General features: G+C 44.6%; 3 protein-coding genes across 5 annotated transcripts in view; 1 reads left to right on the forward strand and 2 right to left on the reverse strand.

Moving 5' to 3' along the window:
- The window catches only part of TFAP2E (transcription factor AP-2 epsilon), a 16,725-nt gene extending 7,154 nt beyond the window's left edge, over positions 1-9,571 (reverse strand). The window contains exons 1-3 of the mRNA XM_045548286.1: positions 9,545-9,571; positions 8,731-9,213; positions 8,146-8,197 (exon numbers count right to left, since the gene is read on the reverse strand). Coding sequence (XP_045404242.1) covers positions 8,146-8,197; positions 8,731-9,213; positions 9,545-9,571 — 562 coding nt within the window. The remainder of the gene's footprint in view (positions 1-8,145; positions 8,198-8,730; positions 9,214-9,544) is intronic.
- A 6,270-nt stretch (positions 9,572-15,841) lies between these two features.
- NCDN (neurochondrin) lies at positions 15,842-24,856 on the reverse strand. The gene is made up of 8 exons (XM_045548287.1): positions 24,734-24,856; positions 24,396-24,463; positions 23,324-23,464; positions 21,283-22,251; positions 20,011-20,252; positions 19,215-19,439; positions 18,672-18,814; positions 15,842-17,357 (listed from the first exon to the last, which is right to left on the reverse strand). The coding sequence occupies exons 2-8, from the start codon at positions 24,426-24,428 to the stop codon at positions 16,921-16,923; spliced, it is 2,190 nt and encodes a 729-aa protein (XP_045404243.1). The 5' UTR covers positions 24,429-24,463; positions 24,734-24,856; the 3' UTR covers positions 15,842-16,920.
- Positions 24,857-25,183: 327 nt separating this feature from the next.
- On the forward strand, positions 25,184-120,819 carry KIAA0319L (KIAA0319 like). Of its 3 annotated transcripts, none has more exons than XM_045548288.1 (21): positions 25,184-25,409; positions 28,042-28,208; positions 64,772-65,301; positions 84,397-84,643; positions 86,944-87,045; positions 90,567-90,664; positions 93,804-93,891; positions 95,419-95,511; positions 97,322-97,454; positions 100,503-100,731; positions 102,038-102,161; positions 102,749-102,881; positions 104,662-104,810; positions 105,957-106,108; positions 106,434-106,572; positions 108,080-108,239; positions 111,770-111,912; positions 114,439-114,561; positions 115,101-115,191; positions 116,290-116,381; positions 119,583-120,819. In XM_045548288.1, exons 2-21 carry the CDS (start codon positions 28,070-28,072, stop codon positions 119,768-119,770), a joined length of 3,153 nt encoding a protein of 1,050 aa, XP_045404244.1. In that variant the 5' UTR covers positions 25,184-25,409; positions 28,042-28,069; the 3' UTR covers positions 119,771-120,819. The 3 variants fall into 3 exon arrangements, with proteins under 3 accessions (XP_045404244.1, XP_045404245.1, XP_045404247.1); XM_045548289.1 differs by having other exon boundaries at positions 25,199-25,258; XM_045548291.1 differs by lacking the exon at positions 25,184-25,409 and adding an exon at positions 25,999-26,019.
- The last annotated feature ends 2,164 nt before the right edge of the window (positions 120,820-122,983 follow it).

A 122,983-nucleotide genomic window follows, 5' to 3' on the forward strand; every position in this document is an offset into this window, starting at 1 on the left:
ACTTAGTTTTGAAAATCCAATGTATTTTACACTTAAGGTCAACTCAATTCAGACTAGTCACATTTCGGGTGCTCAAGAGCCACACATGGCTAGTGGCCACCCTGGTGGATAGCACAGCTCCAGACTTCAAGGAGGGGCACAACAGGTAACCTGGTAAGTGAAATGTGGCAGTCGGGGAGACTGGCAGGCTGGAGCAGACACCTTGTGTAAGTCCTGCCAGGCAGGCCACAGACCCAACACTGCCAGAGCTCCTGGGATTTTGGGGGGTTTTTTTTGCTGTTAGTTTTGAAACTAGGATTCTGGATTCTTATGTGAAATCTCTGGATTTTTCTTTCTTATTTTCTTTTTTGAGACAGGGTCTCACTGTGTCGCTCAGGCTGGAGTGCAGTGGCATCATCATAGCTCACTGCAACCTCAAACTCCTGGGCTCAAGTGATCCCCTCAGCCTCCCAGGTAGCTGGGACTACAGACACATGCCACCATGCCTGGTCAATATTTTTAATTTTTTGTAGAGACGAGGGCTTACTATGTTGCTCAGGCCGATCTTGAACTCCTGGCCTCAAGCAATCTGCCCGCTTGGGCCTCCCAAAGTGCTGGGATTACAGGTGTGAGCCACCATGCCCAGCCGAAATCTCTGGATTTTTAAGCATTGGCAACTGATTCAAAGATTTTAAACCCAGCATGGACCAAATGGAACCTGTGTGAAGTGCCCCTTGGGATGTGGGCCCCTCAGGTGTGAGCTCCTTGAGCACCACAGAGCTGCTCTGTCTGTCCCAGGGGCCCTTCTCCATGCTACTGAGCAGGGCCCTCCTTTCCAAGCCAAGTTTAGGCACCACTCCGAGCACAGAGCTTCCCTCAAGCTCTCTCTCACCCCATCCCTGGGCTTGCCACATGGAACCTCCCTTGTCTGCTTCCATGGCTGTCTTCCCCACCAACTAGGAGGGCACTGAGAGCAGGGTTAGCACAGGTGGCCGTCAGTGAATGTGGGACAAGTTAGTGATGCAAGGGCCCAGGGATCCCAAGTGGGAAGAGGGGATGGCCCACAGCCCAGATCTCAGGGGTAGTGAGGGGAGCTTCATTCCTTTGCTAGCAAGGGATAATAAACCTGCCCTTTCTTCCTGGGTCCCCATTCAGGCACCAGGGAGGAGCCAAAAGATCATGGATGAGGGGAAAGTAGGGAGCTGGGAGGATGTGGAGAGAATGAGCAGCACACTCCCCCACTGCCCGCCCTCATCCCAATGAGTTTCCTGTCCCCAGGGCAGGGCCAGAACTAGGATAAGGCAAGTGAGGCGCTCGCCTTGGGTGCAACACTTAAGGAGACACCAAAAAACTCAGCAGTTAAGATATGTGGTATTTTAATGCAATATTTTTTTAAAAGAAAAATGTAAAAAACAAAAAAGATCCATGTTGAACAAAACATCAAACGTTTGAATAAAGGCGGGCTCTGATCCTGCTCTTGCATGACCTTGCCTCATTCACCCTCCCCTAATCCTGGCCCTGCCTGAGAGTGAGCAGCCGGGACTGCCTGATTCAGCAGGACACAGCACTGGACATGCACAAGGAGTCAACCTTGGCCCTGCCCTATCCCTCCCACAGTGTCTCCCAGGCCTGTGCACATGTGTGCACATCTGAACCAAGCTTCTCTCTTCACCTATGTCCTTCTCCCTAAAGGGGCAATGGAAGTATTCTATATCTCCATTGTTTTAGTGGTTACGTAAGTATATGTATACATTTGTCAAAATTTATAGAAACGTACATTTAAAAAGGTGAACTGTATTGCATATAAATTATACCTCAAGCATGACTTAAAAAAATAAAAATAAAACTACAAATTGGTAAATTAAAAATAAAAAGAAGGGAAAGTGATTCTCTTCCCTCCCATCACCCCTGGCCAGAAGGAGGGGTCGGAAGAACAGGAAATTCTCTCTTCCAGCAGCTTCCTCCATCCAACTGCTGTTAAAATCTGGGCCCACCTCGGCCAGGCCCTGTGAGAGGGGAGAGAGACCAAGGCCATGTGAAGCTGTTTGTGCATGTGCAAATGTGGATGTGTGTCACCAAGTGACTATATAAAACTGTATGCCCTTGTCATAGGAACAGCAATGAGGATGAGATTGTGTGTGTACACACTTGGTCACTCAACAAATACTGAGCCACAGCTATATGCCCGGACATAGTCCCTGCCTTCCTCCAGTGTGTAGGGACATGGCAGCCTGCATATGGATACCTGCAAGCGCTCTCCTGTTGATGCCGGATTTATGCAAACGTAGTAATGACTAAATGTAAGTGCCCAGCGTGACATGTGGACATGTGTTTGTGTATTTGAGTGATGGACCTTGCTGCTTCTCCCATCTGTCCCCTTCTTCCTCAAAGCCTCTTCCCTCAAAAATGGCAAGAGGGATGGAGTCCAAGGTTAGGGAAGCAGGTGGGCCTGGAAGGGGCAGTCAGGGAGGTGGGAATCAAACTAGCACAGATTGCAAAGCAGAAACACTGGCCTTTGTCCCCCACATCCACAGGACAGGCCCCACTATGGTGACTCCTGAAGCCGAAATGGTCTCTTCCTGGTGTCACCCTGGTCACACATGCAGAAGCCATTCACACACACACACACTCCTGCAAACACAAGAGCTCCCAGTTATTCAACATGTCAGATAAGACACACAAGTCTACACAGTCTACCCACAGGTGGTAGATATGGTCTGATTAATGAATCTTGGGAGTGTGTGACAGATTCTCCCAGAAAGCTTCTTAGAATTGCAATTCCTTCTAGAAGAAAACAGGAGAAAAATCTTCATGCCCTTGGGCTGGGCAAAAAGTTCCTATATACAAAGTTCCATGACCCATAAAAGGAAATAATGATAAATTGAACTTCCTCAAAATTTAAAACTTTTGCACATTAGAAGACATTATTAAGAAAATAGCCAGGTGTGTTTGACTTGAGCCTGTAGTCCCAGCTACTCAGGAAGCTGGAGCAGGAGGATCGCTCGAGCCCGGGCTGTAGTGTCTTACGACTGTGCCTGTGACTAGCCATTGCACTTCAGCCTAGCCAACATAAGGAGACCCCATCAAAAAAAAAAAAAAAAAAGAAAAGAAAAGAAAAGAAAGAAAACAAAAAGACAAACCATGAACTGGAAGAAAATATTTCCAAGTCACATATCTGATAAAGGATGTGTATCCAGAATATATAAAGAACTCTTACAACTCAATAATAAGATAACGACCTAATGAGAATATGGTCCCTCTTTCCTGCTGGGACAAGGGCTCCGGTCGTCATCTGTGGAGTATCTGCCTTGCTCTTAAACCTATATCTTGCTCTTGCCTTATGATCCCATCTTGCTCCCCCTCAGTAAATCACACCTCATGCTTGCCTTAAAAACAAAAAGGATATGGTCCAAATATGTGAACAGATATTTCATTAAAAATGGTAGATGAATGGTTAATAAACACCTGAAAAAGTGCTCAACAGCATTAGTCATTAAAGAAACACCAATTAAAACTAGTTGTAGATGGTTTTAATCAAAATTCCAAGTGTAGCTGAGGATATGGAGAAACCGGAACCCTTACACATTTCTGGTGGGAATGTCAAACAGTACAGCCACTTTAGAAAACAGCTTCAGTTTCTTAAAAATTAAACATAAACTTACCATACAATCCAGCAATTCCACTCCTAGGAATTTACCCAAGAGCAGTGAAAACATATGTCTACACAAAGGCATGTATATGAATGTTCATAGCAACATTATTCATAATAGCCAAAAAGTGAAACAACCCAAGTGCCCATCAACTGGACCAATGAATAAACAAAATATGTTACATCCCCACAATGGCATAGTACTCAGCAATAAAAAGAAACAAACTACTGATATATGCCATGACAGGGACAAGCCTCAAAAACATTATGCTAAGTAAAAGAAGCTAGAAGCAAAAGTCTGCATATTTATATATCCTACTTATATAACATGTCCAGATATGCAAATTTAGGGACAGAAAGCAGATCAGTGGTTGCCTAAGACTTTGGGTGAGTATAGGGATTAACTACAAATGGGAATGAAGGAATTTTTGGGGTTGACGGAACTATCTCAAAATGGATTGTGGTAATGGATATACAACTCTATACATTTAATAAAAATCATCAAATTATATTCTTACCATGGGTGAATTTTAGGTATGTAAATTTTACCTCAATAAATCAGTTAAAAAATACAAGTTCCAGGGTCATACTTCCAGGGATTCTCATTCAGTAGATATTGGGTAGAGCCCAGAAATCTGTATTTTTAACAAGCATCCCCAGGGAATTCTGATGCATATGGTTCCCTAGACTGCACTGTGGTAGCCCTGTCCAAAGCTTGAGTGGTGGGAACAGCAGGAAGAAGGCAGACAGGACCTTTCCCCCAGCCCACTTGAGTCTTCTCATGTCCCCCAGTGGGACCTGTTGGTTAAGTTTCTTTTTCATTAAATTCCAGAGGGTTTCTTTTAAATGTAGCTCCTACCCTTCACTCCCCTGCTCCACGCTCTTGCATGGCTCCCACTGTCCCCAGATAAAGTCCAAGCTCTATCTGCATGGGCACTGCTTTTTTAGTTGCTTTCTGGGGCAGACAGTAGCCTGGGAGGCAAATGAGGAGAGGAAGGATTGTGGAAGTGCAAGATCAAATTGGTTTTCATGTATATTTTTGATATTTTTTCATGGCTTTTTTGCATTATTTTTTTATTTTCAAATATTGCATTAAGATATTATTCATCTTGATTACTGAGTTTTTTGACACCCTCTTAAATTCTGCCCCAGAGGTGAGAACCTCATCCATCTCACCCAGGTCTGGGACTGCTTGGAGATTCACTTGGAAGCCCAGACCCCCCCCCCACCTCCTTCTTCCCCAGGGCCAAGGAGAGCAGGGCAGAGGGTGACTGTTTACCTCAGCTCCTGTCCTGGAGACCCCCTGAGATTGGGCAAAGGAGCCTGTGGAGAAGGGTTCCCGACCCCCAAGTAGGCAACCACCCACTCTCCTCCGGAGGGAAGGAGGGATACATCTCAATTCTCATCCCTGAACCACCCCCCTCCAGCTGTGACTGTATAACCTGAAACTCACACAACTTTTTAAGCTTTTTAACCTGTCAAGCTTTTCCACAGGGAGGGCATTTATTTGCACATGCTGATGTAGAAAGGACAGTAGCCCTTTCTACACACTCCTCTTCCCAAAGCACTCAGACTTCAAACTCCATCACTCATTCATTCAACACCCACTGAGCCAGGCTCAAATCTCCGTCCTGTAGGAGTCAGGTACTCACCGCTCCTCTGAGATTCCACCGTGTCCCCTACAGACCCTGCTCACCAGTCCCGCCTGCTTTCTATGTGTCTGGGACAGGCTGTAAAACTGATGGTGACAAATGTGGGCAGAAAACGGAGGGCCCCCTACCCTCGGGCCGGCCTCAGGGAAGCGTGTGGTGGGGCGGGGAGGCACAGCCTGGACAGGGGCCTGGAGGCAGCGAAGACTTTGTACCCCAGGTCTGGGTCCCCCAGAGCTTCCGGGCTCCTCTCCCGGCCGCACCGGCGAAGTCCAGGCCCGAGGGCCGACCCCACCCCCGCGGTAGGAAGGCCGCTTCTGGTGGGGGCCGGGGCTGCCCGGGTTCCGCACCCAGGACCCAACCGTCCGCCAAGCAGCCGCCGCGGCCTCCGACGGGAGGAGCAAGAGAACCGGCCGCTTCCGCCGGCCCCGAGCGACGGGCTGCAATTTCCCGGCCTGGCGGGGTGGCGTCCCGCGCCTCACCCGGCGGGCGCCGGAAGCCCTCGGGGCACGACCCGGGCTCCGACGCCGTCGGAACGGCCTGAGGCGAAGAGGTCGCTGATTCCTCGCCACCCCCCCCCCATGGCGACCCCAGCGGCTGGCAGTGAGGCCGGAGTCCCGCTGCGACGGCGCAGGGCCCCGGGCGCAGCGGCGAGCAGGGCTCCAGCCCGGTCACCTGCCCGCCGCGGCCGCTCCCTACGCCAGCCGCCCGCGCTTCCCGCGAGGGGGGGACGGCGGGATCCAGCTCAGCGTCTGCGAAGCCGGAAAGCGCCAGCAGCAGGCGGCCGAGCCCGCGGCTCGGAACCGGCGCGTCCTTCCGCGGGGAGCCCGCGGCTCTTGCCCCTTCCCCCTTCGCTGCAGCGCCTCGGGCTGCAACGCGACGTCGCAGGGGCGTCCCGGGCTCATCTCCAGCTCAGGTTGCCCCCCTCGGCCACCGGCGGGCGGGCGGGCGTGGGGTCCCGCCGCTGTGTACTCCGGAGTCCGCGCCGCCCCACACCCGCCCCAGGCAGCCGGCGCGCCTCACCCGGCTAGTCCCGGGCCGCATTCCTTGTGTCGCTTGGACTGCCTTTGGGCATTCTGGCGCACACCTAGGACTCTTGGAGTTTGGAAAGCTGATGTCCTTTGAGAGAAAACCAACTCTGGGGCAATTACAGTCCCTCCTGGCATCCTGTCTCTTGTCCCAGCTCTGGCCCAAGGGAGGTTCCTGGGTGAAGGTGCTCAGAGCAACAGCTGATCCTTCTATCCTTCCCCAGGGCAGAGGACCCCAAGCCCCTTCCCAAAACGCAGGGTCTTGGCCTCCCTCAGAGAGTCAGTGAATCTAGGCCCTCAGCCCCTTGAGCCCTGGCAGGAGTAGGGAACTGGGGACTGCCACCGTGGTCATGTTTCCAGTGAACAAAGCCCAAGTGGCAGGGTCTTGCCAACTGGGGACTAAGCTGCCCCTTACTTTGGGTTCAAGAAAAGTATTGTCCACTAAGCCAATGAACTGCTGGCCAGCAGAGCTGGGTCCAGTGTGCAGCCAGATTTCCAGAGTCCTTCCCACGCCCAGCTGCTGTGACACAGCCCCAATTCCTGCCCCACCCCCCAAGTTCTGAGAGGCCTGTCCCGTCATCTCCCCTCTACATATTCCCAGCCATCCAGCCAACTCCCAGCTCCTGGTAACCCAGCCCCAGTTCCTGGAGGTCCAGCCTCTGTCCCCTACCCCGACTTCCACTGCAGCCTCCACTGAGAACACGTGGAGGACAAAGAGAGCCAGGTTTAAATTTACTCCTTTGAAAAACAACTTGAGCCAAACTCCAAGAAGCTTCTGCCCCAGCACTGAGGGGCTCAAGTGTGCCTCCAAATTTGGGCACTGGCCCCAAATGTAAGGATCTGGCTCAACCCCTGGGCCCCTCTGAGTCTCTGTTTCTGTGTGTCTCTCTCGTTCCCTCTGTCTGTTTGCCTTTCCCTGGCACTGCCAGAGCTCGATCTGGTCCTCAGGCTTTAAAATCCATTCAGAGATGGGTCTCACTGCGAAGGGACGCATAAATACTACCAAAAATACACAGGGAGGGAAACTCACATGCTTAGAAATCCTCAGATACGAAAGAAAAATTCCAGGACCCAACAGAGATACTGTCACACACATTGAGACCCCCAAACGCAGAGAAATGTACACCAACACACATCACAAATACACTCGCAGAAACAGAGATACACGTGCCGAGAAATACGAAGACACCCAGGAAAGGACCGTATTAGACAATCACAGGACCCTGAACTCACATGGACACAGACACCCAGGCTCTTACCCGCATACACAACCCAACACACAGTATTCACACACTAGCTCCCCTCAGCCTAAATGCCGAAAAAGGCTCTCGCAAAGGAAATTCCCCGGAGGAAAGGAGAGGCCCCCCAAGGCCCTGCTGGGAAGGCAGAGGCAGAAAGCCCCTACAAGGCTCCAAAATGCTATGGCTCTGTAAAGTGAAAACCATTTATCGAAATCTGTGGGAACAGCACTTCCATTCCCACCTCTGAGGAAACGGGGAAGTGGTTTAACTTGTTCTGCAAATCAACTCCAGATCCACAAGAGCGCTCTCCCCTGGGCCGAGAGAGGCCAGGCCCCGGCGCGGCAGCCAAGTGAGCGCAGACTACCCGGGCCCCCCCAGTAGGGTCCGGGGCCAGCTCTCCAAGCCCGTGCTGCTGCGCAACCTGTGGCCAGGCCTGCAGCCTCCGCTGCCCCTCTGCTGGGCCAGGAAGAGTGCCTGGTGGACATTGAGCCTGGCGACAAGCAGGAGGCACAGGATGTGGTGAAGAAAATGGGTCTGTGCGCCTAGGGCCTGCACCGTCTCGCCCGGCTCTGCCCTGGCAGATACACGCCATTGCTTACCTTTCTTGATCACGGACTGGTCCAGGAGGCTCATTCCCGGCTCATCCATGGCCTGCAAATAGGAGAGCGCGGCGGTGAGGGCTCGTGTGGACCCAGTCGCTTGTCATCTCCCAAGCTCCTGCTGCCCCCAGTCTCTGTCGGCCCCGCCCAACGCGCACCACCATCGCCTGGGGCGGCCGCAGGCGGGACCAGGAATCGCCGAGACTCGGCACCACCTGCGGCCGCGCTGGAGCCCTGGGTATCTCACCGAGCCGTGCGAAAAGGAAAATTTGAACCTCAGACGGGAAACTACCGCGCCTCTCGTTGCTCCAGGGGCAGGCTGCCCCATGTATGCCCTATGTGGCTCAGCCGCCCAGCTGGGAGGGAAAGAAGTGATTCGGTCCCGGCCCAGGGTTGCCGCCATCCGTGCACCACGCGCGGACTCAGTGCCAGGCCGCCATACTGGCCAGGCATCCTCAGAGTCACCAGTGAGAAGTGGTGGGCTGGGGGAAAAGTCAGCTTCCTGCATTTGTCCCTTTTTGCCTCCAGCCAACGTGCTAAATCACCGCGGCCCGTCTGGACCATCCCGGACCCCTGGGGCCTCACCTGCAGGTCCTCCAGGCCAGGCGGCGCCGCCAGCCCGGGAAGGCCGAGGGGTGCGTCTGCCAGGCCGTGCGCGCCGTCGGCCAGGCCGTGCAGGAGCCGGGGAACGGCGGCGGCGTAGTCACGGCGCGGGTCGAGGCCCAGGGCGCGGGCGGGCGGTGCCAGCAGACTGGGCGGCTCGTCGTGGGTGCGGGCGGCGGCTCGGGGCGCGGCCCACGCGGCTTGCGGAGGCTGAGGCTGCGCCAAGGGCGCCAGGCCGCCGTACGGGTCCCCAGCCAGGTGGGGAAAGGCGGCAGCGGCGTCGGGCGCCTGGCCGTAGGGCAGTGGCGGCTGCGGGTAGGGCGGCGGGAAGTAGGGGGGCTGGAAGTCGGCGGCGGCAGCGGCGGCTGGCGTGTGGCAGAGAGGTGCTGCCGGCCCATAGGCCGCCTGGGGCAGAGACGACAGGCGGGCCCCGCCGGCCGCTGCGCCCAGCCCGTCGGGGCGCTCCTGGGGAAGGAGAGGAGAGCGTTAGGTGACACACTGGCAGCTGAAAGGACTTCAGTCCGAAAGGATCCTCCTGAGCTCGTGAGTGTCCAGCTGCGGTCCCTCCCGCTTCCTGGGCCCCCGGGGTCTATCTCCGAGTGACCCACGGGCGCGGGAGCCTCAGGCTGGGGACAGCGGTCTCCTGCGCGCCGCTTTCTCAGCTGGCGGAGTCCCCGTGGCCCCCTCCTTCTGAGATTTCGTTGGCGCGCGGCAGGAGGATTGAAAGGTCCAGCACGCAGGCTCCGCGATCCCCCGGCCGAGGATGCCCCGGTGCCCCGGACCCAAGACTACTCACCATGGCAGAGTAAGCGTGCACCAGCATGGGGCGGGTGGCGCTGGGCGCGAGGCGTGGCGGCGGCCGAGCCTTCGCCCGACGGCGAGCCCTGCGGGAAAGGCGCGGGGAGCCGGCACAGCCCGCGGGGGTCGCGGCGCAGCAGCCGGGTCAACCCAGCCGGGATCCCAGCGAGCGCGGGGTCCTCAGCGGGGGGTGTCCCCGGGCAGGTCCATGGAGGCGGGACGGACGGGTGCGGATCGCACTTGGAAAAGTCGGTCAACGGGTGCCCAGCGCCCGCCCTTCTCTCTCTGAGCGCAGCCTGCTCCATGCACTCCAGTTATAGTGGCGGGGGCGCGCCGGGCCTCCGGGGGCGCGCATTAAAGAGACAAGCTGTGGCCATTCTCTCCCTTTTCCCCAGCGGCCACCCAAGGGGGAGGCGTGGCTTTGGCCGGACTGGGTACGGTGGGTAGGGGGGCGTGAACTAAACCCGCGTTGATCTGAGCCGCCTTCTGGGCTCGCAGCTCGCAGTTCGCAGCTGCAGTGAAACAGAGACGGATTTGAGGCTGAGACTTGGGGTCCCTACGTTTTCTCCACTCTATCGCGTCCTTACCTTTGAGCAAAGCACTACTCTTCTCTGGCCTCAGCTTCCTCATCTGTAAAATGAGTATCTGTCTTTTTTCTAACCACATCACCGGACTTTGGATGAGGTGGGCAATCGTGAAGGTGGAAGAAGTTCATGAGCTGCAGACTCGAGCCCATAGGCTCCTGCACACATGTGTCAGTGTGCGTGCGTGTAGGGGGTCCGTCACAGTCTCTCCTGAATGGTTATGGATCAAAACCTTTCTGAAGGTGCCCACTTCACTCAGGCTTCCTGGGCTGGTAACCCCAAGGCCAAGCCAGGGTCTGAGGAAGTTGAAGACACAAACTGGCCAGACAGTGGAGGTGGTGGTGGTGGTAGGGGTGGGCATGGGAAGGGGCCAAGATGGTTTTGAAGCCAGAGGGGCCTGGGCTGACTGAGTGTGGGCTTTTGACATCCAGGGCTTGTGGAGTGAATCTGTGTAAACTGACTCACGTGGAGGGGTGTGATGGTTACTCTGTGGTGCACAGGCTATGTGTTTGTGTGTTACCATGGCAGGCACTGGCTAGCTGTCAAGCAGGTTCTGGCATCTATGTCATTCCCTCTTTTTTTCTCCAAAACTCAACCCTCCCTTCCTGAGATGCAGAGACAGGGATTAAAGACAGGCAAATGCATAGGAGCATGGAATCAAGAAAGCAGAAGGAAGATGTTTAACAAACCAAGCAGCACAGACCAGGGCATAATAAAAACAACCACAGCAAACACTTATTACAGACTGTGCTAAGTTTCTGAGCAAAGTGCTTTGTAAGTATTGAGTTATCTAACCCTCACAATGGCCCTGTGTGGTGGATACACATATCACCCCCATTCTCAGGGGAGGAGTAAGGCACAGAGAGGTTAAGTGACTTGCCCAAGGTCAAGCCGCTAGTTGAGTGGCAGAGCTGGGATAGTCTGTCACTGGTCCCTCCCCGTGCTCAGAATCACTGTTCTGTATTGCCTCAGACTCGGGGGCCTAGAATTTAGTCCTGACTCTGAGCGACTGTGTGATCCTGGGCAGTCCCTTTTCCTCTCTGATCTCAGTTTCTGCAACTTTAACAACAAAAAAGTGGGGAAGGGCAAGGGAGGCTAGTTGTTTGCTTAGGTCCTTTTTAGTGAAGTAGTAGAAGGTAAAGGTAAAAATATTGAGACAGAATAGAAGAGAAAGGGAGGTGACAGTGATAACATTAGTCCGTGGAATGTATGATTCCAGCTGGGTGTCCCAGAAGGCACATGGTGGGGGCAGAGCCCAGGCCCGGGTATCTCAGCCTGGGGGGCTGTGGGAAAAGGAGACTAGCAGTCAAGGATTCCTTGCTGAGAACTTTCCAGAGGCTTGATCCTCCAGTGAGGGTTGTGGATGAAGCAGAATTGGGCAGCTCTGCAACCTTCCTGCCTAGGACAGGTCAGAGGTCAGGAGGTGTTTGTGTGTGTATCTACATATGTGGGTATGTGAGTCTGTGGTGTCAGTGCGTGGCATGCAAGTTGGTGGACCCCTTTGCAAGAAGTCCAGGAGTAGCGAGGGGAATGATGCCTGTGCCCAGCTCTGAGGACCCACCTGCTCTCTCCAGCAGGCTTAGTGAGGCTCGAGTGACAGGATGCGCTGCCTGTCTGGTGGCTTTCTTGGGTTTCCTCACTGAACTCCCTGCAGCTTGAGATACCTCCTTCTTGCCTCATTCTCCTCCTACTCTGACCATTTCTGTCTCCTTTTCTGTCTCCTCTCTTTTCACCCACCTTAATGTCAGTTATTCAGAGTAGAAACTTCTGCCTTTTCTTCCTATCCACACTCTTCATGACTCAGCTCACCCCCTCTCAAGTCTTTAATGCCTACCTGTCCACTGTTATCTCCCAAATGTGTTCTCTCTAGTCTGTGCATCTCACTAGAGATCCAGACCCACAGACACAACTTCCAGCTGGATATGTTCTCCAGATGGCTTGTTGCAGCCATCTGAAATTTTCCAAGTCCAAAACTCCACCACCAACCCCAACCTGCCTCTCCTACTGTGTTCTGTAGTTCCATAAATGGCACCACCATCCTCAAGTTCAAAACTTGCTGGTCATCCCAGAAGAGGCTGGGACATTTCCTTCATCCCCACAAGCTAATCCTTTGCCACTTCTGACCCCTAAACATCCATCCATTGGGAGTATATGCAGGAGACTTGAGGCGGGTATCCCAGAAGGCATGTGGCACCCCTCTGTCAGCACCTTAAACTACCTTACTCTTTGTCATACTCCAGTGGTTCTTAAAGAGTAGTCCCTGGGTTAGCATCACCAACAACATCTCAGAACTTGCTAGAAATCATAATTCTTGGACCCCACCTCAGACCTCCTAAATCAGTAACTCTGGGGGTGGAACCCAGCAATCTGTGTTTTAGTGTCCTTAAGGTGACTCAGAAGCACACGAAAGTTTGAGAACCTCTGTCTGGGTGGTTCCCTCTAACTGGTCTGAGTTTATTCATCTCTTCTGATCCAATTCCAACTCCAGCAACAAGAGTGACTGGACCATGTTACTTCCCTACTGAAAACTCTCCTGGGAAATGGCCCATCTTCTGGCCCATCTTCAGGAAAAAAAGTTCAAACACTGTAACTAGCTTTCCAGACCCTTTGCAGTTGTGATTAACTTTCCTTTCCTGTTTCATGAACTACTTCACAAGATTAAAGGAGAAACAGAAAATGTGCCCAGCACCGTGCTTCATGCATGGCAGGCAGGTGGTCAATGAATGCTTATTAAATACTGTAAGTGATAAATGAATCAGTGGATGACTTTATGAATTCCTCAATCTATTAAGATCCTTTAGGAAGGCTCTATGTGAACATGACCCTGGCTAGCTAGATGTAGAACCCAGGTATAATCTGAGGAGATCGTGTGATAAATGAGTGATTTTGCTTACGGCTACTGGGGAGAGGAATGTTTTCCTCCATGGTCTTTTGCTGCTTTGGGGCCCCCCAAAATTTCAGAGTCCCATGGTTTCAGACTCAGGGTCCTTCTCTTTCAGGGCCAAGGGACTCCTCATTTTCTGAGGCATGAAGGTGGGGATTTCTGGTTGCCTGCTTTCTGGGACACAAGCACACAGGTGGAGGCACAGGGGTGCACATGAAGACACCCCTGGGAACATGAGGCACACAACATGCACAGAGACATTCATGGGAAACACAGGTGCACATAGGAACATAGGACATACATTGACACATAGGTGTGCATGCTCAAACATACATGGACTCCCACTTGGCATACTTGGCATATTGCTCTTTTCCCTCTCTTTTCAAAAAGTGAGCTTGTTGGCTGGGCGCAGTGGCTCATGCCTGTAATCCTAGCACTCTGGGAGGCCAAGGCAGGAGGATCACTGGAGGTCAGGAGTTCAAGACCAGCCTGAGTAAGAGCGAGACCCTGTCTCTACCAAAAATAGAAAAATTAGCCAGGCGTGGTGGGATGTGTCTGTAGTCCTAGCTACTCGGGAGGACTCACTGAGCTGAGGTAGGAGGCTCACTTGAGCCCAGGAGTTTGAAGTTGCAGTGAGCTACGATGATGCCCCTGCACTCTACCTGGGGCGACAGAGCAAGACTCTGTCTCAAAAAAAAAAAAAAAATAGTGAGCTTGCATTTGGACTTATGTTAAGAAAAAACTCAGGTCTGCCTCCTTTATTGTTGACACAGCCACCCTCCTCCTCCCAGCCTTTGACAACATCCTGCTCTGAGCCTGGCTGAGTGTTTGCAGGTGGAGAAATGTGGCACAAGGAGATGCCAAGGTGCCACCTTGTGGTTAGATCTCATAACTGCAGCTCAGGTCTCCCTTTTCCCCTCAGTTGAATTAACAAGGAGCAAGCGCGGTCCCAGCCCTGCCTCCTCCCCATGCGGGAGCCCAGAACTCTCTGGCCACATCTCATTAAAATACAGAACTCAGTCTGCCTGGTATTACGGAGCTTTGCAGGGTTCAAAACCCCTCCTGCAGGAGGAAGAGCACCTTGACAGCATGGACCATGAGTGGTTATCACTTGCTTTGGGCCCCTTCCCTTCCCTTTTCACTTCCCCAGATGATCTCAGTGACTCCCATGGTTTTAAGGACCCTCTATGCTGACAACTCCCAGATCTGTCAGTTGCCCAGACCTCTCTCTGAACCTCAGACCACAGAAAGTAACTACCCTTGGATATTTGCAAGCAGCACAAATTCACTATTCCTAGAACTGAGCTTGTATTTTCCACACCTGTTTTTCTCCCAGTGCTCACCATGACAGTGAATGGCCCCATTATACACTCCAGGGCTTAGATCGGGAACCTGGGGGTCATCCTGGGCTCTTTCTCCCCTTTCCTTTATCCCTCTTCACTTCCCATTAATCGCCAAGTCCTATTAACTAACTCCTACCTGTATCTTCCCCATCTTCATTGCCACTGGCTGAGTACAGACTTATCGCCTCCTCCCTAAGCTCCCTGTCATCCCTCTTGCAGCCCCATCATCTCCCCCAGATGCAAACTGAATCACATTCAATCTACTCAGAAGTCTGCAGTCTGATCTCTCAGTGTGACCCCCTATCTAAGCCTCTGAGCACAGCACACTAGCAGGATCTGGTCCATGCCTACTGGTCCAGCCTCATTTTTCACCATTTACCACTTCACACTCTGCACTGTGGCAATAATAAAGCATTGGCAGTTCTCGTGCTTGTATGTCTGTTCCTCTGCTTGTCTGCCTGGCAATCCCCCTCACCCTCAGGTCTCAGAGCAAATAGTTGGTGTGTTTTCCCAGACTTATTCAGCCAGGCTAAGGGACTCTCACCCTCCAGCTTCACTTTGTTTGGACCTTCATAGAAGCTATTGCTTACAAGTCTAAGTCGCCTCGTGTGTCTCCCCCCTAGATTTTAAGCTGCTTTGAGTGCAGGGTCTATGTCTTTTCATATTTACCCTGGAGAACCCATGGTAAGAGGGCCTTCAGTACATCTGGTAAATAAGTATCCCTCTCTGTCTATGCATAGCCAACCACAGGCAGGCATAGGACATGCTCAGTGGATGCTTGTAGGTCTGAGGGCTTAGGTGGAGGAGTCTGCAGAGGGTGTGGGCCTGGGGCTGGTCTGGGTCCAACCTGACAGCTTTGGCTCAGGCCTGGTGAGGCAGTGGGTGCTTGGCTCATTTCCTGCTGAGGCTCTCAGGCCCCTCCCCTTCTTGCTTGGCATAGAACAGAGGTCAACAGCTGGTAATCTGGGAGTTACAGTTGGCCTGCATGTTTCGCTGAGTTAGTATTTAATTAAGAAAAATGGTTACCAACATTCAAAAGTTGGGTTTCACATTAAAAAGTATTTCTGACTTCCTTAAAAAATTCTAGGATGTAGCAGTGCTACCTGGCAACTCCATGCATGGGGGGGGGCGGGGGAGACACAGTGCTTTGTTTGCACCCAAGAACACCAGAGCCCCCACCGGGCCTGGCCACATTAATATCTGAGTTTGGCAACCTGCTGTACCGATGAAAGGTGTGGGCTGGGGAGTTGACGGCCTGTGTGGAGTCCTGGCTCTGGCACCTACTCACTGCAACAAGTATCCATGACTAAGTTTCTTCATCTGTAAAATCGGGCTTATAGTGCCTTCTTCATAGGATTCTTGGGAGGGCGGAATGAGGTAACGCTTGTGAAGTGTGCTTAGCAGGGCGTGTGTTCACCAAATGGTAGTCATGAGCTGACGGGACTGGAAGGGAGAACAAGTGCGGGGCAGATCACGCAGGAGGCTTCTCGTCACCAATGAACATTTATTGAGTGTCCACATGTGCACAGCTTTGAACTTGGCGATTACAGAACGCACTGGGGGAAGGGGGGAGGGAAGCAAGGGATCAGGTGTGGGGGGAGTACCCCTGGGAAAGGTAGTCCCTGCTGGAGCCGCCAGTCGCGTCTCTCTGCAGAGAGGATTCATAGCAGGGGTGGGAGTTAAAGCCAGGCACCACGGTGGTAGTGGGGTGCAATCACCAGGGAAACATGCGGATTTTAGGGAAGTGTCCCTCCTGTTCCTGGCTCCAGCCAGGCCAGGTGGCACCAGGGTGACAGGGATCAGATGCTCAGGTGCCCAAGCAAGGATAAGGACAGTCAAAATAAATACCCCCCCCAACCCCTATTGTCACTCTGCTGCAACACGACACAAAGGCTTAGAGACCCAGGCCCAAGGACTCCTGGGTCCCCTCAAAGAAGTTTTGGTGGAAGGAGGTTTCCCCAGCCCCCACCAGGCCTGTCTGCCCCTGGCTGCCCTGGAAGGATGGGGGCAGTTCAGACCCTGGGTCACTGAAGTTGATAGGAAGAACTGCGATGTCAATGGCCTGAGCCTGCTCTCTGCCCAAGGGGACCAAGGGCAAGAGCTAAAGGGCCAATTTGAAGGATGTGGACCTGGGAGGCCAGAGGGGGCACCACAGCCTACGGGAGCCCACGCCCTGGCCGGCAGGGCACATGGGCCAAGGCAGTCAGTTCCTGCCAGCCCTGTCCTACCCTGGGGCCTCCCTCCTGTGGGGGAGCCAGACATTGGGCACAATGACACTTAGTGCCCCCCTCCCTGGGGGCTGCTCCAACCTTCCCCGGCCTGGCGGGGACAACCACGTTGATTTCCAAGCCAATCCCTGCCCCCAAGGGGGCCTGGGGGACGGAACGCAGTTCCTTACGCTTGAGGGGTGGGCACTTACGCCCTTGTCCTCGGAAAAGCCAGAAAGCTGGGGTGTTTCGGGGGGAAGTCTAGGGAGGGGGGTCCAGATGGGGGCTTCAGGGAAGATGCCTCCTCCCTCCTTCCCTCGCTGCCCGCCCCTGGGTCTGTCCCCAGTGGACACCCCTCAGGGCTCTGACAGGCACTGCTCCAAGGCGGCCATGCGGTAGTGGCTGGCCGTCTCCTCGCCCGCTTGCAGCCTCATGGCCTCCCGGCACAGCCGGTTGGCCCGCGCCAACTCCACCAGGACACCCTGATAGGCGGCCACCATCTCGGGCTTGACGGAATTGGGGCTGACGCTGCTTAGCAGCTGGAGCAGCTCCTGCGGCCAGCGGGAGCGCAGGGCAGCGGGGGCCAGCCAGGGCAGGAGTGGCACGCAGCCTGTGAAGGCCTGCATGCCCAGGAACCAGAGCTCCTGCAGGTCGGCCCAGATGCCCTCGTAGTCAGGGGACAGGGCCAGCACTGCCTGGTCTGAGCCAGGTGTGGCCCGCGCCACGTGGGACTGCGATAGGAAGAGGATGGCAGCTGCGAAGAACCCTCGGGATGCTGGTGTTCCCTGCAGAGCTGGAAGGCACGGAGGGAACGGGGCATGAACCGGATGGGCTGGCTGCCGCGCCAGACCCTCACTTTCCCCTTCTGCGTGGACACACTGGGGCTGAAGCGTGGCCTGGGCTCAAACCCCACCTTTGACACTTACTTACTGTGTGACCTTGGATAATTAACTTTTTTGGGGTCTCAGTTTCTTCATTTGTAAAATGGGGCCAAAAGTGTCAATCTTAGAAATTTGTTGTGAGAATCAAAAGCAGTAATCTTGGTACATTCAACCACCAAGACCCCTGGTATGGGAGAGGGTGTGAGCACATGGTCAGGTAGGGGAGACAGCCCTGCCCGGGGTTGTTACGGTGCTGCCCTGGGCAGCTGCAGGGCCCTGCGCTCTTCCACAGGCTAAGGAGGTTGCACCAGTTTGATTCTTGGGCCCAAAGAGGGTGCCAAAGGGGAACGTGAGCAAGTGACCTGGCTTCTGCTTACCTGCCACGCAGGGGTTCACCCCAACACTGCAGGTGCACTCCAGTAGGCTGTTAGCCTAACCTGGTGGCATTTGTGGGTGAGTCAGCACTGGGACTGTGACAGTGGGGGCTGTGCAGATGCAGGCTGGGACTGAGAGTGCAGAGGGAGTTCTTGGTCCACAGGGACATGCTCCCCTTCCCACTGCTAGGTACCCTGCTGGGATCCCCACACAGGGAACAGAGAGGCAGCTGAGGGACGGGCACGTTACACCCTGTTCCCAGGCATCTGTTCAGCTCCTCCAACCTGACAGATGGGGCAGAGGGAACAGGCAGGGACAGAGGGACCCAAGCAGACACCCACGGCCAAAGTGGGAGACACAGAGGGCTGCCAGGGGCTGGAGAGGGTACCCCTCCCCCTGCTTACAGCCAGGGTGAGGCAGCGTTCGGGGGAAGGTGTGCACAGAGGGGCACGGAGTGCTGATGCCTGTCACTGAGGGAGGTGAAGTGTTGAGCAGAGAAAAACATCAATGGAGAGAAGTCAGGTTTCTGACTCAAGGCTGGGGGTGGCTCCACCTTGAAAACACAGGATTCAGATTTCTTGGGCTGCCAGGAATCCCAGGTGCCTATGCCTGTGCCTCTGAGCAGGTCTGTACTTAACACCCACCAGACCTTGCCTTAAAAGTCTTCAGAAGAAAGAGAATGTTATCATTTTGGGAAGAAAGGTGGGAGTGGAGATGTACTGCAAAGATTTCCTCTCGATTAGAAAATTGTGCAAAACCATTTTCTGAAAATGGTAACTTTTGCCAAGGATACAGCAGGTCCACCCAGGTCTTTCACCCTCACCCATGAGTACTGGGTCCCCAGGGCTTACCTGGAGAGGTGCTGAGGAGCCGGGCCATGAGCAGGCCCAGGGTGGCCACATTGGCAGCCAGAAGCAGCCTTCCCTGCTGCTGCACTAGTGCGGGCAGCGACGTCATGAGGGTGTTCATGAGAGACGTGAAGCAGGCATCACGCCTGGGGAGGAAAGGGAGGGAGAGATGGAGGCAGGTGGGCAGTTAGTAGAGCCAGGCCAAGCCCTTCAGAAAACCTGGGATCCGGAGCTCCCAGCTTCACCTGGCCAGGGTTTGGCAAAAAATTAGGCACAGGGTGAAGAGTTAACTTTGGACCCCAACCACGGCATCTGGAGAGCAGAAACGGTTATGGCTGGAGCAGGTAGACATGCTGACGTAGTACCTGGGGGTTCCAGACACACCACATCCTTGTGGGGGGCTGGCTTTGTCTACTCTGAGACCCTTTCACTCTAATGCTAACAGAAACCCACGAACACAGGGAAGTAGGAGATTGAGAGTCAAGGCAATTGGGTGCCCCCTTTCCCTCCTCTGGCCTCCCCGCCAACCTCTCCCGAGCCCCTCACTTGATCAGCCCTGGTGCGGTGACCACAAGGTTGAGGAAGATGTGGCAGCAGGTCTGCAGGCCGATCTCCACGCTGTCGGGCAGCACTGAGGTGTCATGGCCAGGGGATGTGAGCTCCCACTGCTGCAGGAAATACTTGCACAGGAGCGAGGGGGCCCCTTCCTTGATCAGGATCTCCCGGGGCCCATCTTCGACAGTCAGGTGGCACCAGCCGGGCAGAAGGAGCCTGGGGGTGTGGAAGGGACACACGTGTGTGGGGTTGGGAGAGACGAAGGTGCACAGATTCCCTTTTGAGGTCACCCTGCCTAACAGAAAGGACAGGTGGGGAAAAGGACCCGTCTCCTAGGTATCACAGAAAAAGTACCAGCTTGAGAGCCACACAGACCCAGCACCAAACTTGGGCTCTGCCATGTACTGTGACTCTGGGCAAGTTGCTTTAACCTCTGTGAGCCTCAGTTTCCTCATCTTTAAAATGTGGATGAGACTTATGTCAGATTTGCTGTGTGGACCAAATGAGATCGTTTTGGTACAGGGTATAGCAAAATACCTGGCTTGTAGTAGATGCTCAGTAAGTATAAGTTCTCTTTTAATTGAAAACTCTGGGGTTGGCAAGTGACATTTGGCAGCTGAGGAGTCCTGTGGAAACAAGCCCCCAAAAACAAACAGAAATAACCCTGAGGGAAATCTCATGGTCCAACCAGGAAGCCTGGCACAGCCCAGTTTTGGAGGAAGGGGTGTCCACGTGTTATACTGTTCTTGAGAATGGTCTATGGGACAGACTGTAACTACAAACTCACCGGAGAGCATCTCCTGGCCAGGTGGGCCCTGGGGTGGTGGGGGAGATGGCCAGGGTGGCCACCTGCTGGGAAAGGTCATTGGCCTCCTCTGCTTCCTCGTAGAGGGTCTTGGCATAGCGGACGAGGAAGGGCAGCAGCTGGCACACCTCCTTACGCAAGGATGAGGTCTCCTCGGCCAGCCAGGCACCCAGGATCCGCACCGAGGCAAACACAAAGGGCTCCTTCTGCTTCTCCGGCCCCACCTGTTGCCACAGGACCCCCTTGAGATGGAGCAGGGCCAGAGACCCTTCCCTGCCTGGCCAGCCTGCCAGCCAGCCTAGGAATAGCACAGCTAGAAGGGAATTCTGCCCTGTGAGCCCTTTAAAGACAGGCAAGAAGCCATATTCTACCTGTGTACCCAGCACCTGGCACAAGGTAGGGACATATCCAACAAAGGCCTGGTACAGAGCAGGCCAGGCTCTCAGTGCAGCCTAGAGAACTGGATCTTGGACATGCCCCTGCACTCGTTGCATCCCCCTGTCTCCTTGCCTCTAAAGTATCTCAAGCCTAGGGGAAACTCACAGTAAACACTCCATCTACAGCAGCTCTGACCTGGGGTGGGAGGGAAGGCTCTGGTTTGGGCTAATTCAGAGAAGAAGACAAGAGCTTAGCATGGTGCGTGGGATATATGGCTGGTGAGTTCAGTGGCTGGAGCAGACCACTAAAGAGACCAGAGTCATGACGGAATCCCTGTGGAACAGGATAGCTGGATTCTCAGATGGGGAGGGACGAGGGGACATAGTGAAGGAAGTCAGATGGATTTAGCTGGACATCTGCGGAGGCCAGAAACTAGGCAGCCAGCCCTGCTCCTTTTCCCTGCACCGTTACAAGTTTGGCTGTGTGTGTGTGTGTACGCATGTAAAACAATGCTACAGAGTAAGCGGAACAGACTGCTTCAATTTTGTGAGTGTGTGTTGGGGAGAGATGTGTGGCGTGTAGTGTATGTGTATTGGGGAGCATCGTGTGAGTGGGAGGTTACTGTGTTGTGTGTGCGTGTGTACTGTGGTGTGAGTGCACATATGGTGTGTGGTTCTGGTGCTTGTGTGGAGGATCAGGGAGGGAGGGAGAGGGAGGGAGGCTCCCCCGCACACTACTCCCTGGTGTGCTTGCTACAGTATCAGCGAGTGTACATGCGGCTTTGTCTCTCCCCATTACGCCCCTTTCCCTTGCCTTCCGGCCCCTGCACTGGCACCCCCAACCCTGGGCTCCCTCTGTGGGTCACTACAGCCTTACCTGCAGCAGGTAGTGGATGACAGCCCCGATGGCCTCCTTCATGACGCTCACGAGCTGCACCTTCTGTGGCTCCTTAAGCAGTGACTGCTCACAGCGGGTGCACTCCTGGATCCCCAACTCCATGAGGGCATAGCAGGCGGTCACCACATCCTCTTTCACTTCCGTGCCTGTCTCTTCCAGTGCCAGCCGCACCTCCACGCACGCCAGATTCACCAGCAGGGCCAGGAACTTGCTCCCGGAGCTGCCCGCGGGGATCCAGTCGGAGCCGCAGGCGTGCGCCAGGCGGGCTGCCAGCTTCAGTGCAGGGTTGCGCTGCCAGGAGCTCAGCTTGCTCCCCAGGATGCGTGCCAGCCCAGCCTGCAGATCCCGGAGGCATTCGGGGGGCACGGTTGTTGGGGGCAGAAAGAGGGGCAGCAGCTGGCAGAGCTCAAACTTGCTGGCATCCTCGGCTTTCTGGAAATCCTCGCTGAGGCCTCGCAACACAGCCAGCAGGTCGGGCTCTGCCTCCTTCCAGCACTGTGTCTCGGCAGCAGCCAGCAGCCCCACCAGGAGTGCCAGAGCCTGGTCAAAACCATAGCCATGCCCCAGGTATGCCTGACACAGGGCAGACACGGTGCCACCAGCAATGAGGTGCCGGGGCCCTCGGGGTGTGCCTGCTACAGCCGTCAGGCACTGGTAGGCATCATCAATCATGGAGCGGCGGGCAGCATCGTCCGGGTCCCCCCGGGCTGTGAGGAAGGTGCTAAGGATGGGAATCTTGTTCAGAACCTGGGGATGGGCGGCCAGTTCAGGGTCACTGCAGAAGCAGGCCAGTAGGGCCACACCCAGGGCACGGAGAACGTGGTCAGGGCAGCCATCTGGCGCCTCCTTGGTGGTCAAGAGACGATTGGGGAAGGTGAAGCCAACGGCATCGAAGATCCGCCGCCGAGTTTTGGCATCTATGTCACCTGCTTTGACTGCCTTGGTCACCTATAGGGGGTATGTGCTATCAGCAGGATGAAAGGAAGAAGTGGCAAAGACTGTTCCTTCCCTGCACCCCGGGGCATTGAGGACTAGCAGGATTAGGTTATGCAACTTGACTCACTCTGTGGTCATTTCATCTAGCAACTTCCTTCTCCTTGGAGACAGATAGGTGTGACCTTTGGGATCCCTCTCATCTGCTGTCCTGGGAAAGGGACATCTAGTCCTCCTCAACTACTCATTTGGGCATTTCATCACCTGGCCAGTTAGGAAGTTCTTCCTGATGTCTAATCTAGATGCCCACAACCTGGGTTGGAAGGGGCTTAGCACTCAATGTTTAAAATCCCTCAAGGATTTACATCCTTCCCTAATTGCTCCCTCCAGAGAAGTCCCTGATCCATTTCTGCCACCTTCTCAGGGGAAATGGCTCCTGTGTCTCGCCGCTCTGCCTGTCAAAACATTTCCCCTTACATTTCACCTAAACACCTCCTCTGCTGCAGTGTGAGCCTTTGACTCCAGAGCCTTCTCCCTGTTGCCATGGCAAACAAGCAGCGGCTGTACTCCCTCCTCCCTTCACCCCCCACACACCAACCCCCCCCTTCCTAGCACTGCAGCTCCTGCTCTGCTGTCCCCAGCTTGGGTTCCTCCAACAGGGCTAAGCCCTGAACCAGCTCCCTTACCTTAATCTATCTACTGCCATCCTGGCCATCCCTAAGACCCCTCCCCAGCCACTTCCAGTCCTGTTACTCTCTCCAGGCCCAGAACAATCATCCCCAGCCCTCAAGTACTCTGCACTAGTTACTACCTGCTGCTGTTACCCTATGAGTCAGCTCCCATCTGCTCTGGGACGCCCAGAAAGCAGACCTAGGCAGCCTCCACCAAGGCTTCTAGTGCCACAGCCTTATTTACCCTTGTTCTAAGGGGAGCAAAAAAGAGCACAAAGGTAGGAGTCTTGGGTCTTCTTTGGTGCCTTCAGAGATGCCAGCAAAACCTACTTAACCTTGGGGACTCGCTGACCCCATTCCTTGGGGGCCCAACCACCCAGACCTTCCCACCTCTCAATTTCCAACCAGTTCCTTACTAGCAGCAGGGCTGCAAACTGCTCGCTGTCATTCTTGGCCTCACGGAGGGCTCCCAGGTAGCGCTCCAGGGTGGGGTTTCGGCTCTCTGCCTGGTTCAGAGCTGGTTCACAATCCGAGGCCATGATGCCCGCCTTGCCCAACTGTGAACACAAGAGGGACTGAGCATCGCTCTGCAGAGGAGGAACGGGGGTGGGGTGGGGGTGAGACTGGAGGATGGAGGGAGTGGGGGAGGGATTAGTACAGAGGGAGAGGAGGAGAGGACTTGGAGAGGGGGAGCTCCTCAGGACTGACTTCCCTTGGGGGAGCCCCTTTAAGGGCCTGGACCTGCAAATCCTTAGGGATGAAAAAGGGACCCTGGTCCAAGGTCACCTCCAGAAAGCGGGAAAGGACCATGCACCCTGCTGTTCAGCTGGACAGCTCTCCTCACCAATCTCCTGGGGGTGGGAGGGGGCTGGCTTCACTGCTTGGCTGTCCCCCTAGCACCAGAGTCCAGGTTTTATCTTCCTCCACCAAGGCACAGAGGGAGTGAGTGGTGAGGACAGACAGGGAGGAATGGAGACATATAGGGATGAAGTTCGATTATCCGGACTCAGGCTGACATAGGGGAAAAGGACATCCTAGGCTTCCTTTCCCCTCCCTTCTTCAGAGGCAGGCGATGAGCTTTAGCAGAAGTGAGAATACAAGGTGCTCAGAAGGGAAGGCTTGGAGGCCCCTCTGGGGACCCCAACCCTCCAGCCAGGGCTCTCAGTCGCCCCCGCAGGCTCCTTGCCTCCTCTCCCTTCCCTCCCTAAGGCAGAGGCTGCAGCAGCAACAGCAACAGCAGCAACATCAGCAGCAGCAGCAGCAGCAGCAGCAGCAGCAGCAGCAGCAGCAGCAAAATTAACCCTTTGCGTTCCCTCTCCTCGCTCTCCCCGTCCCGCTACCAGCCTGTGGATGCCAGCAGAGGCTGGAGAAGCAAGAAGGGGTCCCGGAGAGTTCCCAGGACACGGAGAATCCAAAAGCCGGATAATCGAAGCGGGGCTGCTGAGATGGGGAGATGAGAAGGGAAGGAGGGTTCCTGGCGGTCACCACCTGTCCCACCGCAGCCAGGTCACAACACGACATTGATGAAGTCACGACAGGGCGGCGATGAGATCACACTTCACGATGGCGCGGTGATGTCACGGAGAGATCACGGCAAAATCACAACATGGGAGACAGCCCCCAAAGATGACAGGGCAAATTAAAAAAAAAAGATATATATTGAAAAGGGTTGTGACAAAATGGAGTCTCGACAGGGTGCGATGATGTCGCGATATGGCACGATGGAGTCGCGATAGGGTCCCCGGGGTGTGTCGGCATCGATCAGCGACGGCTCGGAGAGGCCCCGGCTGGGATGCAGGGGAGGGCCTGAAGGGGGCTGAGCTCACCAGGCTGCGGCCCCGAGCGGCGAAGTCTTCTCCGAGCGAGCGCGATGCTCCGGGAGCCTGAAGCCGCTGCTCACGCCGCGTTGCCCACTCCGTGCTCCAGGCTACTGCAGCTCCACCCCCACCCCCGCAACGCTCTCGGCCAATCCGCGGCCGCTTCACTCCAGGCTCTGGCCAATGGCATGTCTGGGCGCTAAGCCGTAGGGGTTGCTGCCGTTGCCGCCATCTTGCTTGTGGGTAATGCCAGAGTCTGGGGCCTGGGGCTCGTGCAAAGGAGGCAAGGTGCAGATTGCCTCTGGAGAGCGCGAAGCGAGAGGCTGGGGGCCCAGATCTTTTCGCTTGTGCGTAGTTCTACCCACCCAGCACTGCCCCTCCTCCCCCTCGGGCTCGCAGCTGGAATTGCGCTTCCGGGGGGAGGGGCGGGAGGTCTTGGTTAGCAAGAGAGTGTATTTCCGGGTTGAGCCTCGGGAGGTGGGAGGAGGCGGCGTTTCCGGCCGCTGTCGCTGTCCTGGGAGGCTGAGGCGAGAGGTAGCTGTCCGGGTGGGGAACCCGCACTACCTTCTTCCCCTTCCTCCTCCTCCGGGTGAAGGGAGCGAAGGTTGGGGCCCCTGAGCCCATGGACCAGGAGGAGGCGGAGGCCGCCGAGAGCCGGGGCCTTGCTATGTGGCCCTGAGCCCCGGTAGGTGGCCGGGGGCAGCTGGCTGCCAGGCCGAGGACCATGAACTCAGGGGAGGGGCAGGCGGGATTCGGGGTGCGCTGGCCGGGTGTCGGGACCCGGAGGTGGCGCTCCTGGCCGGCCAGGGCAGCCAGGCTCTTCTGGCCTTGCAGGTGCGCAGCTTGGGTCCCAGGCTGGACTCTGCTGCTTTCGGCCCGGGCCTGGTAGTGCAGCTCCCTCCATCCCCTGACAGGCGGACAGACTGGGCTTGGGGGCGCTGTCGTCCTTCCACCCTTGACCTCTGCAGCTTCGCCCTTAGCTGCTGTCTCTGGTGTTTGGTCTCCTCACCAATATGTTAATAGAAAGCTGGTGCAGAATAAGGGGGGCGGGGTTTAGCACGATGTGTAAGTTATGATGTGAAACCTACCTCATTCAGGATTTTGAAAATTATGCCCCACACAGGGTCCCGTGGTGGCTGCAGTGAGCACAAAGGTGAAGTGAAGGAAGTCAAAATAGAAAACAACAGGCGGAATTCAAGAAAGCTTTGCATTCTCTCATCTCATGGTGGTTGTGCCCAACAGACAACAGTTGCAGTTAGTGAAGAGCATTAGCCACTCTCCTCGTGCTTTCTTGTGTGAGCAACAGACAGAAAACTAGGAACAAATTGGAAAGACGACCTCCCAGAACAATCTGTTCATTTTTCCAGCTATTTGGAAAACAATGTCTGCAAATATAAGCAAAGCTATTCATGGCAGTCTGTTCTGTAACTTTCCCAAATATCTGAGACTTTTTTAAAAAGAGCTTTATTCTTGATTACTCATACCAGCTGAATAGGCTGTTTCAGTCGTGCTCTGTGGTTGTTCAAACATATCTTATCGCTGTGTACATAAATGGAGTTCCACGTATGTAGCTGACAGACTGAACTATGATACATCCCCCATCAACCTGAAGTATTAAGTAAACATTACCCCCTGCTCTGTCTGAACAGCTGCTGTAACAGAGTGCTTTTATTTTGGGTGTACTTGTAACGCCCTAAATGCCAGAACTATTGCAAGCTTTTCTAAATTTTCATTTGTCAAGTATTGTGGGGGTGTGTGTTCTCTCCCTGGGTTGTTACCCTTTGATTCCACAACAAACTGTTTGGCTCCTGGTGATGTGTTGTTCCTGCCTCTGGTCAGCAAGCCTTTAACTGGACCCTAGCAGTGATTTGTGCTCTTGGGCGATTGTAGGTTTCAGAAGAATGACCGGTTGGGAGTTCAAATGAAAGTAATTCTGCTGCTCTATAATGCAGGGTTTGTAACACATTGCACTTCTAATCAGCTTGCTAGTCTAACAGTGTTTATTACTCCTGTTTTCAAAACCTATTCATTTCTTTTCTGCTTCTCCCACCCACCTATAAGGCTATTAATGACAGGTGTTGAGTCACCTTGAGTTTTAAATCCGTTTGTGGTAGGCAGAAATGTATTGGGTAAGATTCACACACACACACACCACACGCATGCATACTTACCCATTCCATCTTGGGAGGCTAGAGAAGTTGCTGGATATACTTTCTAACTTAGGCTGCGTTTCATAATCTCTTGAACATGTCTCTGGCCCACACACCTCTTTTCTGTCCCCTGCTCCCATAAATACAATACACAACAGCTAGAAATAGTAGTGGATGGAAGTGAATGAGAAAGATGAAGTCTTTCAGATGCTTATGGCATAGTGAAAGCCTTTTTTTTTTTTTGGGTGGGCTGCACCTCACATTTTTAGCTGTGTGTGCGTCTGTCTGTTTTCTGGCATTAGTCAGCATTGATATCCAACCCAGGCAGTGCGGATCTCCCTGTATGTTGGCTGGGGATGGGGGTTAGGGGTTGTCAGCTTGTATCATATGCCAGATGTGGTGCGTAGTTAGGACAGAAGATTTTTGAGTTGCTTCTTCAGAATTCAATTAACCCTCATAATGTTGCCAAGATTTATATAATAATTTATACAATATAGCAAAGTTGTATAAGAGGGGAGAAACACGGAAAATCTGTTTTTCTGCTGAAAGGGACCTAAATCATACAGCCTCTAGGTTCTAGGGTAGCCAGCACAGTGCAGGGATGGGGGGTGGTTAACATTGAGGTGTAAGTTGAATAGATTTTTAAGGTAATAGTGGTGAGTGGGGACAGTAGCAAACTGGAGAGTTGCATGTGCTGCCTAAAGACAATCGTATTAAAAATTTTTTAAACACTGGGCCAGACATAACCCTCAGGTTAGTTTACTTCTGAAGGTCCAACCTCTTGTCATAGATAAGAAAGTATGTTTGGTCAAAGTCATAAAGCTGTCAGTAGCAGAACTTTAACTTAAACTCAGATCTTATTTTCAGGCTAATACTCTTTCCATTCTATCACACAGATGATTTACTCTTAGATTAGAAAATAATGGACTCTAAAGTGTTTCAGTTTTTAAGGATTCGTTTCATATCCATCCCTTGCCATGTTGTTATCCTGATAATTATAGGCTATGTCAAAGCTCAGATTTAAAATTTATAGGCAGGAATAAGCAGTAAAAGACAGACTTGAAATTTCTCTTTCCCCTAATCTGTCAAATTCTCTAGCATTCCACATTTCCAGGAATCAATTATTAATTACTTGGCGTACAATTTCTTCTCTTTTTGTCTTTCTAGTGTACTGGTTCCGCCTGTCTGGAAGGCCATGGAGAAGAGGCTGGGAGTCATGCCAAGTCCTGCTTCCTGGATTTTATCAGGATATTGGCAGACATCTGTGAAGTGGTTGAGAAGCCTGTACCTGTTTTATACTTGCTTTTGCTTCAGTGCTCTGTGGTTGTCAACAGGTACCATTTTCTTTATAGATTTAAGATTATAAAAAAGGGCACCCTGTGTGAGTCCCTCAGTTCATTTTAAGGGGTATTGGGAGGCAGGAAAGCAATCTGCTAATTGACAGAAATGGTCATTCTTTTGGTGGATTCTCAGTCTGTTGTGTTTATTTGTTTTTTTTTTTTTGAGACAGAGTCTCGCTTTGTTGCCTGGGCTAGAGTGAGTGCCATGGCGTCAGCCTAGCTCACAGCAACCTCAAACTCCTGGGCTTCAGCGATCCTACTGCCTCAGCCTCCCCAGTAGCTGGGACTATAGGCATGTGCCACCATGCCCAGCTAATTTTTTTCTATATATATGTTTTAGTTGGCCAGATAATTTCTTTCTATTTTTAGTAGAGACGGGGTCTCGCTCTTGCTGAGGCTGGTCTTGAACTCCTGACCTCGAGTGATCCACCTGCCTCGGCCTCCCAGAGTGCTAGGATTACAGGTGTGAGCCACCGTGCCCAGCCTGTTTTTTTTTTGGAACCCAAATTTAAATTGGATTCTTTCTTATAAGGGAGAATTGGCATGATCATTTTGAGATTTGACAAAACTGTATTGAAAACAAAAAGGTTTCAAAGGTAGACAGATTGGAGTCCTGGAGCTGGATGTTTCCACTTAAGGACTATAAAACCTTGGGCAAGTTACTTAGTGTCTTTGAGAAAGGATAATATCTACCTCATAGTTTGATTTGAGGGATATTGTAATTAAAGCATGTAGTACAGCACTCTGAACATAGATGCTTAGTAAATGATACTTTGATTCCGTTCCTTTCCTAAGGGAATCTACACTTACAGGGAAACTGTGTGCCTTGCCTTTTCCATAGAAAGGGTCTATGTTGGTAGATTTTACAGTATGCATTTCTCCTGGAGATTATTGCACCAGGGTAAAGCCTCTTGCCAGGAATCAGTACCAACAAGGACAAATTTCAAAGGAGAATACCCTTTCTTTCTGTCTTTTTTCTTTCAGTTCGTTTGTTAACATTGTTCCTTCCAAAGTATGGAGTGTGAGAAAACAGCAGTTTGAGAAAGACTTTTGAGTATGCAGCCATTCTGGGCAGTGACCAAAGCCTTCTGTAGAGACTGCTGTCTGGGATAACTAATTAGCCTTTTGCTCCTATAATTACAAAGATTTTTGTTGCTTTCTTATAGGAATTGGTGTTCATAATCTTGAGACCCAAGTAATTACTGAATTTAGCAATTTCAGTAACATCAACTTTGGGGTTTTTGTTTCTTGCAGTGGCAGTTGATGATTGCATAATTATAGTGGTGGAAATCACAGTTGACAGAAAGCTGACCTAAATATTTTTACCCTAGATGATGCTTTGCTGGGACAGCAGACCATCAGGCCAACACTTTATGTAAGATCATTTGAATTACATAAATAATTGTTTTAGCACCGTCAGAGTAGAAAAAAATCACATTTTTTTTTTTTTTTTTTGAGACAGACTTACTCTGTCGCCCGGGCTAGAGTGCAGTGGTGTCATCATAGCTCACTGCAACCTCAGCCTCCTGGGCTCAAGTGAAACTCCTGCCTCAGCCTCCTGAGTAGCTGGGACTACAGGTGCACACCACCATGCCCCACTAATTTTTTCTATTTTTAGTAGAGGACGAGGTGTTGCTCTTGCTCAGGCTGGTCTCAAACTCCTGAGCTCAAGCAGTCTTCCCACCTCGGCCTCCCAGAGTGCTAGGATTACAGGCATGGGCCACCGTGCCTGGCTGGAAAATCACATTTTTTGAAGTGTACCTGCCACATACCAAATTCCTGATTGTAAACATTACATACTTTATTTAATCTTCATGATAATCTTAAAACAGATCATTTTATTCTCATCATATAGATAAGGAATTTAAGGCCCAGAGGGGCAAAATGACTTGACCAAGGTCACACAGCAAGAACATGACAGGATTCATGTCAGGATTCTAAACCCAGGTTTATCCACTCTAGAGCTCATATTTTTTGTCTTCTGTTACCCTGTGTTCCCTGCATAAGTGATCTTTTGGAGGACCAAAGAAAAATTTTTTTTTTTTACCCAGAAGCATGATAAGCAGCTTATTATTTGAGGGATTCAAAGTACAGGGGATGAAGAAGCAATTCCAAGTTTTTCTGTATTTTCCAGTCTAGCACTTGGTTAAACATAGCATTTTGGGCTTATTGGGCAAGTCTTTAGTACCCCTTGAGCTTGGTGCTTAAATGCAGCATCCCAGTGAACAAATCGAGTATAAAAGTGCAAAGGTGTTATTGTTAGGAGTGGTTCTGGTGGGGATTAGATTGTACCAGTTCCATTTTAGAAAAGTTTGGTGCTTTAACTGTGGAAATTAAAGATCGAGAGCCAGGTGTGCTCCAACTGAGGGGACATGTAAACACATGACAGACATATTTGTTACATATTTTGATTTATTGGAGCTCTTTCACATCCAGTTTTTAAAAAATACAATATCCTGGTAGAGAAATAAAAGGCATAGAGAGTGCCATAAATAAGAAATTAAAATGAATGTCTTTAAGATGTTCATTCTCATTACCAACCAAAGAACTCCAGATTAAAATGAGAAATCCTTTTTAATCTATCATATTGATGAAGATTAAAGTAAAAATATCTTGTGCTGCCAAGGGGTGATGTGGTTGCCCTGATACAGTGCTGGGAAGTTTGAACAGAGGACTTTTTGGCATAAATATCAAGAGCCCTGGAATGTTCATATCCTTTGACTTAATTCCCCTCTTAAGAGTGTATCTCAAGGGTACATTTAGAGAGTTGTGAAGAGGAGCACTCATCAACACTCATTTATTCTGTTCTGCAAACATTGTATAATCTGCCCAAAAAATAAGAGGATTGTGAAATTTTTGCATATTCACATAGTGGAATATTATCTAACCTTAAGATTCATATTTTAAAAGAATGAGTACAAGAATGAGTAAGATTCATATTTTAAAAGAATGAGTACATTGGAAATGCTTCTAATATTAAATGGTAAAAGCAAGATACACAACTGCCTATTCACTATGATGTCAATTTTGTGAAAAGAAAAAGAGTTATATAATAGAAAACATTCTGAAACAAGATATCTAACTGAATGTTAATGTAGTTTTTTTGAGCAGTGGCATTATTATCGCTATACTTTTTCTGTGTTTTCCAGATCTTTTTTTCCAGTGTATTTGTATAACTTTTTTTTATAAGGGGGAAAAACTCCTACCTGAAATAACAAAACAATAGCAGCAAAAACCTATTGGTGGTAGTCTGACTCAGTATTTATCTGTTCATGATTTTATTCAGTTTTTACCTGAGCTCTAAAGTTTTTCCCAGATAAAATGTATATTCTTGATTGTTTGCTGTTGTTATTTAGCTTATGGATTATATAGATTATTCCTAAAAAAAAAAACAACCAGCATAAGACAGCTCTCCAGTTATCCTCCGTTCCTGTTTACCGCTTAGTCATTTACCCCATCTTTGGTAGAGCCCCAGGTACCCACTGACTTGCACATAGTGGGCTTCTTTTTCATTTCTGCTTTTGGATTCAGTGCTGAAGCCCCACTGCTGGAAAGCAGTGATTACATTTTGTCTAATAAAAGATGCTCTGTTTTTTCCTTGTGGGCCATTGAATCACTGTTTTTCTATTTAAATTTACTGTTAAGTGGCTTGAAAAATAGCATTTTGGACCTAGAGGTTCTCTTCCGGAGACAAATGTGAAGTGACCCCAAGAATTTGGAAATTTCTACAATAGATTGTCAGCTTCTTCAAAGCAGGAATCTTGCCTCTTTTACTTATGCTAGGTATTTTAGCAGGTACCAAGGGCTTGGCACATAGTAGATACAGAATAAAAATATTTGTTGACTGAATAAACCAATGAATTAGTAAATAAGGGAATTGTCCTTTGAGAATTAAATTTTAAAATCAACACAACCTTGAGCCTATTAGGATCTAGAAAAAAAATCAGCACAATCAGAGCAGAGGTATGCAAAGATACCTTAAGGAGACACGGTGCCTTTGAGACCAAGAAGATTTGACTAAAACCATAACAAATATATAAACATATCTAAAGAAGGACTGTGTACATTGAAGAGTTATATATGCTTGTTTGTGGGGGATGTGAGGACTTACCTGGCCCTGGACACCTCAAACAAGGAGAATTGTTGAGGCTAATGTAGGCTTAAAGCTAACAATTGGCTGTGAAAACTTCTACTGATGTTCACCTCCTTCTGGAAAGGAGATTACATAGTTAATAAGTATTTTGAGTACAGAGAAAAATCATTCAAGTCAGAACTATTTTTTGAGAACTTACTAGGGATCTGGTTCTAGACTAGGCACTAGGATAATAAAGATGAATACAACACAATCCCTGCCCTGGAAGAACTTCCAGTTTAATTGGGGAAATAAATATTTGAACACTATGATGTAGCAAGTGAAAAGATAGAGGGATGCAATGCATATAGTGCTGTTGGAACCAGAGAAGAAGGATTTGGTCTGAGGTGAAGGGGGAGATCCCAAGAATTCTTTGCAGAGAAGCTGTTGCCTGAACATAGTTTTGAAGGTTGAATTTGAAGGATACAAAGGGTTTTCCCAGGTAATGGAAATGCAAGAGTAAAGCTACAAAAGTGTGAAACAGCTTGATATAAAGAAGAAACTCTACAAGCAGTTTAGCCGTGCTAGAGTGTGAAGAGCAAAGCTGGAATGGCAGCTCCTGAAGAGGTGGATGGTGGCCAGGTCACAAAGGGTCTCGTATGCTATGCTAAGAAACTTTAGTTTTCGTGTTTTTAGGCAGGTGGTCTGTAAACTTTCTTCATTATGTACTCTAATCCATAAAAAAAATTGGGGCTGTATGCCAATATACATATTTATTTATACATTATGACAAGTAACATTGTACTAGTTAATGTCTTATATATGAGATGCCAAAAACAAAATTGTAAGGGGATTAACTAAAACAGTTTAAAGGGATCAACTCAAAAACAAATATGAAGAGTTCTAATATTTTCTTTTCATGCTCCAGTGATTTGTTTTGTATACCTGTTATAGGCAAACACTCTATAATACTTTAGTGCCGGTATTAAATATAAAACTGTGGCTGGGCGCAGTGGCTCACACCTGTAATCCTAGCCCTTTGGGAGGCTGAGGCAGGAGGATCACTTGAGCCCAGGAGTTGGAGACCAACCTGAGCAACATAGCGAGACCTTGTCTCTACAAAAAATTTTTTAAAGATTAGCTGGGTGTGGTGGCAATGGTGCCTGTGTCCCAGCTACTTGGGAGGCTGAGGTAGGTCTACGATTGGTTGAACCCAGGAGTTTGAGGTTCCAGTGACCTATGGTCATGCCACTGCACTCTAGCCCAGGTGACAGAGCAAGACCCTATATCAAAAAACAAAACAAAACAAACTGTATTAATAATACTGTAATACTGGTACCTTTCGAGGTCATTTTTGCTGGAGTATAGAATGATAATGGTAGAGAGGGGAGGAGGATGGAAAGGGGAGGTCAGGGCTAGAGGTAAGAGTATTCATTAGGAAGCTAATGAAATAGTCCAGGAGAAAGTTGATGAGGCTTTGTCCTCAAGGAACCTGTCTCACTGAAGAGAGTAATTTCATTCACTACAAACCAGTAGATATAGTCCTAGGTAGATGGGTAGAATTTGGGTGAGTAAGTGATTAGAGGAGATTATTTTTTAAATTGCCGTATGCCACTATCTAATTCTGGAACTTTTTCCTCCCCGCAGAAAGAAGCCCTGTACTCATTAATAGTCACTCCCTATCGCACACTACCCCAGCTCCTAGAAACCACTAATCTACTTTCTAACTCTGTGGATTTGCCTATTCTGGACATTTCATGTAAATGGAATCATAGGTGGCCTTTTGTGTCTGGCTTATTTCACTTAGCATAATGTTTTCAAGGTTCACCCATGTTGTAGCAGGTATCAGTACTTCATTTCTTTTTATGGTTGAATAATATTCTGTTTTATGTTTATTTATTAGTTGATGGACATTGGGTTGTGTCTACTTTTTAGTTATGATAATGCTTCTCTGAACATTTGTGTACACGTCTTTTGGATCATATGGTAACTCTTGGTTTAACTTTTTGAGAAACTGTTTTCTATAGCAGCTGCACCATTTTACATTCCCGCCAGCGATGTCTGAAAGTTCCAGTTTTTCCACATCCTTGCCCACACTCTTTATTGTCTGTTTTTTTGATTATAGTAGAGAAGGTTATTGAAGGTTAGAAAAATCAAGAAAGGCTTCATGGAGGAAATGGAACTTGGCTTGGGCCTAATACATATCCAGTTTGCAGATAGACAAATTGACACAGTAAGAGACACAATGCCTTTGAGACCAACAAGGACTAGGGTATAGATTTCTTAGTTTATTCATTTGTTCACTTTTTAAATTACATACTCATTCAACAAATACTCACTGAGGTAGCCACTGTTCTTTGTGTGAGATTTCTATCCACTTCCCTGATTTGATCTTTGTAGTCAGTGAAGCTTTCTGAAAGAGCAGACCACATTTATTGTTTTATTCTCCTACCTCTATCCTCTTCTGAATCCAGTGAGGTCTGGCTTCTGCCCAAACCTTGGCTTTTGCCAAGACAACCAGTGATCTTCCTGGTCAGTCACCTCTACTTTTTACGTTACTTAATATCTCTGCTGCATTTGACACCTTTGACTGCTTTCTTCAGACCCTTCCCTCACTTGCCTTGAGTTACACCATGCTTTGCTTTGTTCTTCTTCGAGTTGATGCACTGCACTTTCTAATTATTTTTTCCTCACTCCCTTTTCAGCTTGTCCCTTAAATGTTTTATTCTTCAGAGTTCTGTTTCAACCCTCTCTTGTCCCACTCTTGCGTGTTCTCCCTCGGCAAGCTCATTCATTCCCACAGTTGCAACCTGTGTGCCCACTACTCCCAAGTCTAAAACTGTTCCTGAGCTCCAGACCACGTAGCCACCGGTATGTTACACCTCTCCAACTGGATGTCTCACAGCTACCTCTAACTTAATATACCAAAACAACCTGTGATCTTTTAGCCTTCTTTCTCCTATTTTATTCTGTATAACCGTGAAAAGACCACCTCTACCCATATTCTGAGATAGAAATCCCTGAGTCATTCTCTACTCCTTTCTCTCCCCACATCCAAATCGCTGTTCATCTATTGTTTCTGTGTAGAGGGCTCCATTCTTCTGCATGTGTCATTGCTGTTCTGCTGATGTATTCTGATTCAGGTAAACATAAGCTCCTTTCCCAGGCTTTCCCTGAGACCCCTGGTCTGCACTCCTTCTTTAATGTTTTCATAATGTCTACACATCTCTCTCTGATTCCACCATGTTGTACTGTGTGGTTTTAGGCTTTGTGGGGAGAGGTTCAGGGTAGGTCTTGCTCCAGAATGTGGTCCTTCTGAGGTGAGGCCTTTCTGGTGTCTCTGCTGGTATGGGGGTTAATGTGATTTCTTCCCTCTGGCAGGGCCAGAGTTACAACACGCTCCTACCTCCTACCCCTGGCATGCTTGACCTCTAGTAAGTTTGTTTCCCTCTCAACCCTGTGGCATCTACCATCTAATAAACATCATGTGGCCTTGCTCTGTGTCTTTACAGTCCCTCCTCAGCCACCGACTGGTAGGGCACCCTCCCACTGAACTTCTTGGGCCCCCTTTCTTTACAGCTCCTTGCTCTCCCAATATCTCACCCCTCAGATTCTAGCCAAACTCAGATCTCTGCTTCTTGGGTTCATTGAGACCTTCTGTTCTGTATGGGTGCCAGCTTTCTATGCCATGATTGGGAAATTTTCCCTTAACAGAAAGCCGGGTAATTATGGGGCACACTTCAGGTTTTCCTTCTCTCCGGGTTGCACCCTTGCCCTGCCTATTATCTCCTAACTAAAAACAGTTGTCTTGTCCAGTTTTATATTTGTTTGTGACAGGATGGTAAGTCTGGTACCAGTTACTCCCTTATGGCTTAGAGCAGACGTCTGCTGTGATTATTTGTTTGTGTGTCTGTCTGCTCCACAAAACTGTCTTACTCATAGTTACATCCCTAGCATCTAGCACATAGTAGGATAGCAGTGAAAGTTTGTTGGATTAACCTAAAGATAATGCTGGAAATAGCACCACTTTGGAATATACATGTTAGGGAGAATCATTCTTTGCTGCCTTATCATTCAATCTCAGCCCATTAAGTGGACACTTCCAGGAGGGAACAATATTTGGGAGGTAATTTTTGCTCTTTTCTCTACCCTTTCTTTCACTCACTCCATGAATGGCAGAGTGATTTTTATGACTGATGAGATTGGAAAAGAATCCCATTGTATGGAATGGCCAGTCTTCAGGGTTTGCATGTGTTCTCTCCCTGCCATACTCTAGCTGTCTGTCCATGCCAGGACAGCCTGCATTTGTCCAGTTGGGTAAGTTTAATTCAGTATAGGAAAGTATAAGGCCATTTGTGATCACATATCTCAGCCATGTTCTTCAGTCTCCCTTATCGCTTAACTATGAAGATGATATTTTGATTTCTATCTACCCCTAACTGCCATGTTTTATATTATAATTAGTCCCAAACTTGGGGTGAGAGAGATTAATTATCACTCTCAACCCCCACCCCCCCCACAGGGACTGCAGATGGGACAGAGACAGTTCCTTCCTGCTTTAGCAAGAGTTGTCTTCACCACTCGTTGCCATTCTTTTTTTGTTCTCATATAGCTGACGGTATTCATGAACCCAAGTGTCCCCGGCAGATAGAAGGCACCTGTTGATCTTAGCCTCACTTTCTTCCTTTGCCCTTACCCTTTGGTTGTACTTTGAGGAATGTAGCCCCTCTTGTACCAGTCAGACCAAGTGGTATCTTTTTCCTTTAAGAGAATGATGTATTTTGAACATGCTTTGGTCTTACCTTAGGGGAAAAGCATTTTCAGGAGACTTTTTAGGTAGCATTGTATCCTTGCTCTTCATGTATTTGCTGGGCACCTAATTTGAAGCAGATGACTAATGGAATATATCTTACAGCAATGAGCCTTCAACAGGAACTTTCTCCTGCCGAACTGTCCTATATTCTTAACTACATTGCAGTATGGGAATGTAATAAATTATTAATCCTAAATCTGTCTCTTCAGATTGTAGGATAATGACTTGAGTACATGGCAGCTGGAGAAAGGTAGCGTTTTCTGGTCGTTAGGGCAAACCATGCAAGCTTTTTGATTCTAGAATTCAGCTAGCATTGAGCAAGTCTGTGGGATCCTGTTATATCACAATTTAATTGACATAAGTAAGACCAATCAGAATTTGCTAAAGTTAGCCCTTCTTTCAATGAATTAAATAATTGTCTCTTACTTAAATACTTCAATGAAAGATAATCATCTTAAGTCCTTCTTTCCATCTTAGAAAACTGTAATTTTGGTGGGTTCTTTTTGCCTTTTAGAAAAACTATGCAAATATAAACTCATTTCCTACTTGTGTGACAAAGTGAAGAGGGATAAGAAAATGGCATAATTGGGCAGTAAATCCAATTCAATTTAAAAACTGACTTAGATCGACTCTCCTCAGGAATTCCTCAGGGAGGAAATAATAAAACAGCAGAGAAGTTTATAAAAACAAGATAACAATTACAGGGCCAAAGCATAGCCTTTTGGCTTATTTTGGAGATTTTATAAAAATCTCAGTAATTGGAACACCTTCTAATTCAAGGAAGCCATTGTGTGGAAAGGGCAGGAACATAGTCACAAACTATGTGTGTGGTTAGTGTTTGGACCCCTATTTTCAGATGAGTAGCATTGAAGAGTTTGGGTCCAAATGGATAGCTTGTGATTTGAGAACCTGCCTTTTGAAATGACTTTCTGATCCTTCATCCAAGAGTTTTCATAAGAAAAACCAGTCCATATGGTTAAGATCTTGTAGCCACTTTTGATTCCAGACAGTACTGGATAAGTTTCAGAGACAAGTTAGTTGTAAGAATTGGTCTTGACCACCTGCCTTTTCATCAGCTGAGCTGGAGGTAGGAGACAGAGTGGCCAAGAGCCTGGACTCAGGAGTCAGACAGGTCTGAATCCTGGTTTTATTATGTACTGAGTGGTGTTACTGAAACCCACCTTTCATCAGGGTTCTTCATCTATAAAATGGGCATGACAGTACCTCTCATGGGATTGTTGTGAGGATTAAATATTCGTGCAAAAGGCTTAGCTTACTCCTACGTGCATAAATAAAATTCAGCAAATGAAGCAATAGTTATTATAATATAATAACATAAAGTTAAATTTGGCTAAACATTTTTCTAACTCCAGGATGACTCAGCAGACAGCAGGTTTGCATTCTCTGCTGGCTTCTTAACCTCTGTCCCATGGGATCTCAGTGCCCACATTATTGAGTATAATATTATTGAATATTATACTCAATAATGTGGGCACCTGGTCTTTCTGCATTGCCAGGGAGAGTAGGCCTCCATTCATATAGCTTACAGGCCTGAGGTTGATTGAAGCCCATGACAGAGTGAACTGTATCGTGCATTTTTCATGATCGTAATATGCCACCAAGGAGCTTGATGAGCCACTGTCTCCTCCTCCGGCTAAGGAGATGTGTCCACTGGAAGAGGACTCTGTTCTGCTGCATGACACCACCTCGTCCTCTGCCCTGGTTAACTTCCCACGCTTAGCAAGGCCTTGTGCTAGGTCCGGTTGGCTCTGTCTTTTGGTCAGAACAGTGTTTTGATTGGGGCTGATTGAATAGCATGTTTGAATTTTCTGTCAGAGGTAGCTTGCAGAGTTAGTCCTGCCCTTCCTTCCTTTAAAATATGTTTATTGGATGCTTACTATACTAGGCATTAGAAATACCATGCCGAACAAGACAGATGTGGTTCCTGCCTTCATGGAGCTTGCAATCTGTTGATACCTTTGCCGTTCTTAGCTAACAAATTCTCTTTGAGAGGGATGATTTTACTGGTATCAAAATTACCTTCAAACAGTGTGAGGCCTTCCAGGGTCCCAAGGTAATACAATGACGACAGAGACCCAGTCTTCCTTGTGGAATCCTAAGAAGGAAGGAGACTAGGCAATTTGATTTCTCAAGCTGGTCTCAATAGAGTAACCTTATGCTAAGAATTATGTAGGTGAAGCCGTTGTCCACAAAATGGTATGTCTCCAGCTTTCCTTTTAATTCAGCCCACTCTCACATTTAATAATCCACATCCCAGAACAAGCAGTGAGGGTGGTTATCTGGGGCTGTGGAGAGAGTGCTATAGCTGCAGCCTTTGCCCCTTATTTGAGAGTGTATATCCTCTGGTGATTTCATGGGTGTTAGGTACACCCAGCCAGTCAGCACTTGAAAGACTTTTCTACATCAGAATGCTCCTATTCATTTGGCATCAGGTTTGTTAGGACCTCAGGTGAACAATTCTAATGCTTAGCATCAGGCAAGCACCAAATTACACAAATCCTGCACTTCCCTGGTCAATCACAAAAGGAAACTATAAAATACCTTAAGATAAGGAGTTATGAATTTCCCTGAATGGTGAGTTAACCCTCACAGATGCTGTCCAAGGAGAAACAAAAGCAGAGAGGAATGCCAGCCAAAGCCTATCTGGAACTCTACCCGCTGCAGACTCTGCCCCTAAAGCTGGGTGCACAATATATTTCACTCCAATTCCCCTTTTTAAACTCTCCCAGCAGATGACAGGATTTTTAGGAATGCTCTCTTTCTTCCAACTGGCTTAACGATATGCTTTGATTCTAATCCAGCAGCACATTTGAGTTTGAAATAAATATGTGCTCATGAATTCTCTCACTTTTAGATAATACGGAGAATGACTAATATTATCAGACCTGGGGGGTTGGGGTGGGGAGTGGGTTACTTTGATCTGGTTTCACTTATGTAGCCTTAATTTCAGATTCAGGTTTACGATTTTAAGAGGACTGCCATGCTGCCTGTTAAGAAATGGCTCCTCTGGGCCGGGCGCGGTGGCTCACGCCTGTAATCCTAGCACCCTGGGAGGCCGAGGCGGGCGGATCGTTGGAGCTCAGGAGTTCGAGACCAGCCTGAGCAAGAGCGAGACCCCATCTCTACTAAAAATAGAAAGAAATATATGGACAGCTAAAAAAATATATATATATAAAAAAATTAGCCGGGCATGGTGGCACATGCCCTGTAGTCCCAGCTACCCAGGAGGCTGAGGCAGTAGGATTGCTTGAGCCCAGGAGTTTGAGGTTGCTGTGAGCTAGGCTGATGCCACGGCACTCATTCTAGCCTGGGCAACAGAGTGAGACTCTGTCTCAAAAAAAAAAAAAAAAAAAGAAATGGCTCCTCTGTTTTGTTTTTTTTTTTGGGTACAGTTCAGTGTTTATTGTCTTTCACTGAGGGCAACCTGAGTCTGCTGGAGGCTTATGGAAGTGGGCCGGCTAGAGTGAATGAGTCTTAATCAGAATAAGTGAAGCATCCTTGTAGAGAGAAGCTGAAGAGCTATATTCCATTTCAGAAAGTTGGAGTAATCTGCATCCTGCTGGACCAGTCTGTGGCATCTGGCCTGAAGCAGACAGCCCCACGTGCTGAAGCAGCACCAAGCTCGCTTCTACCTGTGCATTCTACTGCATCAATTTCTAACTGCTTGGTTTTCAAAATTGCTCTCAGCTGTGCTCCCCAGGGTATGCTTATAAGCTGCACTCTGACATTTCTCACCGTGCACTTTTCAAATAACGGGGTGAATTTTCCTTTTACCCCTTCTCTGAAAGGTTGCCTCTAAGCTTAGGTATGCAGACCTTGAGCAGAGTTATTTGCCCAGGAGAGTCAAGGCAGAAGCAGTTTTCTGGCCTATCCCTGGAGACTTTCTCTGACAAGTGTACCCTCCTCTCCTTCCCCAAGCTGTTTTGATTGAGCTATTCGCCTCCACTCTTTCATATTTCATGTGGGGGTTGCTGCCTTGGCAGCATGGCTGCCTCAGTCAGTGGGAAGGAAGTGGTAAAGAGTGAGGGCCCTCTGTGTACGATATGTTTCTAGGGGCTTTCTTGTGTGCCAAAGGGGAGAGTGTGTGTGTGTGTGTTCATGTGTGTGCATATGAAAAAGAGAGAGCCTGAGACACATTTGGGTGTTCTTAGTTACCCTGCCTAGAATTAATGTCACTTTTGAAACAGCAGAGAAATGTTGCCATTTTACAGTGAGGATAAGGAAACACCAGTGTGTCTGCAGTTAAAGAGAGTCCATACTAGATCATTTGGTAGTCAGGAGTGTTGACCAGTTTGCCCAAATTTTATTTTTGTCAGTAGAATGTGTGAATTATGATTAACTTGAAAATGGAGGTATAAGAAAAAGATACATGTAAGAACGTGTCATAAAAATGAAGTCTATTAAAAGCCACATGTCTACAGTAAATAATACGATATTATCTGAAGTCAGTGTTGCATAATGGTGATGACATGGATGAGATTACGCTTTTCTAATATTTGTGATCCCTGGCTCTTTATATGTGTTGTCTCACATTCAGTGCCTTAAAATATGCTAACTGCATGTTTTTTTTTTTAACGGATGGCAAAGTAGCATTAACTGCATTTTTAATACCTTCTCTAGGATGCTTAATTCACATCATTAATGATAGTTAATATCTAGGTGTTGTATACATACTATAGATACATACATTTCAGGTCAGCAAATACTGTACCAGGTTAAATAAAACCCAGTTCCTGCCATCAGAGAGTGCCACCGGAGAATTCACACTATGAAGGCAAAGATAGATGTCGAAACATAAAGAAGGATGATAAATTCCAAGATGTGCTATGGGAGCACAAAGAATGGGGCAGAGAAGAGCTGAACCCTGTTCTATAGCAGGCTGGTGAGACATGGGACATTCTAATCCTTTTGAACCTCCTCCCCCCAGATCCATTTGAAGTGGTTTTTAACCTGCAGAGCTCTTTTACTTCATCTTAGAGGGTAGGATAGAGGGAAGAGTATATACAGCTCTGTAAAGTCTAGAGAATAAGAGCCCTAGGAAAATTATTTCTGTACAGATACAGATTGGCTTTGATTTAATTTAAATAAACTGGCTCTCAAAAATTCTAAGAATACTAACTACTCACACAGTTTTGCTTTCATTTACACACAGATGAGAAAGCATCTGTAGCTCTGCATTTTATTTGCTATAAGCAAAAAGTGGTTCGAGATATTTAAGTATCTGAAGCTTGGTTGTATTGAGTCCTCACATGTCCCAGTTCAGCCCACTGCAGTTTTTTTTATTTTTTAAATTTTTTATCACACTTACATAATGGCTGCAAAAAGAAAGACTTTCAATGGATAAATTGATATAAATTTTTCCTCCATTGGCCGTATCTGCTGAAATAGCACTTCATGGCTAGCTATATTATTTCCTTATTTCCTCCAAGCTTACTGTTTTATTTAATTTACATATCTCTGCTGCAGTCTTCTAAATGACCTTCTCTTTAGAAACAACAACACAAACCAGCAAAAAGAGAAAAGAAAGAAAAGAAAAAACCTTTCCGAAAAACAAAACAGTCCTTTGATTGAAGGTTCTTTGTTTGGGTTTCTGAAGTAGGTTGGTATGTTTGTAATGAATGCAAATAATTTATCAGGCCATTATAACTGCAGTGAGAGACGGCACGTCTCAACTGCAGGCTCTTAACAATAACATCTATAAGTGGGCTCTGCAGGGAATTGGTAGATTCATGACATCATATCTATGTGTTTTTCTTTTAAGAAAACAAATTCTTTTTTTGAGAACCACTTTTATGCACGGGCCAAAGTTTATCTGCTATCATTTAATACCTGTGCTTTTTGAAGTACAAAGACAGTATTACATAGAGAGGTGTGGGCTCCGTCAAGCTGTGGCTTGGAGGCGTGCTCTCCTTGCTGACAGCATTCTCCAGAGTCTTTTAGTCATAAGGTGGTGGGAGAAAAAGTGAAGCCGGAGATTCTGGGTACATCATATGCAGCAATGTAACCCCCTAGTTACAAGTTTTTTTTTTTTTTAAAGTGCATGGTTTAATCATTTGCCTTCAAAATTGCCTTTAAATATTATAAAGCCCTTGATGACTAGATTGTTCCTGAGCAGGTTACTTTATGGTGGGAGAGCTATTTTCAGCTACACCAGTGATTCGGTTAATACTTGGCTATGAAAAATGGCTTTGGGCTAAACCTTGACAGATGGGTCTTTTGAAACATAATGGCAACTGTATCCAATTAATGCAAACTTTTAATATTAATAAGTATCAGGTAGAAGCTAAAGGCATTAGAATTGGGATAGAATGGCTTCCATGTTTTCATCTAGGTGATCAGAACTTTGAGGTGTTGTTTTTTTTTCTTTTTCCCCCCTTCTCATCATTACTCAGGTGAAGGGAAGGTGAATGGATCTAGATGTCATCAGTGATGGATGACTATTTGCCTGGATGAACTGGGAAGCTATTCACTGTTGCTTTGTTCAGAAATTTCCATGGTGAAAGCCTATGTGAAGTGGAGTGGTCTGAAATATTAATAGATAGCTCAGGGAACTGAAATTTGATTGGTCCTTCATGAGGAAAGCTTGCTTTGTGATTTTAAAGGATTTTCTAGTTTAGAGTTTAGGCAAGAAAGGCTGTTTCCTAGCTGGTTATATTATTTAGTTATCTGTTTATCATCCACTCTGCTTTTCTTCAGTTTCTCTCTTTGCACATCTCTCCCCATACTTCCCGTTCAGTGCTCTCCCCAATTTAATCTGAAAATCTCTTTCTGATTTCTTAGTGAACTGGGAATTTTGCTTTTCTCTCCTGCCTCTTCCTTCTGTCAGCCAGGAAATTAATTAACATTAAGGATCTGACTCAAATAACTAAAATTCAAGTCATTCCATATCGGAGCTGACATTTTTTGCTTGATTTTGGTAGTTAAAAAAAAGCCATAAATTTATTTAAATATTGGGTGAACTTTTAAAATTAACAAAAACTCTTTGAATGTCTACTCTGTGCCAAGCATCTTGCTGGGCCTCTAAGTAAAAAGGTCCAAGTTACAACCCCAGAAGCTAAAGAGGGCAGAGTATGTGAGGTAGACAAGCCAATACGATACAGTGAGAGAAATGCTGTGGTAGGGGTATATGTAGGATACAGAGGAGAGAGGCATCTTGGGGTGAAGGTTTCATTGGGGAAGACTTCCTGCAAGAAGTGGTGGCTGTAAACATTTGTACCCCCCGTAGTATGTTGAAATAAAAAATAAAATAAAATAAAAAATAGAAAAAAAAGTGGTGGCTGAGCTAAAATGAAGTATAATAACAACAACAAAAATAATGGCAACTAATATATACTGAGCTTTTACTATGTGCCAGGTGTGTGTTAAGTACTTTGCTTAGATTATCTCCTTTAATATCTTTAATAACCCTGTGAGTTAGGTAGTGTTAAAATCATTCTTGTTTTACACATGAAGAAACTTAGGAAATTTGATGCAAGATGACACAGGAGGTGACTGCATTGGCAGTGTTATTTTAGGAGCTAAAGCTTTATCCACAGATTTTTGGGGAGGGGGCTAGAGATGGAGGCTATTGATCTGAGTAGGGGATTTTCTTTGAAAACAAATTTCAACTCAATTTTCTGAGGTTTCTGTATGAACTTCACCTTGGGAACTGATTGTATCTTCTCACTAAACCTAGATTAAATGAGGATGGTTTTCATATTTTTATTTCTAACCTGTGAAGTATAGTTATGCTGCCTGAAGTAGGTAGATTAAGATGACTTTTCCCCACTCTTTTGCCTATAAATATTGCCCTCTTCTAGGGAGATGGCGTGATACTGTGTTTCTCTTCAGACCTTGAGGCTTCTTGAGCGACAGTTTTATAGGAGAGGACTTGCTCTTCTGAGCATTCTTAACCAGCAGAGTGCTACAAGATTCAGGTTTTGTGATTGAGACCTTGGAAGCTTATTTTTCAGCTAGCAGACAATGTGAATAGTAGCTGAGCTGTATCTGTTGGGCAGCTAGTTCCACAGGGGAGTTGGTCTTTGATCAGAATGATCTTTGGGAAAAGTGGAAACACTACAGTCAAGGGAAAGGAGTCAGAATATGGATACAAAGCCTATTAATTCTTGTTTAGCAGTTAGTTTAGTTTCAGCAAATCATCTACACCATGACATTTAACAAACTGTGCTCTTAACAAAGGTAGGCACACAGCAAAGCCAGTGAATAGTAATTATTTTCTTTTCAAAGGACTGCTTTGTGAGGCAACTGCCACCTTTCAATCCAACCTGTGTGCGGTTGAGGAAGAAAATGTTGGCCCTTTTAAAAAGGAGGAGAGAAGGCAATGGTTATTACCCTGGCTTTTTCTAAACTTTATAATACCTGATTGTGTCCTTCAAAGGATTTTGTTACCTCCTCTGCCTTGCTTTCTGAATATGCTAACCCCCGCACAGGAGAATTAGTGTGAAGAGTAACATGGAACCATTTTTTGTATTTGTTTATTAGTGGGTGTGCAGGTGGTAGACATGCTGACAGTCAGAAGGAAGGTGGAAGGTGCCCCCTGAGAGGGTTTGTTTTTGCATGGTTCCTGTGAATTGTTTTTGGGATTGATAATGTGCTTGTTTATCTCATTTTCATATGGCAGCCATGTTGGCTGAGACCCACTGCTTCTGGGAGAATGCATGCTTTGGATGATAGCTGCAGGAAGACAGATGGTGTAGAGCCATAGTTCAATCACTGACTAAATCACTGAATTTAAGGCTTCTGTTTTCCTGCTTGATAATAGTTCATTACAGGTATAATTCTCAAAGAAAAGCTTTGAATGAATTCATGACCATATTATTAAAATTGTGACATTTCAAGAAAAGAATTTTAGCTTTGATGACTATTAAAATTAAGTGCAAATTTTGCCCTCAAAATGCCCTAACTGGTCGGGTATGGTGGCGCATACCTGTAGTCCTAGCTACTCAGAAGGCTGGGGTAGGAGGATCACTTGATCCTAGGAGTTCAAGGCTGCAATGAGCTATGATTGTGTCACTGCACTCCAGCCTGGGTTACAGAGCAAGACCCTGTCTCTTAAAACAAACAAACAAAAAACCCTAACCATGTATTGTTTTCTGCAGAGAAACCCCCACCCAAGAAAAGAATTTATCAACTGCTCTTTTTTTTCATTTTTGAAATAATACTGGCAGCTCATTCTGTCTACTCTCATTTCCACCACCACAGACTTTCCTTTGGTATACAGTCTGATGAATTTGGTTGTAGTGTAAATTTCTGGCCACTTAAACAGTAAGGCTCCTAAGATAGCGGGAGTTCTGCCTCTGCTCCCCACTTAGTTGCCAACCAGGGTAGTTTCCAAATTTGCTCAAGAAGTCTGTCTTGTTACCTGAGATTTAAGAATGCCAGAGGCAACAGGACTGTCTTAAATATTTTCAGAGTTGTTCACAGCTTCCCAAAAGTATCTAATGAATTTCCTCTGGCAATAATTCATATATTCTGTAGACTTTTCCACTCTGCTGCTTGGAATTATGAAACCTGGTCTAGATTTTGTGCCAGATAGATTAGAAGTCTGTCTTTTGGGAGGTGGTGATGTAAGTGAGTGTTGCTAGTTTCAGAGCCTCCTGTTTTGGTGATTCTCCAGGTAATACATATGGGAGCCCTGCCTTTTCTGCTTTTTGCTGTAGTTTTAGAAAGAGAGGGATTGGCTTTGCTCCACTGTTCTCACCCTGGGTATGCTTTCTACATGCTCCTACCAACAGCGAGTTCCAGACTTTCCCAAAGGGTTTTCAGTCTACGTTTCTACCAACTGTATACCTTTTTTGTAAGGATTTAATATTGCTTTTGCTTGGGCCCTGGGATCAGAGCCAGGGTATGTCGGCGTGGGCAGGGAGAAGAACTGATCTAAAATTGGAGTTTATTTTCATCTTACCTTTTATCCCAGTTACTTCTGGAATCCAATATTGACTCTACCAATGCTTTCCTGCTTCCTCCTTTCATGAACTCTTTTTCTCAAGAGGAAAAACAGTGAAAACAATGAAAGTTAAATCTTAGAGAGGTTAAATTATTCTTCAAAGGTTAAATTTCTAGTAAATGATAGACCTAGAGCTGAAACTAGAACCCATGTATTTTAACCACTTAACATGGTTAATCATCTTTTAACCATCTATGAGGAAGAACTGTGATCCAGTGAATGGAAGAAAAAAAAGCACTGCTTTTCTTTCTGTATTTTTGTTATTAAACACATAATGCAACATTAAATAGCATTTAATTTTAAAAACTCAGTCAAAATCTCACTAATTAAACATGTGAACTAAGAGATCAGAGTACCTCTCCCCTCATTGGAAACCACTGGGATTAATTTTTTTAGCAACGCTATGGCCAGCTAACCTCCCCCAGGCCTCACATTTCTTTTACTCCTAGTCACTGTCAAAGATAGAAGAGCTCAGATCTTTCAAGATGACTGACTCAAGGCACAGGACACTAGACTCCTCCACAAAGAACCAAAATATTAATAGCAAGTAGATAGTCACAATTCAAATAAAACATGTAAGAGAGAATGCTGGAATTCAGCAAAAAGTGACAGGAAACACCCGAGACACTGAAGGAGAGGGAAGTGAGGTGGACAGCCCAGCCAGAATCAGTCAGGACCTGTGAGAGGTTCCTCAATGCGGGGAAGGGGTAAGTGAGAGATCCATGGCAGTCCACATGCTTACGGTAGACTCCTGCACTCCTAGCCATGGGAGAGTCCCTGGCATAGGGACCTCCCTGGAGTCCGAGCAACAGCATTGCTCCAGAGAGGGAGCTCACACTGGGTCCTACACACACTCCAAGTCCCAGGAAGCTGGAGCACAGTGCCACTCACTCCCTGGAGTCTGAAACTTCCCTGCCTGGGGCAGCTACCACAGACAGCAGCTCTGCACCCCTCAGGAGCAGGGCCATAGTGCACTTGCACATGCCCTGAGGATAGGTTTTCCCTGCCCACTGCTGCTGCCACTGCTACCCAAGCACACTACCTGGGACCTGAGGATCATCCTGCCCTGCTCACCACAGCCTGAACCCATGCACACCACCAGGGGGCCTAGCACTGTACCTCCTACCACCATCCCCCAGTGCCTGAGCATGCTGCCTGGGGCCTGGGGATTGTCCCACCCCTATTGGTCACCCCAGGCATGCACACACACCACCAGGGGGCCTAATAACTGCCCCAGAATGCCTGTTATCACTGGCACCCTACTACATGTCTGGAGGCCTGGGGCACACTGCCCTGCCCACCACAGCTTATGTTCATGTGTACCATTGGGGGGACCTGAGGACAGGCCTACCCTACCTGGCACCAGCCCCTCAGTGCCCTAGCACACTGCCTGGGGGCCTAGGGATCACACTGCCCCATTGGCCACCAGGGGCCCCAACAACAGGCCCAGAAAACCTGAAGCCAGTGCTCAGACATGCCATATAGATGCCTGCCCCATCCATCACCTCTGGCGTCTGGGCACTGCCTGGGGGCCTAAAGACTGGCCTGCCCAGCCTTTTGAAGCCATCATTAACACTAGCCAGTGTCATCTGGAAGCCTGAGGGTTGTCCTACCACTGCTACTACAATTGCTGACATCACACATGCTGCTTAGGGGCCCAAGGATTCATCCATCTGCCTGGCCCACTGCTGCCACTACTAGTACCTGAGCAAGCCACCTGAAGGCCCATGAATTGGCCTGCCTGGACTAACTAACACTGGTGCCTGTGTACTCCACCTTGGGCCTGAGGACAAGCACACTCAGCTCACTGCTGCTGCCGCCACTAGGGCCCGAAAACACCTGGTGTCCCATCTCTAGCAAAACCTCACCACAGCCTCCATCAACAGCCATAGGAAACCACTAAGCCACTGAGGAAATCACAGACACTGACAGTGGTTACAGCTGAGGAAATCATTCAAAGACTACACTACTGCACACACCCAGAATCAAAGCTAAAGTGCCCTACCCAGCCAACACCGTAAATACATCTACAGGAAAAAGTCTTTCCCCATGAAAGCCAATCCAAAAAATTAGAAGTGACTGTTATACCTGATGTGCGGTTATCAACAAATGGACACAAAAAACATGACAAAGCAAGGAAATATGACACCTCCAAAGGAATATAATAATCCTCCAGTGATAGACTCCAATGAAAAACAAATTTATGAATTCCCTGAAAAAGAATTCATAATAATAATATTAAAAAAGCTCAGTGAGATACAAGAGGACACAGATAAACAATACGAGGAATTCAGAAGAACAATATAGGATATAATGAACAATTCATCAAAGAGATAAATAAATATAAAAAAAGAACCATACAGAAAGCCTGAAACTAAAGAATTCAATGAAAGAAAAAAATACAATTGACCTGTAATCCTAGCACTCTGGGAGCCGAGGCGGGTGGATCGCTCAATGTCAGGAGTTCGAGACCAGCCTGAGCAAGAACGAGACCCCGTCTCTACTAAAAAAATAGACAGAAATTATCTGGCCAACTAAAATATATTTAGAAAAAAATTAGCCTGGCATGGTGGCACATGCCTGTAGTCCCAGCTACCCGGGAGGCTGAGGCAGTAGGATCGCTGAAGCCCAGGAGTTTGAGGTTGCTGTGAGCTAGGCTGACGCCACGGCACTCACTCTAGCTCAGGCAACAAAGCGAGACTCTGTCTCAAAAAAAAAAAAAAAAATACAATTGAGAGCTTCAGTAATAGACTAGATCAAGGAGAAGAATTTCATTTCAGAACTTGAAGGCAGATCTTTTGAACTAACCCAGTCAAACCAAAAAAAAAAAAAAAAGAATTAAAAAAAAATGAAGAAAGCTTATGTGACATATGGGACACCATAAAGCAACCAAATATCCAAATTTTGGGTGTCCCAGAAGGTGAAGAGAAATTTAATGGCATATAAAGCCTATTTAATGACATAATAGCTGAAAACTTCCCAAGTCTAGCAATAAATTTAGGCATCCAGACACAGAAAGCTCAGAGTCTCCCAAATAGATATAATCCAAAAAGGTCTTCTCCTGGCCGGGCATGGTGGCTCAGGCCTATAATCCTAACACTCTGGGAGGCTGAGGTGGGAGGATTGCTTGAGATCAGGAGTTTGAGACCAGCCTGAGCAAGAGTGAGACCCCGTCTCTACTCAAAATAGAAAAAATTAGCTGGCCAACTAAAAATAGAAACAAAAAATTAGCCAGATGTTGTGATGAATGCCTACAGTCCCAGCTACTCGGGAGGCTGATGCAGGAGAATCACTTGAGCCCAGGGGTTTGAGGTTGCTGTGAGCTAGGCTGACGCCACAGCACTCTATCCCGGGCAACGGAGTGAGACTCTGTCTCAAAAAAACGAAAACAACAAAAGGTCTTCTCGCTGGCACATTATAGTCAAACTGTTAAAAGTCAAAGACAAAAGAGAGATTTCTAAAAACAGCAAGAGAAAACCATATAGTTACATATAAGGGAACCCCCTTCAGACAAATAGATTTCCCAGCAGAAAGCTTACAGGCCAGGAGAGACTGCAATATGTTCAAAGTGCTCAATGAAAAAACAAAACTGCTAGGTAAGAATACGATACACAGCAAAGGTATCCTTCATAAATGAAGGAGAAATAAAGACTTTCCCAGACAAGCAAACACTGAGGGAATTCATCACCACTAGCCTGGCCCTGTAAGAAATGCTTAAGGAACTCCTGTACCTGGAAAAGAAAGAATGATACCTGCCATCCTGAAAACACATGAAAGTATAAAACTAACTAGTAGAGCAAACACACAAATAAGGAAGAAAAAGGACTCAAATGTTACCACTACAGAAAACCACCAAACCTTAAAGATAAGGGAGAAATAAAGGAACAAAGGATATACAAAACAATCAGAAGACAGTTAACAAAATGACAGGAACAAGTTCTCACATATCATTAGTAACCTTGAATGTAAATGTATTAAATTTTCCACTTAAAAGACATAGACTGGCTGAATGGATAAGAAAACATGACCTAACTATATGCTGCCCACAAGAAACTCACCTGTGAAGACACATAGAGACTAAAAGGAAAGGGATGGAAAAAAAATATTTCATGCAAACAGAAACCAAAGTGGGGAGAGTAGCTATATTTTTAGCAGATAAAACTGAGTTTAAGTCAAAAACAGTAAAAAGAGGCAAAGAAGGTCATTGTATAATGATAAAGGGATCAATTCAGCAAGGGAATATAACAGTTCTAAATATATAGGTACCCAATACCAGAATGCCCTGATATATAAATAAAATATTATTAGATCTAAAGGGAGAGATAGACTCCAATGCAGTAATAATTGGGGACTTTAACACCCTACTTTCAGCAATAGACAGATCATCTAAACATAAAACCAACAAAGAAATATTGGATTTAAACTGCACCTTAGACCCAATGGACCTAACAGATATTTACAGAACATTTCATCCAACAGCTGCAGAATACATATTCTTCTTATCAGCACGTGGAACATTCCACAAGGTAGACCATATATTAGGCCACAAAACAAGTCTCAACAAATTTTAAAAAATCAAAATCATATCAAGTATCTTCTCAGACCACAATGGATTTAAGAATTAAATCAATAACAAGAGGAACTTTGGAAACTATGCAAATACATGGAAATTAAACAATATGCTCCTGAATGACCATTGGATCATCAAAGAAATTAAGAAGGAAATAAAAAAATTCCTTGAAACAAATTAAAATGGAAGTGCAATATACCAAAACCTATGGGATACAGTAAAAGCAGTGCTAAGAGAGAGTTTATAACAATGAATGCCTACATCAAAAAAGTAGAAAGATTAAAAAAAAACAAACTAACAATACACCTCAAGGAACTAGAAAAGCAAGAACAAACCAAACTCAAAATTAGTAGAATGAAAGAAATTATAAAAATCAGAGCAAAACTAAATGAAATGGAGACTAAAAAACAATGGAAAGCATTGAGAAAATGAAAAGTTGGTGTTTTGAAAGATAAAATCGATAAACCGCTAACTAGACTAACCAAGATAAAAAGAGGGAAGACCCAAATAAACACAACCAGAAACAAAAAAGGAGACATTACAACTAATACCACAGAAATGCAAATATCATCAGAACCTACTATGAGCAATTATACACTAACAAACTGGAAAATCTAGAAGAAATGGATAAATTCCTGGACACATAAAACCTACCAAGATTGAACCAGGAAAAAATAGAAAACTTGAACAGACCAATAACAAATAATAAGATTGAATCAATGATAAAAAGTCTCCCACAAAAGAAAAGCCCAGGATCTGATGGCTTTACTGCCAAATTCTACCAAATTTATAAAGAGGAACTAATACCAATTCTCCTCAAACCATTCCAAAAAAATGGAAGAGGATGGAATTCTTCCTAATTCATTCTATAAAGCTGGTATTACCCTGATACTAAAACTAGACAAGAACACACACACACATACGCACACACCCCCAAAACTACAGGCCAATATCCCTGTTGTACGTACGTGCAAAAATCCTCAACAAAATACTAGCAAACCGAATCCAACAGCATGTAAAAAAGATGATGCCACAGTCAAGTGGGATTTCTCCCAGGGATGCAAGGTTGGTTTAACATATGCAAATCAATAAACATATCAACAGAATGGAGAACAAAAAGCATATGAATATTTTAATAAATGCAGAAAAAGCATTTACTAAAATTCAACATCCCTTCATGATAAAACTGCTCAACAAACTAGGCATAGCAGGAACATACTGCAACATAATAAAGGCCATGTATAACAAGCCCACAGCTACATCATACTGAATGGGGAAAAGCTGAAAGCCCAATTTCACCACTCCTATTCAACATATTACTAGAAGCTCTAGCCAGAGCAATCAATCAGACAAGAGAAAGAAATGAAAAGCATCCAAATTGGAAAAGAGGAAGTCAAATTGTTCCTTTTTGCAGATGACATGATCTTGTATTTAGAAAAACCTAAAGACTCCACCAGAAACCTCTTAGATCTGATAAACAAGTTCAGTGAAATTACAGAATATAAAATCAACATATAAAAATCTATACACCAATTATGTGCTAGCTAAAAAAGAAACCAAGAATGCATCCCTTTTACCATAGCTACAAAAAAAAAAAGTACTGAGGAATAAATTTAACCAAGGAAGCGAAAGACCTCTACAAGGAAAACTACAAAACACTGATGAAAGAAATTAAAGAGGACACACACAAAAATGGAAAGATATCCCATGCTCATGGATTAGAAGAATTAATATTGTTAAAATGATCATACCACCCAGAGCAATCTATAGATTCAATGCAATCCTTACCAAAATCCCAGACATTTTTCACAGAAATAGAAAAATCAATACTGAAATTTGTATGAAACCACAAACAACCTCAAATAGCCAAAATAATCCTGAGTAAAAAGAACAAAGCTGGAGTCACTACCTACTTCAAAATATATTACGAGGCTATAGTCACCAAAATAGCATGATATTGGTATAAAAACAGACACATAGATCAGTGGAACAGAATAAAGAACCCAGAAATAAAACTGCATATTTGCAGCCAACTGATTTTCAACAAAGGTGCCAAGAACATATACTGGGGAAAGGACACCTTCTTTAATAAATGATATTGGGAAAAATGGATGTCCATATGCATAAGAATGAAACTAGACCCTATCTCTCACCATATACAAAAGTCAACTCAAAATGGATTAAAGGCTTAAATGTAAGACCCAAAATTAAAAAGCCACCAGAAGAAAACATAGGAGAAACACTGCAGGACATTGGTTCAGGTAAAGATTTTATGGCTAAGACCCCAAAGAACAGGCAACAAAAATAAAAATAGACAAGTCAGACTATATTAAACTAAAAAGCTTTCTGCACGGCAAATGAAATAATCAACAGTGTAAAGAGACAACCTGTTGAATGGGAAAGAATATTTGCAAAATATTCATCTGACAAGGAACTAATATCCAGAATATATAAGGAACTTGAACAACTTGACAGCAAAAATCCCAAACAATCCCATTAAAAAGTGGGCAGAGGATCTAAATAGACACTTCTCAAAAAAAGACATGCAGATGGTCAACAGGTATGTGAAAAAATACTGAACATCACTAATAATCAGAAAAATACAAATCAAAACCACAATGAAATATCATCTTGCCCCAGTTAGAATGGCTGTTATCAAAAAGATAACAGATACTGGCAAGAATGTGGAAAAAAGGGAACTGTCATACGTTGTGGGAATGTAAATTAGCACAGTCATTATGGAAAATGGTATGGAGATTTCTCAAAAAACTTAAAAATAGAACTACCATATGATCCAGCAGTCCCACCACTGGGTTTTATTTATCCAAAGGAAAGGAAATCAGTATATTAATGGGATACATGCAGCTCCATGTTTATTGTAGCACTGTTCACAATAGCAAAGATATGGAATCAACCAAAGTGTCTATCAGCAGATGACTGGATAAAGAAAATGTGATATATTTACATAATGGAATGGTATTTGGCCATAAAAAAGAATGAAATCATGTCATTTGCAGCAACATGGGTGGAACTGGAGGTCATTATGTTAAGTGAAATAAGCCAGACACAGAAAGACAAATATCACATGTTCTCACTCGTAACATGGGAGCTAAAAAAATTGATCTCATGGAGGTAGAGAGTAGAATGATAGTTACCAGAGGCTGGGAAGGATGTGGGTGTGTGTGTGGGTGGGGATGAAGAGAGGTTGATAAATGAGTACAAACATACAGTTGCATACAAGGAATGACTTCTAATGTTCAATAGTAGCATAGGGTGACTATAGTTAACAACAACATACTGTACATTTCAAAATAGCTAAAAGTGAGGATTTGACTGTTCTCATTACACACAAATGATGAATGCTCGTGGTGATGGAGATCCTAAATACCCTGACTTGATCATTATACATTCTGTACATGTAACAAAATATCACATGTACCCTATAAATATGTACAAATATTATGTACCAAAAATTTTTTTAAAAAAGATATAAATATTTGTGATCATCTGTTCTTTCCCAGGCTCTACTCACTTGAGATAAGGCCAAGGATCCAATTGTCAGATATGAGTCAGAGATCTTACCCATGACAAAGTTTTAGCAATAATTTTAGGAATATAACAATCAAGAAATATAGTGAAGTAGAGAGTTGGGGACATTCTGTATGACTCCCCAGGTTCTTCCTTCCCTCACTGAACATGTTTACTCTGGCCCAGAGTAATGGGTGAGTCTCTAGCGGAGGCTTCCAGGTCACCTCACAAAGCACGGACAGTGCTTGGGTTGTGAAACCTTTCCCTTTTATACCCCAGATAGTTATGTAACTTAGGTGATATTCTTCAGGGAACCATGGAAGCAAAAGAAGCCCTCTGCAGGACAAACCAGTGTTACAGCTTTTCCACCTGGTTTTATCTCCTTCTTTTTCAAAGTTCTGGATTTTATCAGAGCTGCTAACAACAATCAGGGAATAGAATTTTTTGTTATCTTCCTTTTGACCTGGCAATCCTCGTAAATCTCCTCGACTATTTTCCCTAAGTCTAAATCTGTTTCCTCAAAATTGCATTGGTAAGACTTGCCCCATAAATTGTCTCAAAGCTTTTGCCATTTTATACCAAGGATAAATAGATAGTTATCCTGTCATCAGTTCCTCATGGTTTTCCATCCTCTTCTTTTTCTTGCTATAAAGTGCCATAACTGTTGTGATTTGTGAGTCTGATTTGACACTCCTGTATAACCTTGTGCTTTTTGACTCACTTGCACTTAACCATCTCCCCCCCAACTTTTAAACTGACTGGAATCCATCGAGTTAATAAATGCCACCTAAACTCAGACTTGTTGGTTAAGACATTAGACAGAATGTTCTGATACTGGCTTTCTCTTGGAGAAACACACTATTTTCCTCTAGCCTGCAGGTGATGGCTATTCATTCTCCCATATCCCATGTACCTCTGAGTTGGGAGGTAGAGCTGATGTCCTTATCACTCATTACTGTCACTTCTTGAATATTCCTTTCATGTGAAAACTTCTGCTTTTTGAGGTTTATACCATTTTCTATCCCTAATCATTACTCATCTACCAACCATCACTCACTCTGCTTATTTATTGTGGCATATGGGCCTCACCTCCTTTCAAAGTCCTGTCATCGACCTGGATGTCTTCAGTATGACCCACCTGGTACCTGGCCACTTGGTTTCCTGACATTTCATTTGTTCTTTCTGTCAATACTTTATTCATGCATATGCACACATGCATTTATTTATGCATTCATTTAAAAAGACTTTTTGAGTACCTACAATGTAATATACCAAGCCCTATGATAGAATTGGAGATACCATGGATGAAAGAAAAAACAAACAAAAACCAGACACAGTCCTGGAGGTTACAGTGTAGTCAGGGGAAAAGACATTAAGCCAATGGAGACTTTTGAGGAAATGATAGTTGAGCTAAGCTCTCATGTGAGGATGGAGAAGGGAGTCAAGGGAGTTCCAGGCAGAGGGGCCAACACGTGCAAAGGCCCAGTAAGGGAAGGGAGAATGGTCCATTTAAGGAATGGAAGAAGGCTTGGGGGGTTGGAACAGATGGAGAAGGAAGGGAGAGCATGATGCAATATGGGGCCAGAAAGGTGGGCAGGGTCCAGACCATGCAAGATCTTTTTAGGGTGAGGATTTTGATCTTCATTATAAAAGCCCTGGGAAGCCATTGACAATTTTGTTCGTTTAAAATTTTAAAATTTATTTTTCAAAAGATAATTCATGTACGTTGTACAAATTCAGAAGATATAAAAGGGTATTTAAAGAACAAACAAATCTCCCAGTTCTGTCTCCCAACCACCTAGTTTCTCTTCCTAAATGCAACCATGCCAATTTCTTGAATATCCTTCCAAAAATAGTCTATGCATATATATATACACACACATATACACTATGTATATGTATACTCTATGCATATATGTATGTGTGTATATATATACACACACATATGCACTATATTCTTTCCCCCACACGTGCACAAATTGTAGCATATTATACACACTGCTCTGCACCTTTCCCTCCCACCTACATAATGTATCCTAGATATCATTCCATATCAGAATTGTATGGAGTGGCCTTATTCCAGCAGCTGCATGGATCTTCCATAATTTATTTGACCAGCTCTCAATTGATAGATATATAAGTTGTTTCCAATTATTTTCTACTTTAAACAATATGCAGTTAATGTTTTTGATATCTTGTCACATAGTGCTAGTATATCTGTATAATAAATTCCAAGTTTAGCTACCTTTATTCTATAAAGGTTGGATTTCTTTTTTACAGAGCACTTATATTAATTTACAGTTCTACATTTATTATTTCTGTCTGTTTAATTTCTGTCTCCTCCATCTAAATTAAAAACTCCATCAAAATAATGCCCTTAGCATGAAACAGGTACTCAGTAATATTTGCTAAATCGATGAATGAATAAAGAGATAAGGATAATAGCTAGGTGGGAAATAAGGATGCCTGAATTTTGAAAGGAATGGAGAAGATTGGAAGTGGCTACTACAGGAAATGAAATAAATGAAAGTAGGAATTCACAGAATGGCCAGGAGGCCCAGTGCTGATGAGTATGGAGATCATTCACTTAGAGTGGGATCAATCTCTGAAGTTGGGATATTTTGTCCAGTTATTCTCAGGATATATCCATCCATCGTTGCCATTTTCCCAGGCAGCTGGGGTAAAGGAATGGAGAATATCAATCCTGTAGAGGTTGAAGTGATAGACTATAGCATCTGAGCTGAATAAGGAGGGATATGAAGATGAATCCTGAAGATCTCTTCTCTGCCTGGATAATCTCATCCATGCTTGTAGTTTTAGTTACCTGTGGGAGGAGAGAGCACAGTTCTTTTAAAAATTGAAAGAAGGCCAGTATGGCTTGAGCACATAGATCAAGGTTTGAAGAGTGACAAGAGATGAGTCTGGAGAGAGAGGTCATGCCATGACACACAGAGCTTTGAAGGCCACTTCATCAGGTTCAGGAAGGTCACCCAAGGACCATACAATCAGAGTCTACTCTGTTTAGGTAGTTTTACTTTTGTTTTATGTAACGCACAGATAAAGAACTATGATGTTTTGTATTGTTACTGAAAGGCAACTGAGAAGCAGTCTGGACTGGAAATATGAATCCACATTTGAGAGTAATAGAAGTGTAAATAGTTGAAGCCATGATGTAGATTAAATTATAGAGGAAAGAAACTATACTTCACTGTACTGAATCACTTTTAATTCTTGCCATGTTCTTTCTAAGCCTCTGGGCCTTTGTTTAAGTATTCTAGTTTCTACCGCCCCACCTCCTTTGGTTTATTTCCTTCTCATCTCTTAGGTCCCAGCTTAGGTGTCATTTCTTCAGGGAATTTGACTCTGACTCCCCAAACCTGATTAGATTGCCTCTTCCATGTGCCCTAAATAGGCCTTATATTGTTCACATTATAGTGCTTATTCCACTGAGTTGAAATTACTTGTTTTATCTTTCTCCTTCTTTAGACTCTGTGAGGCCTGAGACACCCATCTATCTTGTTCATTTTTTTTATCCCTAGCACCTATCATACTTTCTAACTCATGGTGCACAGTAAATGTTTGTTGAATTCTTTTGTGTTTAGTTCTGTCTCTTGCCCATTTATAGATATTTTGGTTGTTAACAAGACTATGTATACACTTTTATGTTTAGCTTTTTATTCTTAGTGTTACTTTGTAAATAATTTTCCATCTTGCCACATTGTCTTTATAATGACCTTTTAAATATGTGTGGTAGCCATCAAGTTGATGTACCATAATTTGCTTAACCATTCCCCTAGGAAGAACTAATATCGCAGAACATACAAAGGTAGAATGGCTTGCCTTGTTAAAATAAATTCTGAATTGTGGAAGGTAATTACAAAAGCTGGAAAATACTTGCAGTTGTTTTAAAGAGGATTTTAGCCCCAGATGGAAATTGAACTAAATGTATTTTTAAAATTTCCTTCTTTCCTTGAAATTTGGTAATTCTTTTATGTTTTGTGGCCTAAGTGAATGTAAGCCTCTGTGCGTTTCAGAGTATATCCGTTGCAAAAGGTTAGACATCACTCTCACAAATATAAACGGAGCTTATGTCAGAGATTTATTTAACTCATGAATCAGGAAATCAGTGGACAGTAAAACTGCTTTTAAAAAACAAATTTATGTGGTCAGTCAGGAAAAGAATGAAATAAATTTGCAAGTTATATACAAAACATTAATAACTTATAGGACAATAAAAGCAAAACCTTGGAGATTATCTTTTATATTGGACAGAAATAATTTATATCTCAAAAAATATCGAAATCATTTGCAACTTATCAGTGTTCTGTAAGTTAACATCTAAATTTACTCTCTACTTAATGGTAAATAGTAAGTCAAACAAAGGTATATTATCTTAAACCAGAGGTTGGCAAACTTTTTCTTAAAGATAGTAAATATTTTAGGCTTTATAGGCCTTAAGGATCTCTGTTACAACTACTTCACTCTGCCATGGTAGAGCAATGCAGCCATAGACAATACCTAAATAAATGAGTGCGACTCTATTCCAATAAAACTTTGTTTATAAAACCAGGCAGTAGCCCACTTGGCCCCTGGGCCATAGTTTGTGGCCTCTGGTTTATTGAATCTGTAGTGATATCCCTTCTTTCATTCTTGATGCTAGTAATTTGTGACTATTCTCTTTTTTTTTTGTGGTCAGTCCAACTAAAACTTTATCAGCTCTGACTTGATCTTATGAACAAGATTTTGGTTTCATTGATTTTTCTCTATTGTTTTTTGCTTGTTTTTCATTTCCTTGATTAATCTTATCTTTATTATTTCCTTTCTCTACTTATTTTGGGGTTTAATTTACTCTTTTTTTTTTTTTTCAGGCTTTCAGGATGGAAGCATAGATCATTGATTTTTGTTTTAACTGTAAAAGTTTGTCCTTTATTTTTCCAAATCTCTTTGAATGCAAATAAATATATGTGGACATACAAAAATAGCTTCATTGTTAAAAATATAAATAAGACCATAATGCATAGATTTTCTATAACTTGCTTTTTTAACTTAACAAGGTAACATGGAGGAGGGATATTTCTTTGGCTATACATAAAGTTCTACCTCAGTCTTTTCAAATGGTACATAATATTGTATAGTAACTATTTCCATATTGACAGACATTTAGGTTCTTCAGATATTTCAGTACTACCAACCATACTACAATGCACATCCTCACAAGTGAGAATGTTCTAGGATAGAGGTGCACAGAATATTTTTGATAAATGTGTAATTTATTGAATATCTCTTCTTTGATGGTCAGAACAAATAAACTACTTGTGCATGATTTACCACACTAACTACATTTGATGATTCTTTCTTTGTTATGAATTTTCTTAATATTGTTTAATGACTGAACTGTGGGGAAAAGACTTCCTACATTTATTACATTCATAAGGTATAGATTCTCTGATGTTCAGCAAGGCCTGAGTTGTGCCTGAAGGTTTTCCCACATTTCTTACAGTGATTTGAGTTTTCTTCCAGTGTGAATTTCCTGATATCCAATAAGGGCTGAGCTCTTCATAAAGGTTTTCCCATAGTCATTACCATGATAGGGTGAATTTCCACTATGAGTTTTCTGATGTCCAGCAAAGGATACGCTATACCTGAAAGATTTTCCACATTTACTACAGTAATAGGGTTTCTCTCCTGTGTGCAGTCTTTGATGACTAATAAGAGTTGAGCTTTTCCTAAAAGCTTTTTTGTATTTATTACACTGATGTGGTTTTGCACCAGGATGTTTTTCTGATGCTCCAGCAGTTGAGTTATCTCTGAGAGCTTTCCCACGTTCTTTACATGTAAAAGGCTTCTCTCCACTCTGTATTCTCTCCTGATGAGTAAGGATTGCCTTCTCAACCAGGGCTTTCCCACAGTCATTACATTGGTAGGGTTTCTGACTATAGTGAATTCTCAGATGACTTGAAAGGATAGGTTTTTTGAAAGCTTTTTCACATTTATTGCATTTATGGGATTTCTCTCTAGAATAAATTCTCTGAAGATTAATAAATTTTGAGTGCTTCTTGAAGAATTTCCCACATTCAATACATCTATAAAGTTGCTTGCCTATGTGAATTTTATGGTGGTTTAAAGGGGTGATAACGAGGTAGCTTGCTCGTAAAGTCTACCCCACATTCTTTGCATTTGTGGGTTTTCTCACCAGTATGATTTCTCTGGTGGCAAATAAAGGAAGAATCATATTTGAAAACTTTCCCACATTCCTTGCATTTATAGTGCTACATCTGTGTGTGGCTTCTGTCCTCTCAATCCAGGTCTCTTTCCATCAGGAAACTCTCCCAGAACAGATCCTGCAGAAGTATTTTGCTTTAAGGTTTGAAAGAGAGAAGCCCACAGACACCAGATTCTCTTAGTTTTCCACCATCACATTGCTGTACAGGATCTGCTGAGTGGCATCTATTTGTCTCCATTCAATATGGGTAAAGGCCACAGCTACATTCCCAAATGTCAGTAATCTCTGGATCTGGGATCTTGGTAGTTTTGGGACCATGTGTCTCCTAAACTGTTCTCCCAGCCAGGGGAGAGAACCCTATGTAAGCTAATAGTTCTGGAGGCTAGAAATCCAAAATCAAGGTGTTAGAAGGGTTTATTCCTTCTAAGACTCTGAGTAGAACCCTTCCTGGCCTCTCCCTAGCTTCTGGTGGTTGCTATTAATCCCTGGCTTTCCTTGGTTTGCAGCTGTATTACTCCAATCTCTGCCTATGTCATCACCTGGCATTTTCCCTGTGTGTATCTCTAAGTCATTGATTTTAGACTTCTTTTTTGAAATAAGCATTTCAAATTTTAAATGTCTCTCTAAACATTGCTTTAACAGCATCTCACAAATGTTTATATAATGTATTTTCATTTTCATTCAGTTCATAATATTTTCTAATTTCCCTCATGCAATTTCAACCTATACTTTTGTAAATTCATACCCAACCAAAACTGAAGGTGACCACTATCCAGATATCTGGAGCACTTTCTCTGTGTAGCTCTTTCTGGTACTTTGTTCAAAAATTCTAGGCTGGGCGCGGTGGCTCACGCCTGTAATCCTAGCCCTCTGGGAGGCCGAGGTGGGTGGATCGCTCGAGGTCAGGAGTTCGAGACCAGCCTGAGCAAGACCCCGTCTCTACTAAAAATAGAAATAAAAATTATCTGGACAACTAAAAAAATATATATAGAAAAAAATTAGCCGGGCATGGTGGCGCATGCCTGTAGTCCCAGCTACTCGGGAGGCTGAGGCAGTAGGATCGCTTAAGCCCAGGAGTTTGAGGTTGCTGTGAGCTAGGCTAAGGCCACGGCACTCACTCTAGCCCAGGCAACAAAGTGAGACTCTGTCTCAAAAAAAAAAAAAAACAAAATTCTAGCTATCACAGCCACCCTGAACTCTGTCTCCTCAATTCAGCAACTGCCCTGTTCTGCTTGGCTGTTTCTGGTCAGCGCCACAGTCGGGAGCATGCCTCTGGCAGAAAGATGGGATCACAGGGCTGACTTGCTTTGTTTCCTTTCTCTCAGGGATCACAGTCCTGCACTGCCTGTTGTCCAGTGTCTAAAAACAGTTGCTTTATATGTTCTGTCTAGTTTTTTAGTTGCTCATGGTGGGAGGACAGTCCTATAGCAATTCCTCCTTCAAGTGCAGAAGTGTAAGTCTCAGTGCATTTTAAAAAATTAAATAAAATAGTGTCTTACAGAAAAGTGCAAGTTATTTTCATCTATGTTGACTTCTTTATTATGTTGAATGTGAGAGAATTGTTATGAGAAGAATAAGAGAAAGCTGTTATAAAGGTAACTGATAGTAGTTACTGATGTTAACAGTTTTTTGATTTCAACAGTCTGTATACTCAGCTGTTATCAAGATTAATACCATTGGTGACTATGTAGGAAGGTGGATAAGAAAATGAGGGGTATTTCTGAAGTTCTTGGTAGCTTCATTTTTTTCATAGTTGCTATTTCTTCATCTTAAGGCCGTAAGTTCTGTTTTCTCTGGCCTTCCAAATTGCCTTATCTGGTATTAGGTTGGTGCCAATGCTGGCTTCCAGAGTGCTTCTGACTGCCTTTCTCTTCCTTATATCTCCCAGTTTATTAGTGTCCACATTTAGTCTGTTGGACATTTAATAAATATTTCATGGGAGTCAGGTTGGCTTTGGCTGATTTTTAGGTTGTTGCTTTAGTTAGTCAGAGCCCTTTTTCAGTTATGTGTACATGCAGATGTGGTTACCCATTTCATCTATGCTTTGATTCTATTGCATGTTTTCTCTATGTAATTCTAATATGTATTTTATATTATGACCCCAGGACCAGCACTAGGGTGAGGAAAGTGAGGCACCCAAGCACAAAATTTAAAGAGGCACTCACTCTCAAGGTTGTATAAGCCAACCCTGCACTCAGATGACCCTGAGAGTAAGTGCTTCCTTCAATTGTGTGCCTGAGGCATCTCTCTTGCCTCACCCTGGGTTCTGTTCTTACATAAATGTGACAACAGCTGGTTATCGACACCCATATAACTAAGACTTTAAAATGAACTTGTATAACAACTTTCATTTAGAACGTGTTTTGACTTTGCTTCATGTAAGAAAACAGAGGTGATATAATATTTCAGGAAAATCAATGCCATGCCTGAGCTAATTCAACAGCTCAAAGTTTATCCATAAGCAACCTTAGCCAGAATTTTGGACCATGTTATCTAGGTTACCCACAGTAGGTCACTGTTGTACTTTTGTTCCATTATTTCTTGTCATGACATGGCTTGTCATTAGGAAGTTCCTTTTAGCAGAATCCATGCATCATTAGACTTTTTGGTAATCTTAACTACTACTCTGGCTGATACCATGATATGCAATACCATGATATGCCATGATATCCTGACTTTAGCAAATGATTGTTTAGAACATGGGCCAGGCGCAATGGCTCATGCCTGTAATCCCAGCACTTTTGGGAGGCTGAGGCAAGAGTATCTCTTGAGGCCAGGAGTTCAAGACCAGCCTGGGCAATATAGTGAGACCTCGTCTCTACCAAAAAAAAAAAAAAAAAAAAAAAAGGATGTACCTGTAATCTGCATGAGGTCAAGAGTACTCAGTCTGTGTTGCTACCAGTTCCGTGGGGGAAATATACTAGCTTATCCCACTACCTGTTCTGGTCCAAGAGTCCTCACATTGTCCCTGAGAAATAAATGCCTTGGAGGTGAGTCGGAAGTCAAGTGTTGAGACTCTGTCCTCCCCCACTTCCCCTGTACACTTTCACCAGAATACATCCTTTTCTTTCTTTCTTTTTTTTTTATTGTTGTTGTTTTTTGTTTCACAAATTGGAATTCTGTGGAAAAGTTCTGTGTGGCAGGAACTTATTGAGAAGGGGAACCATTGATGAATATGGAGCAGTACTTCTACAAGCGAAAATTTCCTGAGCCCTTAAAAAACACTCTCTGTTGCTTCCTCTGTTCGACTCACTGGATAGCTTTCTCACCCTTTTAAAAACCTGTCTTCAGAATAGCCTCAAATGTTCGTGTTCAGGGCTCTTTATGGAGCAGTAGTCTTCTGTTTTTATTTCATCTGAAAATGTTTTCATTCTTTGTTTTTAGATGCCAGTGAGAGCAGGTGCCAGCAGGGGAAGATACAATTTGGAATTGGCCTGAGATCTGGTGGAGAAACTCACCTCCGGCTTCTTGAAGGAACCCCCTCCCTCCAGTCATGTTGGACTGCCTGCTGCCAGGCCTCCGCTTGCCATGCCTTTTGGTGGCTAGAAGGGATGTGCATTCAAGCAGATTGTAGCAGGCCCCAGAGCTGCCGAGCTTTTAGGACAGACTCTTCCAATTCCATGCTGGTGTTTTTTAAAAAGTTCCAAACTGCAGATATTTTGGGCTTTCCACCTGAAGAGGATGTAGCACATCTTCTGGGGCTAGGTTGGAGAAGGGCATCTTGGAGGAGGCAGAGCCCACCCAGAGGTCCATTCAGACCTGCTGTATCTTCCAGTAACCAGGAGAGCTTAATCAGGAAACTTCAGAAGAGAGATATTCGCACTGAAGAAGTAGTTACACCTGTAATGACACAGCATTCTAAAGCGAATGGCTCCAAGGAACTAGCTAATCTGACTACCAGTGGCTCTGCAGAGGTAAGCATGTTATGAATAAGGAGAGAAACTGTTAAATCTACTCTTAAATTTGGCATGCATGAACAATGAAGCTTATGGTTGTGGGCAGTGTGCATAGGCTGAGGAGTGTATGTATTAATATAAAGCTGCTTAGTGTCATCTTAGTTGGTGCTGCCCACATGCAAAAGGGTCATTTGACTTTAGAAATGTTCACTGCATGCAGATGTGACCATTGTTTTGGTAGAAGCAGAAAGCTGCTCATTATCTAGTCTAAGCTGGTTCTTGGCTACAGGTAAGTGCAGTTGTGTGGGTATTAGTCTCCACCAACAGTTCTGCAGCATTTTCTGCCAGATTGCAAAACAGTTGATTGATGTGGTTGCAGTCAAGTTCTTCTCCTCCTCCATCTCCCGCCTGTAAACATGTTCTTTATGAGGTAGTTTCTATTCCAGTTTAAATTAACTATGCCTGGTACTGCAGATTAAGATCTGACCTGCTGGGCTGGGGAGCCGGATGTGGCCATTAGCCAAGAGTTCTCTGGAGTGAATTCTCACCAAGCTGTGTTTGCCAAGGGAGATACCACCAGTAGAGTTTATTCTGCTTATTATGTTTCTTCATTGTTGATCTTCCTGGGCAAATGATTAAAAGGAATGACTCACTCTATGCTCAGTCTGCCTTGATTGCTGTGACTTTTTTTGTATTTGTTTTGTTCTAGTTGTCTCTATCGAGTTGAAACCAGAGTGGGCTACTACATGCCAGGCACTGCGTGTACTAATTGTCGTACTATGTCATTTTGTTTAATTTTCATAGCAATATTTCCAAGTAGGTAATATTAGCCCTGTTTTCGTGGTGAGAAAACTGAGGCCCAAAGAGGTTAAACAACTTGCCAGTGATCATGCAGCTAATGATTAGCATAGCTAGAATTGGAACCCATATTTAATATTACGGGAAAAACTTTTCAGCTTAATATTAGAGAACAATCTTAGGTTTAATATGCCCATAAATACTTATGGAAATATACTATCAATATTAGGTACTTTCCTAAGCACTATAGAGCTACAAAGGTGAACAAGACATGGCCATCCTCTCAGGGAGTTTACAGTCTAGTGGAGACTGAGATAGTAAGCTAGGTATTTATAATAGTATATAATTATTGCATTAACAGGTTTATGTACACAATACAGTAAGACCACAAAGAGGAAGTGATTCGCTTGAGCAGACAGGTGGTGTGTATGTGCAGGTAAGACTGGACAGAGATGTTTGACATTTCTTGAAGGATATGGAGAATTTCACTAGGGTGGTTAAAGATAGTAAAAAAGCATTCTGAGCAGAGCTACAGTGTATGCAAAGGCTCAGTCAGCAAGTATTTATTGTGTGTTTACTATGTGCAAAGTATTATACTAAGCCGGACACTGAGAATATTATAGTAAATAATATAAACATGATTTCTGCCCTAATAATGCTTATACTCTGGCAAGGAAAACAGAAATTACATTTCTAATAATTAAATAATTATAAGCTCGGTGTGGGTTATAAGAGGATAAGTACAGAGTGCTGTGAGAGCTAACAGGGACTGAGGTGTCAGGTTAGGTTACCCTAGGAAAGAAAGTTTGAGCTGATTTTTGAAGTAGAAGTTAGGAAAAGAAACGGGGAAAGAATAATTCAGGCAGAGGAAATAATTTCGAAGGGTATTGGGTGCCCTAGAGCATAGCAAGGTCAAGAAATTGAGACAGACTGGTCTTGCTGGGCAAACAGAGAAAGACAGCTAGTGGTGGAGGAAAGGGCTGGAGCAGTGTGGAGAGCCTTGAGGCCTTCTTAAGATATTGGCCTTTATCTTAAGATCAGGGGGAAATCATTGAAGAGTTTTAAGCAGGGAATGACATAATCAGATAAATCGCTGTGTGGTGAATAGACTAGAAAAGGACAAGAATGCACAGTTGACCCCCCCACTGCACAGTTAAAAATTCATTTATGACTTTTGACTCTCCCCAGAGTTTAACTACTAATAGCTGACTGTTGACTAGAAGCTTTACTGATAACATAAACAGTCAATTTATACGTATTTTGTATGTTATATGTAGTATATGCTGTATTCTTACAATAAAGTAAGCTAGAGAAAACAAAATGTTATTAAGAAAATCGTAAGGAAGTGAAAATGTATTTACTATTCACTAAGTGGAAGTGGATCATCATCAAGGTCTCCATCCTCATCGTCTTCACGTTGAGTAGGCTGAAGAGGAAGAAGAGAAAGGGTTGGTCTTGCTGTCTCACAGGTGGCAGAGGTGGAAGAAAATTCGCATATGAGTGGACCCGAGTGTTCAAGGGTCAACTGTATGTGTCCTGAGACTCTTCAGAAACATTGCACCAAAGAAGGAGGTTACAGACACAGGAAAGGAGATAAACAACAAATAATCGCTTAGAGCTGTTCTCAGACTTTAACAGGCATCAGACTCACTTGGAGACCTTGTTAAAAACAGATTGCTGGGCCCTCACTCTAGGGTTTCTGACTTAGTAGATCTCGAGTAGGGCCTGATAATTTGCATTTCCAACAAATTCCTGGAGAGAGTGCCAATGCTGCTGGCCCAGGGGCCACACTTTGAGACCACCCACTGCCTTATGGATGGGGAGGTTAGAATACTGAGCACAGAGCACAAGCTCAGCCTTATGCAGGATACCTCCTCCATTGTGCTAGGGAGAAAGGGTTGGATGGGATGCAGTCAAGGTGGATTTATAGGTTGGGTAGAAGGAAATTATGTTAGTTCTAATCTTGTTCCTGTTTTTTCTGAAATGTGATAGATCATCTGTGGAGAGTGGAAGCAGAGGCAGGTGGGGTGGGGATAGGTGGGTAATAGGCAGGAGAATCAGAGGTTTAGGGAGAGTGGTAAAGGTCTGAAATAGCCATTGTGAAGTACAGGAGATGGCAAACTAGGTAAGGAAATAGGAGCTGATTGCTGGGCAGCCTTGAAGATGGAGACTGCGTATTTGTAGCAGTGGTTACTGATCTTTACAGCTGTGTGATTCTTCTCAGTAGCTCTCAGCAACCCTGTCAAGAAAAGGCTGATAGTTTGATTCATCCAAGATAGAAACTTTGCTAGGTAGTTTATATAGAAGAAAACTGGGGTGTGGAAATGGAGGTTGTTGTTAAGAGAGTAGATAGAGAGTGTAAGAAGGTATGAAAAGAGGTAAAGGATAGGAGGGGGATGACAGAGGTAAGACAGAGAAGTTTGGGGCCAGGTGCTGTGGCTCATACCTGTGATCCTAGCACTCTGGGAGGCCGAGGTGGGAGGATCGCTTGAGCTTAGGAGTTCAAGACCAGCCTAGGCAAGAGTGAGACCCCATCTCCACCCAAAATAGAAAAATTAGCCAAGCATGGTGGTGTGTGCCTGTAGTCTCAGCTACTCGGGAGGCTGAGGCAGGAGGATCGCTTGAGCCCAGGAGTTTGAGGTTGCAGAGCTATGATGATGCCACTGAACTCTAGCCTAGGGCAATAGAATGAGACCCTGTCTCAAAAATAAAAACAAAAACAAAGACGAGAAGTTTGGCATTTAGAGGTTTCCATGATGGGAAGCAGATGTAGAAGGGACAGGTGAACAAGAGTCCTGAAAGGACAGGAGGTGGCCGTCAGAGTATGGGATATGTAAATTTAAGATTTTGAAAGTGGAGGAGTTCTGGTGATAACAGGATCTAGGGTGTGGCTATGGAGGAGGGTTGCTGGGTTAGAGTAGAGAAGTTTATTGGCTACAAGGAGCTCAGAGAACATGTTAAATGAGTTATCTATGTGGACCCTGAGATAGTCTTTGATGATGGTGGTGGTGATGATGATGATAGTAACACTAGCTGATGTTTACTGAGCACTTACTATGTGCCAGGTGCCATTCTGAGCCATTTACATGTATTAACTTGTAATATATACAACAAATCCTATGAAGTACTATTACTATCCCTATTTCATAAATGAGGAAACTTAGGAAAAGGAAGGTTAAGGAAAATGACTAAGGCAACACAGCTAATATATGGTAGAACCAAGACTTGAACCCAGGCAGTCCGATTCTATCTAGAGTCTATTCTCTTAACCCTCTTATTCTTCAGGCAGGACTTGGAGTGAGAAGGAATTTTGAAAGCCAGACATCAATGCCACCAGTAAAGTAGGGGGAGTGATGAGTGAGTTGGGAGATGACAGCTATGGTGAGAGCTCAAGTGTAGTGCAGCAAGATAGCAAAGGAGAAGAGGTTTTTACAAGGAGCTAGAAGAGTAATGGTTTGCAAAGGGCATGGGGAAGGGGGAGCAAAGAAAATAGCTCCAGCACACAACAGGATAATTATGGCTAGTGAAACTAGAAATGGACCAGTAAACTTAGAAATATGGTGAATACAGACCAGACAGTCTCCTGGAAGAAGTTGAAAATTCAAACTTGGGCCTTACAGAATTCAAGTATATGCTGGCAGGAAGATCCTGAGGATGTATTGGCTGGAGAGTTCACTTTCTTCTTGTTTACCAGCAGTGGGCAGTGGCAATAAATTGCTTTTAGTGAATAGGATTTCAAGAGCTTTGTGGTCAAACATGGAATGGGTAGACCTGAGAGGAGGAATATTGAACTTGAACTATGAACCCAGGCGTGGGAATGGGCTTTTGCTGCAGGTGGTGTTGCACGGAAGCATTTACACAGTTTGGCATTGCATATTGGGAACTGCAAGCATTGCTAAAAAATGGGGCAAAGTGAAGTCTTCAGATCCAGACAAATTATATTTGACCTTATATGCCATGCTTAGGAGCTTGATTCTTACCCTCAAGGCCATGGATAGCTCTGGAAGGGTGGTAAGATTGCCTTGTGCATTCAGAACAGTTAACTGGTAGGCATTTCTTTTGGGAGAGAACTTGGAGTTCAAACTTCTGCTTAATGCACTAGGGAAAGGAAGAGAACTGTATGCACTGCAGATCTTCTAATTAGGGATGACTGGCTAGCAGCACTAGTTTCTAGTTTGTACTGTTTTCACTAAGGTAGGTCAAGCAACTCTGCATCCCAAGTGGGGAGAAATTGTATCATAAATTGCACTTGTCTTGCCTGAAATGCCTGTAGAGCTGCAAAGGCAATGGGTTGTCAGTATGCATTTTTCATTCTTTTGGAAACATTCATATATTATATCCAAGAGCAGGTATTGTGGACCTTTTGCAATTCCCAAAGTGGAAAGAAATGTCATCAATTTATTCCCCTTTCTCAACTTAAAGAGGGAGAAGCTCGTCTTGCTTGGTTTAAGTACTGCACCCTTTCTGCACCATTAACCTCCGAATTGGTGGCAGGCGGAATATGTACAGTACCAGCAGTTCAGCCACTGGCAATTAATTGTTGCCAATCCTGCTTTGTGAGAGAGGAAGAAGTGCTTTTTTTTGAGCCCAGGAAACAAAGGTCCACTGAGGTATCTCCACGTGTAAGTCGAGGCTTTAGGAAGACTGAGGTGTTCCTCTCTCTCCCGTCATCATCTGCCTGTTCCCAGTCAATAATCACAGCATTTCAACCCCTAGCAAACCAGTGGGTTTCCATGGAACAAATGACTGAGGATAAATGAGCTGTAAGCACCTGGACATCCCTCTGCTGCCTCCTTTCACTGGGAACTCTTGTGCTGGCTCCCCGCAAGGCTTGAAGATAGAGGCGTGGGGTGTGGGCAGCGACAGAATAACCTTACATAACCAACGACAGAAACCTAAGCAGTGCTATTTCCCTTCATGTTTTTGTTTTGTTGATTTGTTTTTCAGGGTTTTTTTTTTTTTTTTTTTTTTGCTTGCTTGCTTGATTTTGGTTTTTGGTTTTAAATGTTGCCTTTACATCCTTTAGCCTTGTAACATTTTTGTCCAGGGTTCATTTATGCTTCTGGTTATTACTTCCTGACAAATTTGGGATCCCTTAGGGCTGCGGTCCTCAAGCCCTGGCTGCAGCCTGTTAGTCTTCAGTGAAACTTAGAAAGTAGGGGGGTGGCGCAGCAGGAGATGAGCTGCAGGGTGTGTTCCCCATTGCTCACCTCACCCCCCCCTGCCCGTCCCCCCATTCGTGGAATAATTGTCTTCCATGAAACTGGTTCCTGGTGCCAAAAAGGTTGGGGACCGCTGCCTTAGGGTCTAGTTTTCCCCAGATTCTCATTCTCAGTTATCTGACAGACAGGCTAAAAACCTTTACCAAAAATGTTTTAGTCCCAGGCTCCCTCCCTTCTAGACCTCTGTCTGGTTTCAATAATCTGTGTGAGTTTCTCACCCCTCATTGAGAAGGTTAGCGTTCCCACCAACCTTCCTCTTACACCGGTGGTTTATCGCATCAAGAGAAGAACTGAGCAGCCTGCTTTCCTCGTTGCGTATGGACATGACAGCAATCCCTGTAATTGCAGTATTCCTCTCCTGAAGCATTCGTTGTTGAAACATAACACCTGTTCCTTATTTTTTCCATTATAACTACTTATTTTCTCCTTTAATCTCCTAAAAGTTCTGGTTCTTTAATCTACTTACCTGGTTTTTAGTATGTGCAATGGGTTTCAAATTGTGTTTGTTGGCTACTTTGTAAGCTAATTTATTGTCTTAGTCCATTTCGGCTGATATAAAAAATACTATAAACTGGGTGGTTTATAAACAACAGAAAGATATTTCTCACAGTTCTGGAGGCTAGAAAATCTCACATGAAGGTGCTGGCAGATTTAATGTCTGGTGAAGGGCTGTTCGTCATAGAAGCACCTTCTAGCCATGTTCTCACGTGGTAGAGAGGCAGACAAGCTCTCTTGGGCCTGTTTTATAAGGGCACTAATCCCATTCAAGAGGACTCCACCTTCATGATCACAATCACCTTCCAAAGGCCCTACCTCCTAATTACCATCACCTTGGGGGTTAGGATTTCAACACAGGAATTTTGGGAGGACACAAACATTCAGTCTATAGCACTTACAAAGCAAGAGATGACGGGGATTTTGGTGTGAGTCCATTAACAAATCCTTGCCAACTGGCAGAACTTGAGCCATATCCCAAAACTAGCTGTCTATAGCCCCACAGGCTGTCATCTTTCTCCCTTTCCTCTTTCATGGGTAGTCTTAGTTACTCTAAGGAGACTCTCAGAAGAAATGACTTTGTAAATATTTACTGCAAAGATAAACCCTGCCATGTTCTTCAGTATTGGCTTTGCTTGCTGAGAATTGAGATGGGGTATATCCATAAACCCCACTGTCTTTGCTACTGCAAGAGGACATTGTCTTTCCTCTGATAGGATTTTTATTAGTGACAGTGGTGGGTTTTGTTTTATTTCAGTACCACTATGTCTCAAATCAAAGTGTGTTAGAAGCTGAGTTTTTGTGAATTGTTCTTTATATTGAGTAGACACTAGGATAGCATATGTCTTACTAAGGAGGGCCCTTACCTAGACTGTGAGGATATGACCTGACACGTGTGAACATCACGTGTGCACCCTGCAGGCTCCTACTCAGAATGGAATAGGTAATGTTGGAAAGTTTTGTTTCGTTTTCTTGAAATATGGCATTGGCTTGCTTGACTTGGAGAGGGTAGCCTCAGAGTGGCAAGGAGGAAGGGAGAAGGAAGAATAGAGGAGATGGAGAGATGGAGAAAGCAAATGTGAATTGAAACCTTTCATCATTCTAAATAAGGTTTCCTTGAAGAAGAAACAGGTGCATCCACCTGGGGCATGATTATATGACATACGGTTGTTCAGAATTGGGTTAGATTTTATGATTTCTGTCAAGTGCCAGAAAAAATTGCCCAAGGAAATTCCACCCAACTCTATATCATCCCCTAAAAATTTCAGTACTACTTCATAGTTTCTTTTTTCTTTCTTTCTTTCTTTTCTTTCTTTCTTTCTTTTTTTTTTTTTTAGAGACAGGGTCTTGCTCTGTCACCCAGGCTGGAGTACAGTGGCATGATCATAGCTCACTGCAGCCTGGAACTCCTGGGCTTAAGTGATCCTCATACCTCAGCCTCCTGAGCAGCTAGGACTACAGGTACACACCACCATGCCCAGTTAATTTTTCTTATTTTTTTTGTAGACAGTGTCTCACTGTGTTGCCCAGGCTCATTTCAGACTCCTGGCCTCAAGCAGTCCTCCCATGTCAGCCTCCCAAAGTACTGGGATTATAGGCGTAAACTACCGTGCCTGGCCTTGTTATTCCTCTTGATGAATTGACCCCTTTATCATTATGGTATAATCCTCTTTATCATTGGTAATCGTCTTTGCTCTGAAGTCTGTTTTGTCTGATATTAACATAGCCACTTAAGCTTTATTTTTATTAGGGTTAGCATGATATATCTTTTCCATTATTTACTTTTAACTTATTTGTGTTTTTATATTTAAAGTGGATTTCTTATAGACTGCATATAGATGGGTTGCTTTTTATCCAGTCTGACAATCTTTGCTGATTAATTGGAGTTAGGCCACTTACATTTAATGTGATTATTGATGTGATTGGATTTAAATCTACCAACTTAGTATTTGTTTTCTATTTGTTCCATGTGTCTTTGTCCATTTTTTTCTGTTTTATGCCTTCTTTTGAATTAATTTTTTAATTCTGTTTTACCCCTTTGTTGGCTTGTTAGTTGTAGTAGCCAGAATAATGGTCCCTAAGGTTGTAAACGTCCTAATCCCAGGAACCTGTTAATTATGTTATGTTACTTGGCAAGGAGGAATTATGGCTGCAGATGGAATAAAGTTTGCTAATCAGCTGACCTTAAAATAGGAAGATTTTATCTTCTATTACCCTGTATTCTCCAGGTAGGCCCAATATAAACACAAAGGTCCCTAAAAGTGGAAGATGTAACTATAGAAGAAAGACCCAGAGAGATACAACGTTGCTTGCTTTGCAGATGGTGGAAGGGGGACCATGAGCCATAGAAGGTGGGTGGCCTCTAGAAGCTGGAAAAGACAGGGAAATGGATTCCTCCCCTAAAGCCTCCAGAAAGGAACACAGCCCTGCCAAACCCTTGATTTTAACCCAGTGAGATCTGTGTTGGATTCCTATTCTACAGAAGTGTAAGATAATAAATTTGTATTGTTTAAGCCACTAATAGCAGTGATAAAAGAATTTAATACATAGTTATAATTCTTTGTTGTGTAGTTTTAGTGGTTGCTATAGAGTTGACAGTATACATCTTTAGCTTATCAAAACTATCTTTAGTGATATTTCACTTTCATTTTTGAAAAATATTTTCACCGTTTAAATAAATCTAAGCTGGTAGATTTCCTTTTTGCTTTCAGTACTTTAAAGATATTGTACCTATGTCTTCTAGCTTATATTATTATATTTCAGTGGAGAAATATATAATTTGTATCTTTGTTCCTCTATTTGTGATGTATTTTTTTCTCTGACTGCTTATAAGATTTCCTCTTTATCACTGTTTTAAACAATTTAATTAAGTTGTTCTTTGGTGTAGTTTTGCGTTTATGTGCTTACGGTTTTATGAACTTCTCTAATCTGGATTAGAATGTGGGTTTATAGTTTTCATCAAACTTGGAAAATTATTGATCATTATTTTTTCAAATATTTTTCCATCCCCCTTCCTCTAAGAACTGAAGTTACAAGCATATTTAGCCACTTGAATTTGCTTCATGGTTTGCTGATGCTCTCTTCATTTATTTTCAGTCTTTTTCCCCACTACTTGAAGATAAATAGTATAAGTAGTGCTTAGGCAAGTGTTTCATTTTGAATAGTTTCTATTGAAATTCCTCAAGTTTACTAATCTTTTATTCTGCATTGTCTAATCTGCCATTAAATCTCTACAGTGTATATTTCATCTCCTATGTCTCATACATATTTGTCTTCTGAAGTTTGATTTGGATTTTTTAATGTCTTTTATGTCTCTACTTAATATGTTCAGTCTTTCCCATAACTTCTTGAACATATGGAATGCAATCATAATAATTATTTTATCCTTGTCTACCAGTCTGTCATCTCTGTTATTTCTGAATCAGTTTTAATTGATTGATATTTTTCCTCATTACAGATTTATTTGCCTGCTTCTTTACATGTCTGGTTATTTTTGATTGGTTGCCAGACATTGTAAATTTTACCTAGTGAGGTGCTGGATATTTTTTGTATCACTATGGGTATTCTTGTACTTTGTTCTGGGGTGTGGTTAAATTATTTGAAAACAGTCTGATAGTTTTGAGTCTTTATTCTAAGCTTTGTCATGTGAGTCCAGAGCTGTATTTAATCTAAGATTAATTTTTCCACACTACTGAGGGAAGAGTTTTATTAGTACTCTAACTGATGGCTTGTGAAGTGTGAAGTTTTCCATCCTGGCTTTTGGAATAGATACTATTCTTAGGCCATGTGAACTTGGATGCCATTCCCTATAATCCTTTTGGGTAGTTTTTTCCCTGGCCTTGGGTAGTGTCTTCACATACAGATGATCAGTACTCAGTTGAATACTTGAGAGGATCTTCTTCAGATCTCCAGAGTTCTGTCTCCATGTAGCTCTCTTCTCTCCCAGACTCCCAACTACATCTCTTCAATTCTGAAAGACTGCTGGCCTGTGCCTGTATTTCCCCTTCCTAGGCTACGGCCCAGAAACAGTCCCTAGGTGGCAAGTTGGGACAATCATAGGGATCACCTTACTTGTTTTTCATCTCTTATAATTGCTGTTTTTTGTTGTCTTGAATGCCATCATTCTATGTATTTTGTCTGGTTTCTTTAATTGTTTCAGGTGGGAGGATAAATTTTCTGCCTGTTATTCCGTCTTGACTAGAAGCAGAAATTCACCATGTTTTTTGTCTTTTTTTTTTTTTAACCTTTTGGCATTCACTTGTTTAACCACTACTTATACTACTTACTGTTCCAGACTCGTCCCAGGCTTTACTTCTTCTAGGAAGACTTCTCTGATATTCACTTCCCCAAATTGGGCCCAGATGCTCTCCTAAATGTTTCCACAATACTCTAAACCCTATCATTGTATTTTTAGTCTGAGAACATAATGCTTACTGTTCAAACTCAGTACTTCCAGATATATCCTTGATCTTATCTTTTTGCATCTTTAGTCGCTATTCCATTGCTGTCTCTTCCCTTTCATCTAGAAATGTCAAGGGTGGTCTGTACTTGCTTTCTCTTATTTATTTACTTGTATTTAATCCTCAGCTCTGTGGAATTTGGTTTCCACTGAAGCTACTCTTGCTGGATTGCCAGTAACTTCACAGTTGCCAGTTGCAGTGTATTCTTTTCAGTCTTTATTTGATTGGACCTTTCTGCATTATTTCATACTGGTTGCAGTTTTCCCTTTTTACTTGTTTACTTTCCAGATTCTTTTCCTTCTTTCTGACCATTCCTTGTTAGTCAGTTTTGTTTTTTGTTTCATCTGCTCACATCTTAAGCCTTGGATTCCCAGGTGTTCTATTATTGAACTTCTATTTCCTTTACTTACTTGCTCTTCTTGTTGTAGTTCATCCACTCCATGGCTTCAGCTACTGTCTTTGAGGCTTGATTCCAAGTCTTGGTCTCCACTTGAATTTCCCAGAGGTACTTTAGATTCAGTATGTCTAAAACATAACTTGCCTATAATTTCCTTAACATTGCTCTTCTGTAGTCTTAGATTTTGACACTACTATAGTCAGTCCCTCACTCAGACTAGAAACATGGATGTCATCTCAGACTCTTTCTCTCAAACCGCACATCTATTTCAGCTTCACAAATATTAGATTCTTAATATTTTAGAATTCATCCCAGAGGGGGAATTTCCAGTAATGATAGCAGAGTAAAGTGATCTCCTGAACCTTCCCACGGATAATTTTTATAAACTCTGTAAAAAAAAATGTATTTAACAAACTGGAAATGTATTTAAAAAAGCAAACAGAAGCTAGAGGAGAGATTACTTTTGAAAAAAATAGCAACTAGAAGTGATAAGAATTGTGAATGTGCAGCTTTTAAAATTTTTTGCCTGAAGGTATTCAACAACTCCAACAGCAAAGGAAAATGGCAGTGGAAAACCCCAGCCTTACTTTCTTATGGTGGCAAAGAACAGAGTTCGTGATAGAAAAATATCTGAAAATTTAGCAGGAGGGCTAAAATTCTACTAAAATCCCTGGCTGAACCTCTAAACTACTCCTGCATGGGGAGACTCCAGGAGGCTGGGTGAAAAAGCAGGCAGAGATCAGAGAGGCAGATCTGTCTTTCAAAAATAGGACCTTTACAAGGTGAGCTCTGTTAGTTTGCTACTTTTTAAAAACTGAGTGGGCCGGGTGCAGTGGCTCACGCCTGTAATCCTAGCACTCTGGGAGGCTGAGGCGGGTGGATTGCTCGAGGTCAGGAGTTCGAGACCAGCCTGAGCAACAGTGAGACCCCGTCTCTACTAAAAATAGAAAGAAATTATATGGCCAACTAAAAATCTATATAGAAAAAATTAGCCGGGCATAGTGGCGCATGCCTGTAGTCCCAGCTACTCGGGAGGCTGAGGCAGTAGGATCGCTTAAGCCCAGGAGTCTGAGGTTGCTGTGAGCTAGGCTGACGCCACGGCATTCACTCTAGCCCGGGCAACAGAGCGAGACTCTGTCTCAAAAAAAAAAACCGAGTGCATTGCCCCACCATGGGAAAACAGGTGGCAGAAATCTGAAATCTTGTGGGCTTGAGGCATCATAGGACAAAATCTAAGGCTAAAAAATTAGGGAGGAATCCCCAGAAGCACAGAAAGCACAGTAAGAACAAGCCTCAACTCTGAATATCATCTCTGGCCAAAATCTTGGCGGATCATCAATTACACAGGCTGACCTGCAGGGGATTGAGCTAAAAAAGCAGCTGTAAGAATTACACAGAGATATCAGTTATTGAACGTTGTGTGGGGAGAGGGGGCAAAGTCTACAGTTTAAGTCCTGGTGAGTTATTTGCCTACTAGGAAAAAAAACCCAATAATTCCAAGGAAAACACAGTAGAATCCAGAGTCACTACCTGTATGAGATGGATTGTCTACTATTTAACCAAAAATTACTAGACATGCAGAGGATCAGGAAAGAGTGACCCATACCCAGGGGGAAACGGTAGTCAATAGAAACTGACTCCAAGTTTACTCAGATATTTGAGTTGGTAATCAAAGACTTCAAAGTAGCTATTATATGTATATTCTTAGAATTAAAGTAAACTGATTTTAATGAGCGAGCAGATAAGGCATTTCAAAACAGAAATGGAAACAGTATTAAAAATGAGAAAATAGAAACAAAGAGGACTTCCATTATGGCAGCAATAAGTATTAGTAATTTTCTTGTAAACAAGTATAAAACTGGGTCAAAGTTGTCAAAACCAAATATTCAGAGCACTAGATATATAATTGAGGCAGAAAAAAATTGAGAAGAATTTATTCTTAAAAAGCTGGTAATGCTTTGAGTAAGTGCAGGGGAAATCTGTGGTCTTCTTCTTGAGACGTCTCCCATCTGTCCCTATATCCATTACCTCAGCTCTGGTGACAAGAATTACAGTTTTGCCAGCATGTGGGGGAACGTGAAAACTAGCAACTTTTCTGCCAAAGGGGGTAGACTGAGGCAGAGGGTGAAAACTCATGCCTTTGCCAACTAAAAGTGGCAAACTTTGTTAGGAATGAATGCAGAGAATCCACAGCTTTACTAGCCCAAGATTGCAGTGCCTGTTGAAGTGAATGGTGGACCTGCCAGGAACTTAATGGGAAGATCCTGAAAATAAGAGAGCCGTAGAAGGGCTAAAATAAACTCTACATATCCCTGGCTGACTGGGAAACTACCTACACGTGCAGGAGGGACCCAAGGGAGACTTGAGAACTGGCTGCAACTTTGAATGCATTCCTTAAGCAATACACAGATTGGGTGGCAGAGGGCAAAGCTTAATGGGCTCAAGGCCTATGAGCATGCTTTGCCCAAATCATTGGCTGACAACTAAACTATGCAGACACAGGAGTGATCCCTAGGAAGCCAACTTAAAATAAAAACAAGAATAAAAAAACTGAGCAGAGATATCAGTGGCAAGATATTATGGGGGAGTCAGATTCTACAGTTTAAGTACAGGGAAGTTACTAAAAATAATCAACAGCCCATCAGAAAAGTAAAACAATCTAGAGTTACTACAATATATTATCTAAAATGTCCAGTTTTCAACCAGATATTGAGACTTATAAGGAAAGAATCAGGAAGGTATGACCCATGCTCAGGAAAAAAAAGTAGTTAATAGAAATATTTCTGAGTTGGCCCAGCTGTTAGATTTAGCAAAGACTTCAAAGCAGCTGCTTAAAATATGCTTAAGAAATTAAAAGAAACTATATTCAGACTGGGCACGGTGGCTCACGCCTGTAATCCTTGCTAGGATACTCTGAGAGACTGAGGCAGGAGGATTGCTTGAGCTCAGGAGACCAGTATGAGCAAGACTGAGACCCTGTCTCTACTAAAAGTAGAAAAATTAGCTGGGCATCATGGTACGGGCCTGTAGTCCCAGCTACTCAGGAGGCTGAGGCAGGAGGATCACTTGAGCCTAGGAGTTTGGGGCTGCAGTGATCTACTACAATGCCATTCTACTCTACCCAGGGCAACAGAGTGAGACTCTGTCTCAAAAAAATAAGTAAATAAATAAACCTATATTCAAAGGTTTAAAGGAAAATGTGATGACAGTTGCTTAACAAATAGGGAATTGGCTCTAATCACTTTTATTCAGCATCATATTGAAGGTTCTAGCCAATGTAATAATGCAAGAAAAAGAAATACAGATTGGAAATGAAGAAGCAAAACTGCCTTTATTCACAGATGATATGATTATGTACCTAGATTCCAAGGAATCTACATAAAAGCTACTAGAACTATTAAGTGAATTTAGGAAGATTACAGGATATAAGGTCAATATACAAAAATAACTGGGTTTATATATTAGCAATGAATAATTGGGAATTGAAGTGTTATTTTTTATTTATTTTTAATGTTTTTTTTTAAGGGATGGGGTCTTACTCTGTTGTCTAGGCTGGGCTTGAACTTCTGGGCTCAAGTGATCCTCCCACCTCAGCCTCTCAAGTAGCTGAGATTATAGGCGCATGCCACTACACCTGGCTTGAAGTTTTAAACTACGTATAATCTTCAAAAGCATGAAATACTTAGGGATAAATTTAACAAAGTATGTGCAAGAACTATATACTGGAAACTACAAAATATTCCGGAAATTTGAGAAAGAAATAAATGGAGAGAGATACCATTGTAATGGGTATCAACAGCCCATCAGAAAAATAAAATGGAATCTAGAGTTACTACGATATATTGTAATATATTGTAGTAACTAGTAACTAGTGTCTAAATCCCACCGCCCCATTCATGTCCAGCTGGAACCTCAGCATGTGACCTTATTTGGGAATAGGATCTTTGCAGATGTAATTAGTTAAGGATCTCGAGATGGAACCATCTTACATTCTTGTCTTTAGGGTGGGCCCTAAATCTAATGACTGGTATCTTTACGAGAGAAGGCAAAGGGAAATTTGGATCCACAGAGACACAGGAAAGAAGGCCATGTGAAGATGGAGGCATGGATTAGAGTCTTGTTGCCATTAGCCAAGGAAAGCTAAGAGCCTCTAGGAGCTGGAAGCAGCAAAGAAGTATTCTCCCCTAGGGCCTTCAGAGGGAGTGAGGCCCTGCCAACTTAAATTCAGACTTCTGGTGTCCAGAACTGTGACAGAATAAATTTCTATTGTTTTAAGCCACAAAGTTTATGATAATTTGTGATGGTGGCTCTAGGAAACTAATACAACCATGTTTATGGATTGGGACCTAGAGTGATCAAAACAGTTTAAAAAAAATAGCAAAGTTGGAGGACTTAAACTATCTGTTAATAACTTTCAGACTTATTATAAAGTCACAGTAATCAAGGCAGTAGTATTGGTGTAAAAATAGACTACATTAATGGAACATAATGGAGTCCAGAAATAGACCCACACTTACATGGTCAATTGATGTGCCAAGGCAATTCATTGGGGAAGGGATATCTTTTTAACACATGGTGCTAGAACAATTGAATAGTGATATGTGATAACATGAACCTTGACCCTTCTCACAATGCAGAAAAGTTAGCTGAAAATGGATCATAGACCTAAATTTAAGAGCTAAAAATACAAAACTTGTAGAAGAAAATTTTTGTAATCTTGGTTTGGCAGTGATTTCTTAGATATGTCACTGAAAACATGAGCTATAAAAGAAAAGAATGATAAATTAGAGCTCATCAAAATTCTAAGTTTTTGCTAATCAAAAGCTAACACTAAGAAAATGAAAAAGCAAGCTACAGACTGGGAAAACATATTTGCCAATTATATGTCTGACAGCAGACTTGTTTATAGAATATATAAAGAGTTCTTGTAACTCAATTAGAAAACTAGTAACCCATTTTTTAAAAAATGAGTAAATATTTGAACAGATAGTTCACCAAAGAAGTTATACAGATATTTAATAAATACGTGAAAAGATGTTCAACTTCATTAATTACTAGGAAAATACAAATTAAAACCACAATGAGCTGCCACTACATACCTCTCGAATAGCTAAAATTAAAAAGACTTCTACACTAAAAATTGGCAGGGTTGTAGGATGACTGGAATACTCACAATGGTGGTGGTACTGTGTCATGTCACAACAACTTTAGAACACTGTTTGGCAGTTTTTAAAAAAAAGTTAAAGGTACACACCTTCCATATGACCAGGCATTCTACTTGTAATTATTTACCTAAGAGAAATGAAAGGACATGTCCATACAAAGATTTGTAGAGGAATGGTTATAGCAGCTTAATTTGTAATAGCCCAAAATTTGAATCAAGCCAAATATCCATCTATAGGTGAATGAATAAACAAATTGTGGAATATTCATATAGCAGAACACTACTTAACAATAATAAGGTATGAATTATTGATACATACAACATGGATGAATAACAAAATAACTTGAAATAAGCCAGACTCCTTCCCCCTCAAAAAGGGTGCATACTGCATGATCCATTTATATAAAATTCTAGAAAATAAAAACTAATCTATGCTGAGAAGGGCAGAGAATGGTTGCTTAGGGAATATGGGTGGGAGAGAGAAGGGATTATAAGGAGTATGAGGAATCTTTGGAAGTCACGAATATGTTCATTATCTTGATTGTAGTGATGGTTTCATAGGTGTACCCATATATCAAAATTTATCAAATTGTACACTTTAAATATGTTCAATTTATTGTAGGTCAATTATAGCTTAATAAAGCTGTAAAAAAATGGGCAAAGATTTGAATAAACTTCACCAAAGAAAAACTGGCCGGTAAACACATGAAAATATGTTCAACGTCATTAGTCATCAGGAAAATGCAAATTAAGTCACAGTGAGATACCACTTCCTAACCACTAGAATGACAAAAAATAAAAAGATGAGGAATACCAAGTGGTAGAGCAACTGGAACTCTCATATGTTGCTGGTAGAAATGCAAAATGGTACAGCCATTTTGGGTAACAGTTGATAGTTTCTTATAAAGTTAAACATACACTTATGTATAACCAGCAATTATCCTAAGTATTAAATATTTACCCAAGATAAATTAAAACATGTATATGGAAGCATTTGTATTCAAACACTGATAGCAGCTTTATTTATAATAGCTGAGAACTGAAAACAACTTTTGAAATCTCCATCAATAGATGAATAGAAAACAAATTTTGGTCTATCTTTATAACGGAATACTACTCAGTAATAAAAAAGAATGGTACTACTGATACACACAATACCCTCAGTGAGTCTCAGAAATATCATGTTGAATGAAAGCAGCCAGAGACAAAAATAGTGTGTATATGATTCCTTTTATATGAAATACAAGAAAACCCAAACTAATCTGTGGCAGAAAACAAACCACTGGTTGCCTGAGCCTAAAGGTGGTGGCAGGAATTTGTTGCAAAGGGGCATGAATGAACCTTTGGGGCTGATAGAAATGTGTTCTCTCTTAATTGTGGTTATGTGGGTGTATACATTTGTTACAACATTAGGGCGGGGCATGGTGGCTCACGCCTGTAATCCTAGCACTCTGGGAGGCTGAGGCAGGAGGATTGCTTGAGCTTAGGAGTTTGAGGCTGCAGTGAGCTATGATGTTGTTGCTCTCTAGCAGGGGTGACACAGCAAGGCTCTGTCTCAAAAAAAAAAAAAAAACAGACAAAAAAAACCATTGACCATCTGTACTTGAAATGTGTGTAGTTTATTTTTTGTGAATTACACTTCAACTAATTTGATTTTTAAAAATCCATACCACTGCCCTTGTTTCACCCCTCATCATTTCTCATATGGATGAATGTGGTACCCTCCTAAGCAGTATTCCTGCTGTTCTTCAAACCCATACACTGAGAAGCGACCTGTGAAACAGAAACCTGACCTTGTCACTTCCCTGCATCCATCCTTTAAGCTGCTCACCATTACCTAGTTCCTTAAAGTAGCATATGATACTTTCTTCGCCAGGTCCTTGCCTGTATCTCCAGCTTATCTTCCATTACTTCCTGCCCCTCACTGTGCTTATGGCTTTCAGCTCCCAACATAGACCATGTTAATTTCATTTCTCATGCCTATACTCATTCTCTCCCCTCCGCCTTTTGTCTGGTAAACAACTGTTTTTCCTCTAAAACTCAAGATTCTCTTCTTCCAGGAAGCCTTTTTCTTTTTTTAAAAAAATCATTCTTCTCCACACCCTCCCTCTAAGGAATTAAGTATACTTAGATTGTGTTTTGGTTCTTCATAACTTTTATAGGTATAGTCACCATTTTGGCTTACTATGCTGTCAGTTCTCAATCCCCCACTGTTGAGCACAATGATTAGTTTTATTCATATTTTGGATCTACAAGGCCTGCTCTCATAATAGGTACTCAGTAAGAATTTGTAGACAGATTGAACATAAACGTTAAGAAAAGAAGATGAAAGTATACATAGTACGGTCATTACTATTTTGTTTTAAATAAAACTCTTTGCATAGAAAAAAACTGAGATGATTTATATCAACATTTTCCGCACCATATATCTTTGGGTAGTGAGATTAGTTTCTTTAATATTTTTGACATTTTTGCATTTTTCAAGAAAACAAATTTAATGTGCTGCTATTTCATGAGACAAAATTTGAAAACCTGTATAACTCTTACCTACTCAGATGAGTTTTTGCGTTTCTTTAGGTCCACAAGGCAGTTACAATTTCCAGTCTCTTAACCACAGACCTGACTGCAGAGATGCCTGGTTGGCCAAAGAATGTGTCAGTGCAACCTGAGATATCAAAGGATCCTGGTCCTACGCCCAGCCCTCAGCAAGTCAAAAGTTCTGGGAATATCCAGATTGCTACCTCTCTGCCAGTGGCTCCCTCTTACGGTTATGCCACTCCCGCCCCCCAGCCCTCTTTTCAGAGCACCTCAGCACCACACCCAGGTGAGGCCCTTTGCTCCTGCCCTTGTAGTTAAAATGGGAAAGTGAAGCATTTGATCAGAATGTTCCCTTTTAGAGGAAAGAAGGGAGGGAGGAATGACTTGAACACTGTATGATAGAGATAAACAACCTTGTCAGTATCTCTGTAATCATGGACTTGGGGCTCTAGATCCCTTTCTCAGCAGGCCGCCAGCCTGTGGAAGTTTATGAAGCTCATTTTCCCAGAGCTTAAAGGCACAAGATTCAATTATGTAATGTTAGAGGAATCAAACAAACAGAGGCTACTGGGAGGAAAGAGTTGGATCCATGCACTTGTTTGCCTTCTGAAAGGCTGGTTGTAGGTCAGATATCTGTCTCTCATTTTTACAACATTTTTATTTTTAAAGCCACTCATAGGAAAGAGATTTATACATAGAGTGTTGCCTTAACAACAAGTCTGTGTTTCACAGGTGCTGTTCTAAGGTATTAAGAAGAAATGGTTAATCAGGGAAACTAATTTGATCTTTGTCCCCTGAAAAAGACAAGAGGGTGAAGCAAAGCCAGTGGAAGTGAATTGTTGCCAATTTTTAATTTCCTAGGGTCTCCTTTGGTGGTACTAGAACATGAAATTTTAGGGTTTCAAATCCTGAGGCACTGAAGTAATTTTTGTATTCAGGCAGAATGCCTGTAATTTTTGGTGTAATTGTGAAGGGCTTGGGTTGTTCTGTATTATATAGCCATTTTTTGGTCCATTATACTTTCTCTGAGTGCCATGGTTTCTCTTCTGTTTTCCTTTTTGAAAGTCACCTCAGAGAGTTCTTATTCCATCTCCTGGGGCATCCAAATGCTGCAGCTTCAATAAAGGATGTTTTATTTCTCCCCAAGTGCAATGTTCCCAAGCAGAGGCAGAGAAATCTCAAGTTTCATATTTGTCTAGGGAGCCCATCTCACCTCCCAACCTTGAAATATGAGCGAACCAGCCTGTTGTTTGCTTTAAGCTCTCCTAGTTTCAAGGTCTCATACCAAATGAACAATTATTGTCAGAGAAATAAGATTTGTATCATCAGTGGTTCTCAATGGTCTGTAAATGTTTTTGGTTGTTATAACTGTGGTCTGGGGCGGGGGGTGCGACTGACATCTAGTGGGTATAGGCCAGGGGTACTGCTAAACCTCCTACAGTGCTCAGGACAGTCCCCCCACCACAACAAAGAATTATCTGGTCCAAGATGTCAATAGGGCTGAGGCTGAGAAATCCCGACATATATGAAATAGATGGTGAATAGTATAAAGACAGTATATAGGTCTTTGCTGACTTGGGTGTTCCAAAAATGCTAACGTGGTTCAAGATTAGATTAGTTTGGACTGAAATGGTCTAGGAAGATTTTTTGGAGAGGAGACAGACTTTAAGCTAGAAAAAAAGTGCTGTATTTAGAATAAAGAAAGGCAAACATTCCAATTGAAAGAAATAGCTTTTAGCAAAGTCCCTGAGAGTAGACCATGGCTTCTGTGGAACATATATAACTAGCAGCAGAATTGAGTAGGAAGGATGAGATGGTGAGATCAGATGATGGTAGTTCTCTAATGCCAGGTTAGAAGTTTAGCCCTTAAACATGGTGTGGGAGCGGGGGTCTCGAATAGGGGAATAACATGGTCAGTGAGTATTTTAGAAAGACTAATGGTATTGGGTGTTTTAGGAAGACAGAATGGATCAGAGTGGGGACAGCTGGTAGAGGAAAGATCAAGTAAGATTCTTGGAATAACCTAAGTGTGAACAATGAGTCTATGGTTGTAGCAATTGGAATGGAAAGAAAGTAAGGTAGGTTTTGTTTCCGAGATTTGCCTTTCCTTCTAGACTCTATATGTATCTTATTAGAAAGTTATTTATCAGCATAGAGGTGATACTTTAAACAATTTGAACTCTGTGGAAACCGGGATGTAATGAGGGTTTAGAGACAGACTATAGTTTAAAACACGGTGCAGGAAAAGAGAAAGGAGGGAAAGTAGAATGATACGGTGCCGAGATCACCAAAAGTTTTAAGATGGAGGCAGTTAGCAGCAGTAGATGCCGCTGAGATGCAAGATGAGGATTGAGACACAGCTATTAGATTGGCTAAGAAGCAGTTCATTGATGACCTTGAAAGATCCTTTTCAATGGAAAAGGGGAGGCAGAATCAAATTCAGAGGATTAGAGAGTAGAAAAATGATTAGTAAATGATGATAGCAGCTGAATATCGTTCATGAATGGAGTTTGATCATAAAGGAAGAAGAGAAATGGGACAGTTTGGATCGATTTCTTATCTCTGTTATGTTTACTTTGTTTCCAGTTATAAGAGAGCTGGTGGTATCTGCTGGAGAGAGTGTACAGATAACCCTGCCTAAGAATGCAGTTCAATTAAACGCATTTGTTCTCCAAGAACCACTTCACGGTAAACTCCCTTTAAATTTGGATAGAATTTTTTTTTTTTTTAAGCAATGGGGTCCCAAGTAGCTGGGACTACAGTCATACACCACTGTGCCTGGCTAGGATAACATTTTAATTTACAGTGATATCCACATAGCTCAACTCATTTACTCCTTACAGCAGCCCTGTGAGGATAAGACATAGCATGGGTGTATATAAATATTTATGTAAAACAAGAGGCCATATAATAAAGGGTTTTAGAACATAGGCTTTGATGTCAAGCCTGGCTTACAATCCTAGCATAGCCAGTGATTAGCTGATTGATTTTTAAGTAAATGACTTTTCTGAGTTTTGATTTCTTTCTCAGTAAAATGGGGATAATAATTCCTGCCTCATAAGGTTACTTTATGGGCAAAATGAGATAGTGTTTAAGTCAGTAGTTCAGTGCCTAGCATATAGCTGATGCTCAACAATGTAGAATTTAGTTATTAGATTGTATTATACCCATTTCAAGAGGAAGAAACTGGCTAGGCACAGTGGCTCACACCTGTAATCCTAGCACTTTGGGAGGCCGAGATGGGAAGATTGCTTGAGACCAGCCTGAGCAATATAACAAGACCCCAGTGTTGCACAAAATGGAAAAATTAGCATGGTGGCATGGTGGCATTTGCCTATAGTCCCAGCTATTCGGAAGGTTGAGGCAGGAGGGTTGCTTGAGCCCAGGAGTTTGAGGTTGCAGTTAGCTATGATGATGCCACTGCACTCTAGCCTGAGCAACAGAGCGAGACCTTGTCTCAGGGGGGAAAAAAAAAGAAGAGGAAGAAGAAACTAAGACTCAGATTAATCTGTGTATTTTAGGCAAAGAACTAGTAAATAGCAGATGTAGGCTGGCATGGTGGCTCACACCTGTAATCCCAGCACTGTGGGAGGCCGAGGCAGGAGGATTGCTTGAGGTCAGGAGTTCAAGACCAGACTGGGCAACATAGCAAGACCCCATCTCTATAAAATTTTTTAAAAAATTAGCCAGGCATGGTGATGCATGGCTGTAGTCCCAGTTACTCGGGAGGCTGAGTTGAGAGGATCCCTTGAGCCCAGGATTTCAAGGCTGCAGTGAGTTATGATCACATCAACTGCTCTCCATCCTGGGTGACAGAGAGTGACTTTGTCTCAAAAAAAACAAAAACAAAAATGATAGAACTTGGAGAGAAGTAAGCCTATTGCTATTATAGAGTTGTAACTTAAAAAAAAAAAAAGATAAGGGCTGGGCATGGTGGCATGTACCTATAGTCCCAGCTACTCAAGAGGCTGAGGTGGGAGGATCACTTGAGCCCAGGAGTTTGAAGCCAGTCTGGGCAACATAGTGAGACCCTGTCTCTTTAAAAAAAAAAAAAAAGATAAGCCCAATGTCACATACAAAATTCAAATTTATAAAATATATAAATTAGGGGATGATTGAATCATTAAACTTTTTTAATATGAGCATTCCTTTCACTTTTGAAGTAAATGTTAATATACCAGAGTTTGACTGATAAACACATACATGTTCTCTTAAGACTGTATATGACATGAGTGAAGCATACTTTGACGGAAAATGGTTAGCTTTATGTTACTCTCATTAAAAGGTTGGTCAAGTAGAATGCCCTTTCCTATTCAGGATGCAGTCCTTCCATTTTAGGTACACACCTTTCTAATACAGTATTCCTAATTTTGCTAATACCAAATAGTGTGTTTATGTAAACAGTACTTTTCCAGAACCAAAATGCCTTCTCTGTTCTGTATTTCTGCTTTCAAATTGAGGTTCCCTTATCAATTCATTCTACCTTCCTCAAGAAAAGCTTTTTTCCTTTCTTTGGTGGCAAGTTAAGGTGATTGAATTTGGTGGCCTTTGAACATGAAGGTGAGAAAGGAACGGCCTTGAGCTGTGATTACTCCCACTCTTGTGAAGATACGCTTGGCTCTACTGTATTTTCTTTCCTAACCCATATTTGCATGTACGTTTTTGTGAGTTACTATCATCACGTACACCAATATTCCAAAACACATCAGTTCAGAAACAGATTCTTTTCAACTCTGCTCTCCCCAGGTTCTCTAGCGCTTATCAGAGATATGAGATAGATGGTTTCAAACTTTCCAAGGTTGGGGGGCAATGATGCAGGACCAACTCTGCATGCTGTTCATCCCACCCCCACCTGTGGCAGCCCATCAGGATCCCTATAGGGTTTGGAGGTCCCATCTCAGAACCACTACCCTAAATGTCTACAGCCAGCATTGTAACAGACCTACTCTCAGTAGTTCCCGTCCTCAGGAACTACTGCCTGTAAGGCATAGTTGTTTTCTGTCCTGGGAATATTGTCTTTTTTGAAATTTGTGTTGTTAGCCTTAGATATTATAAAATTGTCAGTTCCTAGACTACTGTGGGTCTGTTTTCTGTGTGGAAGAAAATTTAAACTATAATTAGAAGAAATGTCTCTTAGCTTGAATCCTACTTCTGCTGCTTTCTTTCCTGCTCTTCCCCTAACCTAACTTCTACATACTCTACACATCTGTGAGAGCTTCCCTTGCTTACAACTGGCCAAAACAATACTAATTTTGGGGGGAGGGAGGAAGGAAGATCTTGTGTCCCAGGCTTATAAAATAGAATCTGGTCTTCAGATGAAGGATAACTTGGAGTTAGGTTCTCTGTGCTAACTTTAACATTTGAACTCATGAAATAAGAAAAAGGTGACTGCTCTCTGCTAAGCACTTGAAGTTTCTTTTCTTTTTCTTTTTTACTTTTGAGTAGTAATTTAAACTAAACCTTCCTACCAAATCCCACCCTTTCCTAGCCAGAAATGCATTTTGTGCCAAAAAAATTTAAGACCCCTTTTACCGGGGAGGGGATTCCATTTCAATAGTAGGATTCTACCCTTGCCCTACCCAGTGATACAGTCTGAGCTGCAAATGAGGACCATTTAATGCTTCATTTGATCTTAATTAATTTCAGCGGGGCCTGTTTTAAATGGGCCATCCCCTACCATCTTCTGTAGCATGTTATTTAGCTCAGCAGGAATGAAGTAGCTCTTTTAACTCACCAGGGTGTGATGACCTCAGTGAGAGGAGCATTGTTAGCACTCTGTAAAAAGCTATTTTTGAACCATGTTATTTAGAAGTCATTGCTGTTCTTTGTTGCAAAAGAAGTTTTGCAAGAAAATGGCCTTTGTTCCCAATGAGTTCATCTATAGTGGTTGGTAGGGCATATGTTTGCAGTGATATGCCACACCACAACCAGCCTGTTTTTTAGGGAGGGTTGCCCCTGGGGAGGGCGGATATGGGGCAGTAATGAGCATTGCTGAGAGAAAGTTGGAAGAAGCTCTAACTTATAGCTGAGTCAGCAGAAGCCACTCTGTTTTTGCAGATGGTTTGGTTTCCCTGCAGACTTTGGGGTGAAATCTTGAAACCTAAGGCCTTATCAAGATTTAGAAGAGATTTGTTATTGGCAGGCTATGTGGCTATCTTTTGTGTGTGTAGGTGTGTGTTTTCATGATTTTTGTAACTGCCCTTCTATAGGAGAAACCTACACCTACGACTGGCAGCTGATTACTCATCCTAAAGACTACAGTGGAGAAATGGAAGGGAAATATTCTAAGATCCTCAAACTGTCCAAGGTGAATTTGTCTCCTTTCACTTGCAGGAAGTTGATTATTTGCTGAGATGAATAATATAGAATTTTCTGTCCACATTTAAGTTGGGAACAGTCTTTCAGAAATGAATCCTCCAAAAGTCTGGCTGGCTGACATCCAGTATTTGTTAGTGTATGATTCTCAAATTTTCATTTATGGTAGGAAGACTGTACCAGCATGGTAGTGATAGCCGAAAATATACACTAAACAGCTTTTAAGGGTAACATAAGGATTTTAGCATTTGGGAGCTGAGCTAGGTTATTTGTGGCCACATGCCTTTGTACCTCGGCTCAGTCCTTATGGGATTCAGTGTAGTTATTAACAGCCATAAAAATGTTGTATTCTTTGACCCAGCAATCTCATTTATTCATTCATTCATTCATTCCTTGAACAACTATTCATTGTACGCTGGTTATGTGGCAGGAATTGGGGATTTGCCAGAGAGTGCAGAGTGAATTAACCCCAGTCTTAATGTTTAAAGACAATAAAGTCTAGTAGGTGATAGTGACAGGAAGCTGGTAATTATAATAGGTGATACACTAAGTCAGTGCAGGGGGCTGTTGAAGCCCTGGGGAATTAGATTTCTTAGAGTTTGCCTAATTGGGTCATGAAAGGTAACTGACTTACTGAGTAAAGGGTAGAGGGATAGTGCCCCAAGCAGAGGAAGCAACATGTCCACTGGGCCAAAAATGAGAGAGAAAATGTGGGGAAAAGGGAATTATATGTGGGTCAGCCTGACTGGACCCTAAGGTATGAGAAAAGCAGTGGCACAAGTAAGTTGGAAAGATGCAGGGGCCGAATTGAATAGAACCTTGTATATCAGATTAAGGACTTTGACTCTTATCCCAGGGGGAAGAGGGAGCCTTTCAACGGTTTTAAGCAGCAGAAAGACATGTTCAGATCTTCAGTTTAGAAAGATCACCCTGACTGCAGATTGGAGGGGATAAGACTCAAACTAGGAATACCAATGAAGAGTCTGTTGTAAACTTTAGGTATAAAATGATAGTAGCCTGAGTGAAAAAACTAAATAAATAACATAAAAATCAAAAGCCACCTTTTGAGCTCATACCATGTGTCAGACATGATGCTAATTGTTTTACACAATTATTTATTTTAATCTTCATAACAACCCCGAGATGCAGGTATTGCTATCTCTTTTACAAATGACAAAACTAAAAATTGGAGAAATGAAGTGATTTGGACAGAGGTCACAAATCTATTAAATGGTAGATCTGAACTGGAGCTTTCTGGCTCTAAGGCCCATGCTTTCAGTAATTGTGCTAAAATGAATGGTTAAGAACTAAGGTGGCCTGGTGCGGTGGCTCACACCTGTAATCCTAGTACTCTGGGAGGCCAAGGCAGGAGGATTGTTTGAGCTCAGGAGCTCGAGACAAGCCTGAGCAAGAGCAAGACCCCATCTCTACTAAAAAAATAGAAAGAAATTATATGGACAGCTAAAAATATATATAGAAAAATTAGCCGGGCATGGTGGCACATGCCTATAGTCCCAGCTACTTGGGAGGCTGAGGCAGGAGGATTGCTTGAGCCCAGGAGTTTGAGGCTGCAGTGAGCTAGGCTGATGCCATGGCACTCTAGCCCGGGCAACAGAGTGAGACTCTGTCTCAAAAAAAAAAGCTAGGGTGATAACAGTGTAGATGGAGACAAGTGAGTAGATTTGAGAAATAACATGGAGGTAACTTGATAAAATTTGATGATTGGTGAACTGAATGGTGATGCTGGGGAAGAAAAGTCTAGGATAATTCTAGTTTTTTGGCTTAGGCACCTAGGTGGACATTCACTGGAAAGAGGAGCAGGTTTGGGGGAGGTTTGTAGATGATTAATTCCTTTGTGGACAGAACGAGATTGAGGCACCTGTGAGACATTTGAGTTCTGTTGTCCAGTTAGTAGCTGGGGGAAGGAGGATAGAGATGGGAAGACAAGTCTGGGCTAGGGAGGTAAATTTGCACATCAGCCCCAGTAGTGGATAAGATCAACCAGCGAGAGTGCAGAGTGAGGAAACCAGCAGGCTGAGGTTGGGATCCTGGGGAACACTGTCATTTAAGGATGGAAGGTAGAGGAAACTGAAGGAAATGAAACATGGGCAGAGAAGGGAAAGCCAAGGAAGGAGAGTATTACAAGGAGGAAGTGGTCAAAACGCTATTTGCGGTCAATTAGTATTTACCCAAAGCAGACAATTCAAAAGAAAGAAAAATAATCCATTTGCCTGGAAGTTGTTCATTACAGCATTAGTCATAATAGTAAAAATTTGGAAAGAACACAAGTATCCACAATGTGAAATGCTTATGTGAATTATGACACATTTATTCATGTCCTATTCTGCTGTCATTAAAATGAATATGAAAAAGACTGTACCATAATGGGGAAAGTGTTCATACTAAATGAATGGAAGAAAGAACAATAAAAAGCTTGATACCTTGATCCTATTGATAGCTAGACCCTGAATGCCACTGAAACGTAACTTCCTTGAAGGTAGAGATCTTACCTTATTCATCTCCAAACCCAAGCCTAGGACAATGACTGGTACAAGGTTGGGTCTCAGTAAATGTTTGTTGAACAAATAAACTGTATAAAACTATTTTTTTATATGTGGTCAAAGATTGGAAGGAAATAGAGAAATGTGATGAGTTGATGTGTGAGGATAGTGAGATAGTGGGTGATTTTATCATTCTGGGTTTTTTTCCTTTTATGTTATGTTTATACAGTTAGTAAAATTCAGGAGGGGAAAATAGTCAGATATTTGGGAGCTATTTGGTATCTTTACACAAGTTTTTCTTTGAAGAGTTGATTATTTTAATTTCATAACTTTGAAGTAGAATGGTTAGGCCCTTAATGTTCTTCTGAAAAGAAAATGGGAGTACAGGGATATTGAAATCCCTTCTGTTGTTCCAGAGGCAGCCAGTAATAAGATTCACATTAAAAGCTCTTTTTTTTTTTTTAGTTTAATTCAGTGTTTTATCTCTTTAGCTAGTTTACTTTTTCCATTTGGAAACAGAACAAGAAAAGAGTGAAAGATTTAGCATGTGGAAGTTCAGATATACATGTTATCTTAAGCGTAATTGCTGCTCTTTGTGGTTGTCTGAAAGATCTTCTCTCACTTCTGCAGCTCACTCCAGGACTGTATGAATTCAAAGTGATTGTAGAGGGTCACAGTGCCCATGGGGAAGGCTATGTGAACGTGACAGTCAAGCCAGGTAAGTGTTTCCAGCCCTGGCTGTGTCTCTGTTACTTCCACTGCAGGACTCCTGAGGAGATGAGGATTTAACTTTGGGATTTTTAATTCCTATTCTTGTTTTGTAATATATTTATCGGGCAACTCCTAGTTCAATGTAGTAAAAGTTTATACTAGCAAAATACTGACTTCATTCCATCAGTGTTCTAGTTGGAACGCTGGGTTGGGCACATGGCCCATAGTGCAGTATGGCATGGCCTGAGCAATAGCTTGTCTACCAGAGAATGATTTCCCCAAGGGGCAGTGCTGAGAGAGGACCATGTGTTGTAATTAACAGACACCAGGAAGCCAGGAGCCTAGGAGGAGCATGCAGAAGGAGAACCAGCCAGTGACTGGCTGGCTCTTTCTGATCTCTTTCCAGAGATGTGGGCCTTTGTACACAGAGTTCCTCATTTTTACCCTACTAGTCTCTTTCACCTTGGAAATGAAATCCTGTCATTCTTATTAAATGAGCTACTATTGGTAGATCACAGTGCACTATTAAGATATTTTGTTTTGCATTTTCAGAGAAATCTGGGAGAAGTTTGAGAGTGGTACATATGCTGGCACAAATTCTAATTTTTTTTTTAGAGACAGGGTCTCACTGGAGTACAGTGGAATGATCATAGCTCACTATAACCTTGAACTGTTGGGTGAAAGCGATCCTCCTGCCTCAGCCTCCTGAGTGGCCAGGACTACAGGTGCACACCCTATGCCCAGCTAATTTTTAAAAAAAATATTTGGTAGAGATAGGATCTTGCTATGTTGCCCAGGCTGGTCTCAAACCCCTAACCTCAAGAAATCATTCTGCCTGAGCCTCCCAAAGTGCTGGGATTATAAGTGAAGCCACCATGCCTGATTTGGCACAAATTCTTAATACTGTTTTCTGTCTTTAATAGTAATAGATTTTCTTTTTATTCCTTGAACTTTGTAGCCAAGATAATCCTTTCACCTTCTTAAAAATGTGATTAGCATCAAGACCATTTGATCATTTTTCAAAGAAAAGGCCACTGTGTTTGTAGTTCACAGTCATTAGGGTAAAAGAGTGGTTTGGGACCTTCCTGTTACTCAGCCATAGTTACCTCCCACACCGTGAGCCCAGTGGTGGTTGAAAAATCACCCATCATCCTTTCAGCACCGTGTGTGCCAAGGGAAGGTTTGCTTGCCAAGACCCTTATTGCACAAAGCTTGTTTGTTGTCCACCTTTAGTTAGGCTTGCCTGAAAGTGGTCACTTGCTGCTATAGTTCTTTCTACCAACGAGATAGCGCACGAGCATTGAAAGAATACTCAGGACATGGTCTTATTAGTGGGCAGGTTTGGAAGAAGTTTGTTCACTCCCAGATGTCTTACATCAGACTGGCAACCTGGTCTTGTGACTTGCCCAGGGGGTGATGCTTCAGCCATTGGTTATGTAATGAAAACTGATTTATATTCCTCTCATATATGGTCTGCTCCTCCTATAATTTATAAAGCCCCTGTCCAATTTCTTCTGCGTCACTTTCTTGGCAGAGCCCCGTAAGAATCGGCCTCCTGTTGCTATTGTGTCACCTCAGTTCCAGGAGATCTCTCTGCCAACTACTTCTACAGTCATTGATGGCAGCCGTAAGTACTTGTCTAAGCATGATGTTTTAGAAGAGCATTCACTGTGGACTCTGGTAGAAAATTCTAATAGAAGATTTGAGGCCAGCTAGGTCTGCATTCTGTTTAGAGTCTTGACCATGTTATGGGGGGACCAGCCATCTGTAGCAGCTGATTGGGAAGCAACAAACCAGACAGGCCCCACTTAAAATCCCCATGTAGCTTGCGTGAGGTCTGAGATGGTAAGAAGTGGGATTATGCATGTATTTAGCATTATATTAGTTGAAACTCATTGGTGTTCAAATTTGCTTAGATGAAGTTGCCTTTTTTGGTTATGGAAATAAAGTGCCTTCCTGTCATAGCAAGATAAGTAACCGAGAGGCCTGACTGAGGAGCTCGTACCCAGCCATTACTGCCTAACGAGATTCTTACCAGCCTTCTCCTTGAGAGACCCACAGCTTGCACTCCACACCCTTGCCTGAGCTCTGTACCATCTCATTCCTCCGGGTAGTGTCACCTAATGAGTGACGTGAGAGGATTTCTGGGTCTTTGCCCTCAATCCTGCTGTGTGTTTGCAGGAGGTTTCCAGCCTGACCTCTCTCCAGTATTTGCTTGGTTCCTTTTGAGACCCCTTAAGGCCCTGTTACCCTGTCTTGGTACCAACAGTGGTTTTGGGCAGAGATAGCCACTGCTTTAGCAGAGGACTCGATAGCAAGGTTAAGCACTTCATGTTGATGATTCTGGCAAAAAGAGGAGGCTAGGAGAATAGCAGGCCAAGGGGGAAGAGGGAGAACAGGAGGAAGCACTTGTGATAGTGAGTGGTTGAAAGCCTTCACATAGTACTGCTTTATTTCATAGTTTTGTATATGTCAAAGTTAAACAACATGTAAAGGTATACAGTGAAAGGAATTATACCATCCCCGTCTCCCAGCTATCCAATTTTCCTCCAGACAACCAATGATATTATTATTTTATGTGCCTTCCCAGAGATATTCTATATATATAAAAGAAAATACATATATAGTCTTTATCCCTTGTTTACACAATGAAAACGTATTATATGCACTGTTAGGTACAATGCTTTTTTCTTTACGTTGGAGAATTTTTCTGAATCAATATATAAAATGCTTATTCATTCTTTTTTAATGATTACATAGCATTCCATTATATGAATGTATGATTTTATTATATGAATTCATACTTGTTTTCAATCTCTATTGATGACCACTGAGGGTACTTCTCTTCTTTTGCTATTACAAACAATGTGACCATGAATAGTCTTGTCAATATGATGTTTAACACATGTGCAAATATGTCTGTATGATAAATTCCTAAAAGAATTGCAGGGGCAAAGATAAATATTGCCAAATTACTCATTATGGAGGCTGTATCAATTTATGCTTCTGTCATGACTAATGAGAAGGCCTCTTTATACTTTCACCCACATAATATGTTATAAAATTTTGGTCTTTACCAATCTGATAGGTTAAAAAAATGCTAATCTCAAGTGTAATTTTCATTTGTATTTCTTTTAAGTGAGGTTGAGTATTTTTTCATGTGTTTAAGAATTATTGATTTTCCTTTTTTCATACAGTAGCATTTTAACTAGAGGTTGCCTGTGTTGGAGTCCTTGGAAAACTATGCAGTGGAATATTCCTAGAGAGGCAGAACAACCCAATATTCCTAGGGAAGAAACACTCTGGAGAGATAGTCTGTAATTTCATGAAGTTTTCCTAGCTTCCAAGCTCTGGGTAGTTGCCCTGCTTTGTGTAAACTGGATAAGTGCTGAGACCCCGTGTTCTCATGTGGTAACTGATGTTTCTTTATGGTCAAGAAAGCACCGATGATGATAAAATCGTCCAGTACCATTGGGAGGAACTTAAGGGGCCTCTGAGAGAAGAGAAGATTTCTGAAGATACAGCCATATTAAAACTGAGCAAGCTCGTCCCTGGGAACTACACTTTCAGGTAAATTAGGATTCAGCTTCAGGTTTACCATAGGCCATTTTTTTTTTCTCTCATGAGTTTTATGTTCGTATAGGAGTAACGCTAACAAATATCAAATTCGCTGTGGAGGTGGTTGGTAACATAGCCTTTGGTTCCACTGGTCCGCTGTGGTGATTGTGATCACAGCAATGGTAACTTTTGAGGGCAAATGTCCTCAAAAGGACATTGGGATCTGCCACAGTTAATCCTTCTCGAAGCCATATCTGGCAGAGCTCTAAAAATTTTTTAGGATTTCTGTCATTAAGTGAAAAGGCCCATCCTCCTTTGCCTTTTCTCAGGGAAAATCTGTAAGGAACTTACCCCATTTTGTCTCTTGCCTTTGGAAAATATTTTCTCAAGTTATGATACCTCAAAATCTTTACCTTTGGCTAGTGGTTTGTTTGAATATGGTTTCTAGGATCTTTCTCTATCGGAGCTTTTTGAAGAAAGAAAAGTACTTTTGGGAAGTGGTGTTGACATTCTAGATGTGATGAATAAGGCTTTGAAGCTGACTCTAGAGTAATCCTTGTGTTTGCATAATTCCTTGTATGTTACAAAGCACTTGCACATGAGTATCATACAAACATTACATGTAGATGATTCCATCTTCATTTTACAGCTGAGAAAAATGAGGTTTCTCTGAGTCTCACAGCTGGAACCTAAAAGCAGATTTTCTAACCCCCATGCCAGGGCTCATTCTGTTTTAGACCTTCACTTGATCTGTATATATTTTGTTTCAGCTTCCTTGACTACCCTTCTCAGTCTGTTGAATTTTGCCCATCCTTAAGGACCTGCTCAATTTCCACGAGGCTCTCCAAGAGCCCTCCAGGGGGAGAGAATATGACTCTGCCCCTTCCCTGTTTCACTCGTTGCCTCTGTGTGGCACCTACCCAAGTGTGACGGCTTATTCATGTGTGTTTGTCTTCCCATGGATCTGAGATTAATCACACATTAGATGCTGCCAGGGACACTGAAATGAGTGTCCTAGCACAACACCTACGTATAAATCAATATGCGGGCTCTGATTCAGCAGGACTCCCATTGGTTCAAGACTTCAGGTGAATGAAAAGTAGCTGCCAATACAATATTGAAGTCTTTTCACTGACTTAAAATGGAAATCTGAGTTGTTTTTTACCTTAGATTTCTAATATAGGAATTTTTCCATTTATAGAATTTAGCCTGGGCCAGGTTGATGCTTTTTAGAAATGGGAACAGCTAATATTTCTTGAACATTTACTGTGTGTAAGTACTATTCTGAGCTCTTTGCTTGCAGTATCTCATTTAATTCTTGTAATAGGTATTATGGTTATTTCATTTTACACATTAGGAAATTTTGGCACAAAGAGATTATTAAGTAACTTTCCCAACCAAGGTCACACAAACAGTCTGACTACAGAGTCTGAGCTTTTAACCACAATGTTGGCCTACAGTTTTTTGGTGGATAGGGTATTGAGAGCGATTCTTTTTTCCTAGTCCTCAATTTTTTTTTAGTCAATGAAATGATGAGTTTGGATTTGATTAGCATTAAGGCCTAATTTGGTGGGGGTTCACTCACCTTTTCCTCTCTCCCGCTTTTAAATGGCAGTGGCCTCTTCCCCAGCCCTGTCATCAGCTGCTGTTTGGTTCCACGATCCCTACAGGCCAGCCGGGGACTGTTTGAGGTGTGAAAGTCAGAGTAAACGGGCAGCTGCCATTTTGCCACCTGTCTCTAACTTGCTTTTGTTCTGACGTTGGAGATAAGTGGGATATGTTAAAAAAAAAACTGACACACACACACACACACACACACACACACACACACACACACACCTGTAAAAACAGCAGGAAACTAGGAAAAGAGACAAAACGTCTGTGAATTTTTCTTTTTCAGACATTTGCTGATTTGTTCATGCATGTGTGTCTGAAGTTTTTGTGCCTTTTTTCTAAAGGCTATAATACCAAACATCTCCTTCAGATCATAGGTAAAAGGTGAGATGGTGAGATAAAACCCCGCAGATGTCTGGCTCTGACTGTGGCTGGTGGTGAGATTTAAACAAACCGCATGTCTTTTCTGTGCTTTTCCTCTTCCTGTCAGCAAAATGGAAGGATCCCAAACCTCCTAGCTTGCTTATACTCACATTGTGAGGTGGCATGAGAAGCTTTAGGCTGTTCAGCTGGAAGGCATCATTTAGGTAAAAGCTTGCTCTCATAAATGAATATTTTTTTTTCTCTTGCAAATCCTATGTCTCACTGGCACAAACTGTAGGACTGTTGCGTAGGAGAATTCATTTTCATCTCAAGCTCCTGCCTTACTGGAGCCAGCCCTCCTGGTTCGTCCCAGAGGCTGTCTGCCCAGGATGTCCATTCTGTGACATGTATACAGCTGAAATAGGACGATGTGAGGACAGCCTGCCGCAGGCAGAGCTCGCTGCATTTAGTGTAGTGTCTTCACACTCCACGGGAACAGGGACCAGGAATTACTTAAGACTTGGTTTCCGAGCTTTGGAATCGGAGCACTCTGGGCTTGCATCTTGGCTCACTGTGTATCCCTGGGCATGTTACTTAGCCTCTCTAAAGCTCCTATAAAGTGGAATCGATGATTCCTGCTTCATATGGTGGTTCTGAGGGCCCTATCAGACAGCGCTTGTAAAGGTCTCGGCACACAGACGCATGCAGGCAGCAGAGCAAAAGGATACTAGAGACATAATGCCTGGATTCAGAACCTGACGACACTACAGTCAAGTTGTATGACCTTGGGCAAGTTGCTTTACCTCCCTTTGTCTTGATCTCCTCAATGTGTAAGGAGTACAGTTGAGATGATACTATAAACCTGTTGTGAGGATTTAATGAGACATAAAGCACTTGGAACAGTGCCTGGCACATGAACCCTCATTCAGTGTTAGCTTCTAGTAGGACTTCTCTGCCTTTGCAGTGAGACTGTGTAAGAACAGGTAACCTTTGTTTTTCTTAGCATTGATCTTCAGTCCTCTAGTGTTTACTCTTCTTTCCTTAAACCCATCCCTGATAGAACTCTTCTCTCTGCCCTGATAGCTTGACTGTAGTAGACTCTGATGGAGCTACCAACTCTACTACCGCAAGCCTGACCGTGAACAAAGCTGTGGATTACCCCCCTGTTGCCAACGCAGGCCCCAACCAAGTGATCACCCTGCCCCAAAACTCCATCACCCTCTTTGGAAACCAGAGCACTGATGATCACGCCATCACCAGCTATGAGTGGTCGCTGAGCCCAATCAGCAAAGGGAAGGTGGTGGAGATGCAGGTAGGAGGGAATAGTTCCTGTCTTTTCTAGCCCAGGGGAAGTAGAGCTGCTGGACTGGGTCACCCATCAAGGCTTGCTTCTACTCCATTTTCATTACCAAAGTCAGATTTGTACATAGAACATTGAGACTTTAAAAAAACCCAAAAACAAATCTAGAAAGTTTCAGGGGCCTTTGATTAACATGTTAGCAAAAATCTTTAGTGTTTACAATTAAAGGAAAAGGCTGGATGAGAAGTGTTAGTTGTTCTGGATGACTCCAGAGAGTCAAACTATTTAGAAGCTACAAGGGTGCAAATCTCAGTGAGCTCTGTTACAAGTAGGTTGTCTGACTAGTTGGTGAGTCTCTTCTCTCTGGAGATATCTAAGAAGAGACTAGATCTGTCACCAGGCAGGTGACATAAATGAAGAAAACTGGATGGGAGCTGTGCTAGACCAGAGAGCTTAAACCGAGACCAAAGGGGTAAGCTACTATTCTTCAGGTCCAGTTTGTTGTTGCTACGTGGAAGTGTGGTTCCAATATTGCTTGATAATCTAGATTTTTAAGAGAAGACAGAAATCGAGACCTTTATGTGAAAATTTCTAACTTTTAAGATACTACAGGCCAAACAAAATGTCTGCAAGCTGAATTCAGCTCACAGGCTGCCAGTTTTTGCCCACTGTTCTACAGGAAGCTCCTGCATTGGAAGTTTGCCCTAAATTATTTATAATGTTCCTTCTGATACTCAAGATTCTATGTTTCTAGATTTCAGGCATGACTTAAAGCCCACATTTTACCTTGCTTTAATTAAGTATTATGTTCAGTTTTTCTGTTGTCCCAGAATACGTGCAAACCTGTAAGGGGACAGCGTGGTGTTATAAAGCATCTTGAGTTGTTGCCATGTTTCATGGAGACGGCTTTCTTAGGATCACTGTGTAGCCTCAGTAGGAACAGGACCTTTTTAAACAGTGTTTTTAAAACTGGGTCATTTTATTATATGTTCATGGTGTTCTTTCTGGTTTGAGTCATGGAGACTGACCTCGGTAATCTCTATACATTTTCTCATGCTCCCCTCTCCTGTGAGAGCTCTGGCTTTATCTGAAACTGTTGCTGTGTCAGGGAGGGTTGTTCCTGTGAAGGGGGAAACTTATAGCAAGATGTCTCACGATGTCTGATTCAACATTCACTAATTATGCCGAACTGGGAGGTAATAGTCCAGTGCCAACTTACATTTAGAAAACTGGTTAAACTGTGTCTGCCAGTGTTCAAATTATTGTGTGATGTTGTGATTCCGGGAGTCCACTTTTCCACTTTTGTATTTATATATAGGGTGTTAGAACACCAACCCTGCAGCTCTCTGCAATGCAAGAAGGAGACTACACTTATGAACTCACAGTGACTGACACAATAGGACAGCAGGCCACCGCTCAAGTGACTGTTATTGTGCAGCCCGGTAAGCTCCAGTCTTGTGGTTCAGGCTCTTTTGTTGGCTGGCAGAGAAGAAGGTTGGGTTCTGACCTTACAAGGGTAGAACCAATCCACAGAGCCTCAGGTGACTGCCGTCGTCCCTTCCCATTGTGCTCTCTTCATAGCTAAAGGGAACTTCCCAGCCTGAGCTTGCACCTTCCCCTTGGCTAGTTATTGTGCCTTTGAGGTGACCTAGGAGATAGAGTCTATACCATCCCAAATCCTACCATGCCCTTTAATGACTTGCTTAAAACTCACTTCCTCAGGAAAGCCCTATCTTATCACTCAAACCCTTTCATTTGAACTATTGTAGCATTAGATTTCAAATTTAATATGGCATCATAGCTTCACTACGTTCTACTATGTTTCTTTCAGAATTGTTTGGTATGTTTCAGTCTCTTCATATTCTTCACTGAGAGCTCCCCAATGGTAACCAGATCCCCCGCAGTATCTGACAGTTCTGTGGGCTGAAGGGCAGAGTTCTCATGGCTTCCAGAACGTATGTCCCAATTGGTTCCTCTCCTTTTCCCACCTGGACTGGCTGCTTTTGACCTCCAAATCTCTGTCTTCTAGAAAACAACAAGCCACCTCAAGCAGATGCAGGCCCGGACAAAGAGCTGACCCTTCCTGTGGACAGCACAACCCTGGATGGCAGCAAAAGCTCAGATGATCAGAAAATTATCTCTTATCTCTGGGAAAAAACGCAGTGAGTGTTGACACAGAATCTTTACTTATGCAAAGCCCCTGGAAGAACAAGGTTTTATTTGCTTTTAAGAGTTGACTTGCTCTTATTGGCTTATCCTTGCGGGTGGCTGAGGAAAAAATGCTTGCAATTCTAAACTTCAACTCTAAGAAAATGATATTATAAGTAATTTTTGTAAGGAAAAAAGAATGCTTGCCATCAGTCAATCTTCAGGTAGTACTTTGTGCTCCTGGTGCTTTTGCAGGTACAAATCCATCTGCTGAAATGCATAGTTTAATTACACTTGAGAGGCAGGATGGAAGGGGTAATGGAGCAGAAAAATACTGTTGCTCAAAATTAACTGGGGAAGGCTGGCAGGGGGGATGGGGCAGAGCAGCTATTAAGAGGAATTGAAAATACATCTATAAAATGAAAGCATTACTCTGTTATTGTTTCCTTGAAGACACCATTTACCAATTAAGTTCGAGGCCAAAGGCAGTAACAAAATAATACTAATTAAACTGAAATTACCTAACTGAACCATTCCTGGTTCTCACAGTTTCTTTCAGCTCCTTTAAGCCATAACAAATGGAATTCAGATTATATGCAGGATCCCATAGGAAGCAAAAGAATTCCAAGGAAGAGTTAAAAGCATTCTCAATTTCCAAAGGTAGCAACCATAGGACAGACTGGGTTTTTTGTTTTTTGTTTTGTTTTTATTTTTTGACTAAGGCATTAGAGATGGGTGGAAAGGGCTTTGATTTGACTATAGAAACTCCTTGACTTAATGATTGCTGAGTTGGGTTCTAGGAATTATTAATATTTCCCTCAGCTCTTGTTTCTGTCTTTTGGAGAACATAATGTTCCTCAGCCCAGGGTGTTTTAATTGCAATTGTTTATTGAAGATACGGCTGATAAAGCTTTCAGCTGAATTTTATTAGTGTTTACAGCAGAGATAATGCTTGGCGTAGCTTCTTGGAAGAGAATCTGTTTCAGGAGGAGCTGCTAGAGTCAGAGGATATCAGTTTGAAAAGCAAAACAAAGCAAATTCTGGATGTCTGCAGATTTCCGTGGTTGTCTTGTAGTTTTAAGGAAAGCTCGGAGGCGTTGTGATCCTTGAGCAGAAGGGCTCTCTGGTCATGTCCAGTCTCGTGCTGGGTGTCGGTGCAGGGCTCACCCTGCTGCCCCAGACTGCTCTCTGAGGCCTCAAAGGGAGAAGGAAGGACACGGGGTGTCCTGGGTCCTCTGTGGCCCCTGTCCAGGAGCCGGAGGGAGCTTTGCTTATAGAGCCGCTTAAGGAGATGATGATTTTGTACTCAGAGTTCCTCTGCAGCCTTGGCCCATTTCCTTTCCTTGACTTTTCATCAGGAGGGATTTGGGCGTGTGATTAAGAATGCATTTTGCTTCTTTGCTGGCAAGGGCTGAACCAACTACTGGGCCAGAAATGCTTTTCAGAAATATCACTCTTAAATCACTCTTTTGATCAGAGACCTGCTCGGAGAACTTTCTTCCTTTTACAAACTGGAACGGTAAAAAGTTCAAGTGTTCTAGAAGCTCATATAAAGAGTAAGGCTGGATGTGTTTGAAAGCCAGTGAATGGAATTTTCTGACCAGCAGGTAGCCTGTATTTTGGGGCCAAATAATACTTTGTCCAAAAGGAATATTTTTAAACATTTCCTGTCAAGGTCTGGGAAACAATAGTTCATGTCTTAGCTAAGGCAATAATTGTCTCCTCCTGCTGAGTCAAGGACGGGGGAGCTGCAGACAGGTACAACTCCACCCTCTGCATTCTTTCTTTGTCCAGGGGACCTGACGGGGTGCAGCTCGAGAATGCTAACAGCAGTGTTGCCACCGTGACCGGGCTTCAAGTGGGGACCTATGTGTTCACCTTGACTGTCAAAGATGAGAGGAACCTGCAAAGCCAGAGCTCTGTGAATGTCATCGTCAAAGAAGGTACCTCTCTGCCTCGGGTTTGTGCAGCATCCACTTTGGGTCAGATAGCTGAGGAATTCGTCATGTCTTGTTTGATTGCAGAAATTAGTTAGAGACAAGAAGAGGTAGAGAAGAAGGTCGGGGTGAGGGTAGCTGTTATTTTCTTTTCTAAAACAACCCTTAATTGAGATTGACTGTAAGGTGAATTTTAATTTCCCTCCCTCCTTCTCCTCTCTTATCCCCCCTCCTCCTCCCCCATCCTTCTTCCATTTCTTCCCCTGCTTTCTCCCTCCCTCCTTGCCTCCTTGCCTGCCTTCCTTTCACAATTGAACAGGGAAGGAATTAGAATTCTTTTCTTTCCATTTTTATTTTGCCCCTGTGCTGCCAAGACCTGGGGTTTCTGTGACTCTCCTGTTGGCTACAGTGACACCTGCTGTCAGACCTTAGAACGACTGCTGCACTGCAGCTGCCCGTGCTTGTCCTATGACACGAGCCTGCAAGCTGAGGCCAGCTTGGAGGCAAGAGAGGTGATAGGTCTTGCTCTGGTCTGTGGCCATGGTGACCAGGGGGCGCCTTGGGAGAAGGCCATAAGCTGATAGTAGGAAAAACCATCAGATATGTAGGTGACCTCCAGAGACAGTAGACTGAGCTGAGTAAATACTGAATATACAATCTGGGTAAACAAAGCTCTAAGTGGGGCTCAGGATAAGAGAGGTCTCTCTCCTTTTTCTCTTGTAGAGTACCAACGAAAGAATAAAAAAATTAATATATTCAGAGAATAACATTTTAGGATGTTTCAAATGAGCATTTGTGATATCAGCTGGATGAAACGTGAACTCCAAGGCTTTATGCCACTTTGGGTGTTTGTTTCCACATACCTGCAAAATACAAAAATGGGTTCCTTTTGGGAAGGCTGCTATGAGAAAAGTATGCCAGCCCCCTCTGTTGTATGGTGTCGGGAGAGCACTTCTCTGGGTGGGACAGGAGCCTCGGGACTGCAGAACCAGTAGCTTTAAATCTGTACCATTGGTTGCTGGCGTGGACAGGCACTTAGAACAGTTCTCCACGTAAGATGCTCTTGATGTATAATTTCCCCATAAGCATCATGAGGAAGCATTTCTTCTTTTCCAGAATGGCACATTATTTCAGTGATTTCTCTTTTGTTAGAAATGAACAAACCACCTACAGCCAAGATAACTGGGAACGTGGTGATCACCTTGCCCACAAACACAGCAGAGCTGGATGGTTCCAAGTCCTCCGATGATAAGGGAATAGTCAGCTACCTCTGGACTCGGGACGAGGGGAGCCCAGCAGCAGGCGTAAGTGTGGCAGGAGCTGGAGAGCTGCACGGGGCCCAGCGGCAAGGTGGGGGGAGGAGGAAGAGCCGTGCATTCCAGTATCTGTTTTAACCAAGTGTTGACCAGGTGGCCCTGTGTATCATACCCGGATTGTTCTCTGAAATCCAGGAAGGTTCTCTCCCCTGATCCTAGCAGCTGTGGGCTCTAATGCTGTTACAGATGAGAAATTGCCCAAGGTTGAAACGGCCCAGCCCACAGAGACTTAGTTATAGCAGAAGCAGCAACTGACTCCAAGAAAGGAGTGGTGTCTTGTTCTGCAACCTAACCACGTCGTTCAATCCTACAGGAGGTATTAAACCACTCTGACCATCACCCTATCCTCTTTCTTTCCAACCTGGTTGAGGGAACCTACACATTTCACCTGAAAGTGACCGATGCAAAGGGTGAGAGTGACACAGACCGGACTACTGTGGAGGTGAAACCTGGTGAGTTCACCTAGTGATGAGACCTGAGTGGAATTGCTGGGCCAGCCAATCAAGGTGTCTGTCCTGAGACCCCTTCCCCCCAGTATGGACGCAGCCAGATGGGATGTCCAGCTTTTAAAAAAAAAAATCTAGAAACCCCAAGCTGAAAAATCTTTAGAGACTGTTTCAACAATACCCCTCTACCTACGCAGGAATATAGACCTCCCCTACTCATCTCAGATGGAGAAACCAACTCAGAGAGGGCAGGGCTTGCTCAGCGTCACACAGCAGTTGTGTCAGAGCCAGGCCTTTGTGCCCCTAGTCCAGCACTTTCTCCTTTATGTGTGACTGATGAGAGGGCTCAGGGTGCTTTGGGAATCTGAGCACAAGAATAGCTTGAGTCATGATGTCTCATCAGCACCCAGATGCAGAAAACAATTTATTTTTATAAGTTGAGCCTCAGGCTTTATCTGACAACCCAGGGAAGGTAAAGTAACTAATGTCCTTTACATTTTTCAGTTGCAGAAATAAAATTTCCTTCTTAAATAGAACCATGTTTTTGTTTTGCTTTGAGGCTCATTTGGTGGTAGGGAGGAACTGAGTGTGGAGGTGGGGTAGAGCTTTATAAATTGCTGAGCTTCTGATGAGAAGGTATTAACTTCACACCTACTCTATTATCTAGGCCAAGCTCATGTGTGGATGCCTTGGATGGGAGGGGGGCTCGGGCGGTCTTCTGATCCTTGCCTGGCTCTGGGAAGGACAACAACTGAGACGCTATGAAGTCTTCTCTGCGTTTGAAGTCAGATCGCAGATAGTCTATTAATTACGTATTATGCATCAGAACAGGCAAATGGTGCATTCAAGTATGTAAATAAGGTCTCTGAACAACCAGTTTGAAATTCCAAATGTAGAACAGTCTTTAGGACATATTCTAAAGGAAAGCACGATGGTCTCAGGTTTAAAGACAGTGCAGCTGTGGTGCATCTCTCAGGGCGGCCTTGTTTCTTGGCTGCCTGGATTTTCTTTCTGTTTTCTGTATTTAAACCTATAGGGACAGAGCATTCCCATTACTGAGAAGATTGTTGAGATGGATGTTTTTCCTCCCATTGTTGCAGACAAAGTACAGCAAGTCACTGGAAATCAGCTGTGAGTCAGGAGAAATTGCCTGATACCCGCTTGGCCTGGATTGCTGAGCAATGCAGTTGCAGAGGCTTTTAGAACAAATGCTTAAGTGTTTCTCTCTCCCCCACTCTCTCTTCAATACTTCCCCCCACAGCCATTGCCTCATAGCCTCATCCCCAGCACATGTGTGGGAATTCTCAGGTTGGTACAGAGACCAGCAGTGCTTTAGAAGCTTTCCAGGCCAGCCCCAGATTGCCTTAGCAGGAATTCACTAGTGTCCCTTTCCACCTAAGGGACATCTGAATGCTCTCAGTACTTTCTCTCCTGTGCCAAAGCAAACGCACAGTGGCAGGTCTATGTTAACTCTCCTACTTCTAAAGCCATGACTGATCCACATGCTTTCCAGATCCCAGGAAAAACAACCTGGTGGAGATCATCTTGGATGTCAACGTCAGTCAGCTAACTGAGAGGCTGAAGGGGATGTTCATCCGCCAGATTGGGGTCCTCCTGGGGGTGCTGGATTCCGACATCATTGTGCAAAAGATTCAGCCGTACACGGAGCAGAGGTAGCCGGGCAATGAATGGGGGGAGAAAAGGAAAGACCAGGGTTCCCCTGGGCTTCTTGATTAAGCCAACAAGTAGTGTGGCTAGACAGAGAAGGGTGGGCTCTCTGACCAGGAACCACGCATGGTGTCCATTTCTTCGATGGACCTCTGTCTCTTCTAGCGCAGGTGACATGCTCACACTAGGCAGCAGGGCTCCGGGGTGCAAAGTCAGAGGAGGTCCACTATGTTTGAAGGCCACAGCCCAGGAGGGGAGATGATCAAGCAAACAGAACATCAGTACAGGGTGGGCTTGATGTAACGTGTGGCGTTGTGGCAACACCGAGTGGGGGCAGTTATTTCTTCCAGGACAGTTGAGGTAGGCATGGTCCAAAGATTTTCTGGAAGAAGGAAAACTTGCATTTACCAGGCGTAGGAGGACTAGGAGGAAATTCAGAAAAGGGGAGCAGTGTGAGCAGTGGCCCTGTGGTATGAAAGTTCAGGGTCTCTCCTGGAAGTCATTTGCTTCAGAGCCCTAGGGTGTGGTAGCAGACGAGGCTGGCCATGGGTACCGAGAACAGTTGTATGCAAGCAGGGGAGTTGAGTTCTAATAGTTTGGGTAGAAGGACCTAAGTTTGTTTTTTGTGTGTGATGTTTTTGTTTTGCTTCTAAAGCAAGGAAATTCCATAGTTAGATTTTTTTTTTTTTTTTAAGGGAGATCATTAGTGCAGAGGTTAGACTAAAATAGGGGGAGATTGAATACTGGGAGACCAAGCAGGAAGCTTCTGGGGTAGTCCCATAAAAAGGTGATAAAGCCTGCATAAAGGTAATGGCAGAAGAGAAGAAATGAAAAGAACTTCAGAGATAAAGCAACAGGACTTGGCGGCCCTTTAGGAATAAATGAGGCATTAAACGTGAGGGTTTCGGTTTGGATGCCTGGATGGGTGGTTCAGGCCATTAACTGAGATTAGGCAGAAGGAACCAGTTTCAGTGACTGAAATTGGGGTTTGTTAGGGGTTCCATGGGAAGATGTTCCATCAGGTATGCAAGCAAAGGCTGAAACTTGGGGTGGAAGAGTCCGAGATCACACGTATAGGCAGGAGTCAAAGCCATGAGGACGGGCAGGTCACATCGGGAGAGCATCAGGAGGGGTGAGGACAGAACTCTGGAGAGCACCGTTATTTAAGAAGGAGGCAGAGAAAGAAGGTAGCGAAGGAAGCTGAGAAACAGCAGTCAGAGAGGTGGGAGGGCAGCCAGCTGGGAATGGTCTGCTGAGAGTTAAGGGGTGACCGGGCAGTGGGGACCGCCGAAGGATTTTGGTGCTGCCAGGATGGAGGTGTGGGGAGACACAAAACCCGCCTGTGGGTTTGTGATCAGATCATCAGAATATAGTGGCAGCATTTTATGTGGAGGCAGAGGACACATTTCATGGTTTGAAGATACATAGAGATGGTAAGTATAATACCTCTTTGAAGAAGTCAGTGCCAAAAATAATATGGGAGACAGGATCAAAAGAACATCTTTTAAAGACAGGAAATACTTGAGCATTTGTGTAGACTGAGGGGAACGTGCAGGGGAAAAGGAGGTGGGGGTGGGGGTGGTAAATGGAGGCGGGTCTGGGAGGCTGGCCAGGTCAGAGAGACACGGCAGAGCAGAGGTTCCCAGCTCTAGCCACACAATGGAATTACCTGGAGCTTTTGTGAACTTACCACTGCCCAAGCCTCAGCCCCAGAGATCATGATTCAGTTGGCTGGAGTGGTGCCTGGGCCCCTAACATGTAAAAGCTCCCAGGTGAATTTAACATGGAGTTGGGGTTCGCTGGGTCAGAGACAGCATGATTAGGAGTGTTTTTTAAAGCTATGCTGAGCAACCTGGGAGTAGGAACAGGGCACATGGCTGCTCAGGTTGGTCTAAGTTAGTGGGAATCGGCTGGGTAGGAGCAGCAGAAAGACGTTAGTGTGCTGGTAAGAGCATTGTTGACGGATGTGCCGTCACTGCGTATGGGGCATGAGGAAGAGAGAAACATCTGGATTTCTCTAGGCTTCTGGCTTGGACAGGATTGACTTAGTTGAGGAATTCAGGAGGAGCATGTGATGGGAGGAAAATGGTGTATCACAGTGGGAAAGAGCACAGCCTGGTGCCAGTCAGACCCGGCTTGTGAGTCCTGCCCACTCAGCGTTAGCTCTGCCACGGCGGGCAGATGCCTTCTCCTCTCTGAACCGGTTTGAACCTGTGAAAATACCAGTGCCTATTTAGAGGATTGTTATTGAGGATTAAATAAGATAATGTCTGCATAGTCTCTAACACTTAGTGTTCAGTGGATGGTTCTTACTATGAGTTTATTTGGAGACGTTGGATTTGAGGCATCTGGGGAAGATCTGGGTATTTCCATAAGCATTTGCAGATATAGATTGGTCACAGGGAGAGATGGGAGGAGAAGAGATTTGAGGGTTATTGGTATATAGAAAGAAGTTGAAACTATAAGCATGGATTAGGTAACTGGGAGAAAATAATGGGAAATGAACCACAAATCTTTTATGGTAAGGGTTTATTTTTTGATTCTAGACTTTATAAAAATATCCTGTTGTTAGTCTCCCTGTGCAGCAAGCTTTCAGAGTCAGTAACAGTGCTTCCAAACTTTCATGTCATGCCACACAGAAAAAATGATGCTATTTATATGGTACCTTGGGAAAAACAGACAAGGCCACTTGTACTTCAGGCAACTGGTACAGGATATTCAGGTCCGACCCAGCCATGCTGCATACTGAGGGGATTGATATCTTGGGCCCACAATAAACCAATGTGACCCGCTGATTGAGAAGGTTCTGTTTATGAGACTAACATGGAACTCAAGAAGCAGCTATCAAAAATTAAGACTAAGGCATAGAGGATAGATTTTGGGTTACCCAGATGTGAATTCAAACATGGTCTGTCTTGGACAGAAACTGACAACTCAGAAAGCAAACATTGTGGGCACAGAGTAATATAATTTCGTAGCAGCCATACCATTGTGTAGGGTCTTTGTTTTTGCTGTCTTAGTAACAATCATTTTGGCTATGTTTTGACCTATGGGTAATCTTTGATGCTGTCCAACAATTTACATTTACAAAGCATTGTGGTTTGTCTCACAAGCAACCCAGATGCAAACCCAGCAGCACTATTGTCTTAACTCTAAGGAGGCTGACAGCGGGACATCTACACCAAATCCCCGGTTTTCTCATCCTCCAGTTAGCTGTTTGGAATGGGTCCTCCTGGTAGCTGGGGCAGTGTAGGGCATTTGTAAAAGAATAGGCTTTGGAATCAGACATAACAGCGTTGGGATCTGGCTCTGCCATAAACAACTGTGTGACCTTGGGCAAGTTACTTAACCCCTCTGAGCCCCAGTGTTGTCCTCTGTAAACAGAGGTGACACTGACAGCACCTTCTCACTGGCTTGCAGTGAGAGAATGCATATGACATTTAGCACAGCGTCTGGCACAAGCAGAGGATTAGTAAATGGTAGCTGCTGCTGCTGCGGGTAGCTTCAGCTCACTCATCCTTGCATGTCTCTGCAGCACCAAGATGGTCTTTTTTGTTCAAAACGAGCCTCCTCACCAGATCTTCAAAGGCCATGAGGTGGCAGCGGTGCTCAAGAGTGAGCTGCGGAAGCAGAAGGCAGACTTTCTTATATTCGGAGCCCTGGAAATCAATACTGTCAGTGAGTAATTCTGGGAAGTTGGGAGCAAGAGCCTGCCTAGTACCTGCTGTGCGCCTGTCAGTCCCCACTGCCCTTGGCCTGCATCTCCTTTTTTCTGGGAACATGAAGATAATCATTTTCCTCCACGATCATTATCCTGAAAGGGTCCTGATTCATCACAGGGGTGCTTAACCTGGGGCCCGTGGGCCCCTGAGCCAGAGTTCAGGGGGCTGTGAGCTTGAGTGGGCAAAAGTTGTGCCCTTGTTTTCACTAACCTCTTGTTTTCACTTTCCCTCGATGCTGAAGGTAGCAACAAACTACAGTGGTATTAACCTGTGAATTTGAGGCAACAGAAATCACAAATAATTCCATAACACATTATATGATGAGATACCATCTTTACTCATCACTAATTCAAAATTTTGATAGTTGTTAGAGCTACTTCTAGCTTTTAATGTTTTAATAAAGACACATTATTATTTCAAAAATTTGTGTTCTTAAATATTTCAAAAACATGTTGAATATAATTGTTTTCCTTTGTAATACTATATGTATTTTATTTTTATAATTATATTCTTTTTAAAAATATTTTTTATTTTTTATTTTTTATTATTATGGGTACATAATAGTTGTATATCTTTATAGGGTACATGTAATGTTTTGATACAGGCATACAATGTGAATTAGTCAAATCAGGGTAATTGGGTAGCCATCACCTCAGGCGTTTAACATTTCTTTGTGTTAGGAATATTCCAATTCTCTCTTTTAGTTATTTTAAAGTATACCCTCACTTATTGTTGATTATAGTCACTTTGTTGTGCTATCAAATATTGTTCATTCTATTTAACCCATTAACCATTCCTCCCTTTATCCCCCCACTCCTGCTACCCTTCCTGGCCTCTGGCAACCATCATTCTACTTTCTACATGAGATCAATTGTTTTTAATATTTACCTCCCACATATGAGTGAGAACACATGAAAATTGTCTTCCTGTGTTTGGGTTATTTCATTTAACATATTGTTCTCCAGTTCCATTCATGTTACTGCAAGTGGCGGGATTTCATTCTTTTTGTGGCTATATAATATTCCATTGTGTATACATACCACAAATTCTTTATCCATTCATCCATTGATGGACACCTAGGTTGATTTCAAATCTTGGCTATTGTGAATGGTGCTGCAGTAAACATGGGAGAGCAGGTATCTTTTTGATATACTGATTTCCCCTCCTTTGATATATACCCAGCAGTGAGATTGCTGGGTCACATGGTAGTTCTACTTTTTAGGTTTTTGAGGAAGCTCCATACTGTTCTCCATTGTGGTAGCACTAATTTACATTCCCACCAACAGTATATGGGGGCTCCTCTTTCTCCACATCCTCATTAGCATTCATTATTGCCTGTCTTTTTGATAAAAGCCATTTTAACTGGGGTGAGATGATATCTCATTGTAGTTTTGATTTGCATTTCTCTGATAACTAATGACATTGAGCATTTTTTCATATAGCTGTTGGCCATCTGTATGTCTTCTTTTGTGAAATGTCTATTCAGATCCTTTGCCCATTTTTAATTGGATTATTTGATTTTTTTTTCCCTATTAAGTTTTGGAGCTCCTTACATATTCTCTTTATTAATCCCTTGTCACATGGGTAGTTTGGAAATATTATCTCCCATTCTGTGGGTTGTCTCTTCACTTTGTTGATTGTTTCCTTTGCTGTACAGAAGTTTTTTAGCTTGATGTGATTCCCATTTATCCAGTTTTGCTTTGGTTGCCTGTGCTTTGGGGTATTACTCAAGAAGTCCTTGCCCGGACCAATGTCCTGAAGTGTTTCTCCAGTGCTTTCTTTTAGTAGTTTCATATATTCAGGTCTTAGAATTAAGTCTTTACTCCATTTTGATTTGATTTTTGTATACAGCGAGAGATAAGGATCTAGTTTCATTCTTCTGTGTATGGATATCCAGTCTTCTCAGCACTATTGAAGAGACTGTCCATTCCCCCTGTATGTTCTTGGCATCTCTGTCAAAGATAAGTTCATTATAGATGTGTGGATTTATTTCTGGGTTCTTTATTCTGTTCCATTGGTCTGTGTGTCTCTTTTTATGCCAGTACCATGCTGTTCTGGTCACTACAGCTCTGTAGTATAATTTGAAGTCAGGTGGCTCAGGAGGGCTTTGGTTATTCTGGTTTTTTTGTGGTTCCATATAAATTTGAGGATTATTTTTTCTATTTTTGCAATTATATTCTGAGTAGGGGGGTATGTGGGACATAAAAGATTAAGAATTGCAGATATAAAGAAACAACAAATGAAGACAGACTGGAACTTCCTTTCTAGCAGCCTTCCCAGCTGCTCCCGTTCTATCCAGCTGTGATGATGACAGTTATGGGCACCGTGCCCTGGCTGTGAGGACTCTTGGGTAGGGTCTCCGGGAAGTTTCACCGCAGAGCGTGAAGCAGGGGTGCAAGAGTTTCCTCACAGGCTCTGGATGCTGGCTGTCGCCCCTGGCTCTGACTCTTGTTGCCTTTTTGCCTTTTCCTGGCACCTCCAGCATGTCAGTTGAACTGTTCTGACCATGGCCACTGTGACTCCTTCACCAAACGCTGTATCTGTGACCCTTTTTGGATGGAGAATTTCATCAAGGTGCAGCTGAGGGACGGAGACAGCAACTGTGGTGAGTTTTCTCCTTGGCACGGTGCCAGCTGCTTTGGCACTGAATGTGGTTCTGTGTTGAGTGGGTGGGTGTTGGTTGTTTCTGAGGCAGATGAGCAGGCGAGCAGAAGAACTTTGTGTATTTTCTGTTTGCAGAGGATTTTACTTCCTTCCTCCATACTTGCTCAAGGTTAGAGGAAAGCTCTGAAGCAGTGTAAGAAGAACCAGGCTTAAATCAGACCTGTTGCCAGTTGCAGCCTAAATCTGACCAGCTGCAAGGCCTGTTTCCTGGAGTCCCTCCGTGCTGTAGCCTGATGGAAGCCCCCATTTCCCTACCCCAGAGCTCTTTCCAGCCTGTGCTACTGCTGCAGGGTCCCAGAGCTCGCCTGGAGCAAGGACTGGAAAGCAGGGACATTTTGAAAGACTTAAAGCCTCACCTTCCTGGGGAGCCCAGGGGGCATTCCTCCTCCAGACTGAAGCCAGCACCTGCCCAAGCTGGGGGGAGCCCAGACTGCCCTTCCAGCCTCTCTAAGGCCCTCACCATTTTGATTTTCTTGGCAGAGTGGAGCGTGTTGTATGTTATCATTGCTACCTTTGTCATTGTTGTTGCCTTGGGAATCCTATCTTGGACTGTGATCTGTTGTTGTAAGAGGTAAGATGGAGTCTCCTTTGAAATTCATTGGGATTTCTTGTCATGTATTCATTTCTCAAGAGAGATGTTTAGCACTGTCCACATGGAAGGACCTTGCTGGGTCCCCGGTCACTGTTAGAGTCTGGCCCACCCAGGGCATATGCAGGGAGGCTTTTCTCACCTCAAACACTCCTTCCGTCCAGTGGCTGTCACCGCAGTGATCTGAAACCTGGGAAACGTGGCTTGGTGGGGGTGGGGAAGGTGAGGAGGTGGGTGGGAGGGCCTGGGGTGTAGACTGTGGACCTGGATCACATCTCTAAGGTGTGCGTCCTTTAAGACTCCACACCTCAGCCTCACCACCATAGCACGTGAGTTCTTGATCCTGCCATCCTTTCTAGCTGGGTTTCATGTGGATACGTGTTTTCATACAATTGTAGACTCAGGTTACTGATGCTTAAGTGTTCTGGGTTTTTTCATTTGAGTCTTCCTACCTAGTCTTCTAATATTTAATTGTTACATTTATTATGTGTTTGTCATTATTAAGAATAAGTATTTCTGTTTACCATGTATCATGATAACATTGTGTAGATACTATCCTTTTAAATACCCTTTATAACCGTTTCCCATCTTTACAGATAAGGAAACTTAGGCTCAGGAAAATTACATCACCTGAGGACAGACACAGTTAGTAAGTGACAGAGCTGGGATTCAACTTGCAATATAACCTCATATAAAAGTTAGAAAATTAAAAGAATTTTTAAAAAACTCCTACCAGCCTAAGACAGCCACCATTAACAACTTTGTTGGTGTAGTGCTGCCCTCTCTCGTTCCCCGTAAGCAGAGGGTTTGTTTTCTTACATTTTTAACCAGTCTGTCCTCCATTGCCACCGTGGAGTGGTGAGTCCATGCCAAGGTGGTCGTAGCTTGCTCGCCTTTTCCCAGAATTGGCGAGGACATTTGAGCAGCAAATCACAGCCGCCGCCTTGCTTGGCTGAGAAGTGAGGAGAGACACCCCCACAGGCCGCCTCCAAGACAGGGCCCCCCATGCACGTGCGACTCTCAGCCTGAGCCTCACACAGAACCTCTTTCCTGAGCAGGGGTCGGGGTTGTGTTTTCTAGGCAAAAAGGAAAACCCAAGAGGAAAAGCAAATACAAGATCCTGGATGCCACAGATCAGGAAAGCCTGGAGCTGAAGCCAACCTTGCGAGCAGGTAGGGGCCTGCTGTCACCAGACGGGCCTGTTCAGTCTCTCCATGAAGGGCCGTCATCACCAGTCCACTCCCCAATTTGGCACTAACAGCTGGTTGTGCTGGAAGAGCATTTTGTCCCCTTTCCTGATGAAGACCGAGGGTCACATTTGCCCTGAGCTCCATGCGGGATAGCTGACGCCAGGGCTCCGTCTCAGTGCTCCTTGCACCGTGCAGAGGGGCCGGGCCTCTGGCTTCCCTTGGCCTGCTCGTCCCCTCAGGTTTACCACCCGGGGTTCAGCACTTCGAGCTGCCCCACTAGTCAGAGATGGGGACCTGGGGCTCTTACGCTGGACCAGTCTGTCCTTTATGGGCAGGGACAAGCTCAAAACCAACATCTTCAGCCAGCCTCACTCTCCCATCTTCTCTTCTTCAGTTTTCGGCAAAGCCACAGCCTCCATCGTTGTCTCAGGGCTGCCTGCGGGCTCCATGTGCTCCGGGCTCATCTGCGGGGTGCCTGGACTGGGAGAATTTCCTATTGCACAAGCCCTCAGGTGACTCAGTGACAGCACTGGGAAAGTTAGGGCGGGTAGTGGGGCCCCCCTTCCTCACTGGGTGCGGTCACTTGGTGAGGTTCCCACTCGTGGATGCCACAGGACAGGTGTTGTCTGTTTATAAGAGCTGGACTCTATTTAAAGCTCTTCCTAAAACACTCTGCAAGTAGAACTATTTTTATCCAAAGCATTTATTAAACACCGTTCATACTTACAGGCTTGTATGAGGCAGCGGCTGCAGGGGGGACCATAGTGACCAGACGCAGGCCGGCCCTCAGTCCAGAAGGGAGAGAAGAGGAACAGCAGCAGGGCAGCGGGGCGGGCAGAGCATCTCGTTCCGGGACCCCGAGATCATGCGCGGCTGCGGCAGCCGGTTTTGATCGTGTTACTCTGACTCCGCCTTTCTGCCCCTTGAAATTCTTGTGACTTCTCCTTCCAGCACTTTTGGTCTGGTAGACACAGCCTTTGTGAGCTTAAGTCAGATTGCTTTTCTGGAATCTTCCTCCTTGCTGATTTCCTTCTTTACCGGACAAGTTCTGCTGGTTCATATCTCTGCCCTGAAAGCTCTTTCTCATCCCTCCCTCAACTCCTGAAGTCGTGGTCATCTTTCTCCCACATCTGGTCTGGCACTTGTGTCACTGTCTTAGAATTGACCTACAAAAATGGCAGTTCTATGTGGTTTAACCGAATCTGTACAGAAAATCTTAAGTACAGCTTGATGGGTTTCCCTGTGCACATAGCCGTGTAATCACCCCCAATCTGAGGTCCTTCCAGCCACCCCACAGCCCCGGTTACTTCTCATTTCCTGGCGTGCATGGCATCGGTGGAAGCGTTGTATTCACTCCTTGCACGCGACATAGCATTGCTGAGGTTCACCCGTGTGGTTACAGAGCGCTAGTTGTTCATTCTCATTGCTGTACGGTTCCCATTGTGTGAATAGCTTTGTTCTTCATTTATGCTGTCGATGCGCAATGGCCTGCTTTCCATTTTTGGCTGTCGTGAGTGCTGCTGTGGACATTCTCGTCCATGTCTTGTGGTGGACACAGGCGTGGGCTTCTGCGTGGTGTCCACCCAGGAGTGGAATTGCTGAGGCACGTGGGATGTGTATGTTCGGCTTTCATGTTTCCCAGCTTGTATATTTTAGTGGGTAAAGTCCACTCAGTTCTTCATTCAGAGCAGGCAGGGCTCTGGGTGGACGCTCTGGGCCATGGAGCCAGGAACAGAGCCGCCCTCAGGCTGCTGTCCTCGCAGCTGCAGCCGGAGGGCCTTTGGGAAAGAAAGGAGGCTGAGAGCGGGGTGGGTGTTGCATCAGCAGGGGCAAGGCAGGGCCTGTGCAGGACCTTGGCTCTTCCCTGGGCCTGGAGCTCATACGGCCGCTCTCCCCAGCACACTGGAGAAACCCAAGCTGCCCTTGTTCTTTGGTGGCCCTGCTGCCCTGAGACTCAGTAGGGGGGTGGCTGTGCACAAGCGTGTCCCAGACATACCCCTGACACAGACAAGGCTGGGCAAGCTCCTTGTCTGAGCACCAGAGCACGCACACAAAAGGACGCAAGGGCAAGGTGTGCAGGAGCCTGTGGTCCCCAAGTGGCAGCTGCAGTCAGGTCGGGACACCCTCAGCCTGGAGCTCAGAGCACTCGCAGCCCTAAGTCAGGTCTGGCCGGCAGGGCAGAATGGCTGAGAAGCCTCTCCAGATGCTCTTTCAGTGCTCCGCGGGGACCTGGATAGGACTGGGGAAGGGAGACTGATGCTGGATGATGCGATTATGGTGCTGCCTAATCTGACTGGTCGCCTTTTTAAGAAAGGAGGGAGGTTAACTCCTGGGGGTAGTTCCAGGGTGCAGAGCAAGGTGCGGTCTCCCTGTTGGCAATCTACCTGGGGTCCTGCCGTCTCAGCCTGCCTGTTGCTTTCTCCGGGGTTCCCTGCACCAGCCAGCGGGCGGCCATCTTGCTGTTGGACGAAATCTGTCCTGAAACTCGCACCAACCTCGTTATGGCCGTGGCCTCTCTGCAGCTGCAGGGATAAGTAGTGAAGGTGACTCCCGGGGCTTGCAGAATCACAGGCATCTTTTCTGACCTGAGATGCTTCCTTTGGTCTTTGTTGTGTGTGCTCTGATGAGCCGATTGCTTGGGACTGTCTCTTAGAGTCCCACTCCAGTCGGGCCTCCAGCAGCAGAGGCCTCTCAAGCCCATGGCCACACTGCCACCCAGCGAGGCCAGGGTGCACTGAGCCAGGGTGGACATCTACGTGGACTGGATGACACCTCCTGCCATGTCAGGAGCCCAGTGCCCTGCTCAGGATGTGGGTGAAAGTGCATTCTGCAGAGCTGAGTTCTGCGCCTCCCGTCTCCCGCTACCTGGAAAGGGACAAGAGAAACATTCTTAAAGGGAGATGATAAAACATTCCAAAGTTAAAAGAGAAAGAAAAGAGAATGTCCGTGGGTGGCACTAACCAAAGCCCCCGGATTACTGGGGACAAAGGGCAGCAGTAGAGCCTGGGTCTGTGCCCCAGGCTGTTCCCTGTGACTCTGCTCGGGGACCACACCAGCCAGGACTGGCTGAGGGACGAGGGAAGCCGCCTCCCTGCCTGCCCCCCCGAGCCTGTGCCTTGGGGTGGGGGCTCCGGCCTGGCAGGCCTTGTGTCCTGACGCCGGGGTTCCTCGTTTTCCTCGCAGGCACCAAACAGAAAGGCCCAACGCTGAGCAGTAGCCTGATGCACTCCGAGTCAGAGCTGGACAGTGACGACGCCATCTTCACGTGGCCAGACCGAGATAAGGGCAGACTCCTGCATGGTCAGAATGGCTCTGTGCCCAACGGGCAGACCCCACTCAAGGCCAGGAGCCCACGGGAGGAGATCCTGTAGCCACCCGGTCTGTCTGTTCAGGGCAGGGCCCAGCACGCTGCCTAGCCGGTCCTCCTACCTCCCGAGTCTGCGGACAGCTGCTCTGCCAGCATCTGCTGGTCACTCCGCCCCAACACCCCCGGCCAGACTGCTGAGACTTGAATCAGAGACATTCTCCAGGAACCCCTGAATGAAGCTGTGAATGAAGAGGTTTCCTCTTTACACCTGTCTGGTGGGCCCCCAAGTATCCTGACCTCAGGGCCTCTGTTTTTGCAAACCCCTCCCCTGCCCCAGGACAGACGCAGCCAGCTCCCCTGTTGGCAGCGTTGCTGTGCCCAGAGTGGGGACTGCTGTACCACCCCCCACAAACACATCTGGGCACAGAACCAAACACCACCAGCCTCCCGGCTCCACAGAGCCCGACCGTGGGCATGTTCTTTGTTCTCTTCTCCGGGGGAGAGTGCACCCCCTCGCTAGACCAGTAGGAAGTAGCGTCCCCTCCCTGCACCACCGATGCTGGGATGGTAGTGCAGAAATGATGTCTGGACCCCCTTAGCACTGGAGCCCCCTCCCTTGTCTGGCCCAAGATTAGGGCAGGATTAGCTGGTTCAGAGATGGCAAGGGACCTCTCCGGCTGCCGGGTGCAGACTGCCCCCCACCCCGCCTCTTCCTCTGACCAGCACTTGCTGCTTTAGGGCTCAGGCCACCACTCCTGTCCCCAGAGGAGACAGCCACAGATGGACTGGAATGCTGTGGCATGAGAGCGCATGTGTGCGACCGCCCTGCTGTGGTCCCCTCTCCGTCCCTTGCATGTGTGTGTGTTAGAGTGAGCGTGTGCGTGGCAGCTCCTCGAAGGGCTCCTGGCTGCTCACAAGGCAGCCGGACTCAGAAAGACTTTCAGATCCTTGGAACGGAGACTTCCTGGGTCCCTCTGGCCCTGCTCCTCAGCCGTGGCACCTGGGTGTTGAGGAATGGGCGCTTTGGGGGAGTTACTTTTTAAAAAGACACTACCGATTTCTACTACTGCACTACTGTCTGTTGTGAGATGATTAAACATCTATTTAATTGTGCGCTTTGCTCCCTGTGCTGCTGCCTTGTGCCACCTCTCTGACCTGTGCCGCAGCCCCCGGGGCAGCCCTGTGAGGTGATGGCCCCTGCAGGGGAGTGTCGGGCCTGGCGTCACTGACGGTGCCGAGACTGTGTCTGCCACTGGCGGAGGGGACGCACCACTCTGTGACCCTACTGGTCACTGCTGCCCTTGGCTTTAAGAGAGGAGGGGCCTAGGTCCTTTCTTGCCACACCTTTTGTTAACATAAAAATGATTCATGTCTGTTGTCAATCCAGGCTATGGCCTTGAGAATTTTTAGCCACTCACCTTCCCTTTTGGGTTCCCACATGAGTAGGGATTGGCCAACGCGGCCTGAACATGTGGACTGTGCCTTGTCCCTGGAGCACTCTGCTGGGCATATATCCAGGCGGGCTGGTCACAGCCTTGGACTTCCAGGGCAGGAAGGAGAGCAGGACCACTGAGCTCACGCTACCCGCAAGGCCCTGTGCACAAACCCAGACGCAGGAGGGCAGCAGTGGCTCTGTTCTCGCAGACGCACAAGCTGAGGCCCAGCGAGATGAAGCGGCTGGGTCCACGCGGTGGCGACAGCCTGCACTTGCTCTGAAGCACTGCTTCTCAACCTAGCACGAGAGGCCTTGGTAAAACACATTGCTGGTCTGGGGGGAGGTAGGAGAATTTGCCTTTCTAACGAGTTCCCAGGAGATGCTGGTGCTGCTGGCGCAGGGTCCCCACTTTGAGAACCTCTGTCCGGAGGCACATGTTCAATGCTACCTGAACAGGAGGCAGCAGGTGTCCCATCCTGAGTGAAGGTGAAGAAAAGGGGGAGCTGGAACTTCCCAGGACTGTGTTCCACGCTGGGGGCGCAGATCTGTGCAGCTGGGAGTGGCGGCGGGGGTGGGGGGGGCGGGGAGGGCGGTGCTGCTGCCCTAGCACAGCTGTAACAGGCAGGCTGTGGAGGACACTGGGGGACAGTGGCCAGATGAAAAGCAGTCGGCCCGCACACAGCAGGAACAGTGGAGCTGGGCACAGGCCACACTGCACAGGGGATGGGCAGGGAGGTGGTGAGGACATGTCGAGACAGGTGCGTCAGGGCAGCGTTAAGGATTCAGGAGGGAACTTACTGGCTCTGCAGGGAGGCTTCCCGCTTCCTCTGGGGCTCATTTCCACATCTGGTTTATCTCAGCCACACCCACTGAAGGATGTATACATATTTTTATCTGATTTAGAAATGAAGGAAATAATTTTTCATCCCCTATTTCTTCCACCGAAAAAAATGACAAAAAGCAGGCACCGCCGCTGCTTTACAGGCTTGGAGTCTTGCACTGAGAAGACAGCTACATCCCTGCTCTCGTCTTAGCGAGAGGCAGAAGTCCCTGGAGCTGCGTAGGTGGGGCCAGGCTACCACATCAGCTCCTGTCCACACCCATCACCCCAAAGCAAACCTTCTGAAATACCGGATTCCAGGAGCATGGGGACCCCTGCCTTGACCAAATTTTGCTTGGCTAAACGTTCCGTCACCCTCAGCAGAGGTGTTCCCAGTCTTTTCTAGAATGGCCAGAAGGCAGGCCAATAAAGAACCTCACTGGGTACCTTGTGCACAGAGGAAACAGTCACCAGGATGCAACAGCCAAGAAAACCCCCAGGGCTGAACGGCTGCAGCTTTGGCCTTTCTGCTGAGGGAGGTACGGGTAAGAGACTGATCCCTGTTCTTCCAGCGTCCCTTTGTCCCGTCTGGTGGATGGAAGGAGACGGGAGGTCCTCAACGCACCCGAGACAGGCTCTCCAAAAACAGTGCCGAGAGAAGGTGCGTGCAGTCAGGAGCCACCAGCCCATGGAAGGGAGCATGGAGCAGGCCCTTGACTCCTTCATGGAATTTGCACTGACTGATTTAAGGGCCCCTATAAATCCTCTGGTCAAACCTGGCCACTGTTACAACTCTTCCACCTCCCCAGCCCCAGTGTGTGGTTGGTGCTGGTGGTGGTGGCTACCTAATAGCCAAGACTGCTAGGACTAGGGCTGCGGCTGTCCCTCTTGCGCCTCCCCACAAAGGGCCTTGACAGGTTTTACACCTGTGTCCAAGTGCTGCCAAAATAGGTAAAAACTCCTCCTCCTCCTTGGAGGGGTGCTCTGACTTGCTCAAGTTTGACATTAGAGGGTACCAATTA

Source organism: Lemur catta, chromosome 3 (assembly GCF_020740605.2).
Source record: "Lemur catta isolate mLemCat1 chromosome 3, mLemCat1.pri, whole genome shotgun sequence".
Taxonomy (NCBI): Eukaryota; Metazoa; Chordata; class Mammalia; order Primates; family Lemuridae; genus Lemur; species Lemur catta.

What these genes read in the sequence shown, in the direction of transcription:
- NCDN (XM_045548287.1), bottom strand. Translation starts at nt 24,428, where the DNA reads ATGTCGTGTTGTGACCTGGCTGCGGTGGGACAG. An exon ending in ACCTGGCTGCGGTGGGACAG is followed by an intron (nt 23,465 to 24,395) that starts GTGGTGACCGCC and finishes TTGTGTTCACAG; the next exon opens with TTGGGCAAGGCGGGCATCAT. An exon ending in TGGCCAGGAGATGCTCTCCG is followed by an intron (nt 19,440 to 20,010) that starts GTGAGTTTGTAG and finishes CCACACCCCCAG; the next exon opens with GCTCCTTCTGCCCGGCTGGT.
- KIAA0319L (XM_045548288.1), top strand. Translation starts at nt 28,070, where the DNA reads ATGGAGAAGAGGCTGGGAGTCATGCCAAGTCCTGCTTCCTGGATTTTA. An exon ending in TACAGTCATTGATGGCAGCC is followed by an intron (nt 95,512 to 97,321) that starts GTAAGTACTTGT and finishes TTTATGGTCAAG; the next exon opens with AAAGCACCGATGATGATAAA. An exon ending in TACTGTGGAGGTGAAACCTG is followed by an intron (nt 106,573 to 108,079) that starts GTGAGTTCACCT and finishes CATGCTTTCCAG; the next exon opens with ATCCCAGGAAAAACAACCTG.